Source organism: Salmo salar, chromosome 23, assembly GCF_965601325.2.
Source record: "Salmo salar chromosome 23, fSalSal1, whole genome shotgun sequence".
NCBI classification, from domain to species: Eukaryota; Metazoa; Chordata; class Actinopteri; order Salmoniformes; family Salmonidae; genus Salmo; species Salmo salar.
Genome location: NC_138313.1, coordinates 2865019 through 2976994, shown reverse-complemented (window position 1 = coordinate 2976994; position 111976 = coordinate 2865019). Strand labels below are relative to the sequence as shown.

Here is a 111976-nt window from a genome sequence, read left to right as displayed (position 1 = left end):
AATTCTTATTTACAATGACGGCCTACCCTGGCCAAACCCGGACGATGCTGGGCCAATTGTGCGCCGCCCTATGGGACTCCCAATCACTGCTGGATGTGATTCATCCTGGAATCGAACCAGGGACTGTAGTGACGCCTCTTGCACTGAGATGTAGTGCCTTAGACTGCTGCGTCACTCGGGAGCCCAAAAATGTTGTTCCTCAATGAGAGGGTGCAGCACTGAGTTAGCCTGCAACGTCACTTTCTGGAGCAGCTCAGACTGTGGATGTCTCAATGAGATGCCTTCTTAATCTTAACCAACTTCATTTGGCTTCAATGCGCTATTGAGTCTTAGCATAGGAATGAATGGTGTCACATGATCGATGGCTTTGTCCATTCATATACAGTACCAGTCAAATGTTTAGACACACCTACTCATTCCAGCGTATTTCTTTATTTTTGATATTTTCTACAATGTAGAATAATAGTGAAGAAGTCAACACTATGAAATAACACATATGGAATCATGTAGTAACCAAAAAAGTGTTAAACAAATCAAAATATATTTTACATTTGAGATTCTTCAAAGTAGCCACTTTTTGCCTTGATGAGAGCTTTGCACTCTCTTGGCATTCTCTCAACCAGCTTAATGAGGTAGTCACCTGGAATGCATTTACATTAACCTGTTAGGGCTAGGGGGCAGTATTGACACGGCTGGATAAAAAACATACCCGATTTAATCTGGTTACCACTCCTACCCAGTAACTAGAATATGCATATACTTATTACATATGGATAGAAAACACCCTAAATTTTCTAAAACTGTTTGAATGGTGTCTGTGAGTATAACAGAACTCAAATGGCAGGTCAAAACCTGAGAGATTCCTTTACAGGAAGTGGCCTGTCTGACCATTTCTTGAACTTGTTTTCCATCTCTATCATTTACTAAGGATCTCTGCTCTAACGTGACACTTCCCACGTCTTCCATAGGCTCTCAGAGCCCGGGAAAAAACAGAATGTCGTCATTCCAGCCCCAGGCTGAAACACATTATCGCCTTTCTCAAGTGGCCGATCAAGGGACACTGGCTTATGCGCGTGACCCCGACCGCCCCCGCCTTTGGGATTTTTTCCTCTGTTTGCCGAAAAGGAGATTCCCTGTCGGAATATTATCGCTTTTCTACGAGAAAAATGTCGTAGAAATTGATTTTAAACAGCGGTTGACATGCTTCGAAGTACGGTAATGGAATACTTAGAATTTTATTGTCACGAATTGCGCCATGCGCGCGACACTTCTTTACTATTTCGGATAGTGTCTGGAACGCACGAACAAAACGCCGCTATTCGGATATAACGATGGATTATTTTGGACCAAACCAACATTTGTTATTGACGTAGCAGTCCTGGGTGTGCATTCTGACGAAGACAACAAAAGGTAATCAAACTTTTATAATAGTAAATATGATTATGGTGAGTGCTAAACTTGCCGGGTGTCTAAATAGCGAGCCCGTGATGCCTGGGCTATGTACTTAGAATATTGCAAAATGTGCTTTCACCAAAAAGCTATTTTAAAATCGGACATATCGAGTGCATAGAGGAGGTCTGTATCTATAATTCTTAAAATAATTGTTATGCTTTTTGTGAACGTTTATCGTGAGTAATTTAGTAAAATGTTAGCGAATTCCCCGGAAGTTTGCGGGGGGTATGCTAGTTCTGAACGTCACATGCTAATGTAAAAAGCTGGTTTTTGATATAAATATGAACTTGATTGAACAAAACATGCATGTATTGTATAACATAATGTCCTAGGGTTGTCATCTGATGAAGATCATCAAAGGTGAGTGCTGCATTTAGCTGTCTTCTGGGTTTTGGTGACATTATATGCTGGCTTGAAAAATGGGTGTCTGATTATTTCTGGCTTGGTACTCTGCTGACATAATCTAATGTTTTGCTTTCGTTGTAAAGCCTTTTTGAAATCGGACAGTGTGGTTAGATTAACGAGAGTCTTGTCTTTAAATGGCTGTAAAATAGTCATATGTTTGAGAAATTGAAGTAATAGGATTTTTAAGGTTTTGAAAATCGCGCCACAGGATAGCAGTGGCTGTTACGTAGGTGGGACGAATTCGTCCCGCCTAGCCTAGAGAGGTTAACAGGTGTACCTTGTTAAAAGTTAATTTGTGGAATTTCTTTCCTTAATGCGTTTGAGTCAACATTACTTTAAGACATGAAGGTCAGTCAATTCGGAAAATTTCAAGAACTTTGAAAGTTTCTTCAAGTGCGGTCTCAAAGACTGTCAAGCGCTATGATGAAACTGGTTCTCATGAGAACCGCCACAGGAAAGGAAGACCCAAAGTTACCTCTGCTGCAGAGGATAAGTTCATTAGAGTTACCAGCCTCAGAAATTGCAGCCCAAATAAATGCTTCACAGAGTTCAAGTAACAGACACTTCTCAACATCAACTGTTCAGAGGAGACTGCATAAATCAGGCCTTCATGGTCGAATTGCTGCAAAGAAACCACTACTAAAGGACACCAGTAAGAAGAAGAGACTTGCTTGGGCCAAGAAACACGAGCAATGGACATTAGGCCGGTGGAAATCTGTCCTTTGGTCTGATGAGTCCAAATTTGAGATTTTTGGTTCCAACCACCATCTCACACGGAATAGAATAGGTTAGGATGATCTCCGCATGTGGTTCCCACCGTGGTTCCCACTGTGAAGCATGGAGGAGGAGGTGTGATTGTGTGGGGATGCTTTGCAGGTGACACTGTCAGTGATTTATTTTGAATTCAAGGCACACTTAACCAGCATGGCTACCACAGCATTCTGCAGCAATACGCCATCCCATCTGGTTTGCACTTAGTGGGAGTATCATTTGTTTTTCAACAGGACAATGACTCAACACAACTCCAGGCTGTGTAAGGGATATTTGAACAAGAAGGAGAGTGATGGAGTGCTGCATCAGATGACCTGGCCTCCACAATCACCCAACCTCAACCCAATTGAGATGGTTTGGGATGAGTTGGACCTCAGAGTGAAGGAAAAGCAGCCAACAAGTGCTCAGCATATGTAGGAACTCTTTCAAGACTGACGGAAAAGCATTCCAGGTGATGCTGGTTGAGAGAATGCCAAGAGTGTGCAAAGCTGTCATCAAGGCAAAGGGTGGCTACTTTGAAGAATCTAAAATATATTTAGATTTTGTTAAAACATTTTTGGTTACTGCATGATTCCATATGTGTTATTTCATAGTTTTGATGTCTTCACTATTCTACAATATATTCTACAATATAGAAAATAGTAAAAATAAAGAAAAACCCTTTAATGAGTAGGTGTGTCTAAACGTTTGACTGGTACTGTATATACACACAAATTAATGGATTCAAATGAATGGATTCTGCTATTTCAGCCACACCCATTGCTTACAGGTGTATAAAAATTGATATTCCAATACAGCCATGCAATCTCCATAGTAAACATTGGCAATAGAATGGCCTTACTGGAGAGCTCAGTGTCTTTCAACGTGGCACTGTCATAGGATGCCACATTTCCAACAAGTTAGTTCGTCAAATTTCTGCCCGGCACGAGCTGCCTCAGTCTCAATGAGTGCTGTTATTGTGAAGTGGGAACGTCAAGGAGCAACAACGGTTCTGCCGCAAAGTGGTAGGCCACACAAGCTTACAGAACGGGACCGCTGAGTGCTGAAGTACGTAGCGCGTAAAAAATAATCTGTCCTCGGTTGCAACACTCACTACCGAGTTCCAAACTGCCTCTGGAAGTAATGTCAGCACAAGAACTGTTTGTCGGGACTTCCTTAAATGGGTTTCCATGGCTGAGCAGCCGCAAAAAAGCCTAGGATAACCACGCGCAATGCCACAATGCCAAACATCGGCTGGAGTGGTGTAAAGCTCGCTGTCATTGGACTCTGGAGCAGTGGAAACGCGTTCTCTGGAGTGATGAATCACGCTTCACCATCTGGCAGTCCAACGGAAAAATCTGGGTTTGGCCGATACCAGGAGAACGCTACCTGTCCGAATGCGTAGTGCCAACTGTAATGACAATGCCCCCATGCACAAAGCGAGGTCCATACAGAAATGGTTTGTCGAGATCGGTGTTGACTTGTCTGGCCTGCACAGCACAGAGCCCTGACCTCAACCACATCGAACACCTTTGGGATATATTGGAATATCAATGCCCGACCTCACTAATGCTCTTGTGGCTAAATGGAAGCAAGTCCCTGCAGAAATGTTCCAACACAAGGTGAAAGCCTTCCCAGAAGAGTGGAGGCTGTTGTAGCAGCAAAGGGGGGACCAATTTCATATTTGGAATGAGATGTTCGACGAGCAGGTGTCCACATACTTTTGGTCATGTAGTGTGTATATATACAGTGTATTTGTATCCAAACCTCTTGACAAAGTAATGAGTAAAGGGTCTGAATACATATGTACATTTATTTTTAATACATTTGAAAAAATTTCAAAACCTATTTTCACTTAGTCATTATTGATGAGATTATTATTATTTTTTAAATTCATTTTAGAATAAGGCTGTAATGTAACAAAATATGGAAAAAGTGAAGGGGTCTGAATACTTTTCGAATGCACTGTATGCATCTGTTGGTCACAGATACCGTAAAAAAAAAGTAGATTGGATCAGGAAACCAGTCAGTATCTGATGTGACCATCATTTGCCTCATGCAGTGAGACACATCTCCTTCTCATAGAGTTGATGAGGCTGTTGATTGTGGCCTGTGGAATGTTGTCCCACTCCTCTTCAATGGCTGTGAGAAATTGCTGGATATAGGCGGGAACTGGAACACACTGTCATACACTTCAACCAGAGCATCCCAAACATGCTCAATGTGTGACATGTCTGGTGAGTATGCAGGCCATGGAAGAACTGGGACATTTTCAACTTCCAGGAATTGTGTACAGATTCTTGTGACATGGGATCTCATCACAGTATCTCTGTGCATTCAAATTGCCATCGATAAAATGAAATTGTGTTTGTTCGTAGCTACTGCCTGCCCATACCATAACCCCACCGCCACCAGATGAGGTTGGCGTAGATTGTTGACAACACGTGTAAGCTATATTTCGTCTCCAATGTTTATTGAAAACATAAATACATTTGCACAATTACCACTTGTTGTCTCAAATACATCGTTACAGTTGCTGGTTAGCTAGGTAGCGAATTTTAGCCATATTAGCATTGACATGAAATAAGTCAAAACAAGACATAGTATCAATAAAAAGATGAAACCAGCTGAAATTAGCCACTTACGATTCTCCGCATGGCAGTTTGTCATTCTTGCTAAAAATGTGGCTATCCAGAATCACAACAACAGGCTGACTTCTGCCCGATGGAAGCATGCACATATATTTTGTAATTCATTTATTTAGTTGTCACACTTTACCAACCATAGCTAGCTAAAGTAGGGCAGTCTTATAGGCTTTTCCAATGGAGGAAAGATATCAAGGCACAAGGCGAGACCCAGATGCAGACACAGGAGGCAGATGGTTGGAGTCTTACCATGCTTATTAATCCAAAAGGAGTAGGCAAGAGAATGGTCGTGGACAGGCAAAAGGTCAAAACCAGATCAGAGTCCAGGAGGTACAGAGTGGCAGACAGGCTCGTGGTCAAGGCAGGCAGAATGGTCAGGCAGGTGGATACAGAGTCCAGAAACAGGCAAGGGTCAAAACCGGGAGGACTAGAAAAAGGAGAATAGCAAAAAGCAGGAGAATGGGAAAACCGCTGGTTGACTTGGAACATACAAGACAAACTGGCACAGAGAGACAGGAAACACAGGGATAAATACACTGGGGAAAACAAGTGACACCTGGAGGGGTTGGAGACAATAACGAGAACAGGTGAAACAGATCAGGGTGTGGCGAAAGAGATCCATTTTATATTAGGGACCCCCTGTACTTAGGTTACGCAGGACTCTGGTACTTGGAGTACTGTTATTCCAATGGCACCTAACAGAAATATAGTAGGGTGAATTCAGAAGAAGTGGGACACTTCTTTTGACATCTATTCAACATATTAGTCCAACATGATACACTTCTGAAATCCTCAATATTATCATCTATATTATTATCGTATAACAAAAAAGTGTGAACTACATTTTCAATAGTACAATTAGGACTATTTAGTATTTAGTTATTTTATTAGGATCCCATTTAGCTGTTGCGAATGCAGCAGCTACTCTTCCTGAGGTCCACACAAAACATTACATAATATAGAACATTAATAGACAAGAACAGCTCAAGGACAGAACTACATACAGTGGCAAAAAAAGTATGTGAACCCTTTGGAATTACCTGGATTTCTGCATAAATTGGTCATACAATTTGACCTGATCTTCATCTAAGTCACAACAATTGATAAACACAGTCTGCTTAAACTAATAACACACAAACAGTTATACGTTTTCATGTCTTTATTGAACACAATGTGTAAACATTCACAGTGCAGGGTGGGAAAAGTATATGAACCCTTGGATTTAATAACTGGTTGACCCTCCTTTGGCAGCAATAACCTCAACCAAATGTTAGAAATGTCCTTGTTTTTGAAAGAAAAGCAACAAAAAAAGGTCAATATAAAATAACATCAAATTGGTCAGAAATACAGTGTAGACATTGTTAATGTTGTAAATGACTATTGTAGCTGGAAACAGCTGATTTAAAAAATTACAAAAATTATGGAATATAGGCGTACAGAGGCCCATTATCAGCAACCGTCACTCCTGTGTTCCAATGGCACGTTGTGTTAGCTAATCCAAGTTTATCATTTTAAAAGCCTAATTGATCATTCGAAAATCCTTTTGCAATTATGTTAGCACAGCAGAGAACTGTTGTTCTGATTAAAAGAGCAATAAAACTGTCCTTCTTTAGTTAGACTAGTTGAGTATCTGGAGCATTTGTGGGTTCGATTACAGTCTCAAAATGGCCAGAAACAAAGAACTTTCTTCTGGAACTTGTCAGTCTATTCATGTTCTTAGAAATTATGTCTATTCCATGCGAGAAATTGCCAAGAAACTGAAGACCTCGTACAACTCTGTGTACTACTGCCTTCACAGAACAGCGCAAACTGGCTCTAACCAGAATAGAAAGAGTGGGTGGCCCCGGTGCACAAATGAGCATGAGGACAAATACATTAGAGTATCTAGTTTGAGAAACAGACGCCTCATCTCAGTGCAAGAGGTGTCACTACAGTCCCTGGTTCGAATCCAGGCTGTATCACATCCGGCCGTTATTGGGAGTCCCATAGGGCGGCGCACAATTGGCCCAGCATCATCTGGGTTTGGCCGGGGTAGGTCGTCACTGTAAATTTGAATTTGTTCTTAACTGACTTGCCTAGTTAATAAAGGTTTCACACACACACCACACTTCCCAAAAAGTTATTTTATTGGCATTTACGTATGTCCCCATTACCAGTAAAACATAATCAAAACCTATTTCTTTCGCTTACTTGATGTGCTTTTTCATTTTTCATTTGTTCAGTCGTTTCATTCTCAAGCAGGATTTCTATGGAACGCTGTTTGGGTGTTTACGTGTCTAAAAAGATACACGTCAAATAACACTATTTGACGTGTCAAATAAGCTTGTTGAACAATCAGGACCTGAATATTACTGACCGTCACATCATTTAACGCATTCATTAATTGTTTACGTAGTTATTACACATTGATTACACTATCACTCGTATTTCATATGTCACAACGATTCATCGATACGTATGCTATAATGCTGGTAAAGTTGTCTCGCGCACCTACAGTGCTGGTGATTAAAAAAAGAAAAAAAAGCTAGCTAGCTCGTATGCAAACAATGTTCTTCCACAAAAACATAGCAAAACGACAATCTGTTTTAGTAGCTATATTTAGCTGGCTAACTATATAGATAGGTGTCATCTAAAATAAGACTAATTTATAAGACAGTTCTTATTTGATTAATGGTGGTCCGGACCCATCTATGTGAAGCTAGCCACAATAAGGATTAGACACAACAGTGGACTTTGCAGTTAGCCTTCAAAATAAAATAATATCATTGACAGTGATGCAAACGCATACAAATAGTAGAATTATGCTATAATTGAATAGATCATGCTAAACGAAGTTGGAATGTTATATAAAATCAACAAAAGAAAATTTGTTTGACAAATCTGTTAATCTCACTGGATGTATTATACTTTAGAATTACATTGGGGGCATACTGTACAGCATACTGTACAGCTGTATGCTGTACTGTACACACTGTACAGCCTTACCTATTGATTGTGGATCAATGACATGGGATATCAGTCAACTCAGTGACACCCAGAGAACATTAGCGTCTTATTGCGGGACTCTGAAACAACTGTGAATTGAGCCACATTTATTGTCAACCTATGTGTATTGAACACTATTCCAGAGGAAAAACAATACTGCGTGGATGTTTTGGAGTCTGATAACTCTGAGGAGGACGTTGGGAAAAAATATATTGGGGATTGAGTAGACTGATACCCCATTTCATTGATCCCCAATCCTTAGGTAAAGCTGTACAGTGCAGTATGAATGTCAATGCACACAATAGGCTGACTGGGGAGGTGATTTCTCACAGTCCCGTGATAAGAGCTACAACGCTAATATTTGTGTAAACTCTTCAGTTGTGTTCTGTGGGTGTCACCGAGTAGACTGATACCCCATTTCATTGCTTCACATTCCAACCTTGTTTAACGTTATCTAGTCTAAATATGGCATGATTCCACCAATTGTAACCTTCTGCATCACGTTCAAAGAGGTACTTTTATTTTGAAGGCAAACCGCAAATTCCACTATTGTGCCTAATCCTTTTTGTGGCTAGCTTCACAACACATAACCCTGTCCGGTCGAGCATCACTTGCCAGACAGGGGCGAAAATCTGATATCAACTTTGGAGGGGACAATTACATGACATTTTCTCAAGAGCAATTCCTGAGGGGGACACAAAAAGTAGTGCTGTAACACATAGCCTACATTGTAATATGGTAAATGTATATTGAGGAACCAAAGAAATAAGGTGTTTTCCGTACTCCTAACTACCGGTACCCAAAACTACACAACTAATCACAACAGCAATACCATTGCCTTTAACAAATGTTAGTTCAGTCACCAGTTTAAGTTGAGAGTGGGGGTATCAATGGCATTTTCCAATTATGTTCCTATTTTACAAGTCAAAAAAATTGAGAACCTTTCATAATGTTGCCAAACAAAGACTCAACAAACTTACCTGAGACTCCCTGTCTCTGCCAGTCTGTCCCTGCATATCTGTCCCCAACTCTGCTGTCTGTGTGCCATCTGTTGCCTGCTCTGCCTAATGACATCATTGTGAAACATTTCCATTAGAATTTCATTTCTTTCTTATGAACATTTTATCAACTAGTCTTTGAGATATTAGGCTACTAGGGTTCTTACTATGCGTTTTGGTGTATTGAAAAATACTCTGATGTCCGTCTTTTATTTTTCTGCCATTTTTCTACCTGACTGGCTGGCTACACACACAGTGTGTAAGTTATTTACAGTAGGAGATGGGCTTCTATCATCTTCAATCATTCTATTTGGGCTTCGATCTAAAAGGTAGCTAGCAAATGTGAAACGGATTAAAATGACAAGAGTTGACAGCTGTATGAGTTCACCATTTACACAACATATGCTGCAACCTTTTGTAATTTTAATAGTTTGTTTCATATTGGCTGGCTTCCAACAATAGCTGAATTTGCAAAGCTAGCGAGCACCAATTCAGTTTCAGTGGTGTTTGCTATAATCTTTGCTACCCGGGTTAAATAAAGGTGAAATAAAATAGATAAATAAAAGTTCCCTTGCAACAATTTAGCTTTTGCAACGAGACCATTAAATATATTTAAGACAATGGTAGAAGAGAGTGTAGTTCAGTTTGGATTTCAGTTTATCGCTAACCTTATCACAGGGACTTTGAAGCACTAACTTACATCATCTGCATGCTGATCTTGGAATAAATTGACGATAGCAAAGATTCCATCTTTGACGACGCCACATAAATGGAATAGGTACTAGCTAGCTTAATAGTTAATATTTGCGCGCTAGCTCTGCATCTTCAGCTAGTGTGTGTGCGCGATTGACTGGATTAACCTCACGTCAGTTACGTGCATTGAGTGCCTTTCAGACAGTAGATACGACCTCTCTGTTACCTAGCAAGCTAAGGAACTGGCAGTGGATCAAACCATTGTGAGGCAAAGGGTGGTCGCAATCTTTTGAAACTTAAAAACGCGCTATTAAGTGTCTATAATCAGCACAATTGCTTTCATTGCGTATTATTAATATTATTTAAATTACATAGTTATGTTTCAGTGATATATTGGGGGGTCAAATCATATTTTTCCCAGGATGGGGGGGGTCGTGTCCCCCCCGTCCCCCCCGGGATTTCCGCCCCTGTTGCCAGATGAAGCCAGCGGGCTGCTTATAATGTTAGCTTTGGGCAACAGGGTTAAGTAGCTGGCTAGCTATTTATTTTCATGAACTGAAGTTCAATTTCAATTGGCAAACAACAAGTGGCTACCTAGCTAATACTTACTCACAAGGATTCCTGAATCATTGCTAAGAATAATGAAAATGACTGCAGTTTCTACTGGTAATTGTTTTCAGGCTGGTTGTATTGGTGCTAGCTTGGTACCAAGCTAAAGCTAGCTAGCTACCCCAGAAGTTGCGGTTGAACAAATAATGCTTTATTACCAACGCGGTATTGTAAACACATTGTTCGTGGCCGGTGTTTTCTTGTTTGCAGAGTTTTGTACAGCTTTGACAGTGCTACTGATAGTAGTAGTGGTGGTGCTTGGCTTGCATGTGCAAATTCAGAGCGCACAACATTCTATAATAGAACTGTTATTTCACTCGTGAAATAGTGTTATTTGACTTGTATCTTTTTTGACATGCAAAGACCCAAACGGCGTTCCATACTATGTTGTGAAGCTAATAGCAGTGACGCTATTACTGTGTAACACTGGTCGGGCAACATCTGAAAAATAGCGCACTTGGTAACATTAGTGTGTACTGGTGCTCGACCAGTCGGCGAAAGCCAACATCACCTACGACAGAGAACAGTTGATTGTCAACAATGAATTCCATTATCTTGGTGTTAATGGATTTCACCTTTGAGTTGTCTCCCTGAAATTTTCTTACTCTTTCAAATGACTGCTCAACTTGTTGACTGCTCCATCCACACAGAAGACATTGTAGGTTAGGGATGCTGTGTTGCACGTGTAGCGCCAAATTTTACGTGCCGTCATTAAGTCATGTACCTACGTTGTATGGACGTCAGCTTTGACATCGGTTTTGCACACCGGCGTTAAACTAGACATCGGGTTGATATCAATGTTGGCATTTTTAGCTAATATCGGCTGATTCCGATATGTTCACTGATATATCGTGCATCCCTAATTATTACACCATGTCTATTTTTTGTTGAATTGAAACAATAGCTGTTGATGACTTTGCAAATGCTATATACTGTAGGCCTAAATATCATCATTGATTTAGTAAAGTATGGTCACATTTTAATTTTCTTTGTTAAACCTGCCCTTTTCAATTGCTTCGATAGAAGCAGTGAATCTATTTAGTTAAGTGGAGATCTCTCAACAATCATTCTCATTATAGCACATTGGCAATAGTCACTGAGAAATATCATAACTAAGCAAGGTTGGGCTTGGTTAAAACCATGGAAGGGAGACCAAAGTGTAGCTGTAGATAGTTCACGGTGCTGCCTATTGTTTTGTTTTTCTGAAGATCTGACATTGTTTTAAAGGTACAAATTCAACATATTTTATACGGTTTGTATAAAGGTTTGTCTATGTAAACATTTGGTTGACATGACATAATCCTGTGGTTGAAATTCCACTTTCAAAACAGAAGGTGATATGACTGCTTATGGTTTGAGTTACAAACTAATCTATGAAAGCTGAGCACCCACAAACATGTAATATGTTTTGCTCTGACGCTCAAAAGCTACTCAAGAGTCGTTAGAAGATCATAGGAAATCCCAGGACATCTATAATACTGTAATAAGCTCACATAGTTGCTATCACAATCTCCAAACCACAGTTGTCACTGACTAGTTGGATATTAATCTCCCACTGAGCAAACAATTTCTGTAATTACAGCATTCCTAAAAATGATTTTAGCCATTTTTAAAAGAAAAATTAATTTGAGTAGAATCTAAGTGCCTTTGAACGGGGTATGGTAGTAGGTGCCAGGCACATCGGTTTGAGTGTGTCAAGAACTGCAACGCTGCTGGGTTTTTCACAGTCAACAGTTTCCTGTGTGTATAAAGAACACTTTCGACACCTTGTAGAGTCCATGCCCCAATGAATTGAGGCTGTTCTGAGAGCAAAAGGGGGTGCAACTCAATATTAGGAAGGTGTTCCTAATGTTTTGTAATGAGTTTTCAGAGTAAATAGAAACTAAACTTTGTATCTTTAAAATAATCCCAGAGTTCATAATTTAACTGCGTACACATATCTGAAAAATGAGTGACAGTGAAAAGCTACATATGATCATTAAAAAGGCCTCAAACTTTATAAAGAAAATGTACATTACCATATTCTGTATGTTGAGTAACAATATACGATAGAAAGAGAATAATAGCCACATATCAGTAGATATATGGAACTTGATAACCCTTCAGAAGGTAGATGATTTAACGTAAACTAATGAACAATGTGACCACACCCACAGCGAGTCAGGATTTTAGGAGAAATTAAACTCTTATTTACACTATATTTTTGCTTTTTCTTTGCTTTCTCAGTGAAGTGGTGCACCAACATCAGTTCTGTCTCTTACTCTCTAGGCTAGTTACCTCGCACAACTTAGCTGTAAATCAGACACAATGTCAAGTAAAATGGCAACCGCTTTCTCAGTGGAACCGAACCGCTACCTCTTCAACTGTTCCATCTGTCTAGACATGAAGGATCCGGTAACTATGCCCTGTGGACACAGACACTGTATGGGCTGTATCCAGGGCTTATGGGAGATGTAGGACCTTAGGGGAGGCCAGATCTGCCCCCAGTGCAAAGAAAGCGTTACAAAACCTTGGCCCACTCTGAACCGAAATACTCTTGTGGCAGAAATGGTGGCCAAACGGAATAAGACAGAACTGTAAGCTGCTCCTCTTACGGAAGATATGGTTGCATGTGACTTCTGCTCTAGAGGAGAGAACAAGCTGTCGTCCTGCCTGGTGTGTGTGGCCTCTTACTGTGAGACTCACCTAAAGCCCCACTATGAAAACCCTTCCGTTGGAAGGCACAAGCTGTTGGATGCCACCAAAAATCGAATTTTATTGGTCACATACACATGGTTAGCAGATGTTAATGCGAGTGTAGCGAAATGCTTGTGCTTCTATTTCTGACACCGCAGTAATATCTAAAAAGTAATCTAACAATTTCCCAACAACCGAATACACACATCTAAAGGGGTGAATGAGAATATGTACATATAAATATATTGATGAATGATGGCCGAGCAGCATAGGCAAGGTGCAATAGATATGATATGAGTAATGTAAGATATGTAAACATGATTAAAGTGGCATTATTTATAGTGACTAGTGTTTGGGTCTCAGTGTAGACAGCAGCCTCTCTGAGTTAGTGACTGCTGTTTAGCAGTCTGATGGCCTTGAGATAGAAGCTGTTTTTCAATTTCTTGGTCCCATCTTTGATGCACCTGTACTGACCTCGCCTTCTGGATGGTAGCGGTGTGAACAGGCAGTGGCTCGGGTGGTTGTTGTCTTTGATCTTTTTGGCCTTCCTATGACATCGGGTGCTGTAGGTGTCATGGAGAGTTGTGCAGACCGCACCACCCTCTGGAGAGCCCTGCGGTGCAGTTGCCGTACCAGGCGGTGATACAGCTCGACAGGATACTCTCAATTGTGCATCTGTAAAAGTTTGTGAGGGTTTTGGGTGACAAGCCAAATTTCTTCAGCCTCCTTAGGTTGAAGAGGCGATGTTGCGCTTTCTTTACAGCACTGTCTATGTGGGTGGACCATTTCAGTTTGTCAGTGATATGTACGTTTAGCAACTTAAAACTTCCCACCTTCTCCACTGCTGTCCCGTCGATGTGGATAGGGGAGTGCTCCCTCTGCTGTTTCCTGAAGTCCACGATCATCTCCTTTGTTTTGTTGCCACACTCCCAGAGCCCTCACCTCCTCCATGTAGGCTGTGTCGTCGTTGTTGGTAATATCACGCCTACTACTGTTGTGTAAAATTGATGATTGAGTTGGAGGCGTGCATGGCCACGCAGTCATGTGTGAACAGGGAGTACAGTAGGGGGCTGAGCACGCACCATTGTGGGGCCCCAGTGTTGAGGATCAATGAAGTGGAGATGTTGTTTTCTACCTTCTCCACCTGGGGGCGGCCCGTCAGGAAGTCCAAGACCCAATTGCACTCGAGCTTAATGATGAGCTTGGAGCGCAGTGTATATATACAAAAATACAACCAAGTAATAGACAAATCATTTTTCAAAGAAGAAGCAGGAAGGGTAATAGGAATATATACAGATTAGGAATATGTTGAATATTTAAGTGGTAATGCCTTCGAAGCTGGTGTTTGGAGGATATAATTGGCACGGGTGTTGTTAGGCCTGAGACAAAGTGGCCGGAAAACCATGCCAATATATCCTCCAAACACTGGCTTCGAGGGCATTATAATTTTGAAACAACGGGTAACATATACAAATAATGATTGACATATTTTCATTAAACATTCTTTTGAGAAATGTATTCATACTATTTCATCCTTCCACGAGATATAGTCCCGACACATCTAGGGTTGCTACCCAAGCAGGCTGGTTGTTTGTTCTATCCGTTCGGTTGCTAAAGACATGACCCAGTCGTTCAGTCTTTTTCTTCTGTGTCTATCGACGCGACCCTGTCATTCGTTCTAAATGTTCCATTGCCATACTGGCTGGCAACGTTCTTATCCCTTGCTCGCTAGCTAGCCAACTACGGCTAACTTACAGTCACGTTAAAAAGTGCAGCCAGAATAACAACAAAGTAGCTGCATTTGCATTTGTTTAAGCTGTTTTTCTAGTGACATTTATTTGAATACATCAATAACAATTAGCTAACGAGGTGCAATTTTTCCTGGCATAGAAAATGTGCTCACTCGTCAGGACACTGTTGTTCAGAGGAGCTAGCCAACGACACAGCTAACACAATCACTTCAAACTGAAGCTGAAAGACTGCAAAACTTTCACCTATTGTAATTTACATTTCTTTGTATATATCCATAAAAATTATGCCAGCTGATTCATGTTTTTGTCTTGCTGAGAAACGCTGCCTGCCTGTCTGTCTCGTCCCGACTCCCGACACGTTCATTAGTATGGGACAGCTGGAGATCGAATTTGAGTATTGAAACAATGTTGCAAATGTCGAGAGAAAGACAGCAAGGTTTATACAAATCTCCACTGTTGAAAACTAAATGTTAGTCTAAAAGAAATGTGAGATAATGTCTAGATGCTTTTTATAGTGGGGATCAAGTTTATAAACTGCCTGGCTGGGCTGATGAGACAGTGGATTGCACAGTCAGATGGAACAGAGTAAATAGGCATTTTATCATCAGATTTAGCCTGTGGTATCTTGTGGAATAGACACCTGCTGGAATGCAGTTTTAACCAATCAGCATTCAGGATTAGACCCACCTGTTATATAAACTATCAAATATACTATGACTCCAACAGAATATGCTGGGATGTGCAATAAAGTAAATAGTAGCAGCAGTATTGACCGTGTGTGTGTGTCAGTGAGTGTGTCTCTCTGTGTTGTCTTCCTACCTCCACTGCACTTAACTCTGCTGCAGCAGCTGAGCTGTCTGTGCTACATCTAGCATCACTGGGACTAGAAGATGAGGGGACCGCACTGCCTGTACTGGGCCCAGCAACATCCTAGTTGTGAATGAATAAACACATACAGATTAGACAAAGAATAAAATCACTGAATAAATGCCTTATAGTGGTTCTCAAAGTGGGGGTTGCAAGATTTTGGGGGTTCACATGTGTGAAACTCAGCGGCATTGCAGTTCTTGACACAAACCGGTGTGCCTGGCACCTACTACCATACCTCTTCAAAGGCACTTAACTCTCCTGCTGTGTTCTGGTTCTGGTTTTCCCTCTGAAAAATATAGTTAATTTAATCTGATTGTCATAAGGTTCCATGACTTTGTCCACACAGGGCATCTGAACACACAAAATACATTTTGATATATTTTCATTACATTTTGGGTGTTTTATTTAACTTTTGTACACCTGTGGTGTTCCTGGTCAAAAACGACCGGTCACTAGAAATGAATGGTTGAGACTACAATTAGTGTATAAAATTGAGTTAGTGTATAATTAGTGTATAAAACCCACACACACACACACACACACACACACACACACACACACACACACACACACACACACACACACACACACACACACACACACACACACACACACACACACACACTCCCCTTCTTGGCTTCCATGGCAACCCCCACAGGAACCTTTCCCCAATAGAATCTTTCCCCCACGGGAACCACACCTGTTGGCATTCTCACAAGCAATCGCAACATTGTTTCAATAATATATAGAACTTTTCTTGCAGCTCTGGTATATAAAACCTTTTTGAGGCCTTGCTCACAATTCATTCTGTGGCAGCACAATGACCAAACAATATACTGTATGTGAGGCTCTTGATCATATCATTGATCATGACACTAGTGAGGAGAGAGGCCAGGAAACTGATAGTGAAGATGCATTAGAGGAGGAAGTGTCAGAAGTTGAAGACAACACAGAATATGATCCAGACCAAGAGACAACCGATGTGGAACAATCCATTAATGAGGAAGAGGGCCCTGCTGAAGTTGTTGTTACATTCCGGTCAAAGAATGGGAATTTGTCCTGGTCTTCGTCCCCACCTGAGAGGAGAGGTCGGCTGTCGGCTGAAAATGTTATCAGGATGACCCCAGGGCTAACGAGATACCCCATATCCTGGGTTGATGACATAAAATCCTATTTAAGCATTAGAAATGGTTTCAAAACAAACGTCCTTGTTAAACTTTGACTTTTGAAAGTAATCTGTCATAAATAACATATGTTTCATCTGAGTATTTGTTATAGTCAAAATAATCCAAACATTATGCTTTTTTTTACTCAAAAACGAGTTGTATGAGCTCAGTTCAATGAGGCCTACAGGCCATAAATAGCAAATAGAGGTTCAAAAAATTTAATGTTCACAAGAAGATAAGTTGATAAAAAAGATCTAACACAACATTAGGTGATAATATATGTATTATTATGGATTTATAATCAGCTATGACTGGGAACACAGAATTAATTAACATGAAACTAACACAACAGGAAGGTTAAATCTTTTATCTTGCCCATTCACCCTCTGAATTGCACACACACAATCCATGTCTCAATTGTCTCAAGGCGTAAAAACCTTCTTTAACCTGTCTGCTCCGCTTCATCTACACTCATTGAAGTGGACATCGATAAGGGATCACAGCTCTCACCTGGATTCACCTGGTCAGTCTACGTCATGGAAAGAGCTGTTCCTAATGTTTTGTACACTCAGTGTTTATCTACTATATACTGTATATACTGCTGTTTTGGAGTTTGACTGACAGGGATGGAGTGCATATATATGTTCAGCTTCCAATTTGGAACCCTATTGCATCTGCCTGAGGGGAGAAGCTGAAGCTCTGGGTGGATTACATGGGAGGGTTATGACATTATTTTCCTGGCCTGTCTCATGACTGTTTGTTCATAAGCACAGTCTGCAATGTAGAGCTACCTCACACCTACTGTATCACCTTCATGGCTGTCTGGACCAGGCGATTGATTTGTTATTTTAAGGTAACTGACAAGTTGCCAAACCAGGCTGAAATGCCATAGAATAGAATGCTCTCTATGACAGCCTGGTAGAATAGGATCATGCCCTTCTGTTTGACTCCACAAACCCTGAACCTACGCAGAGAATAAAGACGTTGGACACTAGAGCGTTTGTAAGAGTGGACCTGCGTATTGTCCACATTATGGACCACCACAGGTGAGTGGTCACCAACAGATTTGGGGTCAAAAAACATTTCCACAGTTTGCTGGACATTTAGGATGAGGTGGCGGTCATCACATCACTACACAAACCTTTGTATCTCTGACATATACACAGTAGTGTCATTGTCTATACATTAGACTGAGAATGGCAATATTATCAGAAAACTGGACAATATTGTTATCAGGGTGTCTACTTGTACATTCATTTGTATACTGTGTGAATAGGATGGGTGAACTCTCAGCCTTGGGGGGCACCTCAATGACCTTGGGCTCCTGTTGGTCAGAAATGAGTGATACCACCTGATGGTATAGGGTTTGAATGACATCTGTCTGAGTTTACTGAAGAGGATGTGTGACTGCAAGATGTTAAATGCTGAACTAAAATTCACAAATTGCAGTCGAGCATAGGCCTTGGGGTTCTCCAGATGCTTCATCAGTGCCACGCTTGTATTTGTAAGAAATCTGATACAGGTCCAACAGTGTGTTTAGTCTGAGTGAAGCTTACACACCATGATCGTTTCAAGACAATTAATTACAATGGAGGACAGAGCAACAGGTATACAGTCTTTGTTTTCTTTGGGAGAAGGCTTTTGGGGAAGAGGGGTGATGATTGTTTTCTTCGTGTGAACCGTGTGAGAATGTACAGACCTCTGAAAGACAGGGACCCAGGCTGGTGTAACTAAAGGAATGGCGCTGGCATGTATATAGTATAGTACTGTATATAGACTTTCTTTTTTTTTCTACTGTGTCATTGACTTGTTTATTGTGCTATTGGCTTGTTTATTGTTTACTCCATGTGTAACTCTGTGTTGTTGTCTGTGTCACACTGCTTTGCTTTATCTTGGCCAGGTCACAGTTGTAAATGAGAACTTGTTCTCAACTAGCCTACCTGGTTAAATAAAGGTGAAATAAATAAAAAATATGTATAGCGTCTGTTTTAAGGGCTCCAGAATAATTATGCTAGTTTGTGTTTTTTGCATTGATCTCAACTTCTTTTGTACATAATGCTTCTGCCATAATTTCCTATGACCGAAAATATCTTCTGGACAGCAGAACAATGATCACTAACCTCGGCAGCGAAGGACATACTGCTCAACCGGGACCAGGCCCTAATCCCTGACACTGAGAAGAGGAAAAGACGAGCTCCGTTCGAGATTATTCTATTAATGGGATCTGGATTACCATGACTCATGCGCTGACCGGCTGGCAAGTGTCTTCACTGGCATTTTGAAACTCTCCCTGACCCAGTCTGTAATACCTACATGTTTCAAGCAGACCACCATAGACCTTTTGCCCAAGAACGCCAAGGTAACCTGTCTAAATTGCCCCGTAGCACTCACATCTGTAGCCATGAAATGCTTTGAAAGGTGGGTCAACGCTCACATTAACACCATCCTTCCAGACACCCTGAACCCACTCCAATTCATATACCGCCCCCAACAGGATGCAATCTCTATTGCACTCCACACTTGGACTAAAGGAACACCTATGTGAGAATGCTGTTTATTGACCACAGCTCAGTGTTTCACACCATAGTGCCCTCAACTCATCACTAAGCTAAGGTCCCTGGGACTGAACACCTCCCTCTGCAACTGCATCCTGGACTTCCTGACGGGCCACCTGCAGGTGATGAGGGTAGGCAACAACACATTCGCCACGCTGACCCTCAACACGGGGGCTCCTCAGGGGTGTATACTTAGTCCCCTTATGTACTCCCTATTCACCCATGACTGCGTGGCCGTGCACGACTCCAACACCATCATTAAGTTTGCTGACGACGATGAGACAGCCTACAGGGATGAAATCAGAAACCTGGCATTGTGGTGCCAGGACAACAACCTCTCCCTCAATGTCAGTAAGAGAAAGGAGCTGATCGTGGACTACAGGAAACGGAGGGCCGAGCACGCCCCCATTCACATCAATGGGGCTGTAGTGGAATGAGTAGAGAGCTTCAAGTTCCTCTGTGTCCATATCACTAAGGATCTAGCATGGTCCAAACACACCAACACAGTCATGAAGAGGGCAACAATTTGGCATCCGACCGTAAGGCGCTACAGTGGGTAGTGCGTACGGCCCAGTACATCACAGGGCTGAGCTCCCTGCCATCCAGGACCTCTATACCAGTCGGTGTCAGAGGAAGGCCCAAAAAATTGTCAAACACTCCAGCCACCTAAGCTGAAGCCTGTTTTCTCTGCTACTGCACAGCAACGGTACCAATGCACCAAGTCTGGAACCAACAGGACCCTGAACAGCTTCTAGCCACAAGCCACAAGACTTCTAAACAAAACTGCTAAATAGCTACCTGCATTGACCCTTTTTTGCACTAACTCTCTTGCGCTGACTCTATGCACACACACTGGACCCTACTCACACTCACACATACTTACCCTGACACTCCAACACACACATACACACACTGCATAAGCCCACACACACATAACATGCACACACATGCAAACTGACGCCACACACTCTAACACACACACTTTCACACTCAGCACATAAATGTGTGCTGCTGCTACTGTCTATTATCTATCCTGTTGCCTCGTCACTTTACCCCTACCTTTATGTACAGTACGTAGCTTACCTCAATTACCTTGCACCCCTGCTCATCGACTCCTTACTGGTACTCGCTGTACAGTATATAGCCATGTTATTTTTACTCATTATTTGTATTCATTATTCACTGTGTATGTATTCCTCGTGTCACTAGTTATATGTTTTACCATTTCTTTAACTCTGCATTGTTGGAAATGATCCGGTAAGTAAGCATTTCACTGTTTGTCTACACCTGTTGTCTACAAAGCATGTGACAAATAACATTTTATTTTATTTGAAAGTTCCTCTGCACAAAGCAGAGACGCCATCGGGGCCTGTTGCCAATTTGCTAAAAGACTCTTGTGGCCTCTCTAGGGTTACATTTTAACTTGGGGTCACAGCCATCAATAACAGTGGTGTTGAGCATGTTAACACACTTGGTAGAGAAGTAATGTCAGTCAAACTTTATGTAGAAGTCATTACGTTAATTTGCCATTGTCTTTTCATCTGTTGTGTACACTGCTTTTCTTGTGGGAGTTATATTATTGATGGATTTTATTGTTAAGCCTTGTCCTTGAATACTGTTCATTCTGGGCTGGTATGCTGCCCAATTCTATATGAGTAATTATATTGTCTGATGATAGTAAAATAGATGCCATGAGTTATAATAATCAAACATATCGGTAGGCTGTTTGCTGCCCAATTATTCAAGAGTAACTATAATTATTATTATTGGTAATAAATGAAAAACTGGTAGACTAATAACTGACCTCAAAATAACAATCTTTGCTATATCACACTTACTCAAGTCCTTCCTGTTTGCGCTAGCAGGGTCTAGCCTAGTCAAAAGTAAAATTTCCACTGTTGCATTGCTGGAAGCTATTATTACTGTGACTTGTACTGTACTGTATGGATAATATTCTGTAATAGAAATTAAAGGAGGCCGTCTGCTCTTTTCAAACGTTCTTTATATCAAATAGTGATGTTCATTTACATGTTCCAGATGCTTATCAAAATAAAGAATACTGGTCGCCGGTGTCATGGTCGCCGGGATGTCCTTAAGACATCCACTGTTTGCTTGGATGTTTTTCTACTTTTCTACTGGATATTTATTGCACTTACAGACGGAAAACCTGTCGACTTTACCATGCTGTCTTTTTCCTTATATCTGAAAGCCAATACATTTAATCCCACCAACAAAGGTAGTGATGATTTCAATATTTTCTTTAAACCTCAAGGATCTCTACAGATCGGTGTCCCACCCTCGGGACGGTTGAGCTAATGTGCACTAATGTGATTAGCATGACGTTGTAAGTAACAAGAACATTTCCCAGGACATAGACATATCTAATATTGCCAGAAAGCTTAAATTCTTTTTAATCTAACTGCACGGTGAAAGAATGAAAGAATACCATGCTATTGTGAAAGAATACCATGCTATTGTTTGAGGAGAGTGCACAGTTATGAACTTGAAAAGTTATTAATAAACCAATTAGGCACATTTGGGCAGTCTTGATACAAAATTTTGAACAGAAATTAAATGGTTCATTGGATCAGTCTAAAACTTTGCACATACACTGCTGCCATCTAGTGGCCAAAATCTAAATTGCGCCTGTGCTGGAATAATAGATTATGGCATTTCTCTTGCATTTCAAAGATGATGGTACAAACAAAATACAAAAAAAACGGTTGGTTTTTTTCTTTGTATTATCTTTTACCAGATCTAATGCGTTATAATCTCCTACATTCATTTCACATTTCCACAAACATCAACGTGTTTCCTTTCAAATGGTATCAAGAATATGCATATCCTTGCTTCAGGTCCTGAGCTACAGGCAGTTAGATTTGGGTATGTCATTTTAGGCGAAAATTGAAAAAAAGAGTTGGATCCCTTAAGAGGTTTTTAATCCCGCCATATACCTCTGTGTAAACCAAGCCATAAAAACATTTCCAGGCTTTGGGACGATGCTCACTTGTGAGATAATCAGAAAGATTCATATAAATGCTTTTTTCCATTTATTCTCTCCATTTAAATGAATACAGTTCTGTCCTTGAGCTGTTGTCTATAGTTGCATAAATGCCTTGCCATTTAACCTGGGGGAACGCACACAGTGCATCTGCCATTTCATCTGGTGGCTACTTTCAGCTAGCTTTATCTCATTCTTGATACTATGTCTTATTTTGAGGTGTAGGTGTTTTGACTGATGTCACGTCTATGCTAATATGGTACAAATTTGCCACCTAATCAACAACTAATGAGGTATTTGAGAGACAACAAGTGCTTATTGTGCAAATGTGGTCGTAACAGATTCTAGTTTTGGGAACAGAAAAATTTATTGAGACCAGATGTTTCATCGATGACAAAATTAGAATGTCGGCCCAGTTTCAATTAGTTCCATCCTCTTTCACTACCCGCAACTGGACTTCCTCTCACTACCATGTTCGGTGGTGAGAAAACCTTTTAAACTGATGCTTCACCTTTATAGCCCCTGTGACGTGTTTGGGTTACCCCTTCTGTCTGTGATGCAGGGGTGTCAAACATACGGCCCGCGGGCCAGATCTTAAGACATTAAAACCAGGCCGGATCTGGCCCACGAGTGGGTCCAGAGATATTAGCGAAGGAGGAAATAGGAATCCCATTGGGCAATGAATGGAGCAATGTATAATGCCCTGCCCAGCAGACTGTTGACTAATCGCGTTCATGTTGTCATGTACCACACGTTAATACAATTCCAATGGAGTTTCCCATCTCCTCAACAACAACAAAAAAATTCAGTATACTTTAAAATCACTAAAACCAAATCGAAACTGTGTAGAAATGATAATGTACTATATTCATACAGTTTCTTGACTGTCCAGCGTGCTAATAATCACTAGACAGTCAGAGAGCATCGAAAATTCCAAAAACGATGGATAGAGGACTATTTTGTGCAAATTCTGACTGCAAGGAAATACAAGCAAGGGGCAAAATGAGTTTGACACCCCTGCTGTATAGGCTAAAATATCTACTTGAACATTTGTAGTGATTAGTCGTATTTAGATAACTTTGCTGCTACTATTAAAAGAAAATCTGTTGGCTAGGATATTTGCTAGCAAGCTATCAATGTGCACGATACCTAACAAAGTGGAGTGAGGAGGAAAAAATGATTAAACGTCGATCAAAAAAGCGCCCTTTTCGGAAAGAGATTCTAAGGTTTCTAAAGCACATACAAGCACCTACAAACTCTCAAAAATAACTGAAACTCTGTTTCAAAATATCACATTTGTCCCACGAAACTCAAGTTGTTTGGGAAAAATATTATTTATATTGTATTCTCTTATATTCTTACTATAAAATATATGTGTGTTGACTGTTATCAGGGCAGGGGAATGTAAGTGTGTCTTGTCTGTTAAAGTAACAAAATAAGAAACTATTGATTTTATTTGCATGACAGCCACGTAGCCTATAGGCTGCACAGACTAGTAACATAATTCAACTCAAAATTACTATTATATTATTTTGAAATACATTTTCTCAGTTTCAAAATGTTTCTTTCTGCCCAAACAAATACATGAGTTTCTTTGTGATGGCGTATATTCAATGGATTCATTATAATAAGACACCCACCCCTCACCGGTGCTGGCTAATCACCTTGATGTATACTGTAAATGGCGAATGCCAACAAGAAAGAGGTGAAAATGGAACTGTTTGAAAAGGGATCATATAGACATTGCCTGTTTTTTTTTACAGGCAGAATGCTGTGAAGGTATTATATGGATAGTCATGTTGATTTATGGACTGTCAGTAATATGCAAATAGTTGTCTACTTATGAATTTGACAGCATAGGTGTAATTTCCGCAGCCCCATCATTGGGCTCCTGAGTGTCGCAGCAGTCTAAGGCACTGCATCGCAGTGCTAGAGGTGTCGATTTGTAAGTCGCTCTGGATAAGTCGCTGTAAGTCGCTCCAATTTGTAAGTCGCTCTGGATAAGCGCGTCTGCTAAATGACTTAAATGTAAATGTCGATTCCAGGCTGTATCACAACTGGCCTTGATTGGGAGTCCCATAGGGCGGCACAATTGGCCCAGCGTCGTTAGGGTTTGGCTGGGCTAGGCCATCAGTGTAAATTTGAATTTGTTCTTAACTGACTTGCCTAGTTCAATAAAGGTTAAAGAAATGTACCTTATTGCAAACAAGGTGGAAGGAATGCTGAAATTACAGATTGTGCCTTTAAATGAACAAGATAACCTGAAAATACAAGGGGGCTGTCGTTCATGGCATGGACAATATGCCTTCACATTGGGCTACTCATACAGCAGATAAACTCATACGAAGGGTTGTTGTTACTTGTGGCATTGTTACTTGTGGCATCAAGTCAACAAGGTGAAAGGTTTATACACCAATAGGTGTAGTCGGCCATAAAACTTTGAAGAAAAAGAAAAGTATTAATGGGAAACATGGGAAATGTAGTTTAGACGCAGAGTCTGGGGTCGCCATCATCATGCGTGGTTTTCCCCCGATGTTCAACCAGTGACGATATCAGCAGGCATTAGGTGTTTGTTTTACGAATAAGTACTTAAAGTAGATTTCTTTTTGTTTCGGTTGTTGTTTTATTTGGGCTTTTGCCAGTGTATTTCCTTCCCTTCATCGTCTCCGTTCGCGAGGATCTCAGAGGTAACGTTCGCTATCTGGTTAGCATGCTAAATTTGCTTAATAGTTAGTTACCATGCGGGGTTAAGATATTTCGATATCTAACGTTAGCTAGCTGACAAAAAAAGATACAATGACTTGACTGCTGTCCAAATAATGTTAGATATCGTTACCTATATTGTTTTGATGCATTCCACAAGTGTACAGCGCACGGTAGCTAGCTACGCTAGTTGCTAACTAGCCTATATAGAAGGCCGATTTGGGCCAAAGTTTGGCCCGTAAGGCAGGGGGCTCGTTAAGCCTCGGGTTCGATCACTGAGAGGAGGGCGCGCATAAGAAGTGTGTGTCAACGTCGTCATCTTTATAAGTGCAGTAACAAGCTAGTCAGGTAACGTTAACAATTTAATTTCGACGTAATGCCCGCTGACGTCAGTTATTTTGCTAGCCAGCTATTCATTGTAGACCGAACTAACGTAGCCGGTCATTTGTCCCTCCTACTAGTTTAATGCGTAGCTAAAGAAGCTAGCTAGCTATCTCAGTTTCTGACACATCTCATACTACTAACGTTAGCTAGCTAGGCTTGTTTCTCTTTCCTGCTGCGAAGTGTTGTGGTATGGTACGTTATAGTAGCTAGCTAGCTAGTTAGTTGGTTACCTAGGGATTGTTGGGTTCAAAGGCAGGTCACTTTTTTTGACTAAACGTTAGCTAGCTATCGGTGACTATATTCTGCTCTACTAAGGTAACTGTTGTAACGTTACCTAGCAATCTGTTTTATTCAGGAAGTAAACATAATTTCAAATCCCAAATGTTTATCATAGATAAGCATTGACCCCAACCTTGCCAACTAGTTTTTTATTTATTTATAAGCTGTGTTCATGATAGTGTGGCCTAGTTTGGAATCTCTTCTATATCATCAATATGGTCTATAGGGGAGGGTTATTATAATGAACTATTTGTGCATTGTACCTACCCAATACACTCCCATTTAGTTTTTATTGGCATGCCTAACTCCATAGCGCATGGCTTAAGATACAATGACCAACATTTCAGTTTACTTCCTAAATTGACCCCAACCCTGGTCTGCCAGCCTAACGTGGTTGATTTTTGTGACCTGGTTGTAGGCTGTCTGTTTTGTTCGGGACTGACTAATAGGCCTACCCTCTACCATTCCAGTTCCAATCGTTTTAATACTCACACTTATCTGACCTTTGTCCTTTTCCCTCCGTCTGTCCCTCCATAGAGGAGCTATGTACAACGGCATTGGCCTGACCACGCCGCGAGGCAGCGGCACTAACGGCTATGTGCAGCGTAACCTGTCGAGCGTGCGTGCAAAGCGTCCACGGGACGAGCGCGGTGGCGAGCGGGACGAGAAGGACCGTGAGAGGCTGGAGAGCCAGCTGAACCGTCAGCCCAACGCAGAGATCCTGGAGCACCAGAGAAAGAGGCAGCTGGAGGTCAAGTGTGCAGAGCTCCAGGACATGATGGAAGAGCAGGGGTGAGAGAGAGGGTTGGGTGGATAGGTGTAAGAGGGAGGGGTGGGCAGGCAGGGGGGTGGGGGGGGGAGGGATTTAATTAAGCTGGCCCGGGTTGCACTGGGCTATGGCCCGTCACGTGACCGGACATTTTCAAACTAGTTTCCATTGGGAAGGCAGATGAAGCAAACACAGAATCCTACTCATTACTCCACATGCTTAACCAATGTCACTTTTTTGGGGGGAGGTGATGTTGGCCAGAGCGGGGCCCCTGGTTCAAGCCCTGGAAGCAGCCAAATGAATGAAATCACTTTTCACCCAGTGAAAACTCCAGGCAGCCGGGCCATTTTAATCAAATCCCCTCAGAGTGGGATGGGAGGGACTGAGAGAAAGGGTGAAGCTACTGCTGAGCCGTTTGTGTGTTGATGACAGGTACTCGGCTGAGGAGATTGAAGAGAAGGTGAACAGCTTCCGCATGATGCTGCAGGAGAAGCAGGAGCCGCCTTCAGCCCCTACCGAGAGACCATTGTAAGTACACACCGCCACAGATTTACATTTTTACAATTTAGTCATTTAGCAGACGCTCTTATCCAGAGCGACTTACAGCAGTGAATGCATACATTTCATACATTTTTTTTTTTTTTCTTTACTGGTCCCCCATGGGAATCGAACCCACAACCCTGGCGTTGCAAACACCATGCTCTACCAACTGAGCCACACGGGACCATTACTATAGAGTAATGAAACTAGTGAAACCACAGATCTAGTGATCACTACGGACTAGTGACATTTATACTGCAGACCACCACAAACTACTACAGACCAGCATGGCTGCACAAACTTTAAATTAACTATAATCAAGCTTTATTTATACAGCACATTTCAGACAAGGAAAAAAACTAAGAAAATCGGTGAAAACAAAAACTGAAATATTTACTAAACAAAGTAAGAGGATTAAAAAACAAAAGAATAACAAATAAATAAAAAGTGAACCACTAAAAAGCACCAGAAGGAAAAGTAAAGCTAAAAAGGTATTGTTATTTTTAAGATCTCTTTTTAAAATGTCAAACGTTTCGGCTGCCTTAGATTCTCAGGCAGGCTATTCCAGTGGCTGGTGGCATAGTAACTAAAGGCTGCTTGGCCATGCCTCTTGGTCATAGGCTTTGGTATAGTTAAAAGGCAAGTGCCAGAGGACCTGAGGGACCTACTGGGCACCTAACTTAAAAGCATGTCTGACATGTATTGGGGTGCACAGTCGTGGGTTGATTAAAAAAATCTTAATGTGTTTTAAAACTCACAGGCAGCCAGTGCAGAGACCTTAAAACCGGTGTAATGTGTGCTCTCCATCTGGTCTTGGCCAGTACCCGTGCTGCAGTATACTGTGTGTTTTGCAGTTGACCAATGGCTTTCTTGGGTAGACCAGACAGGAGAGCATTACAGTTGTCAAGCCTGCTTGTAATAAAAGCATGGATGTGTCTCTGTATCAGCCTGAGAGAGAAAAGGCTGCACCATGGCAATGTTCCTCAGGTGGTAAAAAGCTATTTTGGTCACATTCCTATTGTGTGATTTGAAATTGAGAACAATTGAAAATAATACACCAGGTAAAAAACCTTGGTGTTATCTTTATTGCCTGTGAATAAAAATGTGCAGCCAGATACATTCTGTGCTTTGGCTCCAAAAATAAGTACCTCTGTCTTGTCTTGGAGCTAAAATCCTCTGGTGACACAAATGTAAAGTTGTCTAGTCTGCGTAGCAGTGAAAATCAATGATGTGCTTTCTGATAACGCTGCCAAGGGGTTATAGATAGATGGACCGGACCCAAAATCAAACCTTGTGGAACGCTGCCAAGTGATATGTAAACTCAGCAAAAAAAAAGTCCTCTCAACAACTGAGACATAAACTGAAAAAGTTCCACAGAAATTGAATAATGTGTCCCTGAACAAGTCCGTATCTGGTGTGGCCACCAGCTGCATTAAGTACTGCAGTGCATCTCCTTCTCATGGACTGCACCAGATTTGCCAGTCCTTGCTGTGAGATGTTACCCCACTCTTCCACCAAGGCACCTGCAAGTTCCCAGACACTTCTGGGGGGAATGGCCCAAGCCCTCACACTCCGATCCAACAGGTCCCAGGCGTGCTCAATGGGATTGAGATCCTGGCTCTTCGCTGGCCATGGCAGAACACTGACATTCCTGTCTTGAAGGAAATCACGCACAGAACGAGCAGTATGGCTGGTGGCACTGTCATGCTGGAGGGTCATGTCAGGATAAGCCTGCAGGAAGGGTACCACCTGAGGGAGGAGAATGTCTTCCCTGTAAGGCACAGCGTTGAGATTGCCCGCACTGACAACAAGCTCAGTCCGTTGATGCTGTGACACACCACCATGACGGACCCTCCACTTCCAAATCGATCCCGCTCCAGAGTACAGGCCTCGGTGTAACGCTCATTTCTTTGACGATAAATGCGAATCCGACCATCACCCCTGGTGAGACAAAACCGTGACTCGTCAGTGAAGAGCACAGTCCTGTCTGGTCCAGCAACGGTGGGTTTGTGCCCATAGATGACGTTGTTGCCGGTGATGTCTGGTTAGGTCCTGCCTTCCAACAGGCCTACAAGCTCTCAGTCCAGCCTCTCTCAGCCTATTGCGGACAGTCTGAGCACTGATGTAGGGATTGTGTGTTCTTGGTGTAACTCGGGCAGTTGTTGTTGCCATCCTTTACCTGTCCCCCAGGTGTGATGTTCAGCTGTACCGATCCTGAGCAGATGTTTTTACACGTTGTCTACCACTGCGAGGACGATCAGCTGTCCGTCCTGTCTCCCTGTAGCGCTGTCTTAGGCGTCTCACAGTACGGACGTTGCAATTTATTGCCCTGGCCATATCTGCATGCCTCCTTGCAGCATGCCTAAGGCACGTTCACGCAGATGAGCAGGGACCCTGGGCATCTTTCTTTTGGTGTTTTTCAGAGTCAGTAGAAAGGCCTCTTTAGTGTCCTAAGTTTTCATAACTGTGACCTTAATTGCCTACCGTCTGCAAGCTGTTAGTGTCTTAACGACCGTTCCACAGGTGCATGTTCATTAATTGTTTATGGTTCATTGAACAAGCATGGGAAACAGTGTTTAAACCCTTTACAATGACGATCTGTGAAGTTATTTAGATTTTTACAAATTATCTTTGAAAGACAGGGTCCTGAAAAAGGGACATCTTTTTTTTTGCTGAGTTTATCAAACTTCTCATCAGGTCTTGCTTGACTGATACCCAGACTGTTTATCTTATCTCTTAAATATGCCGCAAACTCATCACATTTCGTAGAAGAAACTTCATATAGGTTTGCGGGGATAGGATTTATCGGGCCACCTGGTTGAGAAGAGCAGTCTCGACTTTATTCTGATTCAGTGATCAAGTTAGAAAAATTTCCCCGACTGGCATTTCTAATTGCCTTGTTATATATGCGAAGTTGCTCTCTCAGAATATCATAATGGACCTGCAACTTTGACTTTCTCCATTTCTGCTCAGCCTTTCTGCAAATTCTCTTAAATGTATTAGTGTCATTTTAAATGTACAGTTACGTCATTTAGCAGACGCTCTTATCCAGAGCGACTTACAAATTGGTGCATTCACCTTATGATATCCAGTGGAACAACCACTTTACAATAGTACATCTATATCTTTTTTGGGGGGGGGGGTTAGAAGGATTACTATATCCTATCCCAGGTATTCCTTAAAGAGGTGGGGTTTCAGGTGTCTACGGAAGGTGGTGATTGACTCCGCTGTCCTGGCGTCGTGAGGGAGCTTGTTCCACCATTGGGGTGCCAGAGCAGCGAACAGTTTTGACTGGGCTGAGCGGGAACTGTGCTTCCTCAGAGGTAGGGGGGCCAGCAGGCCAGAGGTGGATGAGCGCAGTGCCCTTGTTTGGGTGTAGGGCCTGATCAGAGCCTGAAGGTATGGAGGTGCCGTTCCCCTCACAGCTCCGTAGGCAAGCACCATGGTCTTGTAGCAGATGCGAGCTTCAACTGGAAGCCAGTGGAGTGTGCGGAGGAGCGGGGTGACGTGAGAGAACTTGGGAAGGTTGAACACCAGACGGGCTGTGGCGTTCTGGATGAGTTGTAGGGGTTTAATGGCACAGGCAGGGAGCCCTGCCAACAGGGAGTTGCAGTAATCCAGACGGGAGATGACAAGTGCCTGGATTAGGACCTGCGCCGCTTCCTGTGTAAGGCAGGGTCATACTCTGCGAATGTTGTATAGCATGAACCTACAGGATCGGGTCACCGCCTTGATGTTAGCGGAGAACGACAGGGTTGTCCAGGGTCACGCCGAGGCTCTTAGCACTCTGGGAGGAGGACACAATGGTGTTGTCAACCGTGATGGCGAGATCATGGAACGGGCAGTCCTTTCCCGGGAGGAAGAGCAGCTCTGTCTTGCCCGAGGTTCAGCTTGAGGTGGTGATCCGTCATCCACACTGATATGTCTGCCAGACATGCAGAGATGCGATTCGCCACCTGGTTATCAGAAGGGGGAAAGGAGAAGATTAATTGTGTGTCGTCTGCGTAGCAATGATAGGAGAGACCATGTGAGGATATGACAGAGCCAAGTGACTTAATCATCCAGGGGGTTCTTCAGTGGGATGTGACCTTTTTCAACTTTACTGGAGCTATGGCATCAATGGTTGCCCTTAATTTGCTATTAAAGTTATCAACTAAATCATCACAAGAGGAAGGCAGAATAGGTGGAGTATTGTTCATACACTCAATAAAATCTTAAAGCGTTTCTTAATAATGCGTTCAGCATTACTCTGTGCTATGGGCAACAAGGTAGTCAGCTAAAGCAACATCAACAATCGAGGATATGTCAATAGAATGCTCCTTGGTAATAATCAAGTCCAGAGTATGGCTGCGGTTATCAGTCGGCCCAGTAACATGTTGGATGAAGTCCATAAAGCTCAAAAGATTCATAAATTCAATGTCCTTGGAGTCAGTCTCTTTGTCAACATGAATATTCAGAAGGCACTCGCACATCTGAGCTATCATTTTTGCAGGTGCATGGTAACAGTTGAATAAAATGAGAGAGAAAAGAATAAACCCGAACACTGCTCTTGATAGTATCACTGCTCTTTAATAAGCTTTATATATCGGCCTCACGGCCTTCGTCAGCTTTTTCAACATGAATATTAAAATCACCAAACACAATGATTTTATCATAGTTCTCAAGGACAATAGTACAGAGAAATCAGTAAAGAAAGTGGGGCAGTGCTTTGGTGGCCTACACAGGGTTATGGCAAGCACTGGTGGCTAAAATTTAAACAGTATAGCATGCTGCTCGAAATACCTAAAGTCGCCAAATGAAATGTCCTTACAGCTGAGCGCATTGGTGAAAATAGATGCTGTCTCCACCCCTTTTCCCTTTTCTGATAGAGTATGAAAAGCTGTAGTCTGGGGGGGAAGCTTCAATAAGAACAGCACTACAGTCTGAAGACAGCCATGTTTCAGTGAGTAACATGCAATCAACTTTGCGCTCAGGAATGTAATGAGGTCATTCACGAGAGGTTTTACTAGTGATTGCATTTAAGGGTGCCGTCCGTATTCAATGTGTGGGCCACTCTTCACCTGGGCCATCTGCCTAGAGGTAATCAATGGAGTAACAACCAAATGAACGTTACAGCCATGTTTTCTGACAGTCTCCAACCTATCAGACTGGTAGGAGATGAGTTTGTATAAACTCACTAGAAAGCAGATAAAGGAACATAAAGTGGCCATTTCTATAGGAGTTGATATGGTTTCCAAGTCCTCTATTGCTTATTATAACAGGGAGAACTGGAGCACTACCAGACCCTGTCTGTCAGTCTCAAACAGTTAGCGATGTTGCTAGAAATTGGAACCCCTGCGCTTAGGGGGATCATATCTCTTTTAAAAAGTGCTGGTTGCGCCCACAAAGACATTCCTGTCATTGCAAAGTTTCTTCAGGTGCTCGTTTAGGGCAAAGAGTTAGCTGAAAAGTTCCAAACCTCTTCGGTAGCTCGGGAAGGGGCCAGAGAATTATCTTCCCTGTGCTAGTGAGAGGTCGTTTAAAAAAAAAAAAAAAGAAGCCTAAAATGAAGGTTGTTTAAACCTACGTGAGTGACGATGGTGTCAATATTGGAGTAGTTGACCAGAACTGTGGGCAGGAGAGAGTTGATGACATGGACACAGGCTCCTGGGTGACAGTGGACCTTAGTCGGTCCACAGACCATAGGCAGGCCAACATCCCTCACCATCGAGCTGCCCACAATGATTGTGAATCCGATGGGGGAAACGACCTGTTGAACTGTGATGGCTGTGGGGGAGGGTGCCACTGGGCCCCGCCGGCTGTTGGTATACACCCATGGTCCGTGCTGACTCCCGGGACTGCTAGGTCCGTCTCAAGCGGGGCAAAGCTGTTTCCTAGCTGGATCGGATCTTCTCAGATAGATGGGTGGCCAGACTGCCTCCCCGATCTCCTACGCCTGTGTCCAGTCTCCCATGGGCCGCGGAGTTGAGCTTAACATCTGTCCGTTGGATTGGGACAGGTCAACGCCGCCTGACTCATCATTAGCTTTGCTATAGAAGGCATTTAAAACTGAGATTCGGTTTGCCTGGGTTACAGCAAGGTTGGTGTACTTAGAAAACAGATTTTTCTTTTCTCGCAGCTGAGCTAACTGCCGGAGGATCTCTTCCCTAAGATGTTTGATGGTGGTGCATTTAGAGCAGACAAATCCCTGTCCATTTTCCAGTTCCACCTTATCTTCATTTTGTGATTGTGTGGAAATCATCTCACACCTGAAGCATTTGTGCCCAGCCATGGATGAAAACACTGGTGGGCTAGCACTGCTAACGTTTGCCTGCTCCGTTTTCATGATGGCTAGCAGCTAACTGGAATCCGGGACACACATTTTCGGTCCCAATCGTAAAAGCAGAACGCATCGCGGAATCAATAGTAATACAAACCGAGTGTAGGCAGTACACTGTTCTGTTGTGCGCTCTGATGACGTCTGTTGCGTGATGACGTGGCTCTTCCAACAGTTGCTGGCCATTGAACAAGGTGGTGAAACACCACTGTTCCACTCTTTGGGGAGTAACCAAGTGTGACAATAGGACCTATTGAACAATGCCGCCCCCCCCCCCCCCCCCTCAGGGCGACAGAGACTCACGCCCTGGCTGCAGCCAATCAGCAGAAGAATGACAAGCTAAGGGCAGCATTCGGCATCGCCACGGACTACGTAGACGGCTCCTCCTTCCACCCGGAGCGCAAGGAGCGAGAGAAGGAGAAGAGGGAGCAGGAGAGGCTGGAGAAAGAGAAGCAACAGCAGCAGAAATACGTGTGAGTCGAGGGTGTGTGTGTGTGTGTGATTCTCCTAGCTAGACTTACTCGTGTAACTCTGATTTTCCTTTGTTTATCCCCTCTTGTTACTTACCATCTCTTTCTCTCTCTTCCCCTCCGTCTCTCTCCCCCTCCGTCTCTCTCTCAGGCTGGTAGAAGAGTCAGAGGACTCGGACTCACCAGCCCGAAAACAGAGCCGTAAGAAGAAAAGGAAGAAAAACAAGAACAGAGACAGGTGAGAGAAGGGAGAAAGTCCTATTTTGTGTGCATGCGTAAAAATAATGCATAGCTTGTTTGATTGACAGATCACTTTACTCTTCTTCAGCTCAGAGAGTCCCTCCCCCTCTCCTCCACGGGTGAAAACTAAAAAGAGGAAAAAGAAAAGGTTTCCATTCATTTTTTCCATTTTGCAGACAGTGAATGGATTTCATGTCCAGCGTAGTTTCATAACATTGGTATTGTTATTTCAGAACATCTAAATTGTAGTGGATTAGAACCTCTTGTGTAAGAGATGTGCATGCTTACAGCTTGACGATCACATGTGCTAGCGAGGACTCATAGGTCTGACACACCAATAAAATGTGCTGGCCCAGAGTACTTAGCACCTCTGAACGTAATTTGCCTACCGTTTTTTACATGTAGAATCACGTGAAAAATGACATCTACAGCGGGCGTTCCCCCAAAACAAAGCGTGCTGAACGATCAACAGACAACCGCTAGATTCACGTTCGGTGTGACGTGTGCGAGCCTTTTACTTTTTTCAGCTTAATGAACAAAGACTTTGTGTTCTCTGTTCTAGGGACAGGCTGGGAAAAAAGGATGACAAAGACAGGTGGGTCCTACAGAAAGTGGTTCAGTGTGTGTGTGTGTTTGTGTGTGTGTGTGTGTGTGTGTACTAAAATACTGTGTTTCCCCTCTCAGCTCCTCAGACGAGAAGCAGGCGTCCAAGAAAAAACGCAAGAGAAGTGAAAATGAGACTCCGCCCCAGGGTAAGACACGGCGCCATAGGAGTGGGTCCTCCAGCTCTGCTCACAGGTACTTCCGGGTCACCAGAGGTCATGACTCACAATTTGGGGTTGTAACTTCCCCTAAATTCCCAGGTTTTCCACAAATCCTCATTGAAGTTACCAAAAATGTGCAACCCTACTCGCATAGTTACTCAATTCTAGTCATTCAATAACTTAAAAGCCAAGGCAGAGTTTTGAGTTGCACCCCATGCTGTTATTCCATCTCTCATGCCTTATCTCCATTTGATCAGCCAATCCCCTCCCCTGCTGAGAGAGAGGCAGCAGAACCAGCCAGTCAAGAGAGCAGAAGAGGGGAGAAAGGGGCTGTCTCCTGACAGGAGGGGTTGTGGTCGCGAGGACGGGAGTCCACAGCGTCCGGGAGGCAGAATGGTAAGACCACCTGTGATTGGTCCGGTGATCAGCTCCCTCTACCATTTCAAAACCTTCTCTCCTGTTTTGTGACAATTCGGCATAATCAATGGCCTTCAGCACTCTTGCTCATTATCCTTTTTCCTCTCACCTCACTCTCCTTACCTCCTTTTCCCCCTCCTTCTCTCCCTCTCAGAGATCTCCCAGGTATCACAGCTCCCCTGAACGCCGACCGAGGGCAGACAAGGAACGGGAGAAGGAGCGACTGAAGGACAAAGAGAAAAAAAGAGAGGAGCGTGAGAAAGTGAAGCCTACAAGAAAGAGACACGACTCCTCTTCCCCCTCTCCTCCTCGACTGGAACGAGAGAAAGCCAGGCGCTCCAGAAGTGGAGAGAGAAAGCGAGAGAAGGATAGAGGAAAGGAGAGAACAATGCTGCAGAGGAGCAGAGACGACTCTTCATCCCCCTCTCCACCCCCGAAACACCCGGACACCAGGAAACGGAGGAGCGGAAAGGAGGACAAACCACAAAGACGAGACTCATCTTTGTCTCCATCTCCAGAAAAAGAGGGAGCAAGGAGAGGAAGGAGTGGAGAGGGGGAGCGTGGAAAAGAAAGAAATGTCCCCCCCCGAGCCCCAGCTGACAGAGAGAGGGGGAGAGGGAATGAGAAAGAAGGATCTCTCCCTAGTCGGAAAAGCGATGGAGGGAGGGGTAGAAACTCATCCCACGACTCCACATCCCCTGTCTCTCAATCACCTCTCACTAATGGACGACAGAAAGAAAGGGAGTGTGAGGGAAGGACAGAGAACGAGTGGAAACCGGAGGAGAGGGGTAAAGGGAGGGAGAGAGAATTGAATGAAGAGAGGGAGAAACAAGATGAGCGGAGGAAGCAGGAGAGTGAAAGGGAGAAAGAGAGGGAGCGAGACCGAGATGGAGGGAGAGAGCGCGAGAGATCTGGCAGACTGTCTTCTACTCAACAACATCCGTCTATCTGTTTGTCTGAAGACCTCCCCGTGGAGCGAGAGGGGGAGAGGGGGGCAGTAGAGAGGGAGCGAAAAAGACAAACTGAGGAGGACAACAGGCGGGAGAACAGAGACCGAAGCCTGCCGGAAAAGGAGCAAGAGAAGGAGAAGCCGAAAGCGAAGGAAAGCAGCAGTAGCAGCGGGAGTGATAGCGACAGTTCTTCCTCATCCTCCTCTGGCTCATCATCTTCATCCTCCGACGAGGGAGAGAAGAAAAAGGGAACCATGGCGAAGAGCAGCCCAGCGAAGAAAGCCCTCATCTCTCCTCCCGCCGTAGGTGCCGCCTTCCAGAGGTATCTGGCCAATGGGGGCAGAGAGAGCGCTTCAGAGAGTGACGAACAGAGAGCTACAGGGAGAGAGAAGGAACGTGAGAGAACGGGAGGAGGGGACAGGTTCATGCTCTCTGAAAGGCAAAACCCGCCCCCTGCTGCCCAACGCTACCCCTCCACAGACAGAGAGAAGGCGCGAGGGAGGGGACAGGAGAGGTACAGCCCCACGGAGGTAGAGAGCTCCAGCCCTCCACCCTCTCCTCCCAGAAGAGGAGCCCCCCGAGGCGAGAGGTACGCCCCCACTGAAGTGGAAAGAGAGAAGGAGCGGGAGAAGGAGAGAGAGGGAGGGGTGAAGAGCCAGGCCAGGAGGGCAGAGAAGTACAGCCCCTCTGAGCAGGAGTGGGAGAGGAGGAGGGCACCCTCCCCAAAAGCCCCCGCAATAGCAGTTGTCCCACGGCCCTCCCCTCCTCGCCGCACCCCCCCACGGCAGTACCAGGACCCCCCCAAACGCTCCCCCAGCCCTCGACGACAAGCCACCACCCGGAGAGCCTCGCCTCCTATCCGCTCCCCGACTCGCGCCTACGTACCACGGCGGAGCCGCAGCCGGGAGCTAAAGCACAACCGAGAGAGGCAGAGAGCGAGGGATAGAGGAGGGAGGGATCGCTCCAGAGACAGAGGAGCCAGGAGGAGCAGGTCGAGGAGCCCCAGAAGACGCAGTCCCCTCTACAGGTAGGACCAGGACCTATTCACAACAAATCAGACGCAACTCAACTATACACACATCAAACATCACACACAGTGCGAACATAAATCAATAATAACTTGATTCAAATCTGCCAAGACCTCAGAATGCCAAACCAGATTCTGAATTGTTTATTTAATTTGTGTATTTACTTTCTCGTCCCTCAGGTCTCGGCGATCCCCCTCACCCATTCGACAAAGTAGAAGCAGCCTCTCGCTATCCAGAGAAAGGCGGAGAGACCAGGAGAGAGAGAAGAATAGAGAGCTGGAGAGAGCGAGGGAAAAAGAGCGGCAACGTGAAAAAGAGCAAGAGAGGCGAGAGCGCCAACCTGTTAAAGACGTCCCCCCACCCCGTCGCGCTTCCTCTTCTGGTTCTTCTTCTTCTTCCTCATCCCCCTCTCCGGCCCGAGAGAGGAAGGAGCTGCCTGTAGAAAAAGTGATGAAACCAACAGTGGAGAAAGACCGAAGAAGTGATAGAGAGGAACGAGAGAAAGGGGTAGACAGAGGAAGGAAGGCTCGTTCCATACCCTCACCGCTCCACTCCAAGGAGACCAGTCCCCTTCCCAGCCAATCAGATATCAGAGCCCACCCCAAAGAAACACGTCACTCTGACCCACCCCGCTTCAGGTCGCCACAGGCCCTCAGCCATTCAGAGACCAGAGTATCTCTACGAGACACCTCGAGGACCCAATCTCCTCTCCCCTCACGCGGCGCTGCCGATCCCTCAGACCGACCAGTCCGGACTGAAAATGGTGTGAGCGAGAAGGGGGCCAAAGAGGGAAAAAAAGGAAAGTTAGGCAGCCCCAGCTCTTCATCTTCTTCTTCCTCCTCCTCATCTTCCTCTTCATCAGACAGTTCTGACTCTGATGCAGAGCAAGGAAAAGCGTAAGGAGGGGTGTTAAATGATTGACATATTTTACATTTGGATCACATTGCGGATAGAAATGCTGTAAATAGAGCTGACATGATTCCTCTCTTTACAATGTCCCCCTCTCTCTCTCTCCCAGAGGTGACAGGATAACGACTGCCCATAGCTCCTCCTCCTCATCCTCTTCTGAAAGTGAGAAGGAAGACAAGAAAAAGTGGTAACCAAAAAGACTAGGACCACCAGAATTGATGTTGACATAATGTTAACTATTTGTTATAGATCTATTATTTCCATTGGTTCTTGACCCAGAACTCATATACTGTAATGTTTCTAGTTATGATGTACATCTAATTGAAGTCATGGAAATGACAATTATTTATTATCTAATGTTATTCAAAAAGTCTGGAATATTTCTGGAACATACAGGAACCAGTAGATATGACACCTCATCTTTTCCAGCCCAGCGCAACCTCAAAGAGTGCCAGCTGACTCGCTGAGAGACTCTCGCTCTCTCAGCTACTCTCCACCCAGACAGAGGCGACCTGCACCTTCTCCACCCACCCGCAGGTCAGTAGTCAACTGGCCAATTTGAAGGCAAACATATTTTTCTGTGTTCCTGTAGGGAAAAACAGACTAATCTTTAAAATGATTGACTCCAACAGAAAGTACAGGTTTCGAGAAATAAGTACATGTTAATGTTTTGCGGGAAAATGTACTTGCAACAACTGATGTGATTCTCACCTTGCCATCTTAAGATGTATGCACTAATTGTCAGTCGCTCTGTATATGAAGTCTGCTAAATGACTAAAATGTAAACAAACTATTCTAGCAACTACTGTGTATGTCAATCATTATTGTGGAGTTATCTGTACTGATTTATTGGGTTATTCTCCCCCTCTTTTCTAGGAGTGGCAGCAGACGGTCCCCAAGCCGATCACCAAGCAGTAGGAGAAGAAAATGATCCTTCTCTCTGAAGTGTAACTGCCACTTTCCCTCCCCCTTCCTCCATCCAAACACTTCTGGGCTGTTTGAACTGGACTGTACCATTTGGATATTAAAGGGAGGGGAAGTTAAGGACATTTGATCTGTGAATGACTGAGTGAATTAAGCTTTGTTGTTGATTCTGTGGCATGAGGATAGCACCACAGGAAGAAAGCGTTGGCAGAATTTGAAACCCAACAGAGACCAAGAGGTCTGCTTTTAGTCAAGCGTTTTTGTACATTTTGTTTTATGCTGTACTGTAAGGAAGAAATGTAACTGTAAATGGTAGGTGGAGAGTCCATGATAGGAAAGTCAAGCACAGAAGCTTTCCAGACTCAAAACAGTGCACACCCACACAGTCCTATTCAATTATCTCAAAACAACAAACATTCACTGCACATTTTCTTCCCCTCTGTATTTGTGTTGATCTACATGTAGATATGACCCATCTGTGTTTTGGTTATTGCCAATGGATTATGTGCTGTTTCCATGTTGATTAGAAACTGCAACTCATGGTTTGTTTCTCTTTGAAAATAATGAATGATAATAAAAAGTTGTATCATTTTTGTTGGCAGTGATTAATTTTCAACCATTCAATTATTTTTAGGTTATCTCTGCAACATTGAACTAAAATGTTGTGTCATTTTATGTTAAATGCGTCTGTCCACAACGGATTAATTTGTAAGTAAAAACAAGTGCAATTACCAACCAGGTTTCCATCCAACCTTTTTATGCGAGTTAAGTACATGACAGGCCTGATGGAAACAACATTTGTTGGGAAACTTTCCAAATGTCGACAAAACGAAATACGCTAGACAAGGTGCAAGAAATGTAGGGGGAACGCTTTTATGCACAAATATCGATATATCTAAGTACATTTGGGAGTCATGACAACGACTAGTCGCAAGCATCTCGAAGGGTGCAATTCAGGGCATGTGCAGGAAACCCTCTATTTCTATTGGTCAATTTTTTATCTTGGACAGGCGGGGGCAGTACAGTAGGTGGCGTTAATGCACAATAACGTTGGATGCCAGCCACAGCTAAACTCCATAGGAGTGCACTGTTTTCCCGCGGTAGTATGGGGGGTGATGAAGGTCATAAATAATACTCGTGAAGGTACTGATACCTCTCACGAAGTCACCTAACGTCTTCCTAGCGCCATAAAATACCGTCATGAATTAACATGGACTGTCATTAGAGACAAGTTTTTTTCTAAGGCGTCAAACTGCCGACACGTTCACGTCATGTAGACGTTGCTATCACGTCGCGTAACGTGGCACTGACACGTCACGTGTCAGTTTATTTTTTATTTTATAAATGTTATTTTCATTAACAATTCAATACAGAAAGTACATGAGGGAACACAAGTGTATATATAGATTATATACAATGGACAATTGAGCTGGGGGTACAATATCACATTACACAAGGACCTTAAGTGTACAAGGACCTTAAGTGTACATCATTAGTATTAATTTGAGGCAAGTTCTGAAGACACCTAGTAAAAAACTGTGACATAGTGGTAGTAACGTTATATCGTCGAAATCCATAGATGCTATCCGTGTAATAGCTTGATTTCTAAATATATATTTGACGTTACCAGTGAATGCAGTTTTTGTGAACTAGAAACTGAATCTATTGAACACTTATTCTGTAATTGTTTATATAGTGAAGTATTTTGGACTGATGTAAAACTATATCTTAGCCGCAAATTGCATACAACCATTGATATTACTAAGTTTGACATTATTTTACTACACTGATTCCACAATTGAACGTGAGTATGTCATAAATCTCTTTATTTTATTAGGAAAATCTTTCATCCACAAATCAACATTTATGAAGAAAAAGCCCCTTTTCTTAATTTTTTTATCTGATTTGGAACAGTACTTAGAATCTTTAAAACGTATACAAAACAATATGTCAAAAAAATGTATTCGATATATGTCTGTATTTGATTTAATATAATAGTTTTTTTATTTTTCTCTAATTTCTTTGGATTCCCTCTGGCTGTTATGTTATGTTTATGTTTTGCATGTTACTGTTTTGCATGTTACTGTTATTTACAACAAGTTAAATAAAGATCTGTGCAAACTAAAAAAAAAAAAAAAAAAAAACGTTATATCGTCGATAACAACTAGACTGACTTCCGTTCTATAGTATGCGCCACAGGAAATTGCCACGCCGGTAGGAAGTGTGTTTAGAACTTCGATCATTTTTTTTTTTTTTCGTGAATACTTCTTTAATATATCCACACGAAAAAATACAAGCACGGTCGGGCAGGGCGTATAAATAAAACGCACCACCCTCTCCAAACATAATGCAGGGACGCAGCCCAATATAAACTCTGCGTAAAACACGGGCAGAGGAAAAACACAGACCCTCAATACCAAACAAGAGCCCTGACAAAAACAATCCCGCACAAAACACAAACCTACCTAGCTAGCCTAAATACCCCCCCTACAATTTTTTTTTTTTTAAGTTTGCACAGATCTTTATTTAACTTGTTGTAAATATCAGTAACATGCAAAACAGTAACATGCAAAACATAAACATAACATAACAGCCAGAGGGAATAGAACTTCGATCATGGAATGTGCATACGGGATATTCCAACTTTTTATTTTTTATTAACAACAAATTAATACAGGAAGTACATGAGGGAACACAAGTATATATGGATAATATACAATGGACAATTGAGCTAGGGGGTACAATATCACATTACACAAGGACCTTAAGGGACATACATATAATTATAATTATAACAGCTCTGTAGTTAGTAGAGTATTTAATTGTCTTAAAATACAGTTCAATTTATTTTTGTAGGGTAAGAAAATGTGTTTTCTTTGTTTGTAAATTTACATTTGTGAATATGAAATTTGGCCAAAAGAATAATGAAATTAATCACATAAAAATGTTTCAGCTTATTCCTATCATAGGTAAAGAATCCAAGCAGTACATCTCTCCACAATAGTGTAAGACCTTCATAAATGTGTTCAATTATAAATCTACTGATGTCTTGCCAAAGTTTTCTTACATGAATACAATGCCAAAAAAGATGCAACACTGTTTCTGGATGGTCATTACAAAAGGAGCAATTTGAGTTGATGTTTTCCTTAAACTTCTTCATATAGTGGTTGGCAGGATAATATTTATGAATATTTTTAAAGGAAACTTCCTTAATTTTGTTAACAAGTAGGTATGTGTGTGGCAACATCCAAACTTTTTTCCAACAGATATTATCAATAAATCCATTCTAATAAGGCATTACAGAAGGTATAGATACAACATCCCGCTGAAACAAGGTTCGTATCGCTCTGTTGTTGAATGGACCAAAAGAGAAACAAATCTTTCCTACCGATGAGTTAACAGGGTCAATAGAAGGTAGGCTCTGAGGGTCAGGTCTTGACACGTTCCGGAATAATAAAGCAACACCTGAGGGAATGGCATCTAAAACAATTGCAAAATCTTTAGGTGTTATTCCATATATAATATCTGTGTGGAGAAAAATTATGTTTATAAATTAAGGACCATGGCAAGAAAACCTGCCGATGAAAAGCAGAACGTTTCACTGGAACTTTGTCAATATTATAATTGCAAAACAACATGAAGTTAAGGCCACCAAAAGTAGAGAAAACATGATGAGGAATAAAATTCCAGATAGAAGTGGGTCTTCTTAGGAATTGTTTTATCCAATTGATCTTAAAAGTATTATTTAAGGTAGTAATATTCCAACTCGGGAACTGCGCTGAAACAACCACACGTCACCAAGTCGGCCACTGGGCTTCCTCTCATCATCATATTTGGTAGTGAACGGAAACGCCAACCGGATGCTTCACATTAATACATCCGGTGAAATATCTGTCTCATTGTATATTTTGGCGACTGTTTGGTTTAAATGGGAAACACGAAATTCGTAAACAGAAGTTGAGCTCAACAATATTTATATTTTCTGACGCTTAAAACTGTATATTTGTCTTCACAATGGGTCCTGTCGAGGTAACAGTGTCTACCATCTATACTGTTTTCTTCTGAGCATATCAGGAATAGTCATGCAATCAACGGCAATCAAGTCGCCTGCTCAGATAACTACATTGCTAGCAATCGTGTTAATTTGCACTAGCTACATGAACGCTTACAGACATGTTATTTGTCATCTAGCTAGCTACATTAGTTAGGTAATGTTACTAACGTTGAACATTTAGCTAGCAATACTTGTATCATGCCCATTCAATATGTTTTAAAATGCTGCTATTGCTTTTATAAATCTGATATCTTAATTACATTAGCTATGTGTCATTGTGTTCTTCGTCCAGCACCTCCACATGTCCGTGTTCTCCCAGAGTTTCTCTCCCTGTGGTCGTTTCCTAGCCGCCGGCAACAACTACGGCGAGATAGCGGTGTTCAGGTGAGACCGAGCTAGGTCGAGGACATGCAGTTTACTGGCTGCTTGCACTTTGAGTAGTGAGAAATATTATGATATGAACAGAGATTATGTAATCAAACTGTCCCTGCAATACAAATGTATCATTTTAATGTTTGAATGGATAAAGCACATTTGAGGTGCCCAAGTCCAATGTATCTTATTTACTTAGTTCTTTATAGTAAAATGCTATTTATATAATTTTCCCCAGTCTCTCCTCAGCGCTTAGCCCAGATGCTACAGATCTGAGCCAGAAACCCATCCTCACATTTACTGGTTAGTCTTTCTTTCCTTTGATATGTTCAAACAGTCTCTACTTGCTACTTTATGGTAGAACACCAGTGTGAAATAGCTTTCAAGACATGCTGTATCTCACCCTTCATCCCTAGATTAAGTGGGACACCTGTCAGTCTACTCCTCTTCTATTTCTTAATTTTCTGTCTTTCTCCCCTTCACACGTTTATTCTCACTCAGCTCACGAGGGGCCCGTCTTCTCTCTCCTCTCCACGGACTCTCACCTCCTGAGTGCCGGCAATGGCGAGATCAGCGCCTGGAGCTGGGCGGAGCTTATCAAGCGGGTACGGCCATTACAAGATAAAGCAAGCCTACCAAAATGAATGGCTGTTTAGTGTGAACAGTATTTCTATACAGTCTATGACAGTATGTGATATCGACCAAGTCTCTGTGTCTCTCTCCCAGAATACCAAGGCTGCTTGGACAAAGAGGCCGAATTACAAGTAAGGCACCAATCAGCCCTAAATTTGTTTTTAGAAAACACAAGAAAGTGTGTGTGTGTGTGTAGACTGTGTACATTTGTGTTGGTTATTTTATCTCCAGATGTTTTGTCTTTGCTGTCTGATGTTTGTAGCCAAAAAGTGTTTGTTCATAAATGCCCCTCTTTGCAGATCCAGCCTGGAGATCCCAGAGATCAATGCCATGACTATCAATCCCACTGTGAGTACACAGACACTTGTCAGATTCATTAAGTACCTCACTGTACTGAGACAAGTGTTCTCTTTCTCACTCTCTCAGGAGAACAGTCTAGTGATTGGTGGAGGGGACAATAACATCCACATAATGGATCTGGAAAGTGGCGTCTTTAAGGTTTGAGAAATATTCATTGCTTCGATTCGGTCTCAAGATTCACCCATGTGATGTTGAACATTTTAAATAAATATTCTTCGTTGCTACATCTTTTAATATCTTCTCTCTTCATCCTTTCCTCTCTCGCTATCCCACACTTAACCTTTGTTCTCTCTCCCTTCCCCAGTCAGTTCTGCAGGGTCATACAGACTACATCCACTGTCTGAGTGTGAGAGAGAGGGAGGGGGAGATCCTCTCTGGGAGTGAGGACGGCGCTGTCAGGATATGGGGTGAGTGACGGATGCATCAACCTATCACTGCTTCAGGTTACGCTATCTGTCATTGACACATCTGCAATCAATGCATGGCTGTATTACATTATACTCTAGTGTTGTCATGTATCTCACTCTCTGAACTCCGCCTCCAGACTACAGGACTGGCCAATCCGTACACTGCATTGAGGTCTACAAATATGAGGTAAGATATTGGGATGGGTGGTTGCCTGCCCCTACCCTCCATATGTACAGAAGTTATAATGTAGCATCTTTCTTACATGCAAAAGTATATTTAAGTAATTTTTTGTTTAACCAAAAACATGTTTTATATGTAGGCAGGGCAAACCTGTTTTGGTGATTTCTGGTATATCATCAAAAATAAATCAATCACAGCCTATTTTTGTATTCATCAAGCGGTTGTTACCTGATTTAAGTACAATACCATTGGAAATTGATGTTAAGTTCAATTTATATATTGCTAAAACTAAGTTAAATGATGCTCTTGTTCCTTCCTGTTGCCAAGACATATTGATAAATAGCCCAATCTACATATTCACAACCATATGATTACTTTTGTTGCACATGTATGTGCTGTTGAAACTACCACAGCTCAAAAAACATGTAAACTGGATATATTTTTACATCACTGGTTAAAGGAAAACCTGCAGAACAGTTGGCTACATTTTGGAATGTTGCATTTTGGTACAAGGTTCACCAAAACAGAAAGACAAACTCAACACTGTTTTGTCAATCACTCCGGGGGCGAAAATCTGATATCAACTTTGGAGGGGACAATTACATGAAATTTTCTCAAGAGCAATTCCTGAGGGGGACACCAAAAGTAGTGCTGTAACACATAGCCTACATTGTAATATGGTAAATGTATATTGAGGAACCAAAGAAATAAGGTGTTTGCCGTACTCCTAACTACCGGTACCCAAAACTACACAACTAATCACAACAGCAATACCATTGCCTTTAACAAATGTTAGTTCAGTCACCAGTTTAAGTTGAGAGTGGGGGTATCCATGGCATTTTCCAATTATGTTCCTATTTTACAAGTCAAAAAAATTGAGAACCTTTCATAATGTTGCCAAACAAAGACTCAACAAACTTACCTGAGACTCCCTGTCTCTGCCAGTCTGTCCCTGCATATCTGTCCCCAACTCTGCTGTCTGTGTGCCATCTGTTGCCTGCTCTGCCTAATGACGATCATTGTGAAACATTTCCATTGGAATTTCATTTCTTTCTTATGAACATTTTATCAACTAGTCTTTGAGATATTAGGCTACTAGGGTTCTTACTATGCGTTTTGGTGTATTGAAAAATACTCTGATGTCCGTCTTTTATTTTTCTGCCATTTTTCTACCTGACTGGCTGGCTACACACACAGTGTGTAGGTTATTTACAGTAGGAGATGGGCTTCTATCATCTTCAATCATTCTATTTGGGCTTCGATCTAAAAGGGTAGCTAGCAAATGTGAAACGGATTAAAATGACAAGAGTTGACAGCTGTATGAGTTCACCATTTACACAACATATGCTGCAACCTTTTGTAATTTTAATAGTTTGTTTCATATTGGCTGGCTTCCAACAATAGCTGAATTTGCAAAGCTAGCGAGCACCAATTCAGTTTCAGTGGTGTTTGCTATAATCTTTGCTACCCGGGTTAAATAAAGGTGAAATAAAATAGATAAATAAAAGTTCCCTTGCGACAATTTAGCTTTTGCAACGAGACCATTAAATATATTTAAGACAATGGTAGAAGAGAGTGTAGTTCAGTTTGGATTTCAGTTTATCGCTAACCTTATCACAGGGACTTTGAAGCACTAACTTACATAATCTGCATGCTGATCTTGGAATAAATTGACGATAGCAAAGATTCCATCTTTGACGACGTCACATAAATGGAATAGGTACTAGCTAGCTTAATAGTTAATATTTGCGCGCTAGCTTTGCATATTCAGCTAGTGTGTGTGTGCGCGATTGACTGGATTAACCTCACGTCAGTTACGTGCATTGAGTGCCTTTCAGACAGTAGATACGACCTCTCTGTTACCTAGCAAGCTAAGGAACTGGCAGTGAATCAAACCATTGTGAGGCAAAGGGTGGGGGGGGGTCGCAATTTTTTGAAACTTAAAAACGCGCTATTAAGTGTCTATAATCAGCACAATTGCTTTCATTGCGTATTATTAATATTATTTAAATTACATAGTTATGTTTCAGTGATATATTGGGGGGGACAAATCATATTTTTCCCAGGATGGGGGGGTCGTGTGCCCCCCGGGATTTCCGCCCCTGCAATCACTCCTATCGATTATCACGTTGAAATCAATTGTTGCGCAAGAGGAGGGATATGAGGTCTCATGAGGTTGTTGGTAAAGCATGACACTTGCAACGCCAGGGTTGTGGGTTCAATTCCCACAGGGGACCAGTAAGAAAATGTATCCACTCACTACTGTAAGTCATTCTGGATAAGAGCGTCTGCTAAATGACTAAAATGTAATAGTAATGTTGTATGTCCTGTTAAAAGTAACAGCTCAAAAACTACACGCAGTCTGTGAATGATGTGTACATCACTGGTTAGAGGACAATTTGTAGAAGACAGCTAGCTACATTTTGAAGTTGTAATTTGCTTCAAGTGGGTCGCCAACGCAGTAAGTGTACCGCCACACTTTTTGTAAATTCCATCGATTCCGCTGAAAATCAATAGAACAGGGGGCAAACATTTGGCTGTCGCGCTGTTTAAACTAACACTATTCAAAGGCCACATGAAAACTTGGAATAACCTATACATTGTTGTTTAGATGAGAATGTGTAGAAGGCTTATATCTATATTTTGGACTGGCCTATAGTATGGGGGGGGGGGGGGGACTTTCTGTTAACTTCAACTAATCACAACCCTCCATAGGATATCAACAGTGACAACTGTTGGCTGCTATTTAAGTGATCGTTTGACTGTCAAGTTTGTGCATTTGTGAGTGGCTAGTGTCGTTTAAGAACGAACTACCAAATTATCCATGCCATTTCAGAAAGAAAATGATGGCTGCCTTCTAAGTCCTGCGAACCTCAGTGCGTATGACAAAATCAACAGTACAAAACCAAACATATTGATCTGTTTTAAGCAATTAATCTTTTGTCATCGTGTTGACTATAAACTTTTTTATACTAACATCACCAATCTGAGGTAAAACGATGTGTAATTCCCCCAATTCGATGTGGTCAAAACATTAGCTTGTTTAGTTGGGTAATATACATTTTAATTAGATATTGCAAAATAATTATCTTAATTTAGGATGATAGTAAATCAAGCAAACTAAATTATTTTTTTCAACGATCACAGATTTCTCACCAGTTTAATAATTTAGTGTTGACAAAACACTCCTTAACATTATTTAACCGGAAAGGCGGTCTACACTAGAACCTGCATAGGGCCTGTGCAGCAGGCTGAGTGTTTGACATCCCTGTCAAATCAAATTGTATTAGTCACATGCGCCGAATACAAAAGGCGTAGACCATACAGTGAAATGCTTACTTACGAGACCCAAACCAACAATACAGTTTAAAAGAAAATACAGGTAAGAAATAAAAGTAACAAGTAATTAAAGAGCAGCAGTAAAATAACAATAACGAGACCTATATACAGGGGGGGGGGGGGGGGTACCAGTACAGAGTCAATGTGCAGGGGTACCGGTTAGTTGAGGTAATATGTACAGTGGGGGGGGAAAGTATTTGATCCCCTGCTGATTTTGTACATTTGCCCACTGACAAAGGATCAGTCTATAATTTTAATGGTAGGTTTATTTGAACAGTGAGAGACAGAATAACAACAAAAATATCCAGAAAAACGCATGTCAAAAATGTTATAAAATGATTTTCATTTTAATGAGGGAAATAAGTATTTGACCCCCTCTCAATCAGAAAAATTTCTGGCTCCCAGGTGTCTTTTATACAGGTAACGAGGTGAGATTAGGAGCACACTCTTAAAGGGAGTGCTCCTAATCTCAGCTTGTTACCTGTATAAATGACACCTGTCCACCCACAGAAGCAATCAATCAATCAGATTCCAAACTCTCCACCATGGCCAAGACCAAAGAGCTCTCCAAGGATGTCAGGGACAAGATTGTAGACCTACACAAGGCTGGAATGGGCTACAAGACCATCGCCAAGCAGCTTGGTGAGAAGGTGACAACAGTTGGTGCGATTATTCGCAAATGGAAGAAACACAAAAGAACTGTCAATCTCCCTCGGCCTGGGGCTCCATGCAAGATCTCACCTTGTGGAGTTGCAATGATCATGAGAACGGTGAGGAATCAGCCCAGAACTACACGGGAGGATCTTGTCAATGATCTCAAGGCAGCTGGGACCATAGTCACCAAGAAAACAATTGGTAACACACTACGCCGTGAAGGACTGATATCCTGCAGCGCCCGCAAGGTCCCCCTGCTCAAGAAAGCACATATACATGCCCGTCTGAAGTTTGCCAATGAACATCTGAATGATTCAGAGGACAACTGGGTGAAAGTGTTGTGGTCAGATGAGACCAAAATGGAGCTCTTTGGCATCAACTCAACTCGCCGTGTTTGGAGGAGGAGGAATGACTGCCTATGACCCCAGGAACACCATCTCCACCGGGCAAACATGGAGGTGGAAACATTATGCTTTGGGGGTGATTTTCTGCTAAGGGGACAGGACAACTTCACCGCATCAAAGGGACGATGGACGGGGCCATGTACCGTCAAATCTTGGGTGAGAACCTCCTTCCCTCAGCCAGGGCATTGAAAATGGGTCGTGGATGGGGATTCCAGCATGACAATGACCCAAAACACACGGCCAAGGCAACAAAGGAGTGGCTCAAGAAGAAGCACATTAAGATCCTGGAGTGGCCTAGCCAGTCTCCAGACCTTAATCCCATAGAAAATCTGTGGAGGGAGCTGAAGGTTCAAGTTGCCAAACGTCAGCCTCGAAACCTTAGTGACTTGAAGATATGCAAAGAGGAGTAGGACAAAATCCCTCCTGAGATGTGTGCAAACCTGGTGGCCAACTACAAGAAACGTCTGACCTCTGTGATTGCCAACAAGGGTTTTGCCACCAAGTACTAAGTCATGTTTTGCAGAGGGTGTGAAATACTTATTTCCCTCATTAAAATGCAAATCATTTTATAACATTTTAGACATGCGTTTTTCTGGATTGTTTTGTTGTTATTCTGTCTCTCACTGTTCAAATAAACCTACCATTAAAATTATAGACTGATCATTTCTTTGTCAGTGGGCAAACGTACAAAATCAGCAGGGGATCAAATACTTTTTTCCCCCCACTGTACATGTAGGTAGAGTTATGAAAGTGACTATGCATAGATGATAACAACGAGAGTAGCAGCGGTGTAAAAAGGAGGGGGGGGGGGGGGGCAATGCAAATAGTCTGGTTAGCCATTTGATTAGATGTTCAAAAGTCTTATGGCTTGGTAGTAGAAGCTGTTTAGAATCCTCTTTGACATAGACTTGGCGCTTCGGTACCGCTTGCTGTGCAGTAGCAGAGAGAACAGTCTGACTAGGGTGGCTGGAGGCTTTGACAATTTTTAGGGCCTTTCTCTGACACCTGCTATAGAGGTCCTGGATGGCAGGAAGCTTGGCCCCGGTGATGTACTGGGCCGTTCGCACTACCCTCTGTAGTGCCTTGCGGTCAGAGGCCGAGCAATTGCCATACTAGGCAGTGATGCAACCAGTCAGGATGCTCTCAATGGTGCAGCTGTAGAACCTTGTGAGGATCTGAGGACCCATGCCAAATCTTTTCAGTCTCCTGAGGGGAATAGGCTTTGACGTGCCCTCTTCACAACTGTCTTAGTGTGTTTGGACTATGATAGTTTGTTGGATGTGGACACCAAGGAACTTGAAGCTCTCATCCTGCTCCATTGCATCCTTGTCAATGAGAATTGGGGCCTGCTCAGTCCTCTTTTTCCTGTAGTCCACAATCCTCTCGTTTGTCTTGATCACGTTGAGGGAGAGGTTGTTGTCCTGGCACCACACGGCCAGGTCTCTGACCTCCTCCCTATAGGCTCATCAGGCCTACCACTGTTGTGTCATCGGCAAACTTAATCATGGTGTTGGAGTCGTGCCTGGCCTTGCAGTCATGAGTGAACAGGGAGTGAAGGAGGGGACTGAGCACGCACCCCTGAGGGGCCCCTGTGTTGAGGATCAGCGTGGCGGATGTGTTGTTACCTACCCTTACCGCCTGGGGGCGGCCCGTCAGGAAGTCCAGGATCCATTTACAGAGGGAGGTGTCCCGGGGTCCTTAGCTTATTGATGAGCTTTGAGGGCACTATGGTGTTGAACGCTGAGCTGTAGTCAATGAATAGCATTCTCACATAGGTGTTCCTTTTGTCCAGGTCGGAAAGGGCAGTGTTGCGTGCAATAGCGATTGCATCATCTGTGGATCTGTTGGTGGTATGCAAATTGGAGTGGGTCTAGTGTTTCTGGGCTAATGGTGTTGATATGAGCCATGACCAGCCTTTCAAAGCACTTCATGGCTACAGATGTGAGTGCTACGGGTCGGTAGTTGTTTAGGCAGGTTACCTTAGTGTTCTTGGGCACAGGCACTATGGTGGTCTGCTTAAAGCATGTTGGTATTACAGACTCGGACAGGGAGAGGTTGAAAATGTCAGTGAAGACACTTGCCAATTGGTCAGCGCATGCTCACAGTACATGTCCTGGTAATCCATCTGTCCCTGCAGCCTTGTGAATGTTGACCTGTTTAAAAGTCTTACACACATCGGCTGCAGAGAGCGTGATCAGTCTTCCAGAACAGCTGGTGCTCTCATGCATGTTTCAATGTTATTTGCCTCGAAGCGAGCATAGAAGTAGTTTAGGTCGTCTGATAGGCTCGTGTCACTGGGCAGCTCTCGGCTATGCTTCCCTTTGTAGTCTAATGGTTTGCAAGCCTTGCCACAGCCGACAAGCGTCAGAGCCGGTGTAGTACGATTCGATCTTAGTCCTGTATTGACACTTTACTTGTTTGTCGGAGTGCATAGCGGGATTTTGGGTTAAAGCTTCCGGGTTAGAATCCCGCTCCTTGAAGGCGGCAGCTCTAGCCTTTAGCTCAGTGCGGATGTTGCCTGTAATCCATGGCTTCTGGTTGGTGTATGTACGTACGGTCACTGTGGGGACGACGTCATCGATGCACTTATTGTTGAAGCCAATGGCTGATGTGGTGTTCTCCTCAATACCATCGGAGGAATCCCGGAACATATTCCAGTCTGTGCTAGTAAAACAGTCCTGTAGCTTAGCATCTGCTTCATCGGACCACTTTCTTATTGATCTAGTCACTGGTGCTTCCTGCTTTAATTTTTGCTTGTAAGCAGGAATTAGGAGGATAGAATTATGGTCAGATTTGCCAAATGGAGGGCGAGGGAGAGCTTTGTATCCATCTCTGTATGGAATAAACGTGGTTCAGAGTTTTCTTTCCTCTGGTTGCACATTTAACATGCTGATAGAAATTTGCTAAAACTGATTAAATTCCTGCATTAAATTCCCTGGCTATTAGGAGCGCCGCCTCTGGGTGAGCGTTTTCCTGTTTGCTTATGGTGGAATACAGCTCATTCAATGCTGTCTTAGTGCCAGCCTCTGACTGTGGTGGTATGTAAACAACTATGAAAACTCTCTAGGTAGGTAGTGTGGTCTACTGTTTATCATGAGATACTCTACCTCAGGTGAGCAATAGCTCGAGACTTCTTAGATATCGTGCACTAGCTGTTATTTATAAAAATACAAAGTCCGCCGCCCCTTTCTGCAGATTGCGTAACAAAATACACATCATACTACAAACAAAATCATAATGCTTCTACTCTTTCTCTCTTCTCTCACTCCCTCATTCTAGGAATGCGCCCGCCCCCAATATGGCAAGTGGATCAGCTGCCTGACGACCGACTCTGATTGGATGGTGAGGAAAGGGCAGCCCTGGCAATTTAGTTTTTTCCCATAAGTCAACCGTCCCTTCCCCCATAGGATGAGCTCTCTCTTTCTAGAAATTGTCCTGTCTTGTTCTGTACCTCAGTCTGAAATGCGGCACTTATGTTGTTATCAGTGTGGTTGTCGTGGCGATACATTAGAACAGTCGCGAAGGTCGACTCCACCTGTGGAATGTCTCGTGCTGTTATCTTTTAGTCCTTCAGGATGAAAACTCGAGATGCCTGAAATGTTTTTTGCAATGCAGAGACAGTAACATTACTCAGCATTTCCTCCTACAATTTGATCACCTTTTAATGTAATTAAATAATTCTCCCTAACCCCTGTCCCTTATTTTTCCTCACCAGCTCTGTGGAGGAGGCCCATCCCTTTCCCTATGGCACCTCCGCTCCATGTCACCCACCTCCATCTTCCCTCTCTCCGGATGCCAGCGACAAGCCAACTTTTACCAGGACATGGTGAGACGTGTGGGTCAGACTGTGTGTGGGAAGGGAGAAAGAAAGTTTGTTTGTCTTTCTCTAACTGCAGACAGTCCGTGTGTGTGTGATCTCTCCCCCGCCTGTAGATCTTGTCGGTGGGTGAGGGCCAGTGTGTGTCCCACTGTCTCCTCGGGGGAGAGGTAAAGGCTCAGATCCCCTGCACCCCCCACTCCCTCAACACGCTGGCACTGAACCTCAACAGCACTGAACACAGGGTGAGAGTCATTAGACATACCATCTGAACACTCCACATTACTCATCCGACCCCTCAGGTTAAATTTCCTTCTTCGCTTGTCCCGCTTGTTTTCTTCCTGTTCTTGTTCGTAAGTCCTGTGTGGCTCAGTTGGTAGAGCATGTCGCTTACAACGCCATGGCTGTAGGTTCGATTCCCATGGGGTACCAGTACGAGAAAAAAAAAAGTAAAGTAATTATGCACTCACTACTGAGTCGCTGTGGATAAGAGCATTACTAATGATTAAATGTAATATATTTTGTCCACATCAAAGCTTCAGTACATCTTTTTATTTTTTGTTAAACCTTTATTTAATTATTCAAGTCAGTTAGGAACAAATTCTTATTTACAATGACGCCCTACCCCGGACGACGCTGGGCCAATTGTGCGCCGCCCTATGGAACTCCTAATCACGGCCGGATGTGATACAGCCTGGATGATATTATTGATATTCAGTTTTGATATGGTCTCAGTGTTGATATGGTTGAGTTTTGTTGAGCAGGAACTGTGGTGGTTTTTGGTGTATGAAGGAAGTGGTTGTGATGTCTTTGCTTTTCCAGGTGCTGACAGTAGGTGGAAGCAGTCACCAGATGGACGTATTCACCAACCTGTCCTACAGAACCTTCTCGCTGTCTTTCTGAGGACACACACATAACCCGATTTGAGCTCATAATGTGCTATTTCTTGATTAATTGTACTACACTATTGTGTATATAACTCATGCCTCTCTTGTCCAAAGGACTCCCATTCCAGGATTCATCCTGATGTGTTTTTATGATAATAAAATATTTTGCTCACTTTTCCATATCTGTGCATCAGTCTTGATGATAAATTAACCCCGGCCTTATGCTCTGAAGGAATACATTGTCTGAAAAATCTGTATATCTTGTCTACATAAAGTCTTCGATTATTCCATTTAGATTGCTAGAGTGTTGGGTTCCCTCCCCAGTGTTTCTATTTCATATTTGTAGAGCTAGTGTAAGTAACCCAGCCTACTACTATAATCACATTAAACAAGTATAGTACAAACAGACCAATTTTTTTTGTATGTATTGATGAGACAAGATAAAGCACATTGAGCAAGATGGGGTGAACAGAGAGGAGGGAGAAGCACATGATTTGGATGTGAGTGACTCAACAACACTCATGTGTGGCCTGCAGACGTCGGGCCGTTGACCAGTCTAAGGCTCCGACCTTTCCTGAGTCATTCCCCCGGAACGGTCAACCAGATTCTCGTGGTTCTCCTTCCGACTGACCTGCACAAGTCATCGCTATTGATCATTTTGTAGCACGACGTGTTTGAAATGCGCATATAAACTTAGCTATTCTCGAGGAATTATTCCTCTACCGGTATCTAGCGGAGTTGTGTTTTGCGTTCATTACATTTGTATGACAAAGTAACTTTTAACTTCGTCTGTGGGTGAGCGGCTAACAAATAGCAATCCCCAAAGATCCCGGATACAAACGAATCTAGCCTCAGCTCAGGCAGTCACTGCTGATCCTAGCGGCTGATAATGTCCTCTGGTTACATGGTAGGTAAGTGTGTTAAACCCACATGTCTATGGTTTAAATTAAATCAAACATTGTGGTTTGTGTCATCAACTGTTTTTGAGTAGTTTGCGATTGTAGCTAATTTACGAAGTGCGCTATTGTTGTGACCCAGCCAGCTCGTTTTTCCTCATACAGCTGACGATTGTAGGTTTTGGGAGGGACACTTTCCCAGCGTTTTCAGTAATGTTTTCATTGATAATCACGATGAATTAGAAGCCATAGAAAATATTTTAACTTTGTACGAATGTGTCAGTTCTTGAAAATAAATCCTAACTTTCGCCCAGTGTGCTCTTTTTAATGTGTTTATTATGTGAAAAAAACTCAGTTCTTGCCATTCTTTCGCCTTAAATCGGCGACGCTGTCCCTAAAAATACTTTGGTCACTTAGTGAATATCAAAGAAAAATTATGTTTCTATGATACACCCTTTCTACTATTTAACCCTATAACCTTTCCCCCAACATTTTGTTTTAACCTCTTTCCAATCCATTACGCCTTCAACCATGTATGCAGGCTGTTTCATATAGGTGTGGTTCATATAGGCCTATGTTTAATGTGTGTGGAGAGGGGGCAAACGGTTGGAAACGTTACATTTAGAGACACAGCTGTGCTAGTGAACAGGGAAGGGAGGGTGCATACAGGGACTGGGTTGGCATGTGGTCACAGGGAATTGACAGACTACAGGTTGTCTCCTCACTCTGTCCCTGTATATTGTCATTGATAAATGTGCCATACAGATGTTCTTTTTCAGGTTATGGTCCAAACAAGGGAGCTGAGGAAAGCCTGAAACAAACCAAATACTGTTAAGGTGACCACCATCCCATAGCTCAGAGAGGAAGTGAAACCAAGGGATTGAGACCGAAGCAGTTCAATGGATGAAAACGTTGCATGGACTGTAGATTGAAAGAGGAAGTACTTCACCCTCTCAAATTTTTGCTTTCGGTCTCTGCTTGTCCAGCCCTTCAGGCCCCTCTGCCTGTTATTTTGTTTCTTGTAAGAGGTGCGTGATAACTTGACGCAGAGATGACAGCAACACTGTGGGATAAGTAAGAGTGGTAACTGAGAAGAGCAGTGACGTGAATCCTTACATCCATAGGCTACCCACTGGAATATCTAAGTATTAGCTAATCAAGCAACAACAATCCATCTACCTTGGACACAGACCAACAACTATGAGCACTTTCAGATGCTCATGGAGGAAGTGATTGACTCTGCCAGACCGCAATTTGATGAGGATAGTCTCTTTGCCCTTGTGTAGAGTTTAAAGTGTCAGAAATCCTTCAGCATCTGTCACTGCAGCTCAACTAAGGGGGAAAAACACATTACTGCACTGGACTGGTGGAAAGAAAACTTAGGTGAACCTGTGATGAGTCGGAATGTGGTGCTGCAATGAACTAGGAATCCCCTACTGGAGTTAGTGGGAGGAACTGGAACTGAGGTGGAACCAGAACTAACCGAGGCCTTAGCACGACAACGGAATGCCATGTACTAAACTGGAAATAGGCTTGATTTAACTGGTAATTATTGCACTTTGGAGGTAACAGAAATAGTTTGTAATATTGAATAAGAAGTCTGGAGTGGACTGGAACTGATCTGGGAAATCAACAGGAAATGAAATTTCAATGGAAGTGTTTTGAGGATGTTTTCTGTACATCTTCCATTCTGAACTGGTAGCATAGGGGGAGACTGTTTCATCCTGGGATTTGGGAAGACTGGAAACTGTTCCTGTGGAACTGCATTTATTGGGAGAGGATTACTGAAACCATCAGCACTGTCTGCAGAAATGGCGGGCCCGGGAAAGGACTACAACCATCTCTTCAAACTGCTCATCATTGGAGACTCCAGTCAGTGCATCTTAACTTCCATCTTCATACAAAGTTCCTGTGGTCCCTTAGTGCTTACTCTGTCTGTGTTAAAATAGTAGTGTAATTCAAGTGTAGCTGTGCTGTGACAATGATGTTTAGCGGGCAGGTCATATTTTGTGAGTTGTGATTTAAAGGATTAGGTTACTGTTTAATCTCCTTAGTAACACAGCAAATATCAGTCAATCTGCTTAATCAATGGGTGAGTATGATGAACATGCCTCACTTACTCACCAAGCTTACAGCTCTGATGATTGACGAAGTAGACTTATTTGTCGCTAACTGTTCAGACAATATGATAGATTTTAAAACCTTTACCCATGATGTAGTGATATGGCTTGCTGTATGTTGGCTACTTGTAATGGGACAATAAGTAGCCTGATACTGTATACTCAGAAGTGAATGAAGAAAGGCCTAATCACCTAACCTCTCATACCTGTCTAACCTCTATGTTCAAGATGTAGGGAAAAGCAGTCTACTACTACGATTTGCAGATAACTCCTTCTCTGGTGAGTTGCTGTTCTCTATCTGATCAGTATATACTATTAAACAATGTGAATGTGTGTGGTTAGGAACTGTGCTTTCTATATTTTCCTCAAGATTGTGAATGTGTGCTTAGCATGTGGTGTGTGCGTGCGTGTGTGTTTCTAACCTCTCTGCTTTGGCCTGCAGGCAGCTACATCACTACAATTGGTGTGGACTTTAAGATCCGTACGGTGGACATAGACGGGGAGCGAGTCAAACTGCAGATCTGGGACACGGCGGGCCAGGAACGCTTCAGGACCATCACCTCAACGTAATCTATCATCTATATCAATGATCTATCTACACGTAGAGAAGCTATATATCAATACAAACACTGTTTATCACCACAGTTGGTTGTGAAACCCACTGTAAGATTTAGGCTCAAAGGGGTACCGGTACAGAGTCATTGTGCGAGGGTACAGGTTGGTTGAGGTAATTTGTACATGTAGGTAGGGGTGAAGTGACTATGCATAGACAATAAACAGTGAGTAGCAGCAGTGTACAAAGCAAATGGTGGAGGGGGGTCAATGTAAATAGTCCGGTGGCCATTTGATTAATTATTCAGCAGTCTTATGGCTTGGGAGTAAAAGCTGTTAAGGAGCCTTTTGGTCCTAGACTTGGCGCTCCGGTACCGCTTGCCGTGCCATAGCAGAGAAAACAGTCTGTGACTGGAGTCTCTGACAATTTTATGGGCTTTCCTCTGACACGCCTATTATATAGGTCCTGGATGGCAGGAAGCTTGGCTCCAGTGATGTACTATAGTGTCTTACTGTCAGATGCCGAGCAGTTGCCATACCAGGCGGTTATGCAACCAGCCAGGATGCTCTCGAGGGTGCAGTTGTATAACTTTTTGAGGATCTGGGGACCCATGCCAAATCTTTTCAGTCTCCTGAGGGGAAAAGGTTTTGTTGTGCCCTCTTCATGACTGTCTTAGTGTGTTTGGACCATGATAGTTTTTGGTGATGTGGACACCAAGGAACTTGAAACTTTCGACCTGCTCTACTACAGCCAAGTTGATGAGAATGGGGGCCTGTTGGGCCCGCCTTTTCCTGTAGTCCACGATCAGCTCCTTTGTCTTGCTCACATGGAGGGAGAGGAGGTTGTCCTGGCACCACACTGTCAGTTCTCTGACCTCCTCCCTATAGGCTGTCTCATCGTTGCCACTGTTGTCGTCAGAGAACTTGATGATGGTGTTGGAGTCGTGTTTGGCCACGCAGTCGTGGGTGAACAGGGAGTACAGGAGGGGTCTAAGTACACACCCCTGAGGGGCCCCAGTGTTGAGGATCAGCGTGACAAACGTGTTGTTGCCTACCCTTACCACCTGGGGGCGGCCTGTCAGGAAGTCCAGGATCCAGTTGCAGAGGGAGGTGTTTAGTCCCAGGGTCTTTAGCTCAGTCATTAACTCAGTTAAGTGCTATTAATATTAGAGGTCGACCGATTAATCGGCATGGCCACTTAATTAGGGCCGCTTTTCGAGTTTTCATAACAATCGGTAATCGGCATTTTTGTTACGCCAATTATGGCCGATTACATTGCATTCCACGAGGAAACTGCATGGCAGGATGACCACCTGTTACGCGAGTGCAGAAAGGTGCCAAGGTAAGTTGCTAGCTAGCATTAAACTTATCTTATAAAAAAGAATCAATCTTAACCTAATCACTAGTTAACTACACATGGTTGATATTACTAGGTTAACTAGCTTGTTCTGCGTTGCATTTAGTCAATGCGGTGCCTGTTAATTTATCATCGGATCACAGCTTGCTTCGCCAAACGGGTTATGTTTTAACAAAAGTGCATTCGCGAAAAAAGCACAATCGTTGCACAAATGTACCTAACCGTAAACATCAATGCCTTTCTTAAAATCAATACACAGAAGTATATATTTTTAAACCTGCATATTTAGTTAAAAGAAATTCATGTTAGCAGGCAGTATTACACTAGGGAAATTGTGTCACTTCTCTTGCGTTCATTGCACGCAGAGTCAGGGTATATGCAACAGTTTGGGCCGCCTGGCTCATTGCAAACTAATTTGCCAGAATTTTACATAATTATGACATAACATTGAAGGTTGTTTAATGTAACAGCAATATTTAGACTTAGGGTTGCCATCTGTTAGATAAAATACAGAACGGTTCCTTATTTCACTGAAATAATAAACCTTTTGTTTTCGAAATGATAGTTTCTGGATTTGACCATATTAATGACCTAAGGCTCGTATTTCTGTGTTTATTATAATTAAGTCTATGATTTGATATTTGATTGAGCGGTGGTAGGTAGCAGCAGGCGCGTAAGCATTCATTCAAACTGTACTGCACTTGACAGCAGCTCTTAGCAATGCTTGAATCACAGCGCTGTTTATGATTTCAAGCCTATCAACTCCTGAGATTAGGCTGGCAATACTAAAGTGCCTATTAGAATATCCAGTAGTCATAGGTATATGAAATACAAATGGTATAGAGAGAAATAGTCGACGCGTCATAATTCCTATAATAACTACAACCTAAAACTTCTTAACTGGGAATATTGAACCACCAGCTTTCATATGTTCTGAGCAAGGAACTTAAACGTTAGCTTTTTTACATGGCACATATTGCACTTTTACTTTATTCTCCAACACTGTTTTTTTGCATTATTTAAACCAAATTGAGCATGTTTCATTATTTATTTGAGACTAGTTAATTAAAAAATGTCATTGTTCATTCAGTATTATTGTATATGTCATTTATTACATGTATCTAAAAATCGGCTGGCTAATCGGTATCAGCTTTTTTTGGTCCTCCAATAATCGGTATCGGTGTTGAAAAATCATAACCGGTCGACCTCTAATTGATACCAGCCTGGGCAGAGTGCCAGCCAACCAATCTCCCACAAAACAATGTAGCGATTTCCTGTGTTATACAGTACTCTTTACAGTCCTTTGCTATTTTCCCCTTTTGTCCCTGTTTCTTCTACCAGGTATTACAGAAATACCCATGGTGTGATTATTGTTTATGACGTCACCAACCCAGAGTCGTTTGTGAATGTGAAGAGGTGGCTTAATGAGATCACTCAGAACTGTGACAACGTCTGTAAGATCCTAGGTGAGTTTGGTGTGCTGAGATGGATGAAGAGTAAAGTAGATGGCAAGATAGAGTAGATGGACGAATGGATAGAAAATTAGTAATGAGGAAAATCACTGAGGAATGACTTTTGACTTCCAGTCCATTGTGTTAATGTTATGGCTGATTTGTGAACTGATAGACACACACTATATATCCAAAAAGTATGTGGACACCCTTTCAAATTAGTGGATTCGGCTATTTCAGCCGTATAACATCGAGCACACAGCCATGCAATCTCCATAGAAAAACCTTGGCACTAGTATGGCCTTACTGAAGTGCTCAGTGACTTTCAATGTGGCACCATCATAGGATGCCACCTTTCCAACAAGTCAGTTCGTCAAATTTCTGCCCTGCTAGAGCTGCCCCGGTCAACAGTAAGTGCTGTTATTGTGAAGTGGAAACGTCTAGGAGCAACAACGGCTCAGCCGCGAAGTGGTAGGCCACACAAGCTCACAGAATGGGACCGCCAAGTTCTGGACCCCGTAAAAATCATCTGTCCTCGGTTGCAACACTCACTACCGAGTTCCAAATTGCCTCTGGAAGCAACGTCAGCAGAATAACTGTTCATCGGGAGCTTCATGAAATGGGTTTCCATGGCCGTGCAGCCACACACAAGCCTAAGATCATGATGCGCAATGCCAAGTGGTGTAAAGCTCGCCACCATTGGACTCTGGAGCAGTTGAAACTCATTCTCTGGAGTGCTGAATCACGCTTCACCATCTGGCAGTCCGACAGACGAATCTGGGTTTGGGGGATGCCAGGATAATGCTACCTGCCCCAATGCATAGTGCAAACTGTAAAGTTTGGTGGAGGAGGAATAATGGTCTGTGGCTGTTTTCCTGGTTTGAGCTAGGCCCCTTAGTTCCAGTGAAATGAGATCTTAATGCTACAGCATATAATGACATTCTAGACGATTCTGTGCTTCCAACTTTGTGGCAACAGTTTGGGGAAGGCCCTTTCCTGTTTCATCATGACAATTCCCCCGTGCACAAAGCTAGGTACATACAGAAATGGTTTGTCGAGATTGGTGTGGAAGAACTTGACTGGCCTGCACAGAGCCCTGACCTCAACCCCATAGAAAACCTTTGAGATTAATTGGAACACCAACTGCGAGCCAGGCCTAATCGCCCAACATCAGTGCCCGACCTCACTAATGCTATTGTGGCTGAATAGAAGCAAGTCCCTGCAGCAATGTTCCAACATTTAGTGGAAAGACTTCCCAGAAGAGTGGAGGCTGTTATAGCAGATTAGGCATGATTTTGTAATGAGATATTTGACGTGCAGGTGTCCACATACTTTTGGTCATGTAGTGTACTGTGCTGTCCAAAACAACATCTTTCATTCATCCCCATTTCTCTCTCTCGCCCTCCCTCAGTGGGGAACAAGAATGACGACCCCTCAAAGAAGCAGGTGGACTCCCATGATGCAATGCGATTCGGGGAGTCGGTGGGTGTCCGGGTATTTGAGACGAGTGCCAAAGAAAATATCAACGTGGAAGAGGTTAGCCTAGCAGCCATGTTCTAAACCCAGGGTGTACCTCATTCACTTCCTCCTAGTAATAATAGTAAAATAAAAATAGTCAGCTCTGTCAAAATAAAACTAAGCCTCAAATATCCCGGATGTCTTTGAGAAAGCTGAGCTTGAGACCTGATATGTCTCTCACAGGGAATTGTGAGTTTGGGCTGTGGTGCGATCAGAAGTGTGACTATGGTCATCTCTCATATCTCTAAAACGGTTATCTTATTTCACCTTAGTCATGGCGGCCACTCCTTCTCCAAGGAATAGCACTTCCGTGTGTACTGGTACAGTTGAAGTCGGAAGTTTGCATACACCTTAGCCAAATACATTTAAACTCAGTTTTTCACAATTCCTGACATTTAATCCTCGTAAAAAATTCCCTGTCTTAGGTCAGTTAGGATCACCACTTTATTTTAAGAATGTGAAATGTCAGAATAATAGTAGAGAGAATTATTTATTTCAGCTTTTATTTCATTCATCACAATCCCAGTGGGTCAGAAGTTTACATACACTCAATTAGTATTTAATAGCATTGCCTTTAAATTGTTTAACTTGGGTCAAACGTTTTCGGGTAGCCTTCCACAACCTTCCCACAATAAATTGGGTGAATTTTGGCCCATTCCTCCTGACAGAGCTGGTGTAACTGAGTCAGGTTTGTAGGCCTCCTTGCTCGCACACGCTTTTTCAGTTCTGCCCACAAATTCTCAATAGGATTGAGGTCAGGGCTTTGTGATGGCCACTCCAATACCTTGACTTTGTTGTCCTTAAGCCATTTTGCCACAACTTTGGAAGTATGCTTGGGGTCATTGTCCATTTGGAAGACCCATTTGCGACCAAGCTTTAACTTCCTGACTGATGTCTTGAGATGTTGCTTCAATATATCCACATAACTTTCCTTCCTCGTGATGCCATCTATTTTGTGAAGCGCACTAGTCCCTCCTGCAGCAAAGCACCGCCACAACATGATGCTGCCACCCCCGTGCTTCACGGTTGGGATGATGTTCTTCGGCTTGCAAGCCTCCCCCTTTTTCTTCCAAACATAACGATGGTCATTATGGCCAAACAGTTCTATTTTTGTTTCATCAGACCAGAGGACATTTCTCCAAAAAGTACAATCTTTGTCCCCATGTGAAGTTGCAAACCGTAGTCTGGCTTTTTTATGGCGGTTTTGGAGCAGTGGCTTCTTCCTTGCTGAGCGACCTTTCAGGTTATGTCGATTATAGGACTCGTTTTACTGTGGATATAGATACTTTTGTACCTGTTTCCTCCAGCATCTTCACAAGGTCCTTTGCTGTTGTTCTGGGATTGATTTGCACTTTTCGCACCAAAGTACGTTCATCTCTAGGAGACATAACGCGTCTCCTTCCTGAGCGGTATGACGGCTGCGTGGTCCCATGGTGTTTATACTTGCGTACTATTGTTTGTACAGGTGAACGTGGTACCTTCAGGCGTTTGGAAATTGCTCCCAAGGATGAACCAGATTTGTGTAGGTCTACAATTTTTTTTCTTGAGGTCTTGGCTGATTTTCTTTTGATTTTCCATGATGTCAAGCAAAGAGGCACTGAGTTTGAAGGTAGGCCTTGAAATACATCCACAGGTACACCTCCAATTGACTCAAATGATGTCAATTAGCTTATTAGATGCTTCTAAAGCCATGACATTATTTTCTGGAATTTTCCAAGCTGTTTAAAGGCACAGTCAATTCAGTGTATGTAAACTTCTGACCCACTGGAATTGTGATACATTGAAATAATCTGTCTCTTAACAATTGTTGGAAAAATGACTTGTGTCATGCACAAAGTAGATGTCCTAACCAACTTGTCAAAACTATAGTTTGTTAACAGGACATTTGTGTAGTGGTTCAAAAACGAGTTTTAATGACTCCAACCTAAGTGTATGTAAACTTCCGACTTCAACTGTATGTATCGGGTGTGTATGTATTTTACAGTCATTGCCCTGTCTTGCTCCTTTGCCTTCTACCTCTCCGCTCCTCCCCTCTATTTCTCCCCCTTTCCTTCCCTCAGATGTTTATGGCTTTCACTCACATGGTCCTTCGGACAAAGAAGCAGAGTCAGAGTCGTGCAGAGAGAGAGCGGGAACGAGAGAAGGAAACGGTTGACATCAACTCTCACAGACACAGAGAGAGGAGGAAGAGGGGGAAGAAGTGTTGCTGAGGGAGAAAGAGAGGAGATTTTCTAAGAACAGGACAGACCAATGGAGAGTCGAGCATCCAAAGTCTGTCTGCGCTCATGTGAAAGAGCCAGGACATTACATGTTGACATTGCACTGAGACAAGATTACAAGAGGTTAAGGACAGAGAACCACTGTTACGTGCCGAATTTTTACCCTAGCAGTTATTTTTTATTGAATGTATATTAATGTCATTTCATCATTAAAAAGGAAACTGGATCCCCAACGTGTCAAACTTATTAAAACCCCTAATTTAGGAAATACACTAATGACTTCAAACGTGACTAGAGTGTGATGCATATGTCTTATTTGTAATGAAAAAGACTGTCATGTGACAAATATAACGTCTAAATAAACAGTGAGCAATAAAGTCAATCTGTGTGTGCCTTTTATATGCAATATAGCATTGCTAAAACCTATTCAGTATTTCAATGCTGAACCCCATTACACTCTTTTTCTTTTTACATTTCTTTTTTTTGTGTGGTAAATTAACACAAGATTCCCAAGTGTGTATGATACACATTATCTAGTATATCCATCCCTTAAAGTCAGTTTGTGCCAGTGCTTCAATGTTGACAATTAGGGCACTCTCCTACAGCCAACTTATGGGATAAAAAGTAAAAGGCATAAAACCATGTGAAGACAAACTTGGGTTATGTCCAATATCACAACACCTTAAATTAGTTTTTAAAGGGCCCATATATTGAATATTCCATGAGAGAGGCTTAGCTCCAGAAAGATAAATGTATTATTACTTTGGTATCTCCAAACCTATGCTCCAAACTTAATGTATTTAAGACATTAACATTCACTATACCAGGCCGGCAGATGGCGATATTGAGTCGTTTCATCTCACTGTCCAAAGGGTATGTATGCAGCCGGCTCCTCACTTGTATCCCCCGTGGACCGGTTCATATATAAAACATTCTGCATTCAGGCTGCAAAAGCGTTGATTTCCTCCTTAACTCAATGTAATGGCAACACAGGAAATATGCATACTTTATGAAACACCATTTTCCACCACCATGATAGAGTGGCTAAATGCTAGTCCCGGATGTTGCATATCACGTTCAGCCAATCAAGTTGCAGCAGTCTGTTATTTACTCTTGGTCTGAATGCTGCTGTACACAATGTCAGGAAGTAGCATTAGCCACCCTTGAATGGAGGTTGAACATTTTGTTTCATGAAGAAAGTATGCATATTTTCCTCGTTCTTCCCTTTGCCTTATCACCATTAAATCGAGTTATGGAGGGTAGTCGACACTTTTGCAGCCTGAATACATTCCCTATGGATGGTAAGATGAAACGACTCAATATCACCATCTGCAGGCCTTTGGGCTACTATACCAGTAGTTTATTTGCAAAGCCATAGGTGATGCAAAATAGACAGATCTATTGTAATGCAAGACTATGGTAATTGGTTTCTTTTTTTACACAACTATGCATTTTGTGCCTCTGTAACACCAATGTTCAGTAACTATTTACTCAATTATCTTGAATGCACCCCTGGCTGCTCAAGCGGTTAGAGAAACACTCTTTTCAAACCACTTTGGTACGGAAATGACTTTTATGCAGCAGGTTAGGAGAATTAACATGCAGGTTTGGAGACGGAGGTTAAGGTTAGGAAAAGGGTTTGGGTAAGTGAAAATGCTCTCCTGACCTGCTACAAAGGTTTTGTGAGCATGGAGAGGTCAGAGATAGCTATACTAGTAAATTGGGCTGGGGCGGACTGGCATTTTACCCACACCAGCCCACATAACTGCGAGTGCCGCCAACTCACCCCCCATATACACCCTACTTAGAGACAGGCAGTAGTGCTGACACAACATTGGCAGTACAGTATAGCGTTTCTCAACCATTTCTGTACCAGTGACTGACGAGACATGGTCCTCCTCTTTTTTTAACCAGTCCATGTTTAAAACAAATACAATATGTAAAAGCACCACTGGAGATACAACTCACCACTTTAACTGTGCATCTGCTCTAGCCATTTTGTTTGCCTCCCTGTTGTGCTGTCGATATGTCTCAGCATCTTCTCTGCTGTCACTCTGTGCTTCTTCTTGTTCTCTGTCTGTCTGCTTAAGCCTTATACGTTATAAAAGCCAAGCTAATGACTTAGGCTATATTGCAAATTAGTGCCTGCCATATGTGTTCCCCTGAATCGACACCTACTATAAGTGTTCATTACTATTACAGGGCTCTACATTTTCCCCTGCTGTCACTGCTGCCACTAACTTTTACAGTTGGTTGCACCAGCCTATGATTTAGTCAGACTCAAATCATGAGTAATTATCTTAGAAATTAATTTTGGATTGACAATTAGACTATAGTTGCTATTTTACTGTTAAAATAGGACCAGAATTTCCAGATAAATATTTTTTGAATGAAGATGAATTACATACATCTTTATATGGATCTAATATCATAGGCTAATTAATTTGGGGAAGAGGATGTGGAAAACTCAAAACACATTAACTAGATCGTTAACTGTAACTACACTGAACAAAAATATAAACGCAACATGCAACAATTTCAAAGATTTTACTGAGTTACAGTTCATATAAGGAAATCAGTCAATTTAAATAATTGCATTAGGCTATAATCTATGGATTTCACATGACTGGGAATACAGTTTTTTTTGCCATCAATAAAATGCAATTGTGTTTGTTGTCCGTAGCTTATGCCTGCCCATACCATAACCCCACTGCCACAATGAGGCACTCTGTTCACAACGTTCTGCCCGGTACAGTTGAAACTGGAATTAATCCGTGAAGAGCACACTTCTCCAGCATGCCAGTGACCATCGAAGGTGAGCATTTTCCCACAGGTAGTCGGTTACGACGCAGAACTCCAGTCAGGTCAAGACCCTGGTGAGGACGATGAGCACACAGATGAGCTTCCCTGAGACATTTTCCTAAAAGTTTGTATAGAAATTCTTTGGTTGTGCAAACCCAGTTTCATCAGCTGTCTGGGTGGCTGGTCTCAAACGATCCCGCACGTGAAGAAGCCGGATGTGGAGGTCCTGGGCTGGTGCAGTTACACATAGTCTGTAGTTGTGAGGCCAGTTGGACGTACTGCCAAACTCTGTAAAACGACATTGGAGGCGGGTTATGGCAACAGCTCTGGTGGACATTCCTGCAGTCACCATGCAAGTTGCAGGCTCCCTCAAAACTTGAGACATCTGTGGTGTTGTGTGACAAAACTGCACATTTTAAAGTGGCCTTTTATTGTCCCCAGCACAAGGTGCACCTGTATCTTGGCAAAGGAGCAATGCTCACTAACAAGGATGTAAACAAATTTGTGCACAAAATTCTAGAGGAATAAGCTTTTTGTGTGTATGGAACATTCTGGGATCTTTTATTTCAGCTCATGAAACATGGGGCCAATACTTTACATTGTTCTTTAATATTTTTTTGCATTGTATAATACCACCTGCTAGTAGCCATGTCCTGGGCATCAGTAAATGTAAATGTTATGAGCAGTCAATCGAATCTCCTATGCGGAGGTGATTAAAATAATTGAGAAAACAAGTGATGCTAGTGAAGATATGGTAGTGGACGCACCACAGCCTGTAGTAAATGTTTGCTGCCAGTCAAAAGACACCCCGTGTGTTAAAAAATGTGGATTTTGTGGCGTTCATTGCTACAGTTATAAACTGTACGGCACAAGTCTCAAATTTTTGTGGCTGCAAGGGTTTTATTTATTTTTAACAAGAAAGTTGTTTGATTTAGTTTATTTATTTTTTGGTCATTTGGTAGTTTTTTTGGGGGGGGGTATTTAATTACATTTTTGGTAATCCTGTTTCCATCCCGCATAGTAGTTAGCGGGATGCACATTAAATTGTGCGATCGCCAATATAACATAGACGAAGTAGAACAGGCGTTGTGCAGAAAATCCCCCCCTGCTAGAATTCTCCCTTCGCGTTCTTCATTGCTACGACTTACTTGCCAGTTGAGATTTCTGCTCTTCACTCAGTTTTCGGTTTGGCTATTTGTTTCAAGTGTATGTAGCGGTTCTAGCTAGTATGGCGCCCCGTGCCGCTGCCCATGTCGCCCGTACCTAAATCCGCTACTGATTTGTATTAGTCTATAAATACATCTCTTTGCCAAAATTCGTCATCTCTCCCATGTCTTATTCGACTAGTATTTTTGAAAGTGTAAGGATAATAATTCAGCCATAGTGGTTCTGAAATGTTTATTGCTTGCCAACATTTTACTCCCTCTATGTTTAATATAACACACATACATGTTGTTCTATAGAAAGTATTTGACTAGCCACAAAATTAAGGAAATTAGAAGGTGGGGAGAATTCTGGCAAGGGGGAGATTTTCGGGCACAACACCGGTCGGTGGAACGAAGATGGCAGCTGAAAGCGAGTGAGTTTGTTGATGAGAGCTTGTAGGTGGAGAAAATGTGTCAAATACCTGTATAATATAATAATTCATATTCATTACCATTTACTTGAAAATGTATCTTCAGATGATATGTACATTGTAGATTGTGGTTAGCTAGCTATGGGTCGCTAGCTTGCTAGCTCCAGCAGCTAGCTTACTAACGGTAGCTACACCCAAGTTAACCAACAACACAGCTGAGTGCAGGGGATGATGCAGCCAGGCATAATCTTGCAAGCAAGCTGTTTGTTCAACATTGTCCTTACTAAAGATATTACATACAGTGCTCGTTAGGAAAATACACAAAGCTTATATCTGCTTGAACCAGAATCTGGCTTTAAAGGAGACGTTGAACGTGGCAGGAGAATTTCCATGTTCAACGTCTCCTGTAAAGCCAGATTGTGGTTCAGTGCTGGGTCGTTCCATGTCATTTCAGCAAGCCATGACACCAACCATCTCAGATTGTTCTGAAATAATTTCCGTACTTAGAAACCTTTAACATTCGCAGTCTTGACACATTATTTTGATGAAATGTAATTTTATCTCTGATAAATTAATAAGCTAATTTGATTACACCCAAATTGGCCATTTTACATTTATAAAATTCATAATATCCAATAAATATAGTACCTAACATCACATTTTGATCAAACGTTTTTCTAACAATGAGTAAGGCATGAAGAATACAAGGAAATGGTCAAACGCCAGCCATGGACCCCTTACACCAAACCCACCACAACAAGGAGTGACAAGTAGTATGGAGCTCACTGAATTTGTAAAAAAAAATTATTCCCCCTGTTTAGAGAAATTAGTAATTGAAGTTGTCAGGTTTATGTCCTATCCTACATTCTGTTAGGTCGCGTCAATTCGAATCTGGTATCAGAACAAAATAGTCAGCACATAGTAACTTCAGATTTCTTTGTACTTTAATTAATGTAAACACTTGAATGGTAAATATGTGGTTCGTATATATGGGGTCGCTGTGTCACCACACAGGGCAGACAGAGAACTGAGTTACACATCCTTTGCTTTTCATTAAATACTCTGACAGAGATAGTTCCCGCTCACTGCTGGCCTGTCCGAGGGAGGATGAGCGTGGTTTAAACTTACTCATCCTATTGTTGGCGTGCAGGTTGGTCCCAACCTCGAGACGCCTCCTGTTGCCGGGCATAGTTATCATCTTTGGCAGTCGATTTATCTTGTGACTGCACAATGCACAGTTCTCTAAAACCCCGACACCCCTCCGCATATACATTTCACCCATATCCTGCCGTTATCTTTTAACAAGCTCTTCCACATCCCTGATTTACAGCATCTGCATTCTTTCCATATGACTCACCATCCCATGAGCCCCTTCCTCTCACACAGCAGTATGCTCTTATCATATAGAGTATAAACTTTATATTATAGCATAGCTTCTTTGTTATATTATATACGTTATGCAAACAAATAGTTGGTCAAACCCTAACAATTCTGAAATTACAAGGTTCTGATCACGAGATGGTGTTGTTCCTGCTAGGAGGTAATCAAAAAAAGAACAGCCCCTCAATATTAAAGGGATAGTTAACCAAAATCACAAAATTTGTTTCCTTACCCTGTAAGTGGTTTATGGACAAGATATGTCAGCAACCCATGCTTTGGTTTTGTTTACCTGGCCACTGTTTCAAATGCTAACGTTTTAGCATTTGTGACACAAATCCAATGCAAGTCAATGGTACAGTGTCTAATAGAAAGTCTACACCCCCTTTGGTTTCTTCATATTTTATTTTGCTACAAAGTAGGATTAAAATTGTTTAATTGTCATACTCTGTCAAAGCGGAAGAAAAGTAATAATATATTTTTTAAAGATTAATGAAAAATAAAATGGGCGGCAGATAGCCTAGTGGTTAGAGCGTTGGGCCAGTAACCGAAAATTTGCTGTATCGAATCCCTGAGCTGACAAGGTAAAAATATGTTGTTCTACCCACTGTTCCCCGGTAGGCCGTCATTGTAAATAAGAATTTGTTCTTAACTGACTTGCCTAGTTAAATAAAGGTTACATTATTTTTTTTTATTTTTTTTTACCTTGATAGATAGGTATTCACCACCATGAGTCAATGTTAGAAACAACTTTGGCAGCGATTACAGCTGTAAGTCCTCCTTGGTTAGTCTCATAAGAGCTTTGCACACCTCTATTGTGCAACATTTGCCTGTTATTCTTTTCAAAATTGTTCATGCTCTGTCAAGGTGTTGGATCATGGCTTGACAGCAATTTTCAAGTCTTGCCATATATTTTCAAGCAACTACTGAATAAGTCAAAACATTCATTTGGCTTTGTGTGTAGGGTGTTGTCCCGCTGAAAGGTGAATTCCTGTCCTAGTGTCTGGCGTTAAAGCAGACTGAATCATGTTTACCTCTATGATTTTGCCTTTGCTTAGCTCCATTTCTTTTCATCCTGAAAAACTCTCCAGTCTCTGCTGATGTTAAGCATACCCTTACCATGATGCAGCCACCACCATGCTTGACAATAAGGAGGCAGTTACTCAGTGATGTGTTGTGTTGGATTTGCCCCAAACATAAGGCTTTGCATTTAGGCAAGAATGTTTTTTTGCACTATTACTATATTGCCTTGTTGCACACAATGCATGTTTTGGAATATTCTTAGTATTTTTCTTATTTTCACTCTGTCATTTACGTTATTATTGTGTAGTCTAGGGCTGACCTCATTTAGTCAACTGGTTGATTCTTTGGTTGATAGGCTGTTGGTCAACCAAGATTTCTTTAGGTGAGCGCTAGCAATGTTAACCAGTATATTGGTGTTGAGAACAATGCGGCAGAGGCAACAGAGTTGGGAGATTAGAAAACAGACCTTGCCTTAATTGTCTAAGAAAAGTTAGGGGAGAGGAAACCCCAAACTAATTAGGTATATAATTAGGCAAGTCAGTGAAGAACTATTTTTTATTTCCAATAACGGCCTACATCGGCCAAACCAGGATGATGCTGGGCCAATTGTGCGTCGTAGCATCTGTGGTGACGCTGCTAGCACTGAGATGCAGTGCCTTAGATCGCTGCGCCACTCGGGAGCCCAATAATCAATAGCCTAACTATTAAATGTGCCTGGCTTTATAAATCAATCATATATCTACAGAAATAAGACAGATATTACATCTGTTGCCTGTTTAAGTGTTTGGTTGATAGCCTACTGATTCCATGAGCACCAAGTCTCGCTCAACAATTTCACAAATTTGGCTGTTTTAATTTTTGCTGTGCTGTAATAAAGGCTTTACACTTTTTTTTCATTAGACCAGCCTCTGGTATTATTTTTTATTTATTTAGTGTTTACACTTCCAAATTGTCAGAAATTATTTAGAATAATAACCCTCCTTTTTCCCCTAATCTCCTTATTGTTATTATCATCATAATAATGAATGTCATTATCATTAGTAGGCTTAGTATAGCCTTGTATAACCACCATAAAGCTCAACAGCCTAAGAGCGCATCCTGTTTAGTCTTCATACCGTAACTTACATAGGCCAATATTTCAATACTTATCTATCAATCAGTCATTTATTTGTTCATGTCATCAGACAACATACGAGTCATTCATAATGTGAAATGCAATCCAGCATTTTAGTTTAAAAATAAAATAAAGCGACCATTGAATAGTTACCGTAAGCAATAAATAGGCCTAAACCGTTTTATTTTGGAAATTGCATTCACGAATGTGACAGTTTTTAGTAGTGATGCACCGATATCCGATATTTTCCTTGCCAAAAAAAATAATACTGATAACTGATATTTAACATTTTTGTGGCCTTTTAAGCATTCTAGTACAGTTAAATAGTTAACACAGACGCAGCGGTCTAAGGCACTGCATCTCAGTCCAAGAGGCGTCACTACAGTCCCTGGTTCGAATCCAGGCTGTATCACATCCGGCCGTGATTAGGAGTCCCATAGGGCGGCGCACAATTGGCCCCGCGTCATCCGGGTTTGGCCGGGGTAGGCCGTAATTGCAAATAAGAATTTGTTCTTAACTGACTTGCCTAGTTAAATAAAGGTTACACACACCACACTGACCAAAAAGTGATTTTGTTTGCATTTACCTATGTCCCCATTACCAGTAAAACATAATCAAAACCTATTTCTTTCACTTACTTACTGTGCTTTTTCGTTGTTCATTTGTTCAGTCGTTTCATTCTCAACCAGGATTTCTATGGAACTCCGTTTGGGTCTTTGCGTGTCAAAAAAGATACACGTCACATAACACTATTTGACGTGTGAAATAACACAACATAATCTGTTTCTGTAGCTATAGTTAGCTAGGTGTCAACATCTAGTTCAATTTCAATAGGCAAACAACAAGTGGCTACCTAGCTAATACTTACTCACAAGGATTCCTAAATCATTGCTAAGAATAATGAAAATGACTGCAGTTTTTACTGGTCATTGTTTTCAGGCTGGTTGTATTGGTGCTAGCTAGGTGCCAAGCTAAAACTAGCTACCCTAGAAGTTGTGGTCAAACAAATAATGCTTTATTACGAACAGGGTATTGTAAACACATCGTTTGTGGCCGGTTATTGCTTGTTTGCAGACTTTTTTTGTACAGCTTTGACAGTGCTACTGTATCTTTTTTGACACGCAAAGACCCAAACAGCGTTCCATAGTATGTCGTGAAGCTAATAGCAGTGACGCTACTGTGTAACTCTGGTAGGGCAACATCTGAAAAATAGGGCACTTGGTAGTGTGGACCGGTGCCCGACCAGTCGGCGAAAGCCAAAATCACCCACGACAAAGAACAGTTGATTATCAAGGGCAATGAATCCCATTATCTTGGCGTTATCTTTGAGTTGTCTCGCTGCAATTTTCTTACTCTTTCAAATGACTGCTCGACTTGTTGACTGCTCGATCCACACAGCAGACATTGTGTGGGTTAGGAATGCTGTGTTGCACGTGTAGCGCAACATTTTACGCAGCGTTATTACGGCATGCACCTACGTTTTATTGGTATGCACGGTAGCTTAGAAATCGGTTTTTAACATCGGCGTTAAACTAGACATCGGGCCGATACCGATGTTGGCATTTTTAGCTAATATCGTCCGATTCCGATATGTTAACCTATATATCGTGCATCCCTAGTTTTTAGTCTTTACTGTAATAAAGGCATTACAACAGACTCTCTGGTACGCTTATAATTTATTTGGTGTTTACATTGTTCCAAACGGTCAGAAAAATGTATATTGTAATCTAACAGCACCTGTTTGGTCGGAAGTTTACATACACTTAGGTTGGAGTCATTACACCTCGTTTTTCAACCACTCAACAAATTTCTTATTAACAAACTATAGTTTTGGCAAGTCGTTTAGGACATCAACTTTGTGCATGACACAAGTAATTTTTCCAACAATTGTTTACAGACAGATTATTTCACTTATAATTCACTGTATCACAATTCCAGTGGGTCAGAAGTTTACATACACTAAGTTGATTGTGCCTTTAAACAGCTTGGAAAATTCCAGAAAATGATGTCATGGCTTTAGAAGCTTCAGATAGGCAAACTGACATAATTAGAGTCAATTGGAGGTGTACTTGTGGATGTATTTCAAGGCATACATTCAAACTCAGTGCCTCTTTGTTTGACATCATGGGAAAATCAAAAGAAATCAGCCAAGACCTCAGAAAAAAGTTGTAGACCTCCACAAGTCTGGTTCATCCTTTGGAGCAATTTCCACATGCCTGAAGGTACCACGTTCATCTGTACAAACAATAGCACACAAGTATAAACACCATGGGACCACGCAGCCGTCATACCGCGAAGGAGATGCGTTCTGTCTCCTAGAGATGAACGTACTTTGGTCTGAAAAGTGCAAATCAATCCCAGAACAACAGCAAAGGACCTTGTGAAGATGCTGGAGGAAACGGGTACAAAAGTATTTATATCCACAGTAAAACGAGTCCTATATCGACATAACCTGGAAGGCCACTCAGCAAGGAAGAAGCCACTGCTCCAAAACCGCCATAAAAAAGCCAGACTACGGTTTGCAACTGCACATGGGGACAAAGATTGTACTTTTTGGAGAAATGTCCTCTGGTCTGATGAAACAAAAATAGAACTGTTTGGCCATAATGACCATCGTTATGTTTGGAGGAAAAAGGGGGAGGCTTGCAAGCCGAAGAACACCATCCCAACCGTGAAGCACGGGGGTGGCAGCATCATGTTGTGGGGGTGCTTTGCTGCAGGAGGGACTGTGCACTTCACAAAATAGATGGCATCATGAGGAAAGGAAAATTACGTGGATGTATTGAAGCAACATCTCAAGACATCAGTCAGGAAGTTAAAGCTTGGTTGCAAATGGGTCTTCCAAATGGATAGTGACCCCAAGCATACTTCCAAAGTTTTGGCAAAATGGCTTAAGGACAACGAAGTCAAGGTATTGGAATGGCCATCACAAAGCTCTAACCTCAACCCTATAGAACATTTTGTGGGCAGAACTGAAAAAGTGTGTGTGCGAGCAAGGAGGCCTACAAACCTGACTCAGTTACACCAGCTCTGTCAGGAGGAATGAGCCAAAATTCACCCAACTTACTGTTGGAAGCTTGTGGAAGGCTACCTGAAACGTTTTACTCAAGTTAAACAATTTAAAGGCAATGCTACCAAATGCTAATTGAGTGTATGTAAACTTCTGACCCACTGGGAATGTGATGAAAGAAATGAAAGCTGTAATAAATCATTCTCTCTACTATTATTCTGACATTTCACATTCTTAAAGTAAAGTGGTGATCCTAACTGACCTAAGACAGGGAATTTTTACAAGGATTAAATGTCAGGAATTGTGAAAAACTGAGTTTAAATGCATTTGGCTAAGGTGTATGTAAACTTCCGACTTAAAATGCACGCAGTGCTTGCTCCATACATCATTTTTCTTTATCTCCAGTATTTTCCATAACTAGTCAAATTTATTCCACACATCTGACTTCTTCTTTACCGCCTGTGCAACCAACCATAAACATTCCACCGTTTCGAGTTGATTTGCCATGTCCTTTGCAGCTTTTGACCACTTCTTTGGATTCCTCATGTCTAACTCATTGTTGGAAAAAAAAAGTTGGGTCCAAATCAGGTGCTCGGTAATATATTTATTGAATATTATATGAATCCTATAAATGAAAATAGACAATTTGGGTGTAATCAATTAGTTTAGTTTCTCAGAGATCAAATTATATTAAGACAAAATAATTTCTGAAGAATCTAAGATGGTGGGTGTCAATCCTTTCTTGTGCGTTTTGAGGTTGAACGACCCCGCTGTCATTTATAGCTAGCTTGATCATTTGCCACACATGATTATCTGAGCTATGCAGGCTCTACATTTTACATCTGGTTTAGCTAGCTAATGATCCTGCTCTGCAGTAAGTTAATAAGTTACAGTTCAAGCCATTTCTGCTGTAACATCCAGATTGTTGCATCATTCATTGACATTGGCTACATCTCCTCTCTACAGTGTGCTGTCCGAGATTGAGGTTCTCCAGTCCATCTATCTGGATGAGCTGCAGATTAACAGGAGAGATGATGGGTGAGCCACTCTATTTGATGATAGTGGTGTTCTGGGCCCTGGGCTAAGACCTCACTTTGATGGTAGCAGGATTTTGCTGACTCATGAATCTATATAAATACCAGCTGTGGCCTGATTGCAGATCTGTTTGTGCTGGTGTGGCATAGCAACAAATGACAAAAATAACTTGGTTCACCTTAAGCACATACAGTACAGATCTGTGACCAGACTATAATACTATAGGCACACAAACACCACACACACACCATTGTATCAGGTGCAGTGTGCTAGTTAGCTATGTTTTAGGCCTTCCCTGTAGGTCAGTTGGTAGAACATGGTGTTTGCAACGCCAGGGTTGTGGGTTCGATTCCCACGGGGGGCCAGTACGAAAAAATAAAAATGTATGAAATGTATGCATTCACTACTGTAAGTCGCTCTGGATAAGAGCGTCTGCTAAATGACTAAAATGTAAATGTTTTATGTTGCATCACGAGGATGGGCCAAATAGAGGGATATTGCGGGTCTGTTGCATCATACTCAGCTGATTGTTGCGTTCCCTCTGTATTCAACATCCTGTCCTCCAAACTGCTCTTTGAAGAGGACTATCAGCCTTCACACTTAAACAGACATCTCTTTCTGCTCTCTTTTCTATCCCTGGGTGTTTTACTATAGCGCATGACTGATTAGCCTCCCCCGGACAATAGATAAGACTAAATTAATAGCTGATAGACATTGGGCTTTGAAGTGGGTGCATGTGTTTAATTGACATTCTCTGTTGCTCTCTCTTATAGGGGATGGGAGGTGAGTCTGGTTCTATATCCCTCCACGGGTGAAGATTCCCTCTCTCAGTTTGTGCGACTCACCCTGACTTTGACTCTCGACTTGCAGGTATGCTCATATTCCCTTCTTCCTTGTCCTTTGCAATCCCCCCAAAAATATTCCCCATCCCCTGGCTTAGGGCATGTATTTTTGTTACTTGTGTAATAATTTGTGTACCCGCCTAAATATACTGGCCTTCCCTCCCTGCACCTGGAGAGCTACCTACAGGGTGTGTACACTTTTGTGTATTGGTGCAGGTATGTAACAAAAGTCTGCTTACCCAGTAGGACCAGAGTTGAGGGGTCCCTATGTGAGTTTTGAGACAACCCTCCATGTAGCAACAATACTTCCTGTTATATTGTTTCTGAATCATGTGAAAGTTTTTCCTATGCTTTCAGAATTTCCTGTCCTTAGAACCCTGCCCTGTCCCTTTCATTCTCAGGACATGCCACTTCCAATGTTATACACTGATCTCTCTCTCTTCCTAAGTATCCCTCCTCTCCTCCCTCCATTTCCATCCACAACCCTCGGGGTCTTTCTGATGACAAGCTGTGCAGGTAACTAGAGGAAATCTGTTGTCCTCTATTTTAGGTTCATTGTAGTCTTATCCACTGCTCTGATGAAGAGTAGTTAAAAAATGTTTGTTTCCCCTGTTGCTTGTATTGCTCCCAGATTTCTCTCTCTCTCCCAGTGTGCAGAAATGTCTGCAGACAGAGGCGGAGTCCTGCCTGGGTTCCGCTGTGTTGTACCAGCTCATTGAGGCCAGTTCTCTTTCTCTCCCTTTATTTCCCCCTCTCTCTCTCCCCGTTTCCCTCATTTTCTCTTTATTTGAAATCTCTTAGTTGGAGACCACAGTAATTTAAGTACTGTATATTTGTGATATTAAAATTAGAACTGTGGCTCGAGGATGCCCTTTGACCTGATTTTATTTTATTTAGAAATGTATAAATAGATGAATATCAAGTACCTGACTCAGTCCCTCTTCTCTTTTCTCTGCCTCTCTCAGAAAGCCAAAGAGATCCTGACGGAGAGCAATATTCCCCATGGGAACTGCGTCATCTGCCTTTACGGGTTTAAGGTGAGCTGTTTAATTTGTATTTCCATTAGTCCACACAAGATGAAAGTTTAAACTAGTCTTCCTGTTTGAAACTCTGTAGCCGATGTTTACACCAATCCAATGCTTTTGAAATCTATGAGGGGGAGTGAGCAAGTGGACACAAAATGGGACCGCAGCATTGTGTGTGATGTAAACCTTGTCCTCCCCTGTATCCTTCTGGTTTGTCCCAGGATGGGGAGGCGTTCACCAAGACCAGATGCTACCATTATTTCCACTCCCACTGCCTAGGCCGCTACATCACCCACTCGGAGACTGAGCTCCAGGAGAGGGAGAAGGAGCTGGAGCAGGACAAGACACGGGAGAGGACAGATGAGGTGAGATCAAGTGTCCATATGCAGCGGTGGAATTGAGGGGGAGCGCCTGGGTGTTCCTGAAGTGAAATTGAATTTTTTGGGGAGGGTGATGTCAATGTTGTTTTTTAGCTATATTCCTGGATGATTCACTTTGTGGTCAGTTTGACTGGTGGTTCTTTCTTTCTACCTCCCCGTGTAGGAGCTAACAGTTGTGTGTCCCGTGTGTAGAGAACCTCTGACTTACAACGTTGACCAGCTCCTGTCCAATCCCGCCCCTAGCTTTCCAAAGGTAAAGACACAATTGCACACACTGACAACACACTGCATAGCTATGTAGGTGTTCTTTTTTCTCTACAGCACTGTAATATATATCTTTATTCATGGCTTGCAATTTTAACTACACCACTTGAGGGACACAAAACCCCTTAAATTATAGTGGCTACTATTGCAAATACATCCATGCATTTGTGCTGACCTTTACTTCACTCAGCTGGAGGGAGAGGTGATGGGGGTGGAGTTTCGGCAGAAGTGGGCTGAGCTCCAGAACCTTTTGGAGCGTCAGAAAGCAAAAGGCGGGATTATCGACACAGAGGCGGAGGCTAACCGCTTCCTCATACATATTAATGAGGTAAGGAAGCAAGGAGGGGCTTAGAAAAAATATTTTCTGAAGTGTCTGTGTGTGAGCGAGCACTTTCCTGATAATGTATCTTAATTAAACAACGTTGCGACTTGTTTTTCATAGCCGCCTCCTGACTCAGACAATGTCAGCGCTGACGGGAATGCCTCTCCCAGACAATCACTGCCCTCCCTTCCCCCTGCCTCCACCAATCAGATCACGGCACCAAAGCTGCAGCACGCTGGCCACTCACATCGCAGGGGAGGGCTAGGTCACCAGTTCCGTCACCAAGGGCCGCAGGGCCACTTCAGGGGCCCCAGGAGGGGAGGGAGAGACAGGCCAGAGGCAGGGAGAGGCAGGCCCCACACCCACCCAGGGACACCTGTCCCCCCCACCGACCATCTGGACAAACTCTCTCTGTCCTCAGAGAAACATGACAACTTCTACTGTGCTCCTCCTGACAACTTTCACAACGCACCAATCAAAGCCAGACTTCAGGAGAACTCTAGCCACCCGGACCTGGAACAAGCACAGTTAAGCCAATTGGAGAAGGAAGAAGGAGAGGGACGCACGGAGCTAGGCCAACAAGAGGCTCCAGTTCCTAAAGACGGTCAGCCAATAAGCAAATCAAGCCTGGACACTTCTAAAATAGACATCCCACCTAAGAACGACATGGAAATGGAGCCTGGGCGAGGCCATAGGGAGAGAGGAAGGAGGAGGGGCCCTCGTGCTTCAGTGCAACAGCCTGACCAATGGCAAGAGAGGCATTTCAGAGGAACAGACCAATGGGATGCTCGGGGGAGCGGGTACCATCGCTACTGGGACAGGCGAGGTCAGCGAAGCAGGGGAGTTGCCAACTACCCCCATAGCAGAGAAGGCAGAGCTCACATGGCTGGTGGGAGGGGCTTCCATCAGAGTGTGGTAGAGGGAGATGTGGGGAGAGATGCTGCTGCTCTATGACAAAGGGACAAAGGAGGAACTAAGAACAACTATGTTTGTACCTCCATTTATATTCTCGACACACCTAAAATAAAGCTTTGCACTGTCTGGCACCTAAATAAACCGGTGTGTCCTGCCTTCTTTCCAATTGCTGTTTGAATTGTTGTCAGTGGGCAGTTGTTTAGTTTATGCTGAAGCATTCTTTTTACTGCATAAGATAAAGAAATGACAGGCCACAGTTGTCTGAGGGAACATACAGCATATTTATTATTGACAGAAATCAGCTGAAATTGATCTGCATTGAACATCACACACTTCAACTTATTTTTCCCCACCCTCTTCCTTTTTTCCTCCTGCTTTCACTCCAACCCTTATTTCTGCATACCAACCCCTCCCCCTGGGCGTCCAGCCTCACCTCCAGCCCAGTAGTAGTTGTAGGCCGGACGAGAGCCCCCCTGCTGGAAGTCTGGTCGCTGCAAACGCTGCCCAGTGGGGACACTGACACCCCGGGAAGCGCTGCACTGGCTGGTAGATGTTTCTGTACTTCAGGGTTTTAGGAAACAGCTCCACCTGAGAGTGGGACAGGGGTATGAAAGGATAAGCTTAGGCACTGTACATTACTTATGAGGGATACCTGGAGAAAATCGGACCTCTGAAATAAAAATGTATGGCCCTCCCTTCAGTAAAATATATTTTTACCTGACCCTCCCTGAACGCTTGAAAAAAGTGACCCTCCCCTGTACCCCAAATAATAATTAAAAGGTGCATTATGCAGAAATCGCTCCACCATTTCCTGGTTGCAAAAATGCTAATAGTCGCCTAATTTCAGTAACGAAACAAGCAATGTAGAGAATGAGTACTGTCTAAACCCCTGTGAAATATACACTACATGACCAAAAGTATGTGGACACCTGTTTGTCGAACATCTCATTCCAAAATCATGGGCATTAATATGGAGTTGGTCCCCCCTTTGCTGCTGTAACAACCTCCACTTTTCTAGGAAGGCTTTCCACTAGATCGATGTTGGAACACTGCTGCTTTCATTCAGCCACGTGCATTAGTGAGGTCAGGCACTGATGATTGATGTTGGGGCGATTAGGCCTGGCTTGCAGTCAGTATTCCAATTCATCCCAAAGGTGTTCGATGTGGTTGAGGTCAGGGCTCTGCAGGTCAGTCAAATTTTTCCACACCGATCTCGACAAACCATTTCTGTACGGACCTCACTTTGTGCTTGGGGGCATTGTCATTACAGTTGGCACTACGCATTCGGGCAGGTAGCGTTCTGGCATCCGCCAAACCCAGATTTGTCCATCGGACTGCCAAATGGTGTGATTCATCACACCAGAGAACGCTTTTCCACTGCTCCAGAGTCCAATTGTGGTGAGCTTTACAACAATCCAGCCGACGCTTGGCAATACGCATGGTGATCTTAGGCATGGGTGTGGCTACTCGGCCATGGAAACCCCTTTCATGAAGCTCCCGACGAACAGTTCAGAGGCAGTTTGGAACTAGGTAGTGAGTGTTGCAACTGAAGACAGACAATTTTTACGTGCTATGCGTTTCAGCACTCGGCGGTCCTGTTCTGTGAGTTTGTGTGGCCTACCACTTAGCGGCTGAGCCGTTGTAGCTCTTAGACTTTCTACTTCACAATAACAGCACTTACAGTTGACCCGGGCACTTCTAGCAGGGCAGAAATTTGACGGACTGACTTGTTGGAAAGGTGGCATCCTATGACGGTGCCACGTTGAAAGTCACTAAGCTCTTCAGTAAGGCCATACTACTCCCAATGTTTGTCTATGGAGATTGTATGGCTGTGTGCAACGGGTGATGCTGATATAGCCAAATTCACTCATCTGAATGGGTGTCCACATACTTTTGTGATTATATATAGTGTATTTTCCATAACCAAAAGTATTGTATTTTCAGCTGTTTGAAGCTGGTGTACAAAACCTAATGTTAAAGACCGCAAAAATTAAACTTAAGAACAGGGAGCATAGAAATAGCAAACAGAACAGATCTACCACTTCTTATTCTTGCTTTCACTGAGAATGACAGACCTATAACTCACATTTCTATGTGAATTTGGTCAGTTGCCCAAAAAGTTACATATTGCAGCATTAAAACAAAGTGGATAGCAGAGAACATGCCTACCATTTACCCTCACTCCTAGGACAGACCAGAGCCTTAGATATAGTTTTAGAAACTGTTCTGTAAGCATTACATGGCAAAGTAGCCAGAAGATTGTGGATTCGCAGACTGCAGACGAGGTTGAAAATAACTCCATTATAATAAAAGCACTACATGAATACAGTATATCTCTTTATTTGGGGTCCGATAAAAAAAAATGGCCTTTTAGAAACTTCTACGTTATTTTACATGACTGGAGACACACAGAATCTTTTTAAATTCCACAACCGAGCATGACAACGAATGAATGAATGAATTTACATTTTACATTTAAGTCATCTAGCAGACGCTCTTATCCAGAGCGACTTACAAATTGGTGCATTCACCTTATGATATCCAGTGGAACAACCACTTTACAATAGTGCATCTAAATATTTTAAGGGGAGGGGGGGGGGGGGGGGGGGGTTAGAAGGATTACTTTATCCTATCCTAGGTATTCCTTAAAGAGGTGGGGTTTCAGGTGTCTCCGGAAGGTGGTGATTGACTCCGCTGTCCTGGCGTCGTGAGGGAGCTTGTTCCACCATTGGGGTGCCAGAGCAGCGAACTGTGCTTCCTCAGAGGTAGGGAGGCGAGCAGGCCAGAGGTGGATGAACGCATGCTGCAGCACCTGAGATGTTTAGATTTCTATACAGGCTAAATGTAAAAAAAAATAGGATAGTCTAAGTTTGGAACAGTGCTAACGTTGTTAACAGTAAAAATGTAGCGGAACAGAACCAGTTACAACTGAAGTATCTGATCATCGATGAATAAGAATTACAATTGTGTTTTAACACAGCAGCCGCATATCATCAGGTAGGCCTATACGCACTTGTAACTTAAAGTTCATTTGGGAAAGTATAATTTTCTAACACAGTTTTATTCCATGATATTGTTACAAAATAATTGATAAGGGCATGGGAATATGAGTGTCTGCTAGGCTAAATTAACAAACTAGGCATACATAGCTCACCGCATGATCAGCCCGGTGCCAGGATAAAGTGACTTTGTTTGAGGGGGTTCTTGCATCAGAATTATAATGAATTCTTCTTACATCATGCTATACCACAAACAAAGTTCAAATGCAGAGACTGAGACCACTGAGTGCTTTTGCAGTGACAGGTTGGTGCGAAATCTGTATCCTAACTCCGCTGCGCTGTATCAGCGTAAAATAGGGGCCTTCTATCAGTAGTAAGGACAAAGATTCAGCAGGAGGCAGACAGTGTTGGATTTATTTACACAGCGCTGGTGTTTCAAAGATGACAGTGATGCAAAATAATGCATTCATGATGCGATCATGCAAAAATACAACATGACAGAAACCAGACAAAGACAATAAAGAAATTGACAGTAAACTGGTAAATGCAATTAAATAAACCAAAAGTTTTTACCACAACAGTTGTGCAGTTTGAGCTCTCCAAACAATGTTTCCACTTGGAGAATGATATGAATGTATATTATATTTAATGAATTATCAACATTTCTGTAACCAAACATTTTAAATTAATGGGGGAATATGTTGGGATTAACAGTAACTAAACTAATCAATATATATTTCACGGGGCATTGATAAACATTGACACAATTAAACAAATAGTGTGCGCGAATTGGCGGGAGTCGTGCATATAGCACGTCTTCGCCACACGCTCCTCCCCTTATTCTGGTCTCGACATTTTAAATTATGCTTGAGACATGTTCCTCACAAATAAGCAGTAACCTCAAACATTTTCAGGACGTAGCAGTGTTCATTTTCCCTTCAACTGAAATCCTTACAGTTCAGTATTTCTGAACACCCCCCTTAAACATACACACTACCCAAACTAATGGACATGTGACAGCAAGTCAGCATGGCACATTCAAAACGAGCACTGGGTACTTGATACATATTGACCAATATGGGTATGTCCATTTGGTGAATGTAGATTGGTGGAGGAAGTAAAGGAACATCATAGCAGTTGCCGCCAGGCAGATAAACACTTTGCCCAGGCCCTCAACTCTGTTCACTAACCTTTTGGCAATGAGGTGGCATAAACAAAAGGCTCCAGCTAGGTCATAATAAATTCAGTGTCAGTCAATGTCGGGATGAAAACCTCACACACTCATCATAGGGCAGACACTCCTGCAGAGCACCCCCCAACCTTCCCATAGGAAGAGCATAAGAGCAGGAAGGAGACAGTTCGGCCTCCAACATGGCGTCGTCACCAGGGGCCGACTGGTAAAATTGACCCCGCCCTTATAAATCAAATCAACTATTACAGACGGAGGCGTTTCACATTATTCACTTAGCCTACCACAGAGATGAGAAGCATTTTCCCCCCACTTTTTATGGAAGCCCCAGAAACTTTCCATAGCCCCCCAACATACAGTACTAGTCAAAAGTTTGGACACACCTACTCATTCAAGAGTTTATTTTTACTATTTTCTACATTGTAGAATAATGGTGAATACATCAAAAGTAGGAAATAACACATACGGAATCATGTAGTAACCAAAACGTATTAAACAAATCAAAATATATTTTGTATCACTGCAGAATGCTGTAGTAGCCATGCTGGTTAAGTGTGCCTTGAATTCTAAATAAATCATAGACAGTGTCACCAGCAAAGCAACCCCACACCATCACACATCCTCCTCCAAGCTTCACGGGGGGAACCACACATGCTGAGATCATCCGTTCACCTACTCTGCATCTCACACAGCGGACTCATCAGACCAAAGGACAGATTTCCACCAGTCTAATGTCCATTGCTCGTATTTCTTGGCCCAAGCAAGTCTTCTTCTTATTGGTGTCCTTTAGTAGTGGTTTCTTTGCAGAAATTCGAGTCTGACCACAAGTCAGAGACCACTATGATGACACACCAAATGTGTTTGCTGGATCACATGAAAAGAGCAGGAATAGGCTTTTGCATCCAAAGATTATCCAACTTGAATAAACGCTTGGAAGTAAGGATGACAGTAGTGGTGTAGTCTACAGCGATACAGACATCACTGATTATTGATATCTACATAGCGCACTGTGAATCACAGTGCTGCTCTCTCATTTGAGCTATTTGCGCTTTACAGATTGGGGTTGTTGTGGATGGCTGTTCACAAATCTAAATGTGTATTTGAACCAAATAATGGTTGAATTCAAGAAGTTTAAGCTGCCTATCAATCATTGTTTTTCAAACCAGTGGACAGACAGTGAAAAATGCGCTCTTGCAACAGCTGCATAGGGCAGATCCAAGCCTACGGAATAAAAGTGGGACTTTTATTGCTCAGTCTAATTCATTCTGATAAAATAAATAAATCGATAGGCCTAATGGACACATACTCCATCTTGCACACTTTTGATAGACTTAGGGGGCAATCTGCAGTTTCTACATCCATTTTTGGACTTAGATAGATATATATAAATTAGATAGATATATATCTATATCCATTGATACTTGAAGAATATAACTTATAAATCCCTCATGAGCTTCGTTCAACTGTCACACTCCATGAGAACCCAAAATATACGCTTGTTTTATTCCAATGTTTGTAAACATTGTAAATGTAAACAAACACTGTATTGCCTCATAACATGGGTTAAAACAATCATTTTATATCATGGATGGTCAGGCCTTCCATCCATAGCTCTGTCTATTAGTCTGAGAGTGGTTACATTTCTCCAGGCCCATCCCTCAGCTTTTTACCAAAACAGAGGCGGGGCGACCGTTTTGTTATTATTTCATCTGTGGATTTGCCCTTTAAAAAGCTGCATATTATCAAAGTGTCACCAACAAAAAGGTAAACAATAGGCCTATAGCAAATGCAGCATATGGCATACATTTTCTTCACATGTAAATAGCACTTTTCAGTAGTGCTCAAAGAATTCCATTCCATGAGCGCAGTATTTATTTTTCAACTCGAATCAATGAGCCCAATCAGTCCTCTATGACAACAAAAGCCTAAATTACGAAGAGGGGTGGCTAATAAGTCCTTCGTTTTGGGGTCATGCTCAGGTAAAACAATTTGGCAAATCAATACTTCCATATTTCCAAGTCTTATTCTTGAAGATCAAGGGGTATAACATTTAATGGAATGACTGGAATTATGATAGACTTTGGTTTTTAAGGTAAAGATATAATTTAATCGTATTATATGTAGTAGGAAGTGATGGGTTAGAAAAGCCTACATAACTCATAAAGTAACATTTAACATCCATATATGGCCAGCTGTGTACATTTTAACATCGATTTATCCTGCAATAGATGACCTTCAATTGGTAACATACATTTTTGTATTCTAATGCCTCTTATGGGGAAAGTAAGAGGCATTACTAACGGAACATAATCAAATTACGTTACTGAGTTTGGGTAATCCCAAAGTTACGTTACTGTTACTGTGGGTATATAATCTGATCCTAGATCTGTTAGAAGAGCAATTTGTTTAGAAGAGTCGAGAACGCCCCCCTCTGCACTGCGCAAATTCGCATCGTCCGGGGGCAGGCAGTGTTTTGAAATAACACAAGATGTCTGCCGGAACAGCGCTAACGGCGAACGAGCGTCATATTCGAGACAATAACTACAACAACAATCTTCCAGAGGACCGAATGGACGTTGAACTTGACACAGGACACAACGTAACGGACCGGGAAGACTTGGACACTGGAATACAAGCCACTTGTTCATCTAACGGCAGTGGCGGGGAGGAGGATGAGTCGGAGGCCATTGATCGGGAAAGAGAAGCCGGGGGCTCGATTCCTCAGCGCAACGGGGGAGGAGTGTTGTTGGGCAGGGAGCAAGAGGTCTCAGTCGAAATCGGAGAGACGTATTTATGTCAGCGAGCCGACAAGACATGGCGTAAGTATTTGTTTATAAGCCAATAATAGTTAGCTACGTTTGAAAGGCTGTGGGGCAGAACACTATTTATCATCAGTGCGCCCGGACTGGTTCTGCATACATCTTCAGACTGATACTAGGCTGGACACGTGACATTTTTAACAACGCTTTTTTACAACTAAAACGAGTTCATTGCATCCGCCGTGGAGCCCAGTTTCTTAATTTTACCATCTGTCCCAACTGCTTGGCGTAGTTTTGAATTAAAAAAAAACATCTTAGGGCATTTTTCACCCTGCCAGCTCCTATTCGTTCTACTGAACACAGTGGCACCAACTCGCTTCCCGAACGTTCTATTCTCAGCCTTATTGTTCTAGGTCACAATTCCTGCCTGGCTATTGTTGGCAAAGAGACCTGCCCATATTAAACTCGTAGGCTTACCTCAGTAATTTATTATAATTAACAAGGTTGGGGATACTTGGTGAGCAAACTCGCTGTTCGCCTGGGTACACGTTGTTGTTGACCCACAGAGCTAACGATGGCTGGCGCATAGCCATCAAACGTTAAACATTTTCTGCTCATGGAGGGTGTAAACCTTAAAAAAAAACATGTCCCTGTCATCTTTTTCAAGATGTGGCCGATTTAAACATCCAGAGGACATTTTTTAATTAAGAAATAACCATGTTAATGTAGATCTGTAGAAAAACTACCTCAGATTATTAGCCTAGAAAGTGTCACGAATTAGTTATTTAGTACCCACAGAAGGCCACAGCCTTAAACTCTAACCCTAGGTATAACTGTTTTAGCCCATAACCCTTGGGTAGGGTAGCCTAGAATACTTTTAAAAACGATTTGTGTTATAATATTGTTAGTAAATACCATTATAGTACTAAATAGCATTTTGATTGTTATTTTGTTAATCAAAACCTATGCAAGCATTTAGCTGTTTTTTGTTGTTGTTCTTTTATGATATTTATTATTGTAAGGCAGAACACTTGATAAACAAGCCACATTTTATTTTTCAAATGTGGTTTGAACTGGGTGTGACATATGTGAAAGTCCAACAATTGGATGGGATAGGTGGGGCAGGTTTGAGACTGATCTCAGGAATTAATAAGAAAAATACACAATTTCTCAGCTGCCTCACCAGTGACTTTATGTGAATTAATAACTTTTAATTGCTAACTGTTTCCAATAGATGGCAGCATAAAACCACAAAGCATCAATTATAGGCTATAGCAGTAATAAGATTGACATAAAATTGCATGCAACCAAAGACTATATGTCCCATGATTTTCTAAAATGGTCACTCATTACTTTACAGGTAGCTATTTATTTCGTATTAGGCCTGTGTTGCTTTTGGGAGAGCAAAAAAATAGTGAATATAGCAGACATTGAACCCCGGCCAAATAATCAAATCAATCAAATCAAATTTATTTTTATATAGCCCTTCGTACATCAGCTGATATCTCAAAGTGCTGTACAGAAACCCAGCCTAAAACCCCAAACAGCAAGCAAAGCATGTGAAAGAAGCATGGTGGCTAGGAAAAACTCCCTAGAAAGGCCAAAAACCTACGAAGAAACCTAGAGAGGAACCAGGCTATGAGGGGTGGCCAGTCCTCTTCTGGCTGTGCAGGGTGGATATTATAACAGAACATGGTCAAGATGTTAAAATGTTAAAATGTTCATAAATGACCAGCATGGTCAAATAATAATAATCATAGTAGTTGTCGAGGGTGCAACAAGCACGTCCGGTGAACAGGTCAGGGTTCCATAGCCGCAGGCAGAACAGTTGAAACTGGAGCAGCAGCACGGCCAGGTGGACTGGGGACAGCAAGGAGTCATCATACCAGGTAGTCCTGAGGCATGGTCCTAGGGCTCAGGTCCTCCGAGAGAAAGACAGAAAGAGAGAAAGAGAGTAATCACTAGTCAGGTGCGCTAACCTCAACCCTAGTAGACATGCATAATAAAAAGCTCTGTTAACGTATCATATTATGAGTACACAGCCTCGAATAGAAAAGCTGACTGCTTCTTCCAGCCCGCCAACAAATTACATCATGCACCCTCACGGTTAGCAAACTTACCTCCAACATGCCCCTCGCTTGCGCGAGAAGGCAGAGTGCTCGCTGACAGCACAAGTTTTTGGTGGGGCTTGTTGAGTTGGCTACTTTTGCGAGAAGGCAGAGTGGGCCGATGATGGTTGACGAATTTGACAATGAATGTACTAGGAAAATACGTTTTTGTCGACCAGAGGTGACTGAATTGATGTTCAGGTTTATTGATAATTGTTATGGTAATGAAGTATAATTTCAAAACATGAGCACATGAACAAGTAATAATAAACATGAATCATCATTATATTTCTTCACATCAATCTGTTAAATGCCTCTTGCACTAGCAGTGTGGAAAGGGACAGAAAGTGCGCGCATTAGTTTTCCTGTGAGGGGAGTGGTGTATCCAGGGAGAGAACTAATCTTCTGAAATTTAATTTGTGGTCTTATACTGCCATCTATTGGAATTATTTAGCAACTGCAGTAGTACTGAATAAATTGAATATCCTTATTAAAATAGTAATTACTCACCATTTTCTAGTTAATTTTATCACGTACAACCATAAAATAACTATTTAAACCATAACAAGGAAACTGTCATAAGCATCATACATTTAGGTAATACATTTTTTTGTTTTTTTTTCAAGATGGGTGCCATTATCTGCGAAAGTAACACCCCCTTAAACCCTTAACATATAACTACAGACACTGGACACGGACACTAAAAAATTTGCTTTTTTAAAATTATAAATCTGGTAGCTCTCAAGAGCCTTTGCTTTGCTGAGCAGTTCGTTTTCATGAGTGTGCCGCCTGCCATGTCATCAGAGGAGTAGATCTGTGAATAATGAAATTTAATACATTTTTGCCACGCTTTCACATTGAGGCCAAGTTTACATTTCACATTTTAGTCATTTAGCAGACACTCTTATCCAGAGCAACAAGGTTAAGTGGCCTGCTCAAGGGTACATCGACAGATTTTTCACCTAGTTTGTTCGGGGATTCGAACTAGCCACCTTTCGGTTACTGCCAAACGCTCTTAACTGCTAGATTACAAATCACAAAATCTTAAACACAAAAAGGCAAATGGTAGTAGATAAATGGTAAACTGGTTAAATAAAAGACTGTTCTTAGAACTTTCAGACTGTCGTTGTTTTGGAGAAATAGGGACATGTCTGTCTATTTCGTCAAATATCTCAATGTATGTATTTTAATGGTTTGAAGTTCCACACCATTTTAATCAGGATAACCTATTATTTCTAATGATGCATGTTTTTGCAGCTGTATAATGATGTTACCCGTTGCTGGTAGTTAAAACATCAACAACAAAATTACTCATAGAACTGAGGTCGTCCTACTGTTGTTTTTCAAGTCGTACACCATTTTAATCATGGTCATATCCTCTTTCTAATTATATAAGGCCGGGCAGTGTATTCTGCTGGCATTGATCGATAAAGACCAGAAATAGTCACAAGTTGCCATTTTTTTCCCCTTCTTCCTCGTTATGCAGACATAAGCACACTTGGCACCATTGAGGTGCGGATGTTTACTTTCTACACAAGTTCTTTTTCAGTTTCGTCCTAAGAACAGATTGTAGTGGTAAAATAAAAAAGGTGTACCTTTTTTGGTGCCATTTAAGGAAAATGGAATTCTAAGGATCATTGCAGTCAGAAAAGGCTCAGCGAAGGTTTGTTCCAATTCATTTGCTATGGCCTCGCGCTAGTGTTCCAGCTCAACCAACCTTCTTTGGATGTTTTTCAGCCTTGTGTGAATTTTGACTCGTTCTATTGTCCTGATCGAGATAGTCACAATGTTTAACTATGCAGGTTTTTATCGACTTGTTGTTGGTGATCTCAAGATCAAGTTTGCTTTTTGAACATTAGATATGTGAAATTGTGGTTTTGTTTATTGTTTGCATTCAAGGCCATCAAGCTCTATTAGCTGTAAGCGATAGCTAGGCTGGACAATAGAACGAGTAAAAATTCACCCAAGGCTGAAAAATGGCAAAGGAGCGTTGGCTAAGCTGGGAACACTAGCGCGAGCCCATAGCAAATTAATGAAATCGAACGCTCGCAGAGCCTGTTTAGGCTAGAGTGAAGATTAGAATTCCATTTAGCCAAAATGGCACCAAAAAAATCTATCCCTTTTTATTTTACAACTACAATCTGTTCTTAGGATGAAACTGAAAAAAAATAACTTGTGTAGAAAGGAAACATCCGCACCTCAATGGTGCCAGGTGTGCTTATGTCTGCATAACGAGGAAGTAAGGAAACAATTAGGGATGCACGATTTATCGGTGAACATATTGGAATCAGACGATATTAGCTAAAAATGCCAACATCGGCATCGGCCCAATGTCTAGTTTAACGCCGATGTCAAAGCTGACGTGCATACCTACAGTGGCTTGCGAAAGTGTTCACCCCCTTGGCATTTTTAAATTAGCCTATCAGAAGCTTCTAAAGCCATGATATCATTTTCTGGACTTTTCCATGCTGTTTAACTTCTATGGGCTAGGTGGGACGCTAGCGGGACACAGCCAGTGAAATATCAGGGCGGAAAATTCAAAAACAACAAAATGTCATAATTCAACTTTCTCAAACACAACTATTTTACACCATTTTAAAGATAAACTTCTCGTTAATCTAACCACATTGTCCGATTTCAAAAAGGCTTTACAGCGAAAGCAAAACATTAGATTATGTTAGGAGAGTACATAGACAAAAATAATCACACAGCCATTTTCCAAGCAAGGACACGTGTCAATAAAACCCAAAACACAGCTAAATGAAGCACTAACCTTTGACGATCTTCATCAGATGACACTCCTAGGACATTATGTTACACAATACATGTATGTTTTGTTCGATAAAGTTCATATTTATATCCAAAAACAGCATTTTACATTGGCGCGTGATGTTCAGAAAATGTGTTCCCACCAAAACGCCCGGTCAATGTGCACATCAATTTACAAAAATACTCATCATAAACGTTGACAAAATATATAACAAATATTTTAAGAATTATAGATAGACTACCCCTGGATGCAACTGCTGTGTCAGATTTTAAAATAGCTTTACGGAGAAAGCACATTTTTCAATATTCTCAGTACATAGCTCAGCCATCACGGCGAGCTATTCAGACACCCGCCAAGTTCGGGGCAACCTAAACTCAGATTTAGTATTAGAAATATTCTCTTACCTTTGCTAATTATTGTCAGAATGCTACTTCCACAAGAAATGTTGTTTTTGTTCAAAATAATCCATATTTATGTACAAATACCGTACAGATCACTTATCCAAAGGCATAACGCGCGAGCGCGGAATGAGAGACAAAAGTCAAAATGTTCCATTATCGTACTTAGAAGCATGTCAAACGCTGTTTAAAATCAATCTTTATGGTATTTTTAATGTAAAATTGCGATAATATTCCAACCGGACAATAGCATATTCATTCAAGAAGAAAAAGAAGGAACGGCGTGCTCGCGTGACCACGCATATCCAATCCCTTTGTTGCCAGGCAGACCACTCAGTAACTGAGCTCCTATACTCTGCCCAGTGACAGGAGAATGCTCAAACCACTTTCTGAAGGCTTTAGACAGCCAATGGAAGCCTTAGGAAGTGCAACGTCCCCCAGAGACACTGTAGCTTCAATAGAGAATCAAAAGAAGAACTATAATTCTGACTTTTCACTTCCTGCTTGGATTTTTCTCAGGTTTTTGCCTGCCATATGAGTTCTGTTATACTCACAGACACCATTCAAACAGTTTTAGAAACTTCAGTGTTTTCTATCCAAATCTACTAATAATATGCATATTCTAGTTTCTGGGCCAGAGTAGTAACCTGTTTAAATTGGGTACGTTTTTCATCCGGCAGTGAAAATACTGCCCCCTAGCCCAGACAGGTTAAAGGCACAGTCAAGTTAGAATATGTTAACTTCTGACCCACTGGAATTGTGATACAGTGAATTATAAGTGAAATCATCTGTCTGTAAACAAGTGTTAGAAAATTACGTGTCATGCACAAAGTAGATGTCCTAACCGACTTGCCAAAACTATAGTTTGTTAACAAAAAATGTGTGGAGTGGTTGAAAAACGAGTTTTAATGACTCCAACCTAAGTGTATGTAAACTTCCGACTTCAACTGTATATTTCCCTATAGTAAACAATGGCATGACCTCAGAGTTCCATGATACATTTTTTATTGTTTCATTCTAACTACCAGCAACGTGGGCAGGTCTCATTACCAACAATAGCAAAGCACAATAAGCTGGGAATAGAACGTTCGGAAAGCGAGTTGGTGCCACGGTGCTCAATAGAACTAATAGGAGCTGGAACGGTGAAAAATTCCCTAAAATAAGGCTGTTTTTTCGTGATTTCTTCAAAACTACAGCTGGGACATATGGTAATATTATGAAACTGGGCTCTGCGGCAGATGCAATGTACTAGTTTTTATCAGAAAAAAAGCATTGTTAAAAATGTAATGTGTCCTGCCCTACTATAGCTAGCTAGATGTGCTTTTTCCAGAGATAGCTACAGTTAAATCAGTAAAACTCAACCTCTTTTTCTTTTCTTCTTTTTTCAGATTCTGCTGAGGTTATCCAGTCCAGGCTGAACGAACAGGAGGGCAGAGAGGAGTTCTACGTACACTATGTTGGATGTGAGTGGGACACACACAGCATTTCCATTCTCCTCCATCTTTTCATACACCTCTCCTTCCTACTTTCCTCCACCTTCCTTTATCATTTCTTCCTTCTCCGCCAACCCTCTCTCTATCTCTCCCCTGGGCCTGTAGTTAACAGACGTCTGGATGAGTGGGTGGGCAAGGCTCGCCTGGCACTGACCAAGACGGCGAAGGACGCAGTGACAAAAATCGCTGAGGGTGGTGGAGGGGGCGAGCTGGGGGAGCAGCCCGAAAGGAAGATCACCCGCAACCAGAAACGCAAACATGATGAGATCAACCACGTGCAGAAGGTAGGCTAGTGCAGGAGGTTCTAGACTACATACCCCAACAGAGGTGGATCATATCCCCATTGTCAATTTCTAAACTGTTCTTCTGTCAGTCAGATTAGTTAGATTCCGATATTAAATGGGCTCCCTGTGTTCTGTTTTCTAACCAAACTCCTCTTTCCCGCCAGACGTACGCAGAGATGGACCCCACCACAGCTGCCCTGGAAAAGGAGCATGAGGCGGTAAGCGTGTGTAGCTATAATGTTATGCACTTTTTGATATACAGTACCAGTCAAAAGTTTGGACACCTATTCATTCCAGGGTATTATTTTGTATTATTTTCTATATTGTACAATAATAGTGAAGATATCAAAACTATGAAATGAAATTGCTAAACAAATGAAAATATATTTTATATTTGAGATTCTTCAAAGTAGCCACCCTATGCCTTGATGACCGCTTTGCTCCCTCTTGGAATTCTCTCAACCAGCTTCATGAGGTAGTCACCTGGAATGCATTTCAATTAACAGTTGTGCCTTGTTAAAAGTTAATTTTGTGTAATTTCTTTCCTCCTTAATGCGTTTGAGCCAATCACTTGTGTTGTGACAAGGTAGGGGTGGTATACAGAATATAGCCCTATTTGGTAAAAGACCAAGTCCATATTATGTCAAGAACAGCTAAAATAAGCAAACAGAAACAACAGTCCATCATTACCTTAAGACATGAAGGTCAGTCAATCTGGTCAGTCAATACGCCATCCCATCTGGTTTGTTTTTAGTGGGACATCATTTGTTTTTCAACAGGACAATTGAAAGTAATAGTGATGTCTTCACTATTATTGTACAATGTAGGAAATAGTAAAAATAAAGAAAAACCCTTAAATAAGTACATGTGCCAAACTTTTGACTCGTACTGTATGTAGTTGTAAGACAATACAATTCGTAGAGAAGGGGGGGAAAGTAAAAATGTGTCCTTGCCTCTCTCTCCCAGATCACTAAAGTGAAGTACGTGGACAAGATCCAGATTGGAAACTTCGAGATTGACGCCTGGTACTTCTCCCCATTCCCAGAGGACTACGGCAAGCAGCCCAAGCTGTGGATCTGCGAGTATTGCCTCAAGTACATGAAGTACGAGAAGACCTTCAGATACCACCTGGTCGGTGACTGTCAGCTTCAACAGTTTAAAAGCACTGTTAGCTTCAGCATTGCTGTTGTCTTTCATTACCATCTACCATTGGAGACTAGCACTTCTATTTTACCAATATACAGTTGAAAAGCTTTGAACCATATACTTATGTTTCATCCTTCTCCACCTCTATTTCTGTTAAGAGAATTTCGTTCTCAATGTTCTTAAACTGAACTTTAATTAAACTACTCAGTCTGCATCCCAGAATTTGTAAGATTCTGGTTGAATGAAACAGACTGAGTCCCAGCTTACAATAGTCAAAATGTTTATTCACGAGGGCTCTGAAGTCCATTATACAAAGACATCCATTTTATAGTTCACTTCATATCCTACGCACACACATACACACAAACAGTAGATATCCTACGCACATACATACACACAAACAGTAGGTGAGTTGTGTGCTTCTCCACAGTTCTCACCACTGTGTATCACTACCCAGCGCTGTCCGTTCCATTCCCCAGAGATTAGAGAAACCTTGAGAAGTACTCCCTGTCCTATCATAAGTTTCTCAGAGTCCTAGTCAGGTCGAGCCAAACACAGTCTCTATTGTTCTCGGTATTTTCTTCGGCACACGCATACACACATTTATCTCCCTCCCAGTCTAACCTAGTTGGACTTATGTTTAATACTTTAATTATTCATTATACATGCTACATAAACAACTAATTAGTTACGTTTCAGGGTAGAATTATTTAATCATTTTCTTTAAACATATAAAATCTTTTATAAATTTCCTCTCTACCTTTCCTTTCCTCCTCACTCTATCTGTTCCTCCAGTCCCAATGTCAGTGGAGGCAGCCTCTTGGGAAAGAGATCTACAGGCGGAGCAACATCTCTGTGTACGAAGTGGACGGACGCGACCACAAGGTAAGAACACAGGAGGCAGGACCAAACCACAGAGAATTACCCCAAACTGCCCTGAAAGCAATTTAAACAGGTCTTAGTTAATTGGGAACAAGAACAACCTAGACCTTTCAACTTAAGTCTTGGGGGTACCCCTAATTTGCATATGTTTGTTCCAGCACTAACATAACTGACTCATCTTCATTGAGCATCTGCAAGGTGTATTAAAATGAACAAACCCACTGACGGTAATACTGACCCTTGTCTCTTTCTGTAGATCTACTGCCAGAACCTGTGTCTACTGGCCAAGCTCTTCCTGGACCACAAGACGCTGTACTTTGACGTGGAGCCTTTTGTCTTTTACATTCTGACTGAAGTCAACAGGCAGGGAGCACACATAGTGGGATACTTCTCCAAAGTAAGTACTGGTCCCAGTACAGGGATGGGGATATCTGTGGCTGCTTGTCCAAAGTAAAAAAATGTATAAACTCAGCAAAAAAATAAAGGTCCCCTTTTCAGGACCCTGTCTTTCAAAGATAATTTGAAAAAATCCAAATAACTTCACAGATCTTCATTGTAAAGGGTTTAAACACTGTTTACCATGCTTGTTCAATGAACCATAAACAATTAATTTACATGCACCTGTGGAACGGTCGTTAAGACACTAACAGCTTACAGACGTTTGACAATTAAGGTCACAGTTATGAAAACTTAGAACACTAAAGAGGCCTTTCTACTGACTTTGAAAAACACCAAAAGAAAGATGCCCAGGGTCCCTGCTCATCTGCGTGAACGTGCCTTAGGCATGCTGCAAGGAGGCATGAAGACTGCAGATGTGGCCAGGGCAATAAATTGCAATGTCTTCACTGTGAGACGCCTAAGACAGCGTTACATGGAGACAGGACGGACAGCTGATCGGCCTCGCAGTGGCAGACCACGTGTAAAAACACCTGCACAGGATCGGTACATCCGAACATCACACCTGCGGGAAAGGTACAGGATGGCAACAACACTAGGAACGCACAATCCCTCCATCAGTGCTCAGACTGTCCTCAATAGGCTGAGAGAGGCTGGACTGAGGGCTTGTAGGCCTGTTGTAAGGCAGGTCCTCACCAGACATCACCGGCAACAGCAGGCACAAACCCACCGTCGCTGGACCAGACAGGACTGTCAAAAAGTGCTCTTCACTGACGAATCGCAGTTTTGTCTCACCAGGGGAGATGGTCGGATTCACGTTTATCGTCGAAGGAATGAGCGTTACACCGAGGCCTGTACTCTGGAGCGGGATCGATTTGGAGGTGGAGGGTCCGTCATGGTCTGGGGCAATGTGTCACAGCATCATCGGACTGAGCTTGTTGTCATTGCAGGCCATCTCAACGCTGTGCGTTACAGGGAAGACATCCTCCTCCCTCATGTGGTACCCTTCCTGCAGGCTCATCCTGACATGACCCTCCAGCTTGACAATGCCACCAGCCATACTGCTCATTCTGTGTGTGATTTTGTGCAAGACAGGAATATCAGTGTTCTGCCATGGCCAGCGAAGAGCCCGGATCTCAATCCCATTGAGCATGTCTGGGACCTGTTGGATCGGAGTGTGAGGGCTAGGGCCATTCCCCCCAGAAATGCCCGGGAACTTGCAGGTGCCTTGGTGGAAGAGTGGGGTAACGTCTCACAGCAAGAACTGGCAAATCTGGTGCAGTCCATGAGGAGGAGATGCACTGCAGTACTTAATGCAGCTGGTAGCCACACCAGATACTGACTGTTACTTTTGATTTTGACCCCCCTTTGTTCAGGGACAGATTATTCCATTTCTGTTAGTCACACGTCTGTGGAACTTGTTCAGTTTGTCTCAGTTGTTGAATCTTGTTACGTTCATACAAATATTTACACATGTTAAGTTTGCTGAAAATGAACACAGTTTATTTACAGTGAGAGAACGTTTCCTTTTTTTGCTAAGTTTATCTGTAATGTAGCTGTTTATTTTTTGGGGGGGAGGGGGGTTAGAAACACATTTCATAAATGGTGTAGACCTTAGTGAAATGCTTACTTACAAGCCCTTAACCAACAATACAGTTTTAAGAAAAAAATACATGTAAAGAAAATATTTATTAAATAAACTGAAGTAAAAAAATAAATAAATAGAAAATAAAAATTTAAAGAGCAACAATAAAATAACAGTAACGAAGCTATATACAGGGGGTACCGGTACAGAATCAATGTGCTGGGGCACAGGTTAGTCGAGCTAATTGAGGTAATGTGTACATGTAATGCAAATAGTCCAGGTAGCCATTTGGTTATCTGTTCAGAAGTCTTATGGCTTGAGGGTAGAAGCTGTTAAGAATCCCTTTTGACCTAAAAATGTCTCATGTCTTAAGGAAAGTCCCAAATCTGAAGGAAATTGTTCATTGTTTTAGGTGAATGGATAACTGGTATAGTGTAGGCCTATAAAAGCTGAGCTTGTTGTGTGTTCCACAGGAGAAAGAGTCTCCAGATGGGAATAACGTGGCGTGTATCCTCACCCTCCCACCCTACCAGCGTAGAGGATACGGAAAGTTCCTCATAGCCTTCAGTGAGTGGGATACACACACACTGGAGCTGGGCAATATGGACAAAATATTATGCTAAATTGACAATTATCAGGTTAACGATAAATTGTGCGTTAAGTTAATACAATTATTAAGCACCATTTATTTTATTATACCCCTTAAACTACTACTTTGAATGTTAACAATTTTCCCGCCAGCTTAGGCCTATTCCATTTCAAACTTCACATTTCTAGTAAAGGCTACTTATCATTATTATCAATATCCGTAAAATGTTGTTTATAAATGGCTGGTTTGGTTGGTGACGATCATTTTTGGTTTATCGTCCCAGCTCTAACACACAGTATCACACGTGCTCTCTCTTGTTCTCTCCCCCCCAGGTTATGAGCTGTCTAAATTGGAGAGTACGGTGGGTTCTCCGGAGAAGCCCCTGTCAGACCTGGGCAAGCTGAGCTACAGGAGCTACTGGTCCTGGGTGCTGCTGGAGATCCTCAGGGACTTCAGGGGCACGCTTTCCATCAAGGACCTCAGGTACACACAGACAAGTAACTATTTTCACCTCACCATAAATACATTTTCATGTACAGTACCAGTCAAAAGTTTGGACACACCTACTCATTCCAGGGTTTTTTGTTTTGACTATTTTCTACATTGTAGACTAGCAGTGAAGACATCAAAACTATGAAATAACACATATGGAATCATATGCCTTGTTAAAAGTTATTTTGTGGAATTTCTTTCATTCTTAATGCGTTTGAGCCAATCACTTGTGTTGTGACAAGGTAGGGGTGGTATACAGAAGATAGCCCTATTTGGTAAAAGACCAAGTCCATATTATGGCATGAACGGCTAAAATAAGCAAAGAGAAATGACAGTCCATTACTTTAAGACATGGAAATTCTGAAAATTTCAAGAAGCCATCAAGCGCTTTGATGAAACTGGCTTTCACGAGGACTGCCCCAGGAAAGGAAGATCCAAAGTTACCTCTGCTGCAGAGGATAAGTTCATGAGAGTTATCAGCCTCATAAATTGCAGCCCAAATAAATGCTTCAGTTCAAGTAACAGACACATCTCAACATCAATCAGGCCTTCATGGTCGAATTGCTGCAAAGAAACCACTACTAAAGGAGACCAATAGAAAGAAGAGACTTGCTTGGGCCAAGAAACACGAGCAATGGACATTAGACCGGTAGAAATCTGTCCTTTGGTCTGATGAGTCCAAATTTGAGATTTTTGGTTCCAACCCCCGTGTCTTTGTTAGACGCAGAGTAGGTGAACCGATGATCTCAGCATGTGTGGTTCCCACCGTGAAGCTTGGAGGATGTGTGGGGGTTCTTTGCTGGTGAAACTGTCAGTGATTTATTTTGGATTCAAGGCACAATGAACCAGCATGGCTACAATAGCATTCTGCAGTGATACGCCATCCCATCTGGTTTGCACTTAGTTCCGCTATCATTTGTTTTTCAACAGGACAATGACCGAAATCACACCTCCAGGCTGTGTAAGGGCTATTTGACCAAGAAGGAGAGAGATGGAGTGCTGCATCAGATGACCTGGCCTCCACAATCACCCGACCTCAACTCAATTGAGATGGTTTGGGATGAGTTGGACCGCATAGTGAAGTAAAAGCAGCCAACAAGTGCTCAGCATGCAGTGGTTGCTCCACTAAAAGTTTAGCGATTATGCTGCGGTACTTAGAGGTAATTTGTGGTTTAGTACGGTACCCTACGTCACCACTTCATTGCTCCAGACCAGCGCAAGGAGGAGTTAGAGCGCTGATTATGCTTTTGGGTCCAACTGTGCTTGACAATGAATGGGTGACATAAACCTAAATAGAAACTGTTAATTGTGCACGACTTCAGTATTACTTACTAAAACTGTTGTTACACTAAGGTTTTTATTTTGTTAGGATTATTTTGCTCTTACTGTAGTAGGGTAGGCCACTCCCGACCGGTCACGTTGTACAGTGTCTGAGTGGTGCAACGGTCTAAGATACTGCATAGCAGTGGAAGCTGTGTTGCTACAGATGCTGGTTCAATACCTGTGCCAACCTCGACTGGGAGACCCATGAAATGACTGTAGGTTTTTGGTTTCTCTCCCTCTAAAAACAGAAATAATTCTAAATAACAAACTGGCTTTATTTCCAAATTAGTAACATTGTCACATCCCATGTTCAAGAATTGCCCTTTTCTCGCTCATTTTACAGTATTTGAAAACTAAATCATCTCCAAAAAATTGTTTTACTTTTTTTTTTAAACAAACCGATTATTATTTTATAATTATTTTAAAGCCCCTTGGATATTCTCACAGATATATTATTAACCCTGTTAGTAGTTGGACACTATATATTGTTCATGTCTCCCGAGTGGTGCACAATGGGATTGCCTTGCAGTTCTCCAGCTGTATCCACTGAAAGTTTTCAAGGCACGAGGGCAGGGGGCACGGGATGGGCCACAGAGCCGCACACAGAGACGGACCTAGCCCATGGGGAAGGGAGGAGAAGGGGGAGGGGTGGACCTCCACACTGGGTAGCACAGAGCAACACTTTAAGGGGCATTGCACTATTAATGGCGCTGACTAAGGAAACGTTCCCGCTGTTCTTACTGCCAGTCTGCACGTTCAAACTAAAACAATGTAACTAATAATGACATCTTCATGCTTTCGTTAATAAAATAATGATAAAAATACTCTTTCAAAATGCCAATGATTGTTTAGTTATGGTTTCATAACGAATTACTATGGGAATAAATATCACTGAATTACAGAAATATTGGAACAAAGTTGTCTAATGAAGGTAAACAAATGGTTGCTTACTGGAAAATACTCTTTCAAACACACATGGTCACGTTGTACTATTAGCCCATTAGGGCTATTAGCAGGTAGCTGGACAATAGACTTGCCTAGAAGGTGAGTAGGGGGAGAATTCTATGTATTCTATTCTATGTAATTCTATGTATTCAAATGTATTTCTTAGTTAGGTTGGCTGTATCACAACCGGCCCTGATTGGTTGACAATTTCAGTTTAATCCACCAGAAAAGACAAAACAAATAATACAACAAAAAGTATTATTATTATGTATCACATCCGACCGTGATTGGGAGTCCAATAGGGCAGCGCACAATTGGCCCAGCGTTCTCTCCCTCTGCAAACAGAAATAAATATTTTGGCCTTTACAAACGTTATTTTGGGCATTATTCAGATTACAATCGCTCTTTCATTTAAAAAATAAATAAATAAAAAATATTGTTATATATTATCAAGTTGATGACAGTCATATAGCCGGCACCTACATAAAGCTGAGTGACTCACTCATTCATGGCTTTGGATCAAAATAAATAAGTACCAACATAGTCCTTTAATAAAGAAATGTTGTGGTTATCCTGACCTGGACACCATGTACAGTATTATAATAGCCCATTTTGATACTTTGTGGATGGGGCCTCCCCAGTGGCGCAGCTAAGTCACCGCATCACAATGCAAAATGCGTTGCTACAGATACCCGTGCCAGCCGCCACCGGTAGACCCATGAAGCGGCTTTTGGTTTTAATTTAGAATCCTCTATATGTAATTATTGGCTGAGAGTCAGGTCATCTTTTTTTTATATACTGTAGGTCTACCGTAGGCGATATGAGTCTCACTAGTGTTGAGTAATGTACTGTTTAAAAGTGGTGTAGGTCTTATTTATTTAAAGAGCATATTGAAGTTTGAAGCAATAGGATTTGAAGCAATAGCCTACAACTATTTTAGCACCGTTTCACGCTGCTCTGAGACAAGCATGGTCACTGGTCTTGATAAATCAATGCGATTTTTATTTTGACTGCATCTCCATTTGGGTATTGGTTAGACTACAATTATGGTGTAGAAATGTTATACTCTTAGTGTAACCTTTTATTTAACTAGGCAAGTCAGTTAAGAACACATTTTTATTTACAAGGACAGCCTACTCCTTCCTCCCCGTTGGGGAATTGAATCCCAGTCTCCCGCGTGCCCGCACGACACGGGATTCTTTAGCTAAATAGCCAAGTACTGTTTTCTACTCCCAACCGTCACGTTGTACAGCGCCATATTTTCCGTTCCATCCTAATGGAAACCCAGGAGGGTTTTTCGTTTTTCTTGGAATAAAAACACCATAATATTAAGCAACATTTCTTAAAATCAGTCCCGTATACTATGTTCTTATAAAAAAGGTTTTAAAATCTCTAGTACAGCCACTACTGAAGGCCATCCAATGCTTGTCAAAGATGCCCTCTGGTGGTCAAACTAGCACTAACTAGCATTAATGGTACAGTGGTTGGCACTTAAATAACATGCCATAGAATTCTGAGGCACCGCGCAAGCTGTGCTGCAGTATGCTGCAACTTTTAAAGGACGAACCACTCTGTGAGAATTCCTTCAAGACTGTTGGAAAAGCATTCCAGGAGACTACCTCGTGAAGCTGGTTGAGAGAATGCCACAGTGTGCAATGCCGTCAAGGCAAAGGGTGGCTACTTTGAAGAATCTCAAGTATAAAATATATTAACACTTTTTTGGTTACTACCTGATTCCGTATGTGTTATTTCATAGTTTGGTGTCTTCACTATTATTCTACAATGTAGAAAATGGTATATATATGAAAAAAAATAAAACTTCAATGAGTAGGTGTCTAAACTTTTGACTGGTACTGTATGTGAATATCCATCCACTTGCACATCCACAACATAGGTACACCTGCATTCGCTTGTACATTTGTCATGTACTCCCACTTCATAACTGTACACATATGACCTCACACACACTCAGCCCCAGATTATCATTGCTCTCCCCCCTCCACAGTCAGATGACCAGTATTACCCAGGGTGACATCATCAGTACGCTGCAGTCCCTCAACATGGTGAAATACTGGAAGGGCCAGCACGTCATCTGTGTCACGCCCAAACTGGTTGAGGAACACCTCAAGAGCGCCCAGTACAAGAAGCCGCCAATCACAGGTAGACATGTTTCCTTTTGACGTCTCATAGGCTCCATCCCAAATGACACCTTATTCCCTACACTACTGTTCAAAAGTTTGGGGTCACTTAGAAATGTCCTTGTTTCTGAAAGAAAAGCAAAAAAAAATGTCCATTTAAAATAACATCAAATTGATCAGAAATACAGTGTAGACATTGTTAATGTTGTAAATGACTATTGTAGCTGGAAACGGCAGATTTTTTTTAATGGATATCTACATAGGTGTACAGAGGCCCATTATCAGCAACCATCACTCGTGTGTTCCAATGGCACGTTATGTTAGCTAATCCAAGTTAATCATTTTAGAAGGCTAATAATTGAACCCACAAATGCTGATGTTCCAGATACTCAACTAGTCTAAAGAAGGCCAGTTTTATTGTTTCTTTAATAAGAACAACAGTTTTCAGCTGTGCTTATATAATTGCAAAAGAGTTTTCTAATGATCAATTAGCCTTTTAAAATGATCAACTTGGATTAGCTAACACAACGTGCCATTGGAACACAGGAGTGATGATTGCTGATAATGGGCCTCTGTACGCCTATGTAGATATTCCATAAAAAATCTGCTGTTTCCAGCTACAATAGTCATTTACAACATTAACAATGTCTACACTGTATTTCTGATCAATTTGATGGTATTTTAATGGACAAAAAAATTGGCTTTTCTTTCAGAAACAAAGATGTTTCTAAGTGACCCCAAACTTTTGAATGGTGGTGTATTAGTGCACTACTTTTGACCAGAGCACTAATGGGCCCCACTCAGGGCAGCAGGTTGAGACAGTAATTGAAAGGTTGCTGGTTTGACTCCCTGATCTGACTACTTGAAAAATCTGACAATGTGCCCTTGAGCAAGGCACTAATTGCTCCAGGGTTGCAGTCAATAATGGCTGGCTCTGACCCCACTCTCCGAGGGTGTTTCAGGGACATGCAGAAAACAAATGTCCAATTAACATGCGTATAATACACAGTACATGTGTAAAATAGAACAAATGTAAGCACCCACTATTAATAATAATAATAATATCATCCCCTATATAGGGAATACTGTGCCATTTGGGACAATCCCCTAGTCTCCTCCTTACTGAGTACTTATCTGAAAGGACTTGATAAGTGAAAGCTAGGAGGAAAACAGATATTGAAGACTTGTGGGTCCCGCCACATCTCTCTCCTTCTTTCTCCCAGTCACACACACTCCTGTTTCTCACAGTTCTCTTTGACTTGGCCCAGCTGGGGGGAGGGTGTGTGTTTGCATTAATGTGTATAAAGTAGTGCGGAGCTAATTGACAGATGTCGGTTCAATTATTTGGGTTTTTGTATGTGCTCTGAATGCGCAGTTTGTCTAGAGATAAATCGGATCAAACCTGAACTGTGCGATGTAGTAGGGGTTTGTAGTTTTCGACAGGCCAATATTCTACATAGTTTAGCGCAGAAAATGTGGAAGGGGGAGGGAAGAAACAGACGGTATTTTCCACTTCATATTAGCTAGAGAATTATTCACTGCAACCCTGGAGAAATTAGTGCCTTGCTCAAGGGCACATTGTCCGATTTTTCTAGAATGAACAATATGCATATTCTAGTGATCTGTTGATAGGATTGGTGCCTGACCAGGAACAAATTGAGCAATGACAGGGAAATGCGGAAGAGGGGAAGCGAGGGAGTTCACTCTCTCCAAAATATGCTCAATGCGTTTCTATGGGCTTATTTTGGAGCTAAGCTTGTCGCATGCCTTCCTGCCTTTGGGACAACCACCCCCATTGTTAGGGCGGAGACATGAGCATCTCGTCATTATTTACAGATCTGCCATTGCAGTCAAATTTCTTTACACAGAGAAGGGAGAAGGCATGATGCTCGTGAATTTGCACGTCCCATGTAATGATGAGTCAATCAACATCGTGGTGCATAGTAGGTTATTGACTATGCATTGATTGACAATTGAAGAGCAAGTGTTGACTAGTTTTTAAAAGGTGTCGAACTGACTGAATAAAGTTGATCTCCTATATCCCTTGGCCATAAATCATGCGACTGTGGTTTATACAGTGCCTTCGGAAAGTATTCAGACCCCTTGACTTTTCCCACATTCTGTTATGTTATAGCCGTATTGTAAAGTGGATTAAATAAATGTAAATCCTCAGCAATCTACACACAATACCCCATAATGATAAAGCAAAAACAGGTTTAGAAATTTTTGCAAATGTATTCAAAATAAAAGCTGATACCTTATTTACAAAAGTATTCAGACCCTTTGCTATAAATGGAAGAAGACTCCTCCTAGAGCTGGCCGCCCGGGCCAAACTGAGCTGTCAGGGGAGAAGGCCATGGTCAGGGAGGTGACAAAGAACAGAGCTCCAAAGTTCCTCAATGGAGATGGTTGTCCTTCTGGAAGGTTCTATCTCTGCAGCACTCCGACAATCAGAACTTTATGGTAGAGTGGCCAGATGGAAGCCACACCTCAGTAAAAGGCACATGACATCCCGCTTTGGGGTTTGCTAAAATGCACCTAAAGACTCTGACCATGAGAAACAACATTCTTTGGTCTGACGAAACCAAGATTGAACTCTGGCCTGAATGCCAAGCGTCATGTCTGAAGGAAACCTGGCACCATCCCTATGGTGAAGCATGGTCGTGGCAGCATCATGCTGTGGGGTGTTTTTCAGCGGAAGGGAGTGGGAGACTAGTAGGATCGAGGTAAAGATGAACGGAGAAAAGTACAGAGATCCTTAATGAGTGCTCAGGACCTCAGACTGGGGTGAAGGTTCACCTTCAAACAGGATAACAACCCTAAGCACACAGCTAAAATAGTGATTTTTGTCAGACCGCATAGGCAGCAGCTCTTTAGAGATAAGATGACGACTTGGAATGAAATGATAAAGTCATAAAACAAATGTAATATTCACAGCTGAAATATTTTATTGAAGTGAAGTAATGTGAATAAATTATGTGTGTGATAAGCAGTAATGGGCCGTCACTACCATCATGGGACTTTTTATTAATTGTTTTATTCTGTTACAGCATTCCACCCACATAATGCATTGTGCATTTTAAAGTTAAAAAAAAGAAGAAAAAAAAGGTATTTTTGGTTGTTGTAATAGTACCGAAACCAAACCGACCTCAAAGCAGTAATCGCTCAGCACTAGTATACAGTTGTCTCTTGAGGATATCATAGTGTTACTCTCTCTCAATGTGTGTGTGTGTGTGTGTGTGTGTGTGTGTGTGTGTGTGTGTGTGTGTGTGTGTGTGTGTGTGAGGGAGGGAGGGAGGGAGACCCTGACCAGAATGTTTCTGTCTCCTCAGTTGACACCGTGTGTCTGAAGTGGGCCCCGCCCAAACATAAGCAAGCCAAGTTCTCCAAGAAGTGAGGGAAGGTGCTAGTGACATCATGCCAGACCAACCAACCCACACACGCATGGTATTCGTTCTCCAATTCCCTTCTTCCCTCCACTTGTTCTTTGTCCCCAGTTTAAGCTATTTGTTGTGAAGAGGAACCAATATTTACATTACTAGCGTCTTTTTTCACTTTTTTTTTAAATAAACAAGAATATTGATTCACTTGGGTGGTCTTTTTTCTTTCCTTTAACAATTTCTACTCAATAGCAGTGTTTCTCCTAGATATATATTTCCCTTGGTGGGGTGCAAAGGCACCTGAAGCAACTACTATGAAGACTACTCTTATATGCTTTGAAAATACTGGTAATCACAATCAGGGATGCAATAAAAAAAAAACGGTCAGTATTGTTATTGATTTAAAAAAAAAATGACAATGGTATTATATGGCGCACAGTTGTTACTCAATTGTGTAAAGTGATATGACATGAAGTGAGAGAAGGCAGTTGGTATTAGATTTCACATGGCTGCTTTAGGTATTTTCTCAACAAATTTCCATAAGGCTCTTGCCTTGACGACTTTGTCTATATTGTCATGGTGATAATAATCGTTTTAAAGGAATTGAATGGGAAGGCAGGGGTGTACAACAGTCCTCCTAGAGTGTTGTGTTAGAGCAAAAGCCTGCAAACCTACCTGAATACCGGTAGACTTACTTTGCCTGGCTACTCATCCACATCGCTCCGGCCAACTGACACTTCTCCACGATGAGTCTGGATTTGCCTTCTCGGCGATTTCTAGAATGCGAGCACATTCTGATTGGTCTCAGAAACCGATGGGTTTGGCCAAAGCCGGCCTACATGATGACGGTTTCAACTTTGATACTCTTATTGGTTAGATTTGTTAGACCATCCAATAGCTGATAAATTAGTTTTGTACAACGCCCCTCATTTTGAAGTCAGTTTCAGATTGACTGAATGTATTTAGCAATCTATAGAGCAACAGAATTAAAGTCCGGCTGAGTTGTCAGGCAAACACTTACTAGTCAGCTGAGCTGCACTGTTTCAGGACCGTCTTAAAGGAATACTTAGTGATTTTAGCAATGACGCCCTTTAGCAACTTCCCCAGAGTCAAATGAACTCATGGATACCATTTTTATTTCTCTGTGTCCAGTATGAAGGAAGTTAAGAGGTTGTTTCGCGAGCCAATGCTAACTACATTGCCCTCAATTTATTCATACCCCTTGACTTTTTTAATGCATTTATACACTACCTTTTTAATGACAAAGTGAAAACATGATTTTAGAAATGTGTACATTTATTGAAAAATGAAATCCAGAAATATCTAATGTACTTAAGTATACACACCCCTGAGTCAATACATGTTAGAATCACCATTGGCAATTAGTATTTCTGGGTACGTCTGTAAGAGCTTTGCACACGTGGATTGTACAATATTTGCACATTTTATTATGACGTTTTATTCTTCAAGCTCTGTCATGTTGGCTGTTGATCATTGCTAGATAGCCATTTTCAAGTCTTGCCATATATTCACGCTGATTTAAGTCGAAACTGTAACTAGACCACTCGAACATTCAATGTCATCTTAGTTAGCATCTCCAGGGTATATTTGGCTTTGTGTTTTAGGTTATTGTCTTGCTGAAAGGTGAATTTGTCTCCCAGTGTCTGTTGGAAAGCAGACTACACTAGGTTTTCCTCTAGGATTTTGCCTGTGCTTAGCTCTTCCTTTTCTTTTTATCCCTAAAAAAAGAAAAACTCTGTAGTCCTTGCCGATAACAAGCAAACCCATAACATGATGCAGCCACCACCATCCTTGAAAATATGAAGAGTGATACCAAGTGGTGTTGTGTTGGATTTGCCCCAAACAACGCTTTGTATTCAGTACATAAAGTTCATTTATTTTCCTCATTTTTTGCAGTTTTACTTTAGTGCCTTATTGCAAACAAGATGCATGTTTTGGATTATTTATATTCTATACAGGCTTCCTTGTTTTCACTCAGTCATTTAAGGTTAGTATTGTGGAGTAACTACAATGTTGTTGAGACGTTCTCATATCAGACCATTAAACTCGAAGTGTTAAAGTCATGGTGAAATCTGAGTGGTTTCCATCCTCTAAGGTAACATAAGTTAGGAAGGACACCTGTATCTGTTGTAGTGACTGGGTGTATTGATAAAGTGTAATGAATAACTTCACCATGCTCAAAGGGATGTCTGCTTTTTTTCCTATCTACCAATAGGTGCTCTTCTATGCGGGGCATTGGCAAACCTCCCTGATCTTTGTGGTTGAATCTGTTTTTGAAATTCACTGCTCAACTGCAGGACCTTACAATTATCTCTATTGTGTGGGGTACAGAGATTATGTAGTCATTGAAAAATCCTGTTAACCCCTATTATTGCACACGGAGTGAGTCCTGGTTTACTCCTGAACTTTAGGCTTGCCATAAGACGGGGTTGAAGAAATATTGACTCAAGACTTTTTTTTAGATTTAGATTTTTTATTAATTTGACATTATGGAGTATTGTATGTAGGCCAGGGACACAATCTCAATTAATCAATTTTATTTTCAGGCTGTAACAGCAATGTGGGGGGAAAAAAGTTAAGGGGTGTGAATACTTTCTGAAGGCAGTGTTACCCATAGACCAGTCATTGCGCAATCCGAAGTATCCCTTTAACCGGGTGTGGCCTGCTCACAACTCTCCCAGCCTAAAGGAAAAGCACATAATTTAGAAACCTCTAGCACAGAATCAAAGTGAAGATGACACCGGGAGACTAGTTAAATTTCATGACATGTTTCGTTATCCTTAGGCCTGTATTTTGGCCAAGTTTTATTGATAACCTCTGCTCTTAGCTAAGAGGAGAGTAAGCCACAAGTTCTGATTGGCTAACTCCGCTCAGCTAGAATATGCAGGTAATTACACATGCTCCTTCCTTTCCTGCCTCCTGTACTGGTTCAACCACATTCTTCTGAGATTCACCCTGAAACGGACTCAACTAGCGGTCACGGATAGTGCTCAGTTATTCTGAAATAATTCATGTTTTTTGGTATCAACGCATTCCCTCAACAGCTCTTTTCAGTTGGTGCCGGTTATGGACTGTATTGCATTAGTTATAAGAAGCTAAAACATTTTTTTGAGCCCAATATGTTGTTTTTCAGCAGATTTTTCCTTTTATACACTGGATACTACATTCACCCAGCAAAAGGCCAATGCTTTCGTTGCGCTCACTTTGAAGAACAATGACTTGATGTGAACAACACGGAGTTGGGAATTTGAATAGGCTTTTACTCAATTCTATTTTCCGAAAGTTTTTTTCTTAACAATGTAATGATTTTGAAACGGGATAGTGAATCCAGGCAACCAGTTCTAGATTGTTTTGTCACTCACCAGTAAGCCTATTCTTTTTTCACTTCATTTTAAGCTTGTAGATGCTGATAGGCTATTACAGTAGGCTCATATAGGGGTTCCCAAACTTTTCTTGCCTGTGACCCCATTTTGGTATTAAACAAAAAGTGATAAACGCTGGGCTAATACCTTTTATAACACATTGATTTGATGTGCAATAGCAAGGTTGATCCACTATATATCCCCTCGCCTTCAGTTCTAAAACCACATTAAAAAAGATCTAACAAGGTTCTACTTTTTTAATATCTCTCGGTAAAGAAACCCTTTACTACAGAGGTGATCATCAGGAAATTCACATTTCCTTTCTTTCACTTCTCTTCCACAGGTTTGAGGACAGGTAAAGCTCAAAGTAAGGTGAACAGGTTACCCTATGCTTAATGCTGTCTGGGCTTTGCTCTGTTATTACTGTTGAATAATGTATGCAGACTGTGCCATGACTGCAACTGGTGTGTTGTGAGGAGTGAAGTACACCCTCAGCCTGCCCTGATCTGTTTGTAAATTATAGGCTCCTCTTAGCATTTGTGTAAACTGTGTTGAAGGAATATTGGTGTTTGTGTGTGACAAAAGGGGGGCAAGCAGGGAGAAGTATGTTACCCCTAATCCCACCCTACCCCACCTACCCCTTGTACCAAAGTTCTGTCCCCTTCAGCTTGTGGACAGCCTCCCCTGGGGAATTGCATTGTGGGAGGAAACGCAGCTCGAGAAGGAGCATGGCCATAGCAGGTGGACATTCAGATGGGGGGCCAGTGGGCACCTGCTCATCGAACATCTCATTCCAAATTCATGGGCATTAATATGGAGTTGGCCCCCTTTTGCCGCTATAACAGCCTCTACTTGCTTCGATTCAGCTACGCGCATTAGTGAGGTTGGGCACGGATGTTGGGCGATTTAGGTTTGTCGCAGTCGGCGTTCCAATTCATCCCAAAGGTGTTCGATAGGGTTGAGGTCAGGGCTCTGTGCAGGCTAGTTAAGTTCTTCCACACCGATCTCGACAAACCATTTCTGTATGGACCTCGCTTTGTACTTGGGGGCATTGTTATGCTGAAACAGGAAAGGGCTTTCCCCACAAAGTTGGAAGCACAGAATCGTCTAGAATGTAATTGTAGTATTCCCTTCACTAGCGTTCTCCTGGCATCCACCAAACCCAGATTCGTCCGTCGGACTGCCAGATGGTGAAAAGTGATTAATCATTCCAGAGAACGCATTTCCACTGCTCTAGAGTCCAATGGAGGCGAGCTTTACATCACTCCAGCCGATGCTTGGCATTGCGCATGGTGATCTTAGGCTTGTGTGTGTGTGGCTGCTCGGCCATGGAAACCCATTTCATGAAGCTCCTGACGAATAGTTGCTGATGTTGCTTCAAGAGGCAGTTTGGAACTCGGTAGTGAGTGTTGCAACCAAAAACGATTTTTACGCGCTTCAGCCCTCGGCGGTGCCGTTCTGTGAGCTTATGTGGCCTATCACATCGCAGCTGAGCTGTTGTTGCTCCTAAATGTTTCCACTTCACAATAACAGCACTTACAGTTGACCGGGGCAGTTCTAGT

At 42.2% G+C, this 111976-nt stretch overlaps 5 protein-coding genes across 19 annotated transcripts; all 5 read left to right on the top strand.

The window, feature by feature from the left end:
• The first annotated feature begins 24892 nt into the window (after positions 1–24892).
• Positions 24893–39840, top strand: LOC106583906 (uncharacterized). Of its 5 annotated transcripts, none has more exons than XM_082967877.1 (14): positions 24893–25260; positions 26460–26714; positions 27124–27219; positions 33835–34020; positions 34169–34255; positions 34346–34405; positions 34820–34852; positions 34942–35055; positions 35279–35417; positions 35593–37415; positions 37596–38312; positions 38435–38512; positions 38755–38862; positions 39202–39840. In XM_082967877.1, the coding sequence occupies exons 2-14, from the start codon at positions 26467–26469 to the stop codon at positions 39254–39256; spliced, it is 3744 nt and encodes a 1247-aa protein (XP_082824003.1). In that variant the 5' UTR covers positions 24893–25260; positions 26460–26466; the 3' UTR covers positions 39257–39840. The 5 variants fall into 5 exon arrangements, with proteins under 5 accessions (XP_082824003.1, XP_082824005.1, XP_082824002.1 ...); XM_082967876.1 differs by having other exon boundaries at positions 24894–25243; XM_082967878.1 differs by lacking the exon at positions 24893–25260 and adding an exon at positions 25489–25607.
• A 3316-nt stretch (positions 39841–43156) lies between these two features.
• Positions 43157–54539, top strand: thoc6 (THO complex 6 homolog (Drosophila)). Of its 2 annotated transcripts, none has more exon segments than NM_001141442.1 (13): positions 43157–43278; positions 43596–43687; positions 43914–43978; positions 44177–44280; positions 44402–44439; positions 44608–44656; positions 44735–44806; positions 44973–45075; positions 45213–45262; positions 52933–52995; positions 53369–53479; positions 53587–53715; positions 54293–54498. In NM_001141442.1, coding segments are annotated over 13 exon segments (972 nt in total). In that variant the 5' UTR covers positions 43157–43263; the 3' UTR covers positions 54374–54498.
• Positions 54540–54862: 323 nt separating this feature from the next.
• On the top strand, positions 54863–64852 carry LOC123723737 (ras-related protein Rab-35). 3 transcript variants are annotated; one of them, XM_014168527.3, is made up of 7 exons: positions 56589–56798; positions 56956–57125; positions 57602–57652; positions 57816–57939; positions 60624–60748; positions 62145–62269; positions 64312–64852. In XM_014168527.3, the coding sequence occupies exons 2-7, from the start codon at positions 57065–57067 to the stop codon at positions 64459–64461; spliced, it is 636 nt and encodes a 211-aa protein (XP_014024002.1). In that variant the 5' UTR covers positions 56589–56798; positions 56956–57064; the 3' UTR covers positions 64462–64852. The 3 variants fall into 3 exon arrangements, with proteins under 3 accessions (XP_045561956.1, XP_014024002.1, XP_014024001.1); XM_045706000.2 differs by lacking the exons at positions 56589–56798; positions 56956–57125 and adding an exon at positions 54863–55268; XM_014168526.3 differs by having other exon boundaries at positions 56620–57125.
• Positions 64853–68324: 3472 nt separating this feature from the next.
• LOC100195500 (ring finger protein 25) lies at positions 68325–80296 on the top strand. 6 transcript variants are annotated; one of them, XM_014168520.3, is made up of 11 exons: positions 68325–68632; positions 68736–68851; positions 76339–76410; positions 77181–77277; positions 77698–77765; positions 77900–77969; positions 78215–78286; positions 78496–78639; positions 78818–78907; positions 79109–79246; positions 79361–80296. In XM_014168520.3, exons 2-11 carry the CDS (start codon positions 68835–68837, stop codon positions 80192–80194), a joined length of 1602 nt encoding a protein of 533 aa, XP_014023995.2. In that variant the 5' UTR covers positions 68325–68632; positions 68736–68834; the 3' UTR covers positions 80195–80296.
• Positions 80297–86763: 6467 nt separating this feature from the next.
• LOC106583907 (histone acetyltransferase KAT8) lies at positions 86764–107238 on the top strand. Of its 3 annotated transcripts, none has more exons than XR_014382279.1 (11): positions 86764–87162; positions 93767–93841; positions 93977–94155; positions 94320–94373; positions 95122–95286; positions 96097–96186; positions 96440–96580; positions 98638–98731; positions 99086–99236; positions 100176–100405; positions 103519–103655. XR_014382279.1 is itself a non-coding variant. In XM_014168561.3 (11 exons), the coding sequence occupies exons 1-11, from the start codon at positions 86832–86834 to the stop codon at positions 107046–107048; spliced, it is 1500 nt and encodes a 499-aa protein (XP_014024036.1). In that variant the 5' UTR covers positions 86767–86831; the 3' UTR covers positions 107049–107238. The 3 variants fall into 3 exon arrangements, 2 of the variants coding, with proteins under 2 accessions (XP_045561945.1, XP_014024036.1); XM_014168561.3 differs by lacking the exon at positions 100176–100405 and adding an exon at positions 106984–107238 and having other exon boundaries at positions 86767–87162; positions 103519–103673; XM_045705989.2 differs by lacking the exon at positions 103519–103655 and having other exon boundaries at positions 100176–100447.
• Positions 107239–111976: the final 4738 nt, after the last annotated feature.

Bases quoted from the DNA above. Each gene is read 5' to 3' on its own strand.
- LOC123723737 (XM_014168527.3), top strand. From the start codon at position 57,065: ATGGCGGGCCCGGGAAAGGACTACAACCATCTCTTCAAACTGCTCATC. The intron at 57,653-57,815 runs GTGAGTTGCTGT...TTTGGCCTGCAG, and splicing joins TGCAGATAACTCCTTCTCTG to GCAGCTACATCACTACAATT. The intron at 57,940-60,623 runs GTAATCTATCAT...TTCTTCTACCAG, and splicing joins TTCAGGACCATCACCTCAAC to GTATTACAGAAATACCCATG.
- LOC100195500 (XM_014168520.3), top strand. The intron at 76,411-77,180 runs GTGAGCCACTCT...TCTCTCTTATAG, and splicing joins ATTAACAGGAGAGATGATGG to GGGATGGGAGGTGAGTCTGG. The intron at 79,247-79,360 runs GTAAGGAAGCAA...TGTTTTTCATAG, and splicing joins TCCTCATACATATTAATGAG to CCGCCTCCTGACTCAGACAA.
- thoc6 (XM_014168525.3), top strand. From the start codon at position 43,605: ATGTCCGTGTTCTCCCAGAGTTTCTCTCCCTGTGGTCGTTTCCTAGCC. The intron at 43,979-44,176 runs GTTAGTCTTTCT...ATTCTCACTCAG, and splicing joins ACCCATCCTCACATTTACTG to CTCACGAGGGGCCCGTCTTC. The intron at 44,657-44,734 runs GTGAGTACACAG...TCACTCTCTCAG, and splicing joins CCATGACTATCAATCCCACT to GAGAACAGTCTAGTGATTGG.
- LOC106583907 (XM_014168561.3), top strand. From the start codon at position 86,832: ATGTCTGCCGGAACAGCGCTAACGGCGAACGAGCGTCATATTCGAGAC. The intron at 93,842-93,976 runs GTGAGTGGGACA...CTGGGCCTGTAG, and splicing joins CTACGTACACTATGTTGGAT to TTAACAGACGTCTGGATGAG. The intron at 99,237-103,518 runs GTACACACAGAC...CCCCCTCCACAG, and splicing joins CTTTCCATCAAGGACCTCAG to TCAGATGACCAGTATTACCC.
- LOC106583906 (XM_082967877.1), top strand. From the start codon at position 26,467: ATGTACAACGGCATTGGCCTGACCACGCCGCGAGGCAGCGGCACTAAC. The intron at 34,256-34,345 runs GTGAGAGAAGGG...ACTCTTCTTCAG, and splicing joins AAAAACAAGAACAGAGACAG to CTCAGAGAGTCCCTCCCCCT. The intron at 35,056-35,278 runs GTACTTCCGGGT...CCATTTGATCAG, and splicing joins TCCTCCAGCTCTGCTCACAG to CCAATCCCCTCCCCTGCTGA.